Consider the following 110,698-nt stretch of genomic DNA (forward strand, 5'->3'; position numbering starts at 1 on the left):
CAGGTGGCTAATACTGGAGAGCAAGGCCGAAAGGAAAACAACGCGGATCCTCTGGTAACGGGGTCGGGTCGATCCGATCCCAAAGCAAACGACGTCGTTTGGGGCGTTATGGGAGGGGCCAAACCGGCGTCGTTTCACACGCCTTATATATCCAAAAATTTTCCATAAAATAATTTCATTTTTTCCCCCTCTTTATCAAAGCCCAAATATGTCGTTCTCTTTTCCTCCTCCTTATTCTTTTGCTGTGGCGCTCGCCCAAGGGTCCGGCCCTGAGATACCGTACCCTTACCGGCCGTCCTGGTCTGCCCGGGCGCCCTGGCGCCGCCGTGCTGGCTGGTGGGGAGACCAAAGTTTCTCCCTTTTCCGCCGAATCGCCTCTCTCGGTGAGTTTCCCTCTTTTTTATTATTTATTTATATGTATATAAATAGATGAAAAAAAAAAGAAAGTAAATAAAAATGGTAAATATGTAAAACGAAAAGGGTCGGAATCACCTTTGATTTCTTGTTCTTATTCTGTGAAAACGTTACAAAAAAATCTCTACAATGGTTTTTCAATCGGTTTTGTACCGAAAAATGAAAAATCCCCCTCTTCTGTTTGAATGGCTTTTAAATAGCCATTTTACAATTTTTCTATTGTCTCTACTACTGTTTTGTCCTTCTTTGCGTGATTTTCTTCTTTGCAGGCAAGTGGGTGATGGGACGGTGGCAGAAAGCAGGTGAACGGCGGAGTTGGTGGCGGTGGCAGAGGGTAGGTGATGGGGCATTGTAATTGGGTCTGCTGGTATGGGTTAGTGTTTAGGTGGGTTATTGGGTTTGTGGGTATTGGGTTCTTTTGTTAGTGGGCCGGGCAGAAATTGGGTTTGTACAGCTGCCCTCTTGCTCGTCGCGTCACGATAACAGAGCAAGACTAAGAAGACAATTTTGCCCAGTCTTTGCCGAGTATTGACTTCTTGACGCTTCTTTTCAAGTAACTTTATTCTAGTCCACTGTGTCTGTGCGTCGACCCACTCCACTGTAACTTCCAAAAGACAAAACTGTAGCTTCAATCCACTCTATTGTAGCTTCAGGGGGTAAGGTCCATCATTTTGACCCGCTCCACTGCAACTTCGGGGAGATCGGACTCATATCCTCAACTTGCCCACTACAACCTCAGGGGGATAAGATTCGTGACTTCAACCTGCTTTACTGCAACTTCAGAGAGACAAGGTTTGTGACTTCGCTTCCATCTATTCTACTACAACTTTAGGGGAATAAGATTAGACATGATAAGAATCACTATCTTCTGTCCGCTCCGCTACAACTTTAGGGAGACACGCCTTATTGTTTTCAGTCTGTTCCACTGCATCTTCAGGGAAATAAGACTTGATGCGATCTACTCTGCTGTAACCTCAGAGAGATAAGATCCTTTATTTAATCCGCTCCACTGTAACTTCAGGGAGATAGGATAGTGTCTTCGATCTGCTCCGCTGTAATCTCAGGGAGATAAGATCTCTGGCTTCAATCTGCTCCACTGTAACTCAGGGAGATAAGATCCGAAATTCTTTGGTCTATTCCACTTAATCTCAGGGAGATAAGACCTGATGTGATCTTTCTACTGTAACTTCAGAGAGATAAGATCCTTTAATCCGCTCCATTGTAATCTCAAGGAGATAGGATTACTATCTTTATCTGCTCCGCTGTAATCTCAGGGAGATAAGATCTGAAATTCTTTGGTCTGTTCCACTGTATTCTCAGGGAGATAAGACCTGTATAATAAACCTAATTATGCCTAATGATTAGGATGACATGATCAAAATGAAACAAATGCTCCTAACTAGACATATGTGAATAGTGTTTGCATGAATGCAGAATTTTATTTTTCCGAGAATGATCTCGCTTAGGTTATCACCACTCGAAGTTTATCAAGGTTTTGTGACTGATGTGCTACAACGCCTTCTCGCTTGACTGATTTTTCTGAAGAAACATTTAGCCAGACTGTCCCCATTGTAAACCTCAAAGTTATATCACTGGGACGCCAAAATTTGTACCATCATTCTCTCACAGTAATCTAAGGGTAGAAATATGTGGCTTTTCCTCTGTCCTCTTTATCACAATTCGGGATATAGGATCTGAACCGTTCTGGTTTCCTACACCATTCTCAAGGTGTCGTACCAAAGTCTTATGCGCAAGTGAAGGCTCTCTTCTCCGAGGTAACCTCTTCCTATTGCCTGATGATCATTGCTTGCTTGTTCATTTAAGCTTTGTAATTAACACGACAGCTTGTCATTTTGTTCAATCAATGCTTAGACAACGAAATCTGAAAGGATAGTCTTTAACTTAGACTCTTCTTTCCTAGCTATTTCACCCTTTAAACTTGGTATTTTCTAAACATAGTCATGTTTCAGGTCCCTATATTATTTAGAATTTTCAGAGTAATATGCAAAACTTCTTTCCTGAAAGTTTTATTAGTTCGTTAATCATTATTCCTATGCAACATGTTTGCAAAAAGACCATAACAATGGATAAGAATAAAGCTCGTTCTGATCATAACTCAAATAAAACATCGAAGATGGCGAAGAAAGGTAACAAAGAAGTGGATTGAGAATGTGCGTTTTCACAAAAGGAAAGGAAGAAAGAAAGAAATAAAAGAAATATATTTTCAAGAATACACATAAGAACTAGGTGCCCCAGTTATCGCCGCTTGAGTTTCTCTGTACAAACTTTCCGAAGACCCTTCTAAGTTTGACATGTGTTCAGGAGATCTGCAATACTCTGTCAATGTTCCAAGACGTTGCATATCCTTTCTTATTGGTTCAAGTAAAGGAAGATCATCATATCCCCCGATCAAAATTTGATCCGCTCAAGTCCTGATGTTCCAATCCTGCCCAATACTTGAGTCGCCCTTTTCGGGTTTTCGACTCAAGCCCTCTTTGGTCTCAAAGTGCCCTTTACGGGTTTTCACCTTAGCCTCTCCAAAGTCCTTTTTTTTTTAGGAAGCAAAGCGCCCTTACGGGTTTTCACTTTGGTTCCCCTTTCTTTCAAGTGAAGTATTTCTTGACGGAGTCTGCGTTTACAGGATTTGGTAAACTTTTGCCATCCATCTCGCATAGGATCAAAGCTCCACCGGAAAAGGCCTTCTTTACAACATAAGGGCCTTCCCAATTTGGCATCCATTTTCCTCTAAAATCTTTTTGCATAGGAAGATCTTTTTAGTACCAAGTCCCCTTCACGAAATTCTCGGGGCGAACCTTTTTATTATAGGCTCGCATCATTCGTTTCTGGTACATTTGCCCATGGTGAATAGCTCTTAGCCTCTTTTCTTCTATTAGGTTCAACTGATCGTACCGAGATTGGATCCAATCGGCTTCATCCAACTGTAGCTCAGATAACACCCGTAGAGAAGGGATTTCAACTTCAATGGGTAATACTGCCTCCATTCCATAAACCAGAGAAAAAGGCGTTGCCCCAGTAGAAGTTCTAACAGATGTTCGGTAGGCAAGGAGAGCAAATGATAATTTCTCATGCCAATCTTTGTAGGTTTCAGTCATTTTCCCCACAATCCTTTTAATGTTTTTATTGGCCGCCTCCACTGCACCATTCATTTTGGACGATACGGCGATGAGTTATGATGCTTAATTTTAAATTTGCTACAAACTTCAGCTATTGTGCTATTATTCAAGTTCATCGCATTGTCAGATATGATCCTCTCAGGCATTCCATATCGACAAATGATCTCCTTCTTCAAGAATTTGCTGACTACTGCTTTCGTGACATTTGCATATGAAGCAGCTTCCACCCACTTGGTAAAGTAATCAATGACTACGAAGATGAAGCGATGCCCATTAGAAGCCTTTGGTGATATTGGCCCAATAACATCCATACCCCACATGGAAAACGGCCAAGGAGAGGTCATGACGTGAAGAGGTGAAGGAGGCGCGTGTATTTGTCTCCGTAAATTTGGCATTTGTGGCACTTCCTGGCATGATCAATACAATCTCCTTCCATGGTGGGCCAATAGTACCCAAATCTCATGATCTGTCTGGCCATCGTGAAACCACTGGCGTGCGTCCCACAAATACCCTCATGGACTTCTTCCAAAATTTCTCGCTTCCACAGCATCCACACATCTTAACAGTACTTGATCCTTCCTTCTTTTATATAACACTTCTCCATCTAAGACATATTCAATGGCTATCTTTCTCAGAGTTCTTTTGTCATTCTCTGTCGCTTGATCAGGGTATTCCCGATTCTTCACATATTGTAAGATACTCTGATACCAAGGACAATCATCTTTTCCCTCCTCCTCAATATTGCAGCAATTAGCCGGGGTCTCAGAGATACTCATCTGAACAGGCCTCATTGCCTCAAGTCTATTCACCTGAATCATCGAACTAGAGTAGCTAATGCATCAGCCATTTGGTTTTCCTCCGTGGGAGGTAATAGAAGGTGATATCGTCAAACTCCTCAGCCAATTCAAGAACTAGTTTTCTATAACCGATTAGCTTAGGATCTCTAGTCTCCCACTCCCCTTTGAGTTGGTATATCACCAACGCTGAATCCCCGTATACTCTCAGTACTTTGATGTTCCGTTCAATGGCTGCACGAATGCCCATAATACATGCTTCATATTCTGCCATGTTATTTGTACAATCGAAGTCCAACTTGCTAGCAACAGGATAATGATCTCCACTTGGGGATACCAAGACTGCCCCAACTCCATTACCCGTAGCATTTGAAGCTCCATCAAAATTTAACTTCCATACGTGATCCATTTGAGGATTTTCTTCAGTATTCGCCACATACATCAAGTCCTCGTTTGGAAAATCGAAATTCAAAGATTCATAGTCCTCCAAGGCTCTACTAGCTAGGAAATCGGCTATTGCACTTCCCTTTATGGCCTTCTGACTGACATATACTATATCAAATTCTGAGAGCAAGATCTGCCATCTAGCCATTCTCCCGTTCAAAGCAGTCGATTCCATCATATATTTTAAAGGATCTAACTTTGAAATCAACCAAGTCGTGTGATACAACATATACTGCCTCAGTCTTCGGGTTGCCCAGATTAGAGCACAACACAACTTCTCAATTGATGAGTACCTCATTTCGCAATCGGTAAATTTCTTACTGAGATAGTATATTGCCCTTTCTTTCTTTCCCGTCTCATCATGTTGGCCCAATACGCATCCCATGGAATTCTCCAACACTGTTAGATACAATATCAATGGCCTATCTGGACTTGGAGGTGATAAGACTGGAGTATTAGCCAAGTACTGCTTTATCTTATCGAAAGCCCTCTGACACTCTTCATCCATTCGCCCGGTTATGTTTCTTTAAGAGCCGGAATACTGGATCACATTTCTCTGTCAGTTGTGAGATGAACCGAGCAATGTAATTCAGCCTCCCTAGGAAACCTCGAACCTCCTTCTGAGTGCGCGGGGGAGGTAAATCTCGTATTGCCTTTACTTTGTCTGGGTCAACCTCGATCCCCTTTTTGCTAACTATGAAGCCTAATAACTTCCCTGATCTGGCTCCAAACGTGCATTTGGCCGGGTTAAGCTTGAGCTGAAATTTCTTTAATCTCAAAAATAACCTTTTCAAGACCTGAACATGTTCTTCTTCCGTTCTAGACTTCGCGATCATATCGTCAACATAGACTTCGATCTCCTTGTGCATCATGTCGTGAAACAAAGTCACCATAGCTCTTTGATACGTTGCTCCCGCATTCTTCAATCCGAAGGGCATACCTTGTAACAGAATGTTCCCCATAAGGTAATGAATGTGGTTTTTCTCATGTCTCCAGGATGCATCTTTATTTGATTGTATCCAGAGAAACCGTCCATGAAAGAAAACAATGAATAGCCCGCCGTGTTATCTACCAAAGTATCAATGTGAGGCAGTGGAAAGTTGTCCTTTGGACTAGCCTTGTTTAAATCCCTATAATCCACACACATTCGTACCTTTCCATCTTTTTGAGAACAGGGACGATGTTGGCTACCCAATCCGAATACTTGACCTCTTGTAAGAAACCAGCGTCGAATTGTCCTTTGACTTCTTCTCTTATTTTCAACACAATGTCAGGTCTCATTCTCCTAAGCTTCTGTTGAACGGGTTTACAATCCTCTTTTATGGGCAGACGATGCACCACAATGTTAGTACTTAGCCCAGGCATATCTTGGTACGACCACGCGAAAACATCCTTGAACTCTCGGAGCAAATTAATGAGGTATTGCCTTGTCTTTGCGGTGATTTCAGTTCCAATTTTCACCTCCTTTCCATCCTCTAGGCTCACTATTTCTAACGATTCCCTATGAGGTAGGATATGCTTATCCTCTTGTTCCATCATTCTTAACAAGTCCGGAGATGCATCATAATCTTCGTCATTTTCAAAGTCGTGGGATCCCTCTGAACACACTTCTTGCTAAAAATAGGCTCCGTGTTTGAGGCAGCGTCACTCATGTCATTGATATCTGAAGACCTATGAGGGCGCATCAAAGAATATACCAAGAATATAAATTTATGAATATGTTTGTGTAAAAGAATTACAAATGAAAGAATTATTTGTAAGACAATCAACCAAATGAAAAATATGAAAGGAAAAAAAGTGACTGATCGAGATGAACGTAGACACGTATTTCATTAAAATAATGATATTTAGGCCCAATGCCTATTTCACAAAAGATTTATATCGTTTCTAGGCCAACAAACAACAGGAATGTTTTGAGCATTACTCTGAATAAGCCCTAAAGACTACAGGGATTTCTTCAGCAGTCCAATTGTTTAGCTCGCTTCCAGGCTCATAAGGGCAGATCTCTAACAAAGCCCTCCTTTCCGTTGCTTCTATGGCGTTGGTATAAACGTTTTCCAACATTTCTCCCATGCCGCTACCGGACACTCCACATTCAGAATGAATAAATCCTCCCGACACAAAAGATGTAGATATGTGGGGAAAGGTTAAAGGCTCACACTTAGCTTCATGTCCATTCAAACGCGCCATTCTTCTCTCTTGTCTCTTCTCTACTTCTTTCTTCTTCTGCTTCATGTCTGGCTTGTACCCTAAACCAAATCTATCAAACTTTTCCTTCGGCATTGGTGCCTCAATCCTTCCTTGAAGATATTTTCCCAATCCTTTCCCGGGTAAGGCTCCTCTTCCTACCATCAATCGCAATCCCATCTCAGTGGTCCTGGATATTTTGGTACTGGAATTCTATTTCCCTCCGCAATAAACATCGCGTTCACAAATTCTAACGACCGAAAAGAACATTCTAGTGCCTCATCGTTGATGTACACATAAGGTGCATCGCTAGTCATCATTGCGATAATATCCTCCTCTGCATCTATTGTTACCAACCGATCCTCCGATACCAACTTCACCTTCTGATGTAATGATGAAGGTACTGCCCCTGCTGAGTGTATCCACGGTCTCCCCAATAGACAGTTGTAGGAGGGTTTAATATCCATTACCAAGAAATCCACCTCATAAGTGACTGGGCCAATCCTTAATGGTACCTCAATTCTCCCCATAACCTCCTTTTTTGTTCCATCAAATGCCCTTACTATGTTCTGGCATGCTTTCATGTGCGAACTGTCTATTGGTAATCGACTAAGAGTGGACAAAGGCAATACATTTAGTGCAGATCCATTATCAACCAAGGCCCCCGGGAGTGTGTACCCTTTGCATCGGACAGTAACATGCAGGGCTTTAGTAGAACCTCTTCCTCCGGATGGTATTTCATCATCACTGAAGAAGATAAAATTGTCAGCACCAATATTGTTGATCAGCCGATCCAGCTTGTTTACCGAAATATCGTCAGCCACATATGTTTCGTTTAGCACCTTTAATAGTGCATTCCGATGTACTTCCGAGTTTAAGAGTAAAGCTAATACAGAAATGCGGGCTGGCTGTTTGTGTAGTTGCTCCACAACACTGTATTCACTGTGTTTCAAAACTTCAAAAACTCCTTTGCCTCCTCTTCTTTTATTAGTTCATTTACCAATGGTTCAACTTCTACTGCTTTCCCTTTCCTCTGTTCTTTCTTCCAATTCTCTTCCCTGGACGACTCTGCTTGAGCGTCATATCTTTTTCCATTGCGTGTGTAAGAACCTATTTCCTGATTTCTTTCTGCTTCTTTTCCCAAAATGGTCACATTACACCCGTAATTCCACGGCACCATTTTGTTATCCCTATAAGAGAAATTTGATGGTTTCTGGATTACAATTTTCGGTGTTACCTGAGCCCTAACCTCATTACCCTTAGGGCGTGAGATAATGACCACAGGATGATTTGGAGCCTTTGTTCCCAACTCTGTCGCGCATATGCTCCTCATTTCTTTCGCATCTTCGTAAAACCTCATCTCCTTGTTATCCATCATGCTTTGAACCAAAGCCTTAAATCCTTCACATTCTTGGATTTCGTGCCCTGTTTTATGGTGAAATTCACAATAATTTCCCATCTCATGCCCTTCCTCAGAATCTGAAATAACCAAACCTCTTTTCGCCATTTCTTTCCAGACCCGTTTCAATGGAGTTTTTACTTCAGCAATGTCAGTCTTAGCTTCTTCTCCTGTACCTTCGCTAACCATATTCACCCCTTTATCTGCATGATTAGGTAACGGATTCTTTGCGTTAGGTGAGTCGTCAAGTTTGACGACACCTAAATTGATAAGTCCTTCTACTACCTTCTTGAAGGCAGTACAATTTTCTATCGAGTGCCCAGAAATTCCCGCATGATAATCACATTGCGCGTTCATATCATACCATTTTGGATACGGGGGTTGTAGAGGACTCAAGTATCGAGGAGCAACAACATGTGCATCGAATAAAGTCTGATACAACTCCTTGTATGACATCGGAATTGGCGTGAATTGGGGCTTTTCAGTAGTTTGCCTAGCTCCCGACTCTTGTCTTGATGATCCCTGTTGATTAGCAACCACTTTCTTTGGTTGATTCACGGTAATTGATCTACCATAAGCATTCACATTATTCACTTCATTTTCTCTTTTCCTCAGGGGTGCCCTCCTATTATTTTCTCCTCCATCTATTTTTCCACTTTTAATGGCATACTCAATCATTTCACCATTCATGATTATATCCGAGAAATTTTTTGAAGCGCTTCCCAACATGTGAGTGATGAACGGGGCTTTCAAAGTATTAATAAAAAGCATCGTCATCTCTTTTTCCAAAAGCGGTGGTTGCACCTGAACTGCCACCTCTCGCCACCTCTGCGCATATTGTCTGAAGTGTTCGTTCGATTTCTTCTCTAAATTTTGCAGAGTTATCCTGTCAGGCATCATTTCTGAGACATGATTGTATTGTCTCAGGAAAGCCTGTGCTAAATCCCTCCAAGTAGCAATTTTAGCTCGGCTCAGCTGATTGTACCACTTTGACGCCGCTCCCGTAAGACTTTCCTGAAAGCAATGTATTAATAATTGATCATTATTAATATGCCCTGTCATTCTTCTACAAAACATAGTAATATGGGATCCTGGGCAACTAGTCCCGTTGTATTTCTCAAATTCCGGCATCTTAAATTTGTAAGGGAGCACCAAGTCCGGAACCAAGCTCAGATCCTTTGCATCTATTCCATAGTTTTCGATGCTTTCTATTGCCCTAAACTTCTCTTCTATCCATTTCCATTTCTCCTCAAATTGTTTTGGAAATTCCTCCTTCGCCTTGTCCTTTTCAACCATCTCGTCAAGATCTGGGACAGCTATATTATTCGGGCTATCACCGGGATTAAGGCCCGCTCCGGGTTGAAAATTCATTGGGATTGAAGCATCGCCTTGGAACTGCTGGGGCCTAACCGACACAGAGGGTCTCCGCGGATGCAACTCAGTCTGTACTTGCGCATGCGGAGGCGTGAAACCTGGAGGATAAAGTGGTTCACCATTGTTTTCTTCTTCACTAACAATCACAGGACCTTTACCCTTATCTACTCCCTTCAATAATTGCGTCATCTTAGCCACCAGATCATTTTGAGACTCCTCCATCTTTTGCACCATGTCACGCTGAATCTTTTCTATTTGCTCTTTCATTTGCGCCTGCAACTGGTCTTGCATTTCTCTTTGAAGTCGCTCTAGCTTCTCCAACCTTTGGTCCATAATTTTTGTCTTAGTTCGGGTGCCGTAACTTTGTTGGTTTTCCAGGTTAACTGAAATGATTTTATTCGATTAGGTTTTTAATGGTCATTAATGCATGTGATGTGATGCAATACATGAAAAGAATGCAAAGAAAAAGAGGCACTGATTCTAATTCAACTTCATTAGAAAACTTTACTAGATAAAGAGTTTCTTTACATAAAATAGACTACATGTATGACTTTGCCCTTACACTCAAAGCCTTAACCTTTCTAAGAAGCCAAGCTAACTCTCGGCCCCTGTCCGACTCTAACTCATACTTCAAACTTAATAGATCAGCCTGAACCGCTAGAGTTTGTAGATGATCAGCTACTTCGCGCACTTGAGTCACCGCCTCTCCCATAATATAATCTCTTTCTCTAATCTGCTCTTGAGACCGACGGAATTGTCTTTGCCACTGCTCATTATTTTCTTCCAGAAGCTCTATCCGGATTTCACTATTGTGCAATGCATTCACTAGCCTTCCTATTTTTCTTTTCAATTCTTCAATTTTGTTTAAGCTCGCCCTTAATTCAATCGTAGCATTACGATTACAGTACTGGTGAAGGGATCTTTCTAGTTCAGTTATCCGGACCTTCAACTCCGTCTTCTCGTCTTGGCAATCTAGTAGACTCTTTCCCAAGGCGACTTCTCGAGCCCGAGCATCCTGGAATTTCTTTTCCCATTGATTAGCTTTCGTCTTTTCCTCCTGAATTTCTTGTCGCCATTGTTCTGGTGTTTTACCCAAGCCAGCAGCTCTTACCGACCTACGCAACTTCTTGTAATCTGTCTTCAGGCTGTCCAAATCTTCTTCTGCTTTGTTCTTTCCTTTTTTCAATTTGTTGGCCTCTAATCTTTGAATGACCACATCCAGTCCTAACTGCATTTTTTCTTCCTCTAGTTGTTCTATCTTCTTCCCCAATTCTAAACTCATTTTTTCGAATTCTTGTTTGATGATTTCTATCTCAGAAGGCAAAACTTGTAAGTGTTCCTCTAAAGATCGAGCAGTTTCTGAATTTGACGCCGGGATGTTGTCGTTGATCCTTTAATCATGCCACTGACCATACTCGGGGGTAATTGTCGAACCCACGGCTAAGATCTTCATTCGACGAGTCTGGTTCCAGGCACTAGATATTTCTCGAACCTTCTTCTTGTAATTGTCCTCCCTATAGGAAAAATCACTATAAGCCAACCCCTGGGTTGCTGGTATGAATTGTCGTGATCTATACTGTCTTGATACAAGTAGAGGAGCATATCCGATAGCTCCCCATATCCCGAGCAGCGAAACCCAGTCAAAATCTCCACATCGGTACAATATCTCATCAGGAATTAACCAAGGAGCCCTCCATTCAATATCTTCATCTTGGAGATTCTGGAGTATCTCTATCCATTTTTCTTCTGAAATATCATCCCGTCTTGGCGTGGCCACCAATTCTCCTAGAGGGGAGTAGCTATCGGAGAATACCCGATAAGAGACCTTTTCGACTTTCCAGAAGTGGCTATGGAACCATGCCAATAAGAGCTGGCGCATCCAATAAACCTTCCCTCCCCTGCTTTTCGACACGCATTCAAGGATCTAAAAGTTTCAGCTAGTATTGCCGGAACCGGCGTAACCCCTTTACTAAGCCGATCAAACAAATCAGATACAGCCTCGTCTATGTGTCCTAAAGCTTTGGGGAAAACCACTAGTCCATAGATACCTAAAGCGAAGACATCGACCCTTTTCTTTAAGTCAGGATGTACAAGCACCAAATCTCGCAAACTTTTCCAAGGAACACATTTACTGTCGCCCTTCTGTTGGATCCGGGCAGCGACCCACTGCTCGCTCATCCCAGTGATGTTCATTAATTTCTTTAGCAACGGAGGGACACAAGCAGCTCTGGAATAAGCCTTGTCGACTTGAATCTTCGGGCACCGAAGCAAGGTCGTATACTCCTCCACAGTAGGCGTCAAATCTACCTTCCCAAAAGTGAAACAACTGTAGGCAGGATTCCAAAACTGAGCAAGGGCTCGGAATAAATACTTGTCCACTTTGACACTAAGCAGATAAGGTAGGTCACCGTAGTTACAATAGAACAGCTGCTTGGCCTCGACATCCCATTGATCCCAGACTTCTTTCATTTCTCGAAGGTCATTATAGATTACACTGATACGGGTAAAATCCCACAATTCTGACACGTACCCTTCGGTAAGACTATCGCCTTTCTCCCGTTGTGTCGTTTCAGCCCATATTCGCACAGCCGCATTATCCTCTACTTTATCAACAAACCCCTTTTCCATGATAAGCTTTCTACCAAGAAACTGAACGTAAATCGACACCTCTTTTAGAATGAAGATGCCATGCAATCACAAACAAAGTAAATTAGCATTAAACACAGAATAAGATTTAAAATAAGCGTCAAATAAATACAACATTCATTTAGGTAAGCACTAAAATTTGGAGTAGCTCTACCTAGGTCGGTTCCTATGGCTCATTACATGTGGTTGGTTCTAAAGTAGGGTACCTGAACCAGCAAATTCCTCGATCCTCACCCATTATAGGCTCATACAGACCGAGTTCGGTTCAGGGGAATACATTTCCCTATGGCCATGCGGAGATGAAAATCTCACGAAGACATAGGTACGGATGTATCCCGAAAGCGATTCACTATCCCATGCGGAGGTGAAAACCTCACGAAGGCGTAGTTTCTCACTCCCACTTAAAAGGGTGTGACCAACGGTCATGCAATGCAATGTGCAGAAAGATACAAAAACTTAAACTAACACAGCAATTATAAACCACAACGATGAAAATTGTAATAAAGAGCAATGAAATGCGATGAAAGGATCGTATATTTAAACCAAGTTTTTGATTTTCGACAAAAAGACAAAAAATAATCAACTCGTGGCTCGACTCACTTATACGTCCCCAGTGGAGTCGCCAAGCTGTTGACACCATTTTTTTGATGAAAACGGGGTCAACTTGGGTTTTGGAAAATGAAAACAAAAATGGGAGTCGCCACCAATCATTTTTTTATGAGGTGTGATTGGATTACCTCGAAAAATGGTTGTTTTTAATAAACGGTTTGATTTTATTAAAACAACGGTTTTGGTCCACGAAATTTAGAAAACGGGTTCGGGAGTCGGTTACGCACGATGAAGGATTAGCACCCTCGATACGTCCAAAATTGGTACCTAGTTGATTACTTAATGTCTTAATGTCGAAAATTGAGAATTTAAAAGAGTTTTAAAAATACGACCCTTGTATTAAAATGTTAAAAATTTTCAAGAAAAGGAGGATATTTCATGTTATTCGAGAAAAAGAATCATATTCAGTAAGTTAGAATACAATATATCAAATTCTCGATACGCGAATGAAAAAGTTTATTTAAGAAATTTTAGCCATCTCGAACTTAAAAATGAGATCATAACCAATAAGTTAGGATGCGACCTCCTTTTTTTAAAATTCGAGATCATTTAAAACTTGATTTTGAAAAGATTCGTGTATTTAGATTCATCGAGAAAATCGAAACCCAGTAAGTTAGGGCACGATTTTCTCGAATCCAAACACGAAATGCCATTTTAAAAATTGTTACATCAAGTAAGATAAAACACAAAATCATAGTGAAAGCAAATTACATTTTTATGCATGGTAAATAATAAAAAGTTAACAAAAATAAAAAATAAACAAACAAGAATAAAGACATTTAAGCAAATAATAACGAACATGTAGATAAATAAATAAATCAACATGAAATGATAATTATAATAATGAATAAAATGGTGATATATATATGTATGTATGTTAGAAACAAATTATACGGGGTAAAAACATAAAGTTAAATACAAAAAAGAAGTATATATATAATTATAGAATGCATGTATATACATAAATAAGGAGATAGAAATGCTCTTAAAATAAAAAATAAAAATATTCATATGCACGTGTATTATATTGTAGGTATAAATATTATATAGTATATAGATATAAATATATAGATATAAAATAAATAAAAAGCAAGATAGATATAAAAAATATTGAATATATAATATAATATTATTATTAGATATATATTAAAGTTTGTAAATATATAGATTCGTAATAATTTTAGACATATATATTATAGTATAAGCACATATATATAAATAATAATATAATAATAATAAATAAATAAATGAGCAAAAAGGAAAAAACATGCTTAAAAGGGACTTAAATCGAAATAAAACAAAGTTTCTGGGCCAATTTAAAAATAAAAAAGGCGGAGGGACCTAATTGCAAGCGCGCGTAAAAAGGAGAGACCGAAAGGGTAATTAAACCCTCAATGTCAAAACGACGCCGTTCCAGGGAGGAGGGCGCAGATGGTCGAAGGACCAAATCGAAAAACAAACTAAATTAATGGGCCAATTTGCAAAAATTAAAAAGGATTAAATTAAAAATAATTAAAACTGCGGAGGGGCTAAACGAGCAATTAGCCCCTTCGCAAAGAAAACACGCGGATCCTCCTGGTAACGGGTCGGGTCGATCCGATCCAAAGCAAAACGACGTCGTTTTGGGCGTTATGGAGCTGGGCCAAAACGGCGTCGTTTCACACGCCTATATATCCAAAAAATTTCCAAAAAATTTCATTTTTCTCCCCCTCTTTTCAAAAAAAGCCCAAAAATGCTCTCTCTTCCTCCCCTTTTCTTTCTGGGCGCCGGCCAAGGGTCCGGCCGAGAACCACCGTACCGGCCGCCGGTCGCCGGCGCCGGCGCCGCCGTGCACGGCGGTGGGGAGACCAAAAGTTTCCCCTTTTCGCCGAATCGCCTCTCCTCGGTGAGTTTCCCTCTCTTTTTATTATTATTTATATTATATGTATATAAATAGATGAACAAAAAAAGAAAAGTAAAATAAAAAATGGTAAATATGTAAAAACGAAAAGGGTCGGAAATCACCTTTGATTTTCTTGTTTCTTATTTCTGTGAAAAACGTTACAAAAAAAATCTCTACAATGGTTTTTCAATCGGTTTTGTACCGAAAAATGAAAAATCCCCCATTCTTCTGTTTGAATGGCTTTTAAATAGCCATTTTACAATTTTTCTATTGTCTCTACTACTGTTTTGTCCTTCTTTGCGTGATTTTCTTCTTTGCAGGCAAGTGGGGTGATGGGACGGTGGCAGAAAGCAGGTGAACGGCGGAGTTGGTGGCGGTGGCAGAGGGTAGGTGATGGGGGCATTGTAATTGGGTCTGCTGGTATGGGTTAGTGTTTAGGTGGGTTATTGGGTTTGTGGGTATTGGGTTCTTTTGTTAGTGGGCCGGGCAGAAATTGGGTTTGTACAATAATATTACAAAATGGTTACCAATTTATTTAAAAGTTTTCATTTAAGTCACTGGATTATTAAAATTACTATAGTGCGGCTTTTTTAGTTCACATCGTCCACACCAGTGGAAAGCTCTCATTTCCCTTACTTCCTACAGTTTAATTTTTTTTTCATGAAACAACTTTGAACGTCACAAATATACGAATTAAAATCCAAATAATATTATTCTCCAATCTCCGATAATAATTGAGAGATCAACTTAGATCTAAAATATGTTATTCCACTCATCAATGAGCATTGATCCACCATATGAATTGTCGCTTGGAGTTCGTTAGCTGAATTTAAAAAAAAAACTTAACAATTCAGTGGTTTAAATGAAAATTTTCGAATAGTTCAATGACTATTTATAATTTTTGCCGCTGAATTACTAAAATGTAAACTTATTAAAATTTTAATAGCATTTGACATAATTCACCCTAATATTTAATAAAAAACTGCTTTGAATCAAAATTTAAACACATAAAATTTCAAAATCCATTTTTTTTTAGATAAATCGCAATTGCATTTCTTAAAGAGTGTGAAATTGTTTTTACAATCAAAGTAATCACAAAGTAATGAAAGTAAGATGGACCGATAGTCCCAGTATATGCTGGTTGATGGGAACTACCACTTGAAATTTCTTAAACTAGTTTCCTAACAACCGTTCTTTCCGTTCTCATAACCGCTTGTGGAAATTCTAAAGCTGCAACTTGAACCTTTTGTCATGGCACCTAACATGTCGATGGTTTTTTATGCAGTTGTTTGCCTTCTCGAATTTCATTGAAATATTCGAAACCATCAAAGCTCGAAGATAGTAATTGCAAATATGGTATCACCATTAGCCACACACTTTTTGTCCACCTTGCTTTTATTTTATTGTCGTGCTAAAATCATTTGGACAAGTTCTTTCGATAATAGTTTCGAGCATATCTAGCTCTATTTGTACAGTTATAAGAAAACTAAATAAAAACTTACCACAATTAAAAAAAAAAAAGTCCAAATAAAAATCTATTATTTACTCTTTTGAAAACTCAAATCCAGGTAAATTTTGTAGGTGAATAATCATTGGCTACCAAATTATACACGAGAATTCTTCAAGCATTTATCTTAAAGAATGATAAGCAAGAATTTTGGTCACCGGCCCTTCAAAATATTTTTTTCCCCTTCAGTCCCAAAATTATAAATATCCCAAGGTTAACCCATGAAGAATTTGTATTTTCACTCTCCAAAACATTAAAAATTAAATTTAAGTTTAAAAAAATGAATATTTTAATTTCTCTGTAAAACTATAATTTTATCCTGAATACTAATATAAAATTTCTCACTCCATGTGGTTATCCATATCTTTCAGCCATAAAAATATTTCTTAATTGGGTAAACTAAATTAAAGTCATTAAATTATTAATAAATTTATAATTTTAGTTCGTTATCTTTTAATTTTTTTTAAAGTTATATTAAAGAACTTAAAGCGATGATTAGAAAACTTGTACAATAGATTAATACCTATTGACAAGTAGTAACGCATATATTAGATTTAAGTCGATCTGACGGTTAATGCGAGAGATCGAATAAGAAAATCATTTTATGAAAAAAATTGAACTATAAAAATCAAAAGTAATGAGAATTTTCGATTAGAGTAAGTGACATAAATGAAAACTTTTAAATAATTTAATAATTATTTTATAATTTTTTAAAATTAAATTATTAAAATAAAATTTATTAATAATTTAATAGTATCGAGTATAATTTACCTTTTTTAAATATGTCAATTCTTTTTTTTTTCATCAATTATGTCAATTCTAATAATAACTTTTTAAATTATATTTTCTATATATTAAAACAGAAAAAGCTTAATTCGAAATGAAAAAAAAAAGGTATTCTAGTCAGCAAACACCCAAAAAAAATTTTGAAAAAGTCGAAAAGAGAAAAGTAGGTGTAGTATAGTAATTTTAGACTGTCGTACAAGGATGTTTATGTAAATCTAGAACTTGGAAAAAAATATCTAAAGTAGTTATTGATAATCTCACCTGCCCTATCGTGAAACCCACGACACCAGAAATACCGGGCATGACGTGACTGACAAATTTTTATTTTCAATTTTTCTAACTGACGACAATGATAAAGACATCATCCGTAGCATGTGATCTGATCTGCTTTGCTCCTATTCCACGTGTCGAATTTTTAACGGACCTTGTAATTTCGTAGTACGACAAAACTCGTTGTTACCGGAAGAGCCTGTTCCCTGGAAACATGGGCGGTGTATTTACACGCAAGGAAACGGTCGGTAATTATCACGGTTTCGTGTGCGACTATTATTATGGTCGCAAAAACACGTGGCGCGGTGCACTAAACATGAGAGTCGGCGGTAAGTTTGGCTCGGCTTGAAAGTTTCGGCTCGGGAAAAGGTTCTGGAGCTAGGCACGCGGCCAGACAGATCGAGAGAGTACAAAATTTTGTTTTTGGTGAAGTTTTTTTATTGATAAATATTAAAATTTTCGATTTAATATAACTATACATATAAAATTTAAATTCTAATTTGTATGTTTACACATAACATTAATTTAAATTTAATTATACATATTTTAAAATATAGATATTTAATTTGTGTATGTAATGTATCAAATGTTAATTCAATAATAATATTAATAATTTGTAAAAATTAAATTAAATTAAAATTTTATGTATAAAATTACACAAAATTAAAATCATATATAACGCACATTGAATGAAAGTTCATATATCGCTTTGATATTTATTTATTTTTTTCAATTAAATATCCGTATCCTTGTAAGATAAGATCTTATTTGAGTAAAAACTCGTGAAATCTTTTTTAAATTAACAGCTTTGGTTAAAAGATAAAAGTAAAAAAAAAATTAGTCATTTGATTAAATCATATAAAAAACTCGAAATTTGTGTTGGTATCTTATAACTTATTAAATTAATTACTAAGTATGTGTTTTTTTCTAAAATTTAATTTCACTCATATTTTAATGTAGAAATTAGTTGAATTCATTAAAAGATTAACTCATATTTCTTAATACAAATTCTAGTGACATAATTGATTTTTGGTTTTCTTTCTTTCTATTTCAACTATCAATTTCTTCAGATAGATATTACCCTAAATATCTACAAAAATATCTTTTATATTTTTATTTACTTTTTGCACGTACTTTGATGCATATGAATCAAGTTCAGAAAATAAATAAAGAGAGAGATTTTCAATTGACGATTTAACATTAGATCTCGACTGTAATGAGTACTAAATTTTTGTTTTAATAATTATTTGATGCATAAATTGTGAAATATAAATAAAATTTAAAAAATTATATTTATATTTAAAAACATTTGAAAAAGAATTTTTTTATGGAGTTGAAATGATAGTCAATTTATTTAAAATTTAAATGCCTTATTTTCAACCTTTCCAGCTTTACTAAGGATTTTTAATGAAAACATGTTTTTTCTCTTGTTTTTAAGTTTTCACATATTTTCATTTTTATTTACAGAAAATCAGATTTAAAATTTTCAATTAAAGTTTTTTTTACCATTTTCAAAGAAAATAAAAATGAACTATTAAACTAAGCAGAGCCTAAATATTTTCATTTGGAGGAAGATTAGGCTTTAGTTTGATTTCTCAAAATATTTTATTTTCATTTTTCATTTTAATTTTTAGAATACATTTTCATATTTTATAAATTGAAAAATGTATTTGATAAATATAAATAAAAATTGGCCACATGAAAAATATGTTTCGTGACTATTTTTTTAATAAAAAACCAGGAATAAAAATAAAAAAATTATATTTATATTGAATTCTAATTAAGATACAATATTTAATATTTAAAATTTTGTTAAAAAAATCATATTTTTGTGTTTATATGAGTTTGAACCATGGATAATTCATTTAAAGTTAAAAATGTCTTATTTTAATCATTTTCACTTTTTACAAAGCATTTTTTTTGAATAATTTCATTATAAATTTTAATCATATCTGCTCATTTTGATAGAATGCGCTTCAATGCACTCGAACTCACATCCTTCTATATTGATAACAATATTAATGTCAATCGAGTTGAGTTTTTATTTTTTTTATTTCACATATTTTTATTTCTAATTTCCAAATATAATTTCTAAAAAACTTAATACAAAATTTGATACATAAGTTTGACATTTTTTTTCCAATGCAGCACCTGTGTGTATGTGTTTTTGTCTAATGTAGTATTTATATTTGATAAAGGTTATACATTTTGTTACTTGAAGGTAACATTGTTATTTTTTAGTGTTTAATTTGAATCTTAAAGTTAATTTGATGAAAATAATAACTAACTAATAATATCAGCAATTAAATTTCATTAAATTAACCTCAAAACTCGAATTAGATCACATCTATCAAGCTGTATTTGTCAAATTAAACAGATTCACAATTAATAGTAAATTTATTTTATTAAAAAATCATGAAAAATCCAAACCTAATAATATTGGCAATTAACTTTCATTAAATCAATTGGAGGTCAGCAAAACTCGATTTGACTAAAAAAATCGAAAAAAATTTCGAATTTCAATTTAAACAAATGAATTATTTGAGTGAACTCAAAATTTTTTTTTTGAATTACAAGTTCAAATAGAGTTTAATTTTCAATTTCAAATAAATGAAATACCAAACTATAATATTTTATATTTTTACCCAAAACAATTTTACTTTCCTTTCAATACTTTTACTCGCCTCTAATCCCACTCCCATCTACCTCAAACCCCCATTTACTTTACCTAAAATTTTACTCCCCAACCCTCAAAACTTTTTATTTTTCCCCTAATTTTTTACTTTTCACCATTTACCCCCAAATAAAAAATATCCAAAAAATCTTTAAGCCTAAATAGTAATAATTTTATTTATATCCACTATTTATATTATTAAATTAAATTTCACATTTTGTACTATTTATATTATTGAATTTTTTTAATCATATTAAATATTTATAAATATGTGTTAAAATTAAATTATTGATGATGCCATAAAATATTCATGTTAAAATTTTATGTTAGTATCAATTTCACATTTTATCTTTAAGATAACTTTTATTAAAAATAACATTTTTTATATTTAATATTTTTTTAATTTCAAAATATATAGTGACAAAAATCAGAAAACAATTGAAGCAACTAAGCAAGCGAATAAGTTAACCCGTATATAAAATATTAATAAATTATGAGGAGATAAAAGTTAATAACAAATTTGATTACGGTGCAAAAATTCGGTTATTGTGGGTGACAGTGGTTACAATAATCAAAATAGTTTTTTTAATTTATATTCGAGTTTATTCAAATTCTATCTCACTCAATTCGAGAAAATTTTAAATCGAGTTAGGATGATAAAATATGATTCGTCAACTCAATTAACTCGAATTTTTTTCATTTGATTCGATCAAATGCTCATCCCTAAAATCAACCCTAAATGCCCGAATTAAATACTAAAAAGTTAACATCAATACCTTTTGAGTACTAAAATATATAATTTTTGTGACAAAAAATAACAACACATGCACCGTATTAAGAAAAAATGTGTCAAACTCATATACCAAACAATATATAAAATGTTTTTAAAATTTTCTATCAAACTTCTTTTCCACAATATGTTTCATTTTATAAGAAATGAAAACAAAAATAACCTTTGATTCCTAAAATTTTCAGTAATTCACTTAAGATTTTAATCCTTAATTAAATTGCAACATTTATTTAACTAAATTTTAACAAATAAAAAACTAATTAAGTTTTTTTTCTTAAAAAAATTATTCATCCGTTTTAAATATTATTATTTTTAAAAAATAAATTTTATGTATGCAAAATATTTTTATTTATTTATTTATTTTAAATAGAGTAATAATAAAATCTACATAAAAACCCTAAAAAAATTTCTCTTTCCTTATCCAAGTCGTTTACCTATTTATTTATCCACAATATAGTAATGATAAAATCGCCCGCTTTTATCCTCTCCAATCAAACTATTTCTTTCTTTCTTCTTTTCATTTTCTACATATATATTCTCTCTTTTTAGTTTGCATATCTATTTTGTGAATATCTTTGTTGTTTTTACAAGTTGTTATGGATATATAATGATACCTGTAATTCGTTAAAACTTCACCGGCCACTAGTAGTTTTCTTTTTGAAAGTGGGTAGCTCTTCATCAGCTGCTTAATATGTTTCTATTTTGAGAGTTTTTTAGAATAATAAATGATTTTACATGTTGATTTGGACCTATGTTGTCTTAAGTTTTATATATATATATATTTGTTTTTTCATTGTTTAATTAATAAGTATTCAAATTTAAAACTTTTTATCTGTTATTGTAGCACGTTTTTTTAGTGTTGTTATGCATGTAATAGTAGTTTTACAATTGCTTTTATGGATGATTTTATTGTTGTCCTCTCTAGTTTGGTGAATGCTCGATTCTTTTGTCGATTTTTGCTCATCGCTTTAGACCATTCAAAGTTAATTTATTTATCGTATTAAGTGCTTGTAATCACTCTAGATATGTTGTGCTTGAGTTGTGACAAAACCAATTGTCAACGTGTCATAATATTCTATTGATGCTGAGGTTAAAACATTTATTGTGTTGATAGAGCTTGTCCTTCATCGTCTACGATGAATGTTTGGAATTTTTATCTCTAAATTGTATGGTTCCATTAATTGAATGAATTAATAAATTTATCTTTCAAATATATTTATTTATTTTTATTTGAAAATTTCTAATATTAATTAAAATATAAAAAATAATAAAAGTTAAATATAAGTTTTAGTAATAAAATAACATGCAAGTATTTAAGTATATTTAAGAAAAACTATCAAAACTTGCATTTAAAAAGATATACATTAATAATTAAAATATATCTGTAAAAAATATTGAAAAAGAAAAGAAATGTTCAAAGCAAAAAAGTAAAAAGTATAATTATAATTTTTTAAAAAATAATGGTATTGTTTATGGTTTGGAAACTTTAAGAATTTAAGTTTGAAGCTCACTATGTGTAAAACATGTGTGATACATTTCAGTCATGTATATATATATTTAATTTAAATTAAGATTAAATATTTCTTAATTAGAAATGTTCATGGGTTGAGTTGAGTCGAATTATGTTTTATAATTATTGAAATGAATTTTTTATATTTGTAATTATAACTGTAATTATAAAAAAACCACGCTTACATATATTAATTGAAAATTACATTATATTTGACATGTGGTTATATTAGAATTTAATGGTTAATTGATTGAATTCACGTGTTTAAATCAATGTGTAATATAATTTAGTTTAATAATTTTTCATCAAACTATAAAAATTGTTTAAAAAAACTAAATTTATTTAAAAAAATCTAACAAAGAAAAGTTAGTAACATATATTTTTAAATAATCTTACGTTTCCATCAATAAAATATCAAAATATTACATTCCAGTTACTATTTGCAGATGGGATCGGACCTCATTTAATTATTGATTTATATTTTCAAAAACTTAAATTATTATTTTATAAAATTTGAGAGAAATTTAACAATTATTGATTTATATTTAAACCGTCACTACGAAATATGAACTATTTAACATTTATTGTATAATAAATAGTTAGTTTTTATAAGAATAAACTTTTTTATGCAATTTGGTTACTCAAAATTTAATGAGAAATAATGTCAAAATAGTAATAAAATAAAATAGATTAGGTAATATATATATTTATAACAAAATGATATAAAAACAAATCTAGCATTAATTGAAACTGATGAATTTATAAAGATAATACAATATATAAATGTTGCATTACTTGAAATCATAAAGTAAAGACATTAAAAATCACGGTGTTTTAAATTCAAAAATATTTATGTGAGTATATTTTTCTACTTTCTTTATATAAAAGAAAAAAAAACTCTCAAAATTATATATATTTTACATTGTAAAGCAATTTATTTTACTCACTATCTGACTGAGTCGACGTTTAATTAACTTGTAACACAAAAATAAATAATGGCTTAACGTGTACAAAATTTATGACTATATAATGCTTTAATTGTAATGGGTATTTTTATTTATAAAATATTAAAAAAAACTCTTGTAATAGTATTAGTTATGAGAATGGATTGTATGAAACTGTGATTTCATGTAATCTTTATCCATTTGCAATAAGAGAATGACAAATCAGATTTTTCTTCCTGATTTTTAACTTTTTTACTCTTGAAAAAATTCAAATCCAATTAAAAATGCTAAAAACTAGGAGAAAAAATCTGATTAGTCATTTTCCTATTGAAAAGGAATAAGGATAACGTGAAATCACAACTTCATACAATCATTTTCCATTAGTTACATGGTAAAAATAATATTATTTTAATAATTGATGGATGATATTAATTTAATGGAGGGTTTTATTATAATAACGATTATAAAAAGTTGTCAACAATAAAAACAAACAGTGGTTAAAGCCCTTATTGATACTTGAATGATTAGGATTGGAACCCTACCGATGTAAACTTATTTTGTAAAAATAAAATAAAATTACAAAGAGTTTGAAAAATGAGAGTAATTTAAAAAATATTTCAAAAAATATATTTTTATACTAAATTTATTTTTATGCAATATTTGATTTTTATACAATAAAATATCAAAATATCACACACACCCATTTAAGCCACCTTATAGGCACAATTTGCAAATCGATTTATTTTTTGTGTACAGTATTAAAAGTTTTTGATACAATAGAAATTTCCTTTTTTCAGGGATGATACAATAGAATTTTAAACTTTCGTACACACCCATTTAAACTATCCCACGTGCATAACTTGTGGATCGATCCCACCACAACCTTAGAGATATGATGAACAACCTTGATCAATAAGCTAAATGTTAGGGTTCTATGCAATATTATATATTGTAACAACTTATTCAAAAATGAATATAGGTGAGTGGCAATAAACCTATATTTTAATACTATTGTACACTTTCAATTATTGGATTTTTAGTTATTTTATTTAAGGATGATATAAAATTATGTAACTACAAAAGTATCATAATAGTATTATTTATAATTTAAAAAAATATATATTTCTGTAATTCTATTATTGAATTAGTGACTTGATTAAAAATGATATCAATTTAGTAAAAGACTTATATTAAATTATACAATTATTTTTGAAAGTGTTGTATATTTATATAAATAATTTGTTTTATCGTATCTTAATTATATTTATATATATTAAAAAAATTTAAATGGATGACCTAGTAATATAAAATATCGGTAGATTAGTTGGAAACTGCGTGAGATATTATTAAAAAAAAAACCCGAACAAGAAAAAAAAAGAAAAGGGAAGAACATGTCAAAAATAAAAGCTTAAAAAAGGGCAAATTAATTATTATTTAAAAAAGAAAAGCAAATAGAAAAAAAGGCTGGACCTGCAAAAGAGCGCGATGTCCACGCCACCAGTGGATTCTCTCCCACCCTTGGAAACGGACTTCAAAGTTCTACATTTAAATTTAGTTAATTACTTAATTTGACAGAAAAAGCAGACAAATCCAGAAAAAGCCAAAAAAAAAAAAAGCAGTGAATGACTCATCAAATAGGCCTGCCTCCGCTCCGATCTACACGCGCCTGTCTTTGTCAAGAATTAATTATTTTTTATTTAATATTTTAAATTTGAATTTTCTTTTTATGAAATAAAAAATGGATAAATTCAAAAATTGCCTCATGTTTGCAACCACTATATATTCACATTCCTTATCTCTTTCCCACTCACCCAATACCCCGTATTTTCTCTCTCTACACTTTCACTTTCTCTCTCTAGAAACCCTCTCGTTAAACAGTTTATTATAAAATTTTCAAATCCTTAATAAAATCACCAGCAACTCTCTGATTTGAAAACTGAGGGTTTTCTTTTTTTCTGCAATTTTTTTGGAACTGAAGATTTACTAATGGTTATGGGGGATAACGAAGGAAATAAAAAGAGAGCCCGGGAAGAGACAGAGGCTAACTCGGTGCCCAATACAAAACTCGCTCGAGTTGACTTGGACGATAATAAGGGTCCCGACTCCGACTCTCCCGAGGCTACTCGTGTAGAACCTGATCCTGATGATGGAGAAGATAATTTGCCGGAAACAAGGCGTATACCGGAGGAATTGCTGAACATCCTCGACGATTCAGATCCGGTTAGTGGACCAGATCCGGCGATTCAGGGACTCGATTCGGTCATCAGGAGTTTCGAAGAAGAGATCTTATTTCCGGAACAGGTGGCTTTACCGGAAACGATATTGGATTCCGGAGAGTCGAGGCCGGAGTTAGGGTTTCTATTTGAAGCTTCGGATGATGAACTGGGTTTGCCACCGAGTTTACCGTCGGTTGAGGTGGAGCAGAGATTTGAGACCGCCTTTGATGTGGATGAAGGTGGAGGGTCAGGCGGCGTTGGATTTGGGGAAATGATGGGGAGTGAGTTCCCGATTCCGATCTACGAACCGTTTGAATTCGGAATCGGCGTTGACTCAGATACCAATAACAATATCCATAGTAATAATACCGGTGATTTTGTGGCGTTAGGAGGGTTGTTTGAACCGGCGGCTGATATTTCGGAGCTGACGTGGCGGCCTGAATCACTTTCCGCCTTGTAGTAAAAATTAAATAAATAAAAAACAACCGAAACGGTTCGTTTTGGCTCCGTATACATCACGTGGACATATTCGTTTTTTTTTTTGGGGGTAATTACATAAATATACATGTGGTCTAGATTTAGTTTTAAGCCTGAAATATAAGTTCTTAATGGTAATAATACGACATTTATTTAACCATCTTCCGTCTATTTGTAATTTAAACTTAACACTGTTGATTAAATTTAAATTTTAGTAATATTTTAGTTATCTCGCTTAAATAATGATTTTGAATTAAAATTGTAATAGGTGTGTTTTTCTAATTCAATAAAAATAAACCATCTTTTAAATGCAAATTAAAATTTTAAATCTAAAATAACATCTTGTTTTTTTAGATAATTTTTCAGTCATTTCGGTTTAAGAATGCTGTTTTTTTCTTTGAAGAGTTTGAAGTTCCTTTTGTTAATAGTTTGAAAATTTTCTGTTGCTGGTTTCAAGATTTTTCTATGTTGAAGATTTGTAATTTTGTTTTTAGTTCATTTCTTTATGTGATTTTCTTATGCTCTCCTGTATGTTAAATTTATATTTATATTTATAGTGTTTTTAAATTTTAAAATGTGTATTTAGAGTTTTTTTTTAATTTTAAAATTTCATATCAATAAATTTAATCTAAGTCGAAAACTTCAACTTAAAATTTGAAGGTTTAACCTTATTTTTTTTAATATAAAAAACATTTTTGGTTAGATTTTCTGGACAAGTATAGCCATGTTAAATAAAAAAAATAAATACAAATTATAAACAACAAGAATACAAAGTACAAATAATATACAAATTTAAAAACAAATTAATACACACATATAAGAAAAAAGAAAAAGACAAAACAGCCGACCGTCTAATAAAATAGTAAATATGACGGAGTTTACCTTTTTGATTTTGTAAGAAATTTTTAGAACGAGTTAAATTCATTATTTAGATTTAAATTTGATTACTTAAGATGTTAGAATATGAATATTGTGAATGCGCCTTTCCAATAAATTTTATATTTCTTAAAACTATTTGTAACATTTTAAATATTTAAAGTTGAAGATATGATGTATTTAAGTGTAATAAATCCCGCAGCATCCGAAATGTTGCATCAAAATAGTTTATGTCTAAGGGTCAGGTCATATGTCTAATCCGAGACACTTCTTCTCTCTTATTTTTTTCTAATGTTTTTTAGATAAGATGAATAATTAAACCGATTATTATTTAATTAAAAAATTATTAAAAATGTTAAAAACACTTGATTCAAACTGTTTGATCTAATCGGTTTAAAATTACTTTTAAACCGATTTCTCAACTGGTTTTTTATTCAATTGGTCCAATCGGCTGTTGGATCTGATTCAAATAATATTGGTTTTCTCTTATCTTTGTATCTCAAAACGTACCATTTTCTCAACATGGATCTCTGTAGGTATTATTAATGCCGACAGAATATATGCCGGAAAAGATACTTGAATGCAGCTCCAGGCTTGCATTTATCATTGTTGGTGGATCTGTTAAAATACATGAAGCAGGAACAAAAAATTTCAAGCTCAGCTATAATAAAACAACATATATGTCAGAAATATATTTTTCTCTCTTTTTCTGAGGCATTCAAACCATCTTGTTTATCTAGCCAAGAGCTTGCATTTGTCAGAAAATGGTGGGTTCTGAGGTACAGTGCAGGGAAGAGAAAAGAGAGGGAAAAAAATGTTAGGATAATTATAAAAAAATTCTTAAGCTTTAGTCAAGAGTAAAAAAAATCACATGTTGTCATTCAATTGGTGAATGTACCACCTCAGTAAATTGTTAGTAAATTAACAGATTAATTTTAAACAATTATTTTAATCAAAAGAGTAACCACGTTATTTTAAGATAACCTACTATATAATCATAAAAGCATCCTTACAATAAAGTAAAAAAAATTATTCCATAAAATAAAAATCTTAAAACTTTATTTTTTTCACAAAATTTTGAAGTTTATTTTAACATTTATATAAAAAAATACAATAAATTTAATGTTTATTCCAAACATCTCTATTCAGATCAATTTTCCGTCTCAACCCTAATTGGAGGTTGCTAAATATTGAACTCAACTTCTTATGTCATATAATATAATATTTTTATTAGTAGATTAGGAGGTAAAATATAACTTAATTACTTTTATATATGGTTGGTGTCTACACATTTCAAATTATAAGCATTTAGGTCGAGCTGTAAAAAATTCAAAATTAATCTAAATCTTCCGTAATAATATTCAACTTATTAAGTAGATATAGTAGAAACATAGGAAAAGGTGAAAAGAAAAGTTGTGGCGCCGAGTAATTTCCCACAAATTAAGTCTTCAAAAAAAAAAAACACTGAATTTAAAAAATCTACCACCTTTTACAGATCAAAACCCTCTTAATTTCTCCGCTTAAGGATCAGATCGGGTTTCGAACAGTTGCGCTCTTAACTCGAACCCTCGAAAGGTACTTTTTTTTCCTTGTTATTTTACGGTTAGAAAATTTTGTTCTCAGAATTATAGACCTTCTTCTTGTTTTTGTTGGTCGTTTTCAGCTTTAGCTGTTTTATATTTCAAAGATTTTTCAATTTTTTTGGAAATTTTTATAGATTGGGTCACTTTGTTTTAGCACTTATTAGGGTTTCGTCTTATCCAACTTTGTTGCAATTAGTGCGTGGTTAATATCACTCCTCTCGCTCTTTTAACACTCTGTTTAGTTGCTTAGGGCATGAAGGAAAAGGTGTAAGATTGACTTGGGTTACGTAGTTCTGGTTTTTTAACTGTTATTGATTATTTTGAGTTTATTTGTATATTTTAGGTGTAAAATCTTGTGAGTTAAGATGTCAATGATTGAAGAGCCTTTGTATCCCATTGCGGTGTTGATTGATGAGCTCAAGAATGAAGATATCCAGCTTCGTTTGAACTCGATTCGTAGACTTTCTACGATTGCACGTGCACTTGGGGAAGAAAGGACTCGGAAGGAATTGATTCCGTTTCTGAGTGAGAATAATGATGACGACGATGAAGTTCTACTTGCTATGGCAGAAGAATTGGGGGTTTTTATTCCTTATGTTGGAGGTGTGGAATATGCTAATGTATTGTTACCTCCATTGGAGACTCTTTGCACTGTTGAGGAAACTTGTGTGAGGGATAAGGCTGTGGAGTCATTGTGTAGAATTGGTGCGCAGATGAGGGAGCAGGACTTGGTTGAGTATTTTATTCCACTAGTGAAGGTTGGTGTTCTGATTTGTGTTTCCATTTTCCTTAAGCATAATGCATTTTGTATTCAATATTCTTTTTGTGTTCATTGAGATAGTAATTCGGAAGTTGAATCGTGAATGTGTTGAAATGCAGATGCATGATATAGTTTTTTCTATCTTCTTTTCTTTATCTTAGGGAAGATGAGGTAAAATACTGCAACAAGTGACTACATGAATTTGATGAAGTATTTGATTTTGCTTTAACGTTTGTGTGGTGAAAGATCTGGAAAAGAAACCTTATTTTGTGTTTCTAAATTAGGAATATCATGCTGGTCTGCTGTAAACTAATAACCAGGACATGTTATTCTTAATATATGCTCAAATCAGTTTTTAGATGTAATCCTAATTAAAACTTATTTAGAACTAAAAATAGAACTCATTGTTGTTCCTTTGAATGTGGTAATCGCATACTACCAGAGATTGGCTGCTGGTGAGTGGTTTACAGCTCGAGTTTCCTCATGTGGATTGTTTCATATTGCATACCCTAGTGCCCCGGAGGCACTAAAAACTGAATTAAGAGCGATATACAGTCAGCTTTGCCAAGATGACATGCCAATGGTTAGGAGATCTGCTGCGACCAATCTTGGAAAATTTGCTGCTACTGTAGAAGCACCTCATTTGAAGGTGGACATCATGTCTATGTTTGATGATTTGACACAGGATGGTATGTAGAATGCCTAATTTATCCATTTTATTCTAATTATGGTTACTTAGTTTTGCTGGTAAACCATTGTTGACTATATGCTTTAAAATAAATTATATGGATAAAAGTGCAGGATAAGTGGTTTGAGTTAAACAATACTAGTTTGAAATCTTGAAGGGAGAGTTTAGTGGCATTTATGATGTGTCTCATCCGTTTAGAAGGGATGGTTTTTGGTTTAAACTTGTAGGAAGGGAATTGGGAAAGGGGGTAGTTATCAGCTCCTTTAGTTCTAAGGAATGTTGCCCTTTTTTTATATTTAAAAAATAAAATAGACAGTTATTGACAGTCACCCAAAATATATCATAATATATTTGAGCAGTTTTACCAACTCCAGCATCTATAACCATTTTTTTCTCCTTCACCGAAACAAATTTATCATATTATTGATGAAATTTATTTATTTTGCATGCTTAAATAACGACCCTGTATCTCTATAAAATTTCACTGTTCTTTGCTGCTTATGCATTTTAGTTTGCAGATTTAGTTTTCCAGTATTGTTATCAAGTTCATACTTATCAGGCCTCTAAACTTATTTCCTATTTTTATACTGCAGATCAAGATTCTGTTCGCCTATTGGCTGTTGAGGGTTGTGCAGCACTTGGAAAGTTGTTGGAACCCCAAGATTGTGTAGCACATATTCTCCCTGTTATAGTTAATTTCTCACAGGTAGACCATGTTGTTTAAGTTCATTGCATCTCAAGAAAACTTCAGAAAAGCATTTTCCCTGCTCTAGCTGAATGTAGTCATTGCGGAGGTTGGGAACTTCTTTGACCCATTCCTCTAAGGTCAAGAATTAAACTTAGCCGCTGTTAATTAGAACATATGATGTTCCTGGATCCCAGCTGTTATAAAAAGCATTAGTGTCAGTGGTTATCTTGCTTCCATGGCCAGTTTTGCATCTGCAAAATGGTTCTGGATATATTTGAATAAAAATGGATTATCACCATCTATGATTCTACCACAAATAGCATTTTATCCGTTTTGTTGAAGGTCTTCATTCTGCGCTTTGCTGATCCAGTGGGATTTCTCATATCCTTTGTTTTAAGTTTTAACAAACTTCTTGAAACTATGATTTTTGATTCACCCTACTAGAAACTGATTAACCTCTAAGGTTATAAATTTTTTTATATGCTTCACAAGTTCTGTTTACTGTTCATTTGGTAGAATGCATCCTGTACTAATTTTAAGTCAATATATTTAGTTCATAATTCTCCCTTCTTGAAGTGAAAAAAAATGAAAAATTATTTTTCTCTAAATTTATATTTACCTTTCTCCTCTCTCTTTTACTGTTCTTCTCTTCGGTAATTTATATGAGCAATTTTTTGAATTGGCATTACTCGGGTTCTAGGATAAGTCTTGGCGTGTTCGTTACATGGTCGCAAATCAATTATACGAGCTGTGTGAAGCTGTCGGACCTGAGCCTACTAGGTAATCTCTGCAATTATGTGGCAATAGCCATTGTATTTTTTGAGTTCTATTGTTATCCCTGTTAGGGTTATCCAATTTCACCTTCTTCCTGTTCCCCCTGATCTCTACCGATGAATTTATTCATTTCCTCGCTATTTAATTGGAATTTGATGCTATTGTCTTAGGTTCTTTATCAATTATAATGCTCTGGTCATTCAGAAGTGATTTTTGTTAGCATTTGCTTTTCTATGAACCTTATCTTAGTGATGAGATTTTTAGTTATCATCAAATGATGTTGTAAGGTCTACATGTTTAGGTCGGAACTAGTACCTGCTTATGTTCGCCTACTTCGTGATAATGAAGCTGAAGTGCGGATAGCTGCTGCTGGAAAAGTAACTAAGTTTTGCCGAATTCTGAATCCAGAATTAGCTATTCAGCACATTCTTCCTTGTGTCAAGGTAAAAATACTCTTGGAAGACCTTGCCTACTTAATCCAAGGTTTTTCTTTATTTGTAGAATTAATCTAGTTCTTCTGCATCCTGGATATTCACTTTCTAAATTTTTTAATGCTGCCTATTGCAGGAACTATCAACAGATTCATCCCAGCATGTTCGATCTGCTTTGGCCTCAGTTATAATGGGAATGGCACCTGTTTTAGGGAAGGTAGTAATTCCGTATTGTTAGTCTTATGTGGATTCTACAAAAAAAATGTTTCTTATTTTTCTATTGCATCCATTCTATGCGTGTTGCCAACTTTCATTTGCTCTCCCCCCCCTCCCCCTCCCCCGCGAGTATAACACAATATCCTTTGATGGTTGTAGGATGCGACCATAGAGCAATTGCTTCCAATATTTCTTTCTCTTCTGAAAGATGAATTTCCAGATGTCCGACTGAACATCATTAGCAAGCTTGATCAAGTCAACCAGGTAGGTTATTCTTAAGATATAACTTATGATTATTCAAGAACAATATCAACGTTTTCTTTACTTATCTTCTATATACAGTTCCCCCCCCCCATCTTTTGGTGATACTGTTCAACAGTTTTTATCATATTATCTTCTTGGATGCATGTCAATCTGTCAGTCTCAAATGAGTGGTGGAAATTCCTCCATGCGTGGTCAATCCCTTAAATAAAGATGTTAAATTTCTGTTGATGTATTAAGGTCTTTCCCCCCAACATGATTCCCTGGGATTTGGATTCAATGATGTGTTGTAAATGAAATTTTTGGTTCAAACAAGGGCACTAATAATTTTTGGTTCAAGATTAGGTGACGTGTCATTTAATATTTGACTGCCAGTTATCATCCGTTGTTTGGTGCACCAGTTGGAAGAACTGCTTACTATGAGCATGTTAGTGAATATCTCTCTCTTATATTCATTTGCAGCTTAGTTAATATAGCTGTCATGGCAGGTGATTGGAATTGATCTGCTGTCCCAGTCCCTATTACCAGCAATTGTGGAGCTTGCAGAGGATAGACACTGGAGGGTTCGGCTTGCGATAATAGAATACATCCCTTTATTGGCAAGTCAGTTGGGTGTTGGCTTTTTCGATGACAAACTTGGTGCACTCTGCATGCAATGGTTGAAAGATAAGGTGCAAAGAACTTTGATATGGAGCAAAAATGGCGTTATGCATCTCTCTTTATGATCTCGTTCCAGTTTAATTGTCTCGTAATTAAGTTTATGTCAATGCCAATCTGTAATTGCTCCCTGCTTATTTGAGAATTTACAATTGGATGTTGTTCTTACTAATTTTATAATAAAATCAGTGGTTTCTGGTGGAATAGGAGAGAAAACTAATGTTTAAAACTATTTTGTCTGCTTGAGGGTCTACTTACATATTACCAGTCTACCTTTAAGAGGTGATACTAGGACATGATATGTGATATTTCAAAGTAAACTTCGCTAACTTCATTGGTTTTCGTTGTAGGTTTATTCCATTCGTGATGCTGCTGCTAATAACGTGAAGCGCCTGGCTGAAGAATTTGGACCAGATTGGGCAATGCAGCATATAGTTCCACAGGTTAGTCTGGTTGCCTTAACAATAACTTGTTTCCCTGTTTTTGTTATTCTAAACAAGTGAAGATAAAGTAGACATACTAAGATTTTGGTTCTGAATATGATGTCTCTTTTTGGTAAATCCATTTACAGGTTTTAGACATGATTAACAATCCTCATTATCTGTATCGGATGACCATTCTACATGCAATTTCTCTACTTGCCCCCGTTATGGGCTCAGATATTACTTGCTCAAAACTTCTCCCTGTGGTTATCAATGCTTCAAAAGATAGGTAATGCTGGTGCGTCCTGAAGTTTGATTTAAAAGCTTATTTGTTTGAATTGTTTGATCCGGCTTATGAAGCTAAAAATTGCACGACACAGGGTACCCAACATCAAGTTTAATGTGGCCAAGGTGCTGCAGTCACTTATTCCTATTGTTGATCAATCTGTGAGTAAATTTCTCTTACTTTAATAATTATCATGTGTTAATATTTTTATATTTGTTTTTTCCCTTTAAATACATTATACATTTGAGTGTGCTTAGTTTAATTTCTCCTGGTTCTGAAAATTGGTAAATGTTTCATTTACCTGAAAAAGTGAAAGAAATGTTATATGCGAATTAACAAGGGGTAGGGGTGTAATTGAGCCGGAGCTGAATCGAAATAGTGGCAAGCTCAAGCTAGACTTGAAATTTGAGGCTTGATACTTGGCTTCAGCTCAATCAGACATCAATTGCTATGCTTGAGCTTGGCTTGAGACTTAACCGAGCCACTTGTACTTAAGCTCTTTCTATGTAATGAGCGTAAAAATATAATTAATATAAAAATATATTAAAATGAAAAACTCTATTAAACTTGTGAGCCGTTTGAATTGAGTATTAATGTGCTTGAATTTGGCTCCATCAAAAGATTGAGCTGCTTGAGCTTTGCTTGATAATTATCGAACTGAATTTGAGTTCTTCTTGAATAGCTTGCGAGCACCAGTATCACACGCTAATAATGAGGGAAAGTAAAAAAGGAAAAAGAAAGCAAGCTTGTATTCCATGTTACTGAAAGTTTTGAGGGTTGTGCTTGTTATTTAGTAGTAGTATACATAGATTTGGAATTATTAGTGTTTAGTAAAATTGATGATGAATAATACAGGTGGTGGAGAAGACAATCCGTCCATGCTTAGTTGAATTGAGTGAGGATCCTGATGTGGATGTGAGGTTTTTCGCCACCCAAGCCCTAGAGTCATGCAATCAGGTCATGATGTCTTAGCTTTTTCTTACAAGATTCTCATTTAACTCTTTTTTTCTTTTCTTTTCTTGTTCCTTTCTCTGCTGCTAAGATCCTTTTCAGACTTGCTGCTCTTCATTGCTAAGAAAATTGTGTAGGCTTATATCTGGATTATCCCATCACATGGCTTTTACTTATACTGTTATTATTCTAATGATGGAAATTAAAGAAATTCTTGATGTGGTACTGGTATTATTACACATACAAGATTAGAAAAAAAGGGCAACAAATAATTAAACTTAGCCGCCATACCTGATTGGGGATGATGCACATCAGCAATGCATGAACTTGGGGTATTTCACATTGGATTTTTGAAAGTAACTTAACCATCGGAAATCGTAATGGCGCTGAGGATATTATTCAGACCAGACGTTAGTATAGTTGATTTACATAGTTACTTTTATGGGATGGTACAATTTTGAAGCTATAATTTCAGTATTTGTGTAATTCATTAACTATTATGACTTTTAATTGTCAAAATGAAGTTATTGTTCCCCTTGGGTGCATCAAAAGATCGTAATCTGCTGGTAGACTCGTCTTACAAGATGCTCGATCGACTTGTTGGAGAATTCGATAGTTTTAAGACTTATATAGAAAATTAATTGAATAAGCAATTTATTCAAGCACGTAATAGCCCAAGTGGTACCATATATACTTATATGTTATAGGTTACCCCACAAGTCTTGATGGGCGGCTGTACGCTCACATTTTGATTATGCTATTTCAACTGAGAATGTCAATTATGCGTATTTTTTTATTATTTTTATATCAAATAAATTTTTGTAAACTTATTCAACATAATCAGTACAGCATGAGAAGCATTGAACTGAACGCGCATTTTTACATTACAGATAGCGACCGAGTCTATATAGTATTATGTGGGATAAATTTACAAATGGCTGGCTGGTTGATGTCTAAAGTATAATAAGCTCATATGAATATACACACATATTTTTCATCTACTTCAGGTTGTAATTGTGTCATAACAATAATAGTAATGATAGCTGACAATCACTAGCTATCCTTCAAAGAAGGGAAGGCTCTTGAATCTACTAGGCTTCCCACAACCTGATGGACCCCAGCCTATCTTCTGCTTCTCATTATCATAGACCACCAATTGCCCCCTCAGTGATATATCTGCAAATACATACAGAGAAGAGTTCTGAATAAACCAAAAATGGAAAAAAATATAAAGCTTTACATTGGATTTACAAAGAATACGACAAAATGTAGGTCTGACAGTTTATTTTCTCGAACGAAACATGCATATTTTCCGGACTATATTAAAAGCCAATTAAAGATTATGAACTATGTTAAAACTTTTCTAGAGCAATAAATAAGCTGAATAAAAGGTTTTGGTCATACATACATGCAAGTACTAGTGAAAACTATTCTAACCTCCAAGTATCAATGTGGATCCATCATGTACATTGCTTCCATCCAGGATGCCCAAGCATACATTACCCTTCTTCTGCATTACAGGAAACTGCATCATAAAGGGCTACCATGGAACCATCTTTTGTGAAAACAAACTTTTGTTATTCAGACTCGAGTATGAGTCTTGAATATGGGTAAATGTCCCAAACGGACATGTTTAAAATTTTCTTCAATATGGGTATATGCCCTTGTATACCGATAACCAAGTTCAAATGTGCATCAAGCGCATGAACTTCAAGAAAAATGAAAAGTTGGGAGAGACAGAGAAAAGAAACTAGTCCTTAATAGTTGGGAAATCCTTACACTAACGATCAAGTACCCTTCTGGAGGAATATGAAACTTCTTGGATATAATCCACCATTTGCTCCCAAACTGAAGGGTTAAAGTCTTGAAGTACTTTTTAACATCCATAATAGTTCTGCATCCAGAAATATAAGAATAAAAAGTTCAAGCAACCGAGAAACAATTCTTTGCTTCTTATCCCTTACAAAAGGCATTAGAACAGGTTACCTGCAAAATTTCTCCTCAGCTGAAAACAATATGAAAAGAAAATTGGTAAATCTACTTGAGAGTTCCCTCTATTGTGGGTACCTGGATCAATTTAGTCCCTGTACTATTAAAAAGAATCAAATAAGGCCAAATTGGTATAGAGTTAACACTTATTGTTTAAAAAAATATCATTTTTGAAGTTTTTATGGTTTTGTAAATAAAATCTTCTGTAACTGGAAAAAGATAATTTTCAAGACATGTTTTATATAGTAAATGTTAACTTCGTTCCAAACTGGACTTATTTGATTCTTTTAAATATCATATGGACTAAATTGATTCATTTAATAGTAGAGGGACTAATTTGATTCAGTCCCTATAATACAAGGAACTCCCAGGTACTTCAACCAAGGAAAAATCTACCTAATTGAAACAACAGATAGGCTACCTGATAGGAAATGGAGCCCGCCAACAGATTGGAAGTGTTGGATCTGATGCATCTTGGATAAATCCTAGCTCGGAAACCTCACTAAGCTGCATCAAGCAACAGGTAGTCAATACAGTTAGATGGAAAGACTTTCTAAAAAGGTGATTTTGTCTTTCAATCAAGCTGAAGATGGAAATGCTTACAGAAGAGACCAATTCGGCATATGCTTGTTTTGTGAAGTACGTATAAGAACTGCCACTGTCGAACACAACTCCTGCCTTGTCACTGTCTTTTGCACCTAAACTGAGGGAGCTACTTCCGTAATTGATTTTCACAAGTTGTGTGTGGTAAAATTCTCTGAAGATATATAATCAAATTCAAAATAGAAGTAAGAACTCAAAGCTGAAGAGGAACCGAACAGCAGATGAGAAACTGTAGAAGTTAAATGACAAAATAGTTAAGTGATTATGATAATGAAAAGCTAAAGAAGGGAAGGGCAATGCATAAAATACATGATGCAGCAACTGTTAAATCAAGTGACAGCGCAAAGCTTCCCAACTGAACAATAACTAGTGTAGATGCTGATTGCGACATTTACAATAAATAGCCTCATATTTGCAAGGATATATGTCCAAAAACTAACCTTTGTTACAGCATAGTGAAGATGGAAAAATTAGGATATATAGGCTTTTCTAGGCTAGGCTACTTAGTAGTTATTTAGATCCAAAACCCATTTTATGTAAAAAAACAAGAAAATTTCTCAAGGAAGCATAAACAAGATGCAAAGTTTCAGAGATTCATGCTCACATTGAAGGGCTTCCAAGCATAGGAACCCATGACATGCCCCGGTTTGGTACAAAATCATCACCTAAGAACATATATCCGCCGGAAGCGACATCTGTTGCAAGGCAATGACCAACCACATTGTTAATAATCCCTTTGCTTGCCAATTGAGAAGGCAAGCTAACTTTAGCCTTGCTTAGTCCAAGAATTCCATCTGTCTTTGATAGTGTGTTCAAAAGTATGCCTTGTTGATCATATGCGCACCTTATAACAGATAAATTAAAAAGTTATTCACACATTTTGGGAGGAAGATTAGATGGATGAATACCCAATAGTCAAGTATGTTGAGAAAAGATACCCGAAAACAACATCTAAGTTGGTAATTGATCCATTTGCAGTCACCAAGTGAAGCTTATCTTTTGCAAGAACCCCCAGGGAGGAGCTACGATCAGCATATTCAATCTCGTAGTCACACTGTTCGCAGGTTTCACAAATTTGAGGCTTCTGATTCTTTTGTACCTCCATACACATTGAGTCCCCTGATGGTACGATATTGACTTTTGTGGGTTTGTATAGAGGATTTGCTCCCTACATCAACCGTATCCATTAAAGTATGCATGATCCCTATTTCAAACATGACGAATGTTTGGGTTTTATTTCTTATTTGATGGCCTTATCTTGATAATTGCTCGTTTTCCCTCCATCTAGGCTCTGTTTTTAAGTGTTTTCATTGTTCAAATAGCAACTAGGAATTCATTACATCAGCTACCAGTAGACAGTGAGAAATGCGTTACCTTGGCACAACTGCTGCAAGGAGCATCGCATTGTATCCATGTTAAGTCACTCCCAGTATCAATGTCAAGAAAATAAGGTCTTTGAGGATTCCCAAGAAGCATGCATGTGAAGTACAATCTGAAAAATTATAAAGAAAAATCGCACATTAAGCAAACAATAAAAGTTATAGCTAATACCGAGTAGTAAACAAATTACAAGAACCACAATCAACTTCATCTTGTATCTCCTGCAGTCAATCTCTAAAGGAAATACACAAGAACTATCGCCACAGCAACATCTTTTTTAACCTTTGGGTCAATGATAACTTTTACAAGATTGACATTTTCAAAGAGCAGCTGCAGCATGATCTATAACTAGCGCTTCTGTTGATATATCTTCGTAAGACAAATTCCCAAACATACTCTGCCAATTGGTTTGATCATTCATATAAACACCCTTCCTACTTGTAGTTGCATAAAACAAAGGGTAAAGCTTTTATATAGGAAACTTTAATGCTCCGTTTGGAAACTTGAATTTGAAAATTTGAATTTGGATTTCAATTATTATGTAAATAGTAAGAATGAAATGCATATATTATAGTCAAATTAGTTTAGATTCAGTCTAATATATATTAGAAAAGTATAAACACAAGGATATGTCAAATCCAAATATATTTTACGGATTTCAAATTCATTACTAAATAGGCTTCTAGCAAATCCATGGATTTAAGAAATGATCATAAAGGTTACATTTCTAAATAATTTACTACTCAATTTACACTATTTTTTGAAATCCAAATCCAAATTCTGAAATCCTAGTTCCCAAACGCTACCTAAAGAAAAGGAGTATTGCAGCAATGCTTTTATTTCGTGTCGACAATGGCCCAAAAAAACAGTGACTAATAATTATAATTATGAAAAGAAGAAGCATTCTTAATGAACGAATCCGACATAGGTAATTTAAAGATATGAAACGAGACAATCACATTGGTTTTCATAGCTCTCAAATGTACAACAAAGAACAGTATAAAGCTGGCTGCTTGTAATCCAACACAAAGTTCCCTTTTTCTTTTTTCTTTTTTTGGCACCTTAGCATCACAAGCAAAAACTTGAATTACCATAAAATCAACATCTATTTCTCTAATCCATGATGCTAAAGAAAAAGAAACAAGATTTAAACATACCCATCCGGATAAACATTCCCCCTAACAGGCAAAATAGTAGCAGATGAATCCATCACAACAGAATTAGCAGCCACCAATTTGTTAACCATCTTAGTCTCCATTGGACCCCCATTAATTGAAACCACCAAATTCTCCATATCAACAACATCCACAAACCTCCCCAACTTGAGCTCCAAATCAGCAGCCCCCAGTTTATGATACAAAGGAAAGATAAAAGACTCTGGCTTATTATCATCATCATTATCGTTGGAATTCCTCAGCTCTACAAAAGTACTAGAAAAACACGAACTATAAAGAAGAAGAGCAAAAAGAGAGACACCCAGAAATCCTAACAGCTTTCTGGGGTTTTCAGAAAAGAACCCAGAGAATGAGAATCCAAGTTGAGGACTTTGGGATGAAGGTGGAGGTGATGATACAACACGGGTTGTTGGCAAAACCTGGTCTGGCTCTTGGGTTGTGAGGGATTGAGGTAAAACATCATTAGTAAGTGTAAAAGCTGTGATGGTTTTGCCAAAAGAAGGGTTGTCAGATGGTGGAAGAGTGATTATCACAACACCTGTTACTTGTTGTTGAGGCCTTTCATCATCAAAATCCATCTTTCTCAGTGTTTTTCTATTTGATGATCAGATTAAGAGGAGAAGTTGGGGAGTTTTGGGGAACAATTTGTGATTGTATTGTGTTATGGAAGATGAATGTTGTCCATTGGATGAGAAATGGGGAGGTTTTGATCCTTGGGAGAGATGCAATGTAAATGGAGGCTTTGAACTGGAATTAGAATAGTTAAAAAGTCGATTCGTTTCCAAACTACAAGTCAATGTGAAGTTTTATGTAAAGACGACGCATTGAATAGAAAATAAAATATCATTTCTACTTTAATACAAATGAAAGATCCTGGAAAGGATCATTTCAGCTCTGACTTGTCCTCTTTCTTTAATGAATATGAATATAATTATATTTTACTTTTTTACTTAAAAAATAAATAAACAAATTTTCATATATTAGATAAAAAAAATTTACTGTTAAAAATATATAAAAATAATAATTTGACTTTAAATATACCATCACCGTACTTTTACTGTTTTCTATTTTTAATAATAAAATTAAATTCATTCAACATAAATAATAATAATTCTCGATATCTGTGGGAGAATAAAGTCTCGCTTGATTTTTGAGGTTTTTCTCATTTAAAAAAAAATATATATATTTTTTGCATTTATGCATTTCAACTATTTTTAATGAAAATAATAAGAACATTTCTTTTTATTGTTTTTTAAATCTTTACATTTTTTATTTTTATTGTCGGTTTTTACAAATTGTTTTAAAAATTCAGTCAATACATTTTGCTTTTAGTTTTTAGTGTTTTTCATTTTATTAAAGAAAATGATCTCCATATTAATTTTTATCCAATTATTATTTATGATTATGAAAATACGCCTTGGATATTGATGTATTGTGATATCAGTAGCATGCACATAAAGCACGTTTAGTAAACACCATTCAAAAGTATAAAACATCGTAAAGCAAGTTTTGCAAAAAAACAAATACATTCCATCCAACCATAAAACTAGTTTAGCAAAAAATTAAAGTTCCATTCTGTGATGCCAACTTAAGGGAAAGAACATAATATCAGCAATTAACAAGAAATTTAAAAAATAGGATAAAAATATCATAGAAGCTCCTCTACTAACAGTTAGATTGTATTTTACTCTTTTACTAAATAAATAAATAAATTAATCTTTGTATGTTAAATCAAAAAGTAAATTGATACTTTCTACTAAAAATTTCATCAATTTGAATGGTTAAAATGGATAAAACTGGTATGACTGACGAAATAACCAAACAATGATACTTGACTTGTCATACGTACCTCGTGTTGATGTACATAGACAAATTTTCAACAGTAGAAATGAATTAAGTTTTTAATAAAAAGAGGAGATTACTCTTTGATCTATAGTATGGGGACTAATTTGTCCTTTTATTGAGTAAAGAGAGTAAAGGGGCAAAATGCAATCCAACTCCTAGTACAAAGACCTCTATGCTATTTTTACCAAAGAAATGAGACCAACTTGCATTATACAGCTCAAGCAGTCACATTCATGTTAATAGTGTAATTTCACAGATTACCATGCTCAACTCTACATTAACTTGTCTTGAAAGAAAAAGAGGAAATATATGCTAGTTCAAATGATCAATAATCAAAGTCTAAAGCATATGTTCTTTAAGGATTTTAGTATATAAGGATTCCCAACTAGGACCAACAAAGACTGTAAACCTAGTCAGTGGAAGTTTATTACAAGCTGTGATCGAAAGGCTTTCTCATAAATAACCATACAAAAGCCTTGTGATAAATGTATAACTATTGTCAACTCCTAGTTTCTATAAAAAAAATTTTGATTTATAACTTATGGCTAAACCAGTAGCAACAAAATATGAAGTAATAGCTCACCTTGAATGAGAGCCGACAAAGGTAACACCCTTTCCAAATCGGCCATCTGCCTCCATGGGATCTTTCACTTAAGTTTTGGCCTCTAAAGGGGTATTACCTTCTATCCCATTAAAAAAACAAGGGTTCTAAACGTCGGCATGTCATAGGTTCAATAAAATTCCATAGAAAGACTGAACTCCGAGATTGTGGTGCCTCAGGACTGTTGTCTTTCTGCTTCACTGCTAAGTGATAACGATGACACATTATCCACCTAAATATCTAGACTTAACTCCACTTAGTACTCCACTTAGCATCACTGACTGAAGTTTTCCTCCGGCTTTTGCTCTTTTTAAGAAGCAATGAGGCATGGTCAATATCTCGGGAAGTTGAATGGTCTTCACCCCTCAACCACAGCAAAGCCTGAGCAGCTGCATCCTTCTCTGCAAGTTTCTTGCTGCTACAAGACTGCCCAACAAAATCCAGCCCATTAAAGATGACTGTAGATCGGAACTGGTTGTTCTTTAGTTGCTTTGTCTTGTAAGTGGGTGGTCCATGTCCAGCCCTGGCAAGGACTGTTTGCAGATGATTCTTCGAATTATCAGCCTCGCTTTTACCTGGTGTTTTAATAGTAGCTGTTTTCTTTGAAGACAACGTCACCTGACGGCCAAAGACAAATCTACCTTCACATCGATCTTCTGAGACCAGCAATCTTACTGCCGAGAGGAGCTCATTGCTAGAATGCATGTCTAATGTAGGATCCAAAAGCTGCCAACAAACCATCCGCATAAATTAAATGTTCGAGATGTTAGCTTTTGGCAGTGAATTGAAAGAGAATGGCATAAACAAAGATAAGAAACTAGGATTTGTAAAGTAGGAAATCCAAATTCAGGAGAAAATGAAACCAAAAAACAAACTAGCTCTCTAGATTTCATCAAAATATTGGACCTATAAGGCAAAGATAATACTTACTTTCCTCTGAACTAGTTCTTCTAGCTCTCTTTTCACGCTTAAATACATAACAGCTAAAGCAGGTTTCATGAAGAACTCCAAATATCCTCCCAACATCTTCAGATGTCCATCCTATCAACACCCAAGAAAAGGTTCAACATAAATTCTATGCCAAGTAAGACTGAATTGAGGCAAATAATCTTCACTCCAAGAAGAAATGGAGCACGCAAATATAACAATTCAATTGAGTAACTTACTAGTCCACCTCTAGAGATGTTCCCTCCAAATAACAGCAGTATGGAATCAGAAACACCAGTTGAATCGCGGAGGAATACTGCATTCACTTTTACCTTTTCATTGAAAACCAGCCAAGGGTATGGAACTTTGGGAACTTCAGCATTCACCGAATTCTAATTTATGTCAAACAAACAAGTTGAAAATCAATTAATAAATAAGTAATAAATTTGAACCTTAGCATTCCGATGAACTAGTTCTTTACCATTCAAGCAGGTTACTTGAAACAATGAATTATGAAAGGAAAAAGAAGACCAATGAAGTAGAATGCAAATTACCGAGTGTAAAAGAACTTGACCATCCTCCATTGTTTTCAGTGCAATTGACTTCTCTTTGTTCTGTAAAATGAAATTGCATAAGTGCATATTTCATTAAATATATTTAAAAAAAAAAGCCTAATAATCCTAAATGATGGATAAAATGTAAGGCATTGACCAGACAATTCTTTTTGATAAATAAAAATACTCTTTTATCATCCTTCCCCATCAGAACATCAACATAGATGAGAAATATATGTTAACAAAGAAGCGTAAACAAAACAGAATAACAACAGCAGCAGCAGCAACAACAATAACAACAGAACAATATTTGAGTGAAATGCTGCAAAACTCACCACAACAGAGCATATCCCTGGAAACAAGCCAGCACAAATAACTGCCCTGACAAGATGTTCATCGTGGCTCCACTTATTGCAGTTTTCTACATTTTGATCAACTAGACCAGCATCCTTGAGCAAATAGAAGAACTGCTTTCGTAGAGAGTGAATAGCCTTGAGAGTTTGTGCAGAAAGAAAATTCTTCCAACAATACTCATAACCAGACTGCTCCCTTTCAGCTTCTTTCCAACCCTCATAGGCTCGGATAACTGCAATATGATCACTGTATTCCTGGCCAGCGAATTGGGCTTTTGCCGTTTCAGCAAGCTGCCACAATGAGAAAGAAAGATTAAAAGGGCTCCCAATAAACACCACAAGCATAATTTTCCCAAGTTCTAAAGTAATAAACTCTGTTTATGCATCATCAAACCAAAAGAATAAAAGAGTACAGAGCTTCACACTTATCTAGATATTGGGAAATAGGGAGATTCAAACCCTTAACCTTATTCAATATTTAAGGTTAATACCAATTGCAAGTCAAAGCAGGAGAAACTACAACCCAGAGTCTTCGATTTTTACAATAACTAAAGATGACAATAATATAGAAGAATGAAACAAAGAGGAAAAGAACAAATGAACACATCTTTAAGGAACATAGAAAATGCATAGCATTAAGATGTCAAAAGGACAATGCTGGAAGAAAGACCGATTCTAAAATTTACACCTAGAAACAAGACAAAGAACTTGAATAAAGATGCTGGAAAAAGATTCATATTAAAATTCACATTTACAAAAGATTAAGCTAGAATAAGACAACAAACTTACATCCTTCTTATCAAATGGCATCAGGAATGGATCACGGACACTGAGCCCAGCAACAACAGTCATTATTGGATCCAAACAGTTCAAAATAGCTCCCAGTATCAGCATTTTTCCGAGTTTAGGCTCAACAGGAAGCATTGACAAGTTGCGTCCTGCAAGGTCACTTTCTTCATTAAAAAAAAAATATATATCCATATTTGAAAACCTATGGTCCTTTACAATAACTAATTGCCATACCTAGCACTGTCAAATTCTCGTTTTCATCTAAAGCTCCAATAATCTTCAGATATTCAACAGCATTTTGTACCTGTAAAGAAACAAAATGCATGAACCAATATGTACAATATCATATGGGGAATGCCAACAGTTAGAAGTAATTGCAAATTACCGACAGAAGTTCTGGAGGCTGCAATGCCCTAGAAAGGAACTCGGTGATACCTCCAAGCTCTAGACTTTTGATTTGCAAACATAAAGACTGCAATGGTGTCCTTAAAAGCTCTGGAAGTTGATAATCAGCAAAAGTATCGTAAACACATTTGGGATAAAGATGGTAACACTCGCCAGGTTGAACACGACCAGCTCTTCCCCTTCTCTAAAGAACAAAAACAGAAAGTAGCATGTCAGTCTAGATAATGAAGTCAAATAGAACAATAAAATTAATCAACTAAAGGAAACTAATCACTATAAATAAGCTCCACTAAGTAGCAGCAAACATTCTTTTGACAAAACATTGTTAATGGCCTACATCAGGTTGTAAGTTAGTTGGACACACAAATTGAATACTGATGCTATGGAAGGTTAAATTCCCCGAATACGTGCAAGTCGATAAAAACAGTTCCTAAGCAAAATTACCATAAAGTTCATAACCATAGCATATCTGGGCCTATATCACCTAAATCAGCAAAAAGGCCATTTACTTCCATGTTCTGTACCATGATTTTCACTGGTATTGAAAACATTGGACCACTAAAAATAACATTGAATGAGGTGTTTTCGCCAAGCACATGGAGATTGTCATTTGAGAAAACATATATTTTTTTATATTTAGGTTTTCTAACAAGTAACAGTTAGAAAATTGGCAACTATAAGAAGTACATCCAATATAGCGGATGCATATAGAAACTCAACTTCATATGTAAATCCCTAACTGCAGATATAGTAATTAGATAACTATCAGAAGTCTTACTTGCCGGGCAGCAGCCTTTGATATCCAAGATGGAAGCAAACAAGGAGTATTATTTAATGCATCATAGGATGTTTCTTTTGCCTTTCCACAATCAACCACAAAAACCACATCATTGATGGTGATGCTAGTCTCAGCCATATTAGTAGCTAGAACTATTTTCCTCACTCCATCTTCTGGCTTTTCAAATATTAACCTCTGCATGCCAAGAAACATGAAAGAAAAAATTGTAAAAGAGGAAGTGAAGGAAGGGAAACAAACCAAAGAGCAGTTACTGAAAATCATCATTCTTTCAAAAGCAAGAAAAAATATTTTGACCAGTTAAACCGTCCATAGCTACTAACAATATGCGCAGGATATGGAAAGTAAAAACTGTATTCACCTGCTCAGAGCTAGGCATGGAACCATGGCATGCAAGCAACAACACCTTGCTAGGGTCACCTAGGAAAGGATGAGCCTGGAGCTTATCTTTTAGAGAATTTATGTCATCCCAACCAGTCATGAAAACCAAAACAGCACCAGGCCTCTCTTTCCTCACTATGTGGCAAAGAACATGCTCAATGAGATTGAAGCCAACTGAATCAGGATTCCAACAGGACAAAGATTCTCGTGTGCGTAAACTATATCCCCTGAAATCAGCATCTTCAAGTACATCCTGTCCACAAGTTCAAGGGCAGAGATGAAAATTTCAAAAACAGGCAGCCTATAGTTGACAAAGAATTGCAGTTTTCACAACCAAAATCATGCAACAAAAGATTAGATGACCTTGCAAAAATTTCAATACCTCAACAGCAGAAGTTAGCTGACTCTTCCTCTTTTTAAAAGATTGGGCCTGCTTCTGCATTTTCCACATCTTTTCTTGACCATAATCATCAATTTGATTATATGGAGTTAACCTGTATCCAGTCATCTCTAGAATATTCTCCAGAAAATGTGCTCGTACAGGATATGTAAAACCCTGAAAACAAAATAAACCACAATACAGATAACAACAGAAAATTGTTTTTTTTAAAGGAAAGAAAGTTGGGGGTGTTCTCCTTGTAGCCTTCTTTAAGTGTACATACGATATGTATCAATTCCACCATCAAACATTCAACTTTTCACTCCCCACTTATGAGTTCAGGCACTCTTCAAACAAGCATAACTGTACAACAGCTAAATGCTTCAGCTCGTAGGTTTTAGCAACTGAGTTATAGCTCTTAAAATTACATACCTAGACTTCAATTCTGTTCCTTAATTACAATATCTGTCAACAAAAACCTTATTTTTCAAGCAAATCAATAATGACAATATTTACATTCAAAATTCATTTAGATTCATCAAAGGGAACCCAAGCATAATTTTTAAAATTCATTTAGATTCGTAAGTAATTATACTTGCATGACTACAAACACAAATGCAAATGACAAATCAGTTGCTAATTGATAGATACCTCTTCTTTACACAAAAAGAAACATAAATTTGTTATAACACCAAGTAGCTTATGCTACTAGGAACACTGTGGATGGAGAGCTGGAGAAGGAATCCACCATGTCAATAACAAACATACAATCAATCACTCGGTGGAATTATGGAATTGCATTGTAATACTACCGGTCCAATATTCAAATTATCATAGCAGAACTTACAGGGATATGGATTGTTGGGGCACCACCATAGTAAGAAGAAAAGAGTTCGGCATTTAAGGTTGCACTCATCAAAATCAACCTCAACTCTGGCCGACGTGGAAGGAGATCTTTCAACACAATAAGAAGAAAATCTGAAAGATATGCAACCGATGGTTAATGTCACAGAAAATATCACTATAACAGTATAACATTCAACAAGATCCCAAACTCACCTTCATTCATTCCTCGTTCATGAATCTCATCAACAATAACATGACTTACACCTCTCAAATCTCTGTCAACAAGTAGTCGCCTAAGTAAAATGCCAGTTGTACAAAAAAGGAGGCGAGTGTCTCTCCCTTTCATTCCCTCAAGGCGTACTTTATAGCCGACCTTTCAAGAATAACATACCATATAATTAATCACCAAGAAACACAAATAAATTCACATTTCACAAGCATGAATTATTAAAATAAGATGAATGGCATAATTGCAGAAACTAACAGATTCTCCCAATTTCTCCCCTCTTTCAGCAGCAACTCTTTCAGAAACAGCCATAGCAGATATTCTTCTAGGCTGAGTACATATAATACTACAGGAAGCTCCACGAGCAGCTTCAATCTCAGACTCTAATATGTACTGAGGAAGTTGTGTGGTTTTACCACAACCAGTTTCGCCAGAGACAACAACCACCTGCAAGATCAAAACACATAGCAACATTTCAAATAACAAAAGAATCCACAAGTAACAACGGAATACAGAGCACTACAAATTTTCTTAAACAATATGGACAATGATGATAGCATGAATGCAATAAAAATAAAAACGATTTGTCTACTTCACTTTTAATCTTATTCCTGAATCCTAAGGTACATCACACTAATTTTTTACATCAATATTTTGGTAGTAATGATTAAGCAAAATAATGATACAAATAAAAGAAGGGAGTTGATCAATTCTCTTATTGCAATCAATCCTATAAATATTTTATATTTCAATATTAGTTCATTTTGTTGAAAGAATAGATGCAGCTAGGGGATGCCAATTTGGAACTTTATATAATTTTGTATTTTCATTGGATATCAAGGTTTGTAGGTTACAGCATGCATCAATTATAATTTTGATGATTCTATACCAGAATAGACCTATAAATATGATATAAAAACTGCAACAGTAGGAAACTGAAATGAATTGCAGTGACATCAATTTCACCTGATTCTGTGAGATAGCATTTAGCAATGCATCTCTCTCTTTATATGCAGGCAAGCTTCTACGAAATTCAAGCATCTTTTGGCCTTCAGGAGACTCCTATAGAAGATAGATATTAGCAACATTTAAATTACTGAAAGAAAGGGGCAAGCATGCATATAAAATACATAAAAGAGAAATACAGGATGTACATATATTCTCTCAATTACTAATTTAAATATACACTGAGCACATACTATCTATTTTCTTCTAGGACCTAAATATTTCAAAACCATAAAAAGCCAAAAACACAAAGGGGGCAAAGGAAGAATAAAAAAGATCACAGACAACACAATTAGGCATGAACGCCCCAAACAGAAGGAGAGATGCCACACATATGCATGAACTAATTCGTATATATCATAAACATAAAAAACGAACTATTGTAAGGTGAACCTAGGATGACTGAGCATAATTAAAGAAATCGAAAAATGAAACCTGCCATTCTTGTTGCTTATCACGTATTTGCAAACTTCTCCGTCGAAGAATTCTCTCCAAGGCAACACTATTCTGTGCAAAGGGCTCTGGATTAACAGGTACTTCATCTGCAGCAGGTATTCCACCACTACTTGATCTAATCAAGGGCTTATCCAAAAAGCTACCACTGCTCATAGCCTTATGAGAAAGGTAAGCTTTGAGGTGAAGGTCTACATCTCTTTGCAAGCCAAAAGGTAAGACCACCTGATAGTAGGATAAGAATTTTTTTAGGAAGAGCAAGATAGGCAAAAAGATACAACATATAAGAGCATTAAGAACTACTCAGAGACTTCAGTTAATATTCTACAAAAATTGCCTACTTTATGCAAAGACTGCATGAATATTGTGCAAGTCTTTAAAGAGCTCTAGAAGCATATCCCTTATCTGTTCGCATACACACTCAAGTGAAAAAGAAAGAAAATGGGTAAGTACTGGATGGATGTACCTCTCTTTGTGGACGCTTATCATCAAGATCAGATCTATAATTTGGCAATGGAAGTTTACTAAAAACAACCACCTTTGCATATTGACGACTGCCAAGACAGATTATATTTCAGAACTCAGTCACAATAGCAAAAAATGGGGAAAGATGGATAAAAGATACAACATGCATGCAATGATAGAACTTAAACCACCTATTTAAACCCATTCTCGTTGCCAGAGCTGAAAGTTGCTCAAAGTCACGCCTATCCTTCCTCTCCCTAGATACTACCTCTTGCTCATCTTTGTTGCGAAGAAGCATAGTCAATTTCCATCTCCATTCATCAATATTATCAAGAGTTGAAGCACCCTAACCGACATGAACAAACAAAAACCAAGCAACCGTCCATCAATAGATATAAGAACAAAACTACGAGAACATGTTTCTTTTCAAAACAAACTCAACATTTAATTTGAGTAGCAATGAAAACAGTCCCAAGTCAGCTAACCAACTATTCATAAAACTGATAATTGACTCAATAGTGATTGGAAAATCATTATTTTTCCATTGCAAAGGCCAACACCTCGCAATATGATTAAAAGGTACAACAAACTCCTCTCCACCCTCTTAACTTAACGGCAGCAAACAAAAAACAAAAACAAAAAGTGTATCTAAAAAATCTTTAAAAAAAGGGTATCTAAAAACCCAACCATTTGACTCTGAGACTGTGGAGACCCAAATTCATGGTCCGAATCATCGCCGGAAACATCCTGGTAAGCATAACGGCCATAACTAGAGCTTTGCAGCTCCGAATAAGGCAAGGCAACGTTCCTCCAATCCAAGGCAATAGTCCTGGAAGAAGAAGCAGCAGTCCCAGACTTTGAGCACCTAACGAGGCCATTCCTCAAATGCAAACGCCGGAAAGAACCAGGGGATTGGGTCCTGGGGACAAAGGAAAATGAACAAGGTTTTAAAAGGATTTTAGGGGAGTTGTTAAGTTGGAGGGAAGCAGGTCGCAGAGACATGGCGGTTGTCCTGAGATAACCCTGAAATATAGCCGAGTAACATGACATTTTTGGGGGGATTGTTCTGGTATTTAATCCTTTTTCAGTGGGGTTTTGATTACATTTGAAGATGCTCGTTAGGGTTTTTGTGAAGAGGGGGTTTTGGGTTTGCTTTGAAGAGATGAGCCTATGAAATTGTTTATGTGGCCATGTAAAGGAACTGTATTCTGCGGCTGCTGCTGTTCCCATGTGTCTATTTGGGGCATAAATTACCCTCTAATTTTTAAAAAAAAAATTCCAGTCCTCTTGTCTTATTAATATTGCCTTCTGAAATTTTCGTAGGGGTAAACTACGCTACTAATCACCTAACTATTTATAAATATTTTTTTTAGCCACTCAACTATAAAAAGTTATAAAATTATCACTCAATTATTGGTTTTTTTTGTAACTCAACTATGAAAAGTTACAATTTGACCACCTAACTATTCAATTTTTTTTGTTCAGCACTTGTCTAACTATGGCAACTTTTAAAACTATCATAATAGCAACTTTAACTCTCAATATTTACATATTGTGTAATTTAATTTTTCTTTTACAATTTTACTTTTATTTGTGACATTAAGGATTAATTCTTAAAGAATGAGAAAAAAGATGAAAGTTACATTATCTTGGATTTTTAGTTGTTTTGTTTTTTTTTGTATATTTTCAATCAAATTTAATTAGTAATTTTTTTTATTCTTTTTAGGTGAAATGGTTATAAAGAAAAGCAAAATAGCAAAAAAGACTAGATACATAATGTGTAAATGTTGAAGGTTAAACTTTTTAGAATAAAGACTAAATTGACACAATATATAAATGTCGAGAGCTAAAATTGTTATTATACCAATTTTAAAAGCTGTCCATCTATTAACAAAAAAAGATAAGATTAAATAATTGAATTATCCTTTTATAATTTTTCATAATTGAGTGACAAAATAATTTAGTAATATTTAATTGACTAATAATGTAATTTACCCAATTTATTACCATTATCCCACAAAAGTTGGAGATAGTGCTTTTCAGCTTGCATGAGTTTACTTGCATAATAAATCTGGTTCTTAAACTTTATTAGTTTTATATTAGTTTAAGAAATTAGTAGTTTTTCAATTTTTTATCTCTAAATCTAAACTTGGATTTCATTAGAATATAATGTGTAAATTTTTTAAAATGTTATAATCGAAATAATAGAGTTAAAATTTAAACTATGCGTCTATCAATTTGAGAAAATAAAATATGTAAATTATAATAATTAAATATTTTAAAAATAATAAAATAGCAAAATAGAAAATTTACAATAAATAGAAATTGAAAATGAACAAAAATACAATGAAAAATGTTAATTTATTTTTGAAAAAAAATGTTAATCCATGTTGAGTGTAATGACAACACATATTATATTTTCAAAAAAATATGTAAGTTTAAACGTTGGAGATAACATTATTAGATGTGACATTCACTTTGAAATGGATCTTAAAACGGATGAAAAAAAAATAAATAATTCAAAAAATTTCATTTAAATTGTTGTTGTATGACATTATCCATTTGCATAGTCTACATGAATTGAAAGTTATATTTTTTATTTTTATTTATCTATTATTCAAATTTTTTTTCATGAATTTATTAACCAAAATTCAAATAACTTTCTTCTATAATTTTTGTCACTAACCATTAGATTAATTTAGATTTAAAAAATATTTTTCTGCTCATCAATTGTTATTAATCCATCGTACTGGTTGTCAAATCGTCACTAGTAGCTCATTAGTTGAACTTGAGAAAAAAATTATAATCCAATGATTTAAATAAAATGTTTTGAATTGTTCAATTACTAAATTTAAATAAAAACTTTCTAATAATTTAACAATTATTTTATAACTTTTGGAAGTTAAGTAACTAAAATATAAATTTATTAATAAGTGACATCGGATGAAATTCACCCAAACTAAAAAGCTCAGGCAAACTTCCCTCTAAACCCTAAGCTAAGGCTTCATTTGGGTTACCTTATAGAAACACTTGTGAAGCAACCTCAATTCCAAATAATTTTGGCAACTTCCAAACAACCCTCTAAACCCCAAAAAATCAAATACGAGAAGCGTTGCTACTTTTGTCTCCCCCTCTCTAATATCGGAACTCGACTCTCTCGATCCCACTCTTCTAGAACTCTCTTGATTCCAGTGTTTTTCCCTGCACTTCCGATCCACTGAATCAATTTCCATACTCACCGGAAATGGCAGCCGTTACAGCAGCTCAGCCGCGCTCTTCCAAGACAGAGTCGTACGTTGACAACAAGCGCAAAGAAGACATCCGCCAAGCCAACATCAAAGCAGCTCGAGCCGTTGCCGACGCCGTTCGAACTAGCTTAGGTCCTAAAGGTATGGACAAAATGATCTCGACCGCCAACGGCGAAGTCATCATAACCAACGACGGCGCCACTATCTTGAACAAGATGGAAGTCCTCCAGCCCGCCGCTAAAATGCTCGTAGACTTATCTAAATCGCAAGATTCTGCTGCCGGTGACGGTACCACTACCGTTGTCGTCATCGCCGGCGCCCTTCTTAAACAGTGCTTATTGCTTCTTACCAATGGTATCCATCCTACTGTTATCTCTGATTCTCTCCACAAGGCTTCGACTAAAGCCGTCGATGTACTCACCGCCATGGCCGTCCCTCTCGAGATCTCTGACCGTGAATCTTTAATCAAATCCGCCAGCACTTCGTTGAACAGCAAGGTTGTTAGCCAATATTCGACTCTACTGGCACCGTTGGCCGTTGATTCAGTTCTCTCGGTCGTGGATCCAGCAAAACCGGATATGGTTGATTTACGAGACATCAAGATTGTGAAAAAGCTGGGCGGAACCGTGGACGATACTGAGTTAGTTAAAGGGCTGGTTTTTGATAAGAAAGCGAGTCATGCAGCTGGAGGACCAACCAGAATGGAGAACGCAAAAATTGCGGTAATTCAATTTCAAATTTCCCCTCCTAAAACTGATATTGAACAGAGTATTGTAGTTTCAGATTATACTCAAATGGATAGGATATTGAAAGAGGAAAGGAATTACATTTTGGGTATGATTAAGAAGATCAAGGCAACGGGTTGTAATGTTTTGTTGATTCAAAAGAGTATTTTGAGGGATGCTGTTACTGATTTGTCATTGCATTATCTGGCCAAAGCTAAGATTATGGTTATTAAGGACGTTGAGAGGGAGGACATTGAGTTTATCACCAAGACCTTGAATTGTTTGCCTATTGCTAATATTGAGCATTTTCGAGCTGAGAAGTTGGGGCATGCTGATCTTGTCGAGGAGGTTTCACTTGGTGATGGGAAAATTGTTGAAGTTACTGGGATTAAGGATATGGGAAGGACTACTACTGTTTTGATTCGTGGTTCAAATCAGTTAGTTATCGATGAAGCCGAGAGGAGTTTACATGATGCTTTGTGTGTGGTTAGGTGTTTGGTTAGCAAGAGGTTTTTGATTGCCGGTGGCGGTGCTCCGGAGATTGAGTTGTCCAGGCAGCTTGGTGCTTGGTCTAAGGTGTTGCATGGTATGGAGGGCTATTGTGTGAGGTCATTTGCTGAAGCACTTGAAGTTATTCCTTACACGTTGGCCGAAAATGCTGGGTTGAACCGTATTGCTATTGTGACTGAGCTGAGGAATCGACATGCTCAAGGAGAGATCAATGCTGGGATCAATGTGAGGAAAGGACAGATTACTAATATCTTGGAGGAGAATGTAGTGCAGCCTTTGCTTGTAAGCACAAGTGCAATTACACTGGCTACAGAGTGTGTGAGAATGATTTTGAAGATTGATGATATCGTTAATGTTAGGTAATTTCATGCTCTGGAGATGATATGTGTTTCTCTAGTTATCTTTTGCATCTTTTGGCTATTTGAATTAGTGGTTTTGTTTCTTTCTAGACTCGACTATGGTATCTACTGCCAAATATTTGCTTTCATCGAGGATATTATATGGTGGCTTTTTCTTGAATTTTCTTTTTTGTTTGTTTGTTTTCTTTTCAAAGCTGTGTTTTTTGGTGAACAATGAAACGATACACATGCAGCATGCACATCTTGCCATTCAAGCACTTCTCTAGAATGAGAATTAATGTTTTGCAGATTTGACTTCAATACAACATGTTTTGATTGGAATACTAGATGTGATTGTTTAATAAGTTTTAAGTGTAATAGTTATAATAAAGTAGTGATATGATTGTTACTATAAGTTGAAGCCTTTGTTACTTGCCCCGAATGTCAGTTTTGGATATGGTTCCGTGTCTTTCACAGGAATGTTTAATTTTTAAAATTTTTTCATGCATCTGGAGGGTCCTTGGAGTGTTATACCCCAATATTTATATCCGAATGTTGGACACGGGTACTCCAATAATAATGAATAGTTGGAGCATATGTTGAAGCTACAGACATTTAATTTCTCTATCATCACGTGCTGTATGGTTAGATTTTTGTAAACCTTTCAATGTATTTGGAGGATATTTGAAGGTCATATCCCCGTATTCATATGTTGGAAATAAGTGTTAGATATAATATTTACTTCAAGAAGAAATCAAGAGTCCGAACAATATAGTTGGCATCCTATCGTATATTTGGAGGGTCGTATCTCCATACTTGAGTCTGAAAATGCGTTCAATATAAGTCCCTTAACATTGGTAAGGAATGAAAAATCAAGAGTCCGAGCAACGTAGTTGGCATCTTATCATGTTTTTGGAGGGTTCAAATCATCATTGTACAATATATATATATACTTAAGAGAAAAAATTAAAAATATACATTTGATTCGACATTGAGTCCGGTAGGTTTAGATGGGTACTCTCGCATTATTGTTTATTATACATACTTTTCCATTAAAATTGTAGGCATGTGAAGATTTCAGCAGCAGTGCTTTTGTAGCTTTTAGTACGGATGATGTTTGGACATGACACGACAAACACAATACTAAAATGTGTCAAAAATTAATAGAAATTAAATTGTCAATGGAAAAAAATATAATATAAATATGCAAAATTCTAAACCTCTAGTTCCAAAATGGTCTAAGGAAACAATGCGTTTGGCGTGAAAAATGATTGGAGCACACACGCAATGAACTTTGATTTCGAAGGAGCAAGATGAGGGCTGATAATCCATTTAAACCACATTGCAGCACTTAATTTCAACTAGAAAAACTTCATTTAACCAATTCTAGCACATACACTGCTAAACATTGAAAACAAAAAGATACAAGCTCCACAATATTCCTTCGGATTGAACCCACAAAATATACCCAAAAAGAAAACCTTCACAAAATCTCCTTTACCGGCTGAATCAACAATATGACATTAAGAAACTTTTAACTCCAATCAACTTTTTTCAGGGTCTCAATCACTGGTTCAAAATCGCTACTCATTGGAACGATGTTTGTCATACGAAGATGTTCTGCTTTGCCCCTTTTTGGTGTGTTCAATGTCACTTTCAACAATTCTCCCACCAATACTTTACTAGCTATTTTAACTGTATTATGAACCAAAAGACAAACTCCATGATTGCTCAAAACACCCAAAGCTTCCAAACAACAATATATTAGTAATTATCAATCTAAAAAAGGAAATAATTCTAAACTTATCTGCTCATTTACCCAATATTTTAAAAAGTTGATAAAACATCACAATTGTTGTTGAAAAAGCTAGAAAAAAAATTATTACCAGCACAAGGGTGTAGAATTGAAAAATCGAAGAATTCCTGAGCTGAACAACCAAAGATCACTTGTGCAGCCCTATCAAAAGCTACAACATTTATAACCCTTGTCTCTGTTCCAATTGAAAACTGCCCTAAGCCAGAAAAAAAAAACACAAATGATTGCCTTTCAATGAAACCCAGAAACACATGGTTTACGAAAAGCAAAGTTAATGCAAAGAGAAAGACATGGACATACGAGTAAGCGGAAGAGTCGCTTAGAACTGCGCCGGCGACCGGCGCATTTGCGATTCTTGCAGATAAACTCGGCCGGCGTGTCATCAGGGACAGGCGTTTCGCAAAAACGACAAACTTTGTAAGAGAAACAAGACTGATCCATTGTTAAAATTGAACATACTAACCTTGTTGATTCATTGCCTTGCATCCTTTAAAGCTTGTCTTTTCGTTCTTCTCCTTTTCAGTTTTTACTCACAGTGTTTTGCCCTTCCCTCTTTCCCGTCATTTAAAGTTTCAGCTTAATGCCCGCTTTGGCCCTAATTTATATTTTTTTTTCTCACTTTAATTATTTTTTTAAAATTCATTTTAATACTTAAATTATTATTTGTTACATGATTTAACTCACCGTTTTAAAAAATAAAATAAAATGAACTCAAATTATTATTTTTTAAAATAAATATTTAATCAATAAATTAAAATTGAATAATATGAGTGCTATTAAAACACATCACATCCGTCATTTTAAAAAAATTTATATTATATATTATTTTAATTAAAAATATATTATATAACATATAAATATTTCAAAAAAATGTAAAAATAAAATTTTAAAATGTGAAAATAATATGTATATTTTAAAAAACACGTGAGACATGATGGTACATGAACAAGGAGTAATGGCTACTGTAAATGTTGAATGTCAAATTTTGTTTTCCAGAATTTTGACAAAGAAGATAAAAAGAAAAGGGAGAAGAAAATTAAATAAATTTAAAAAAATTAAAATTCTAAGTGTTGAAATTCTTAGAATTAAATTTATTTTTTAAAAAATTTAAAATTAAATCAAGTTACATCATTTATAAGCATTTAAAATTATTATTTTTTAGAATAAAAGATCAAATTGACTCAAATTTGTAAAACCTTAAAAACTAAATTTGTCATAGAAAAGAACACAAGTTTGACCTATTCTTCTCCTCTGTATAGCAATGACATTTAAAATTTTTATAATTTATAAATTTTTAAATTAGTAATAATAAAATTACACTTTTAATTTTAAAAATTATAAAAATTATAAAAATATTTAATAATGAAATTATACTTTTATTATTATAAAAATATATATTTAATTTCGACATGATATAAGTATATATCTAACACGGTTTGTTCAAGTTTTTCAAGAAAATAAGAGTTTCATACATTTGAAGGTCATATCTGTATAACCATGTCTAGATGTGTTCGAATCTTAGACATAAGTACTAATAATAATAGTCAAAGCAACATATTTGATACAAGTCGAATAGAGAAAAAGTCTATTTCAACTAACATGAAAAAGCAAAACTGAGTGGATTTGGCATAGTATCTGCTAATGAACACTCTTTGCAGTTTGTGCAATCAAAAAAGAAATAACAAAGCATGCTTGAAACTACAATTGTTGAAATGCCAGAATTACTTGCGCCTAAAGACAATAACAATCGCGGTGCAGTTATCTTTACACCGCCTCTCACGAACAGCTTCCCTTACGAGACGGCGACTGACGGCTGTAACAGGTAAGCCCTCCTGCATAACATGTTTCAGAAAGCATTAGATATAAACAACCAGACATCATAATGAGGCACTTCACATAACCATTAATAGAGAATAGCTAACTCAATCAAGTTCCTCATGACAATCCCATTTCATCTGAAGCCGACAGACCCCTTAATGGGTCAGTATTGTGGTTGAGCCAGGGTCCATCCATACACATGCCAAGGCCCAAGGCTAGGAGACGATCACCCTCACCTATAAAATCTTGCCCTTAGCCTTGGGAAGACTTTATGTTCCTATTGGACCCCTTTTACACTATAAGAACAGAGCTCCTCCACCTATGGCTCTCCGCACGTCTTCCATTGTGTGAACCATCTCTTATTTGTCATCAACACCTAGTTATAGAGGAAAGAAGATAAACCATTCCTTACCTTCAGTAACTTGTGAACAAATTCAACAGCATCACTTGGTCCGAATACCTAGAACATTTTTATTGAAAAACAACATTAAAACATTGTTTTAAGACTTAAAACATAAATGACCATGATATTATATGATTTGGGATGTTGAAACTAAAAGAAGACATACCCCCCAGAGGCCATCACAACCAAGAATAATGAAGTGTTCTCTATATGTGAGGTCAAAAGAATGAATATCTGGAGTAGCAACAACACCAACCTGCAATTTGCTTACTTCTTTAAGATACCAAGTTTTCAAATATTTAAAGGAAATAAAAACGATCAAAATAAGGTAAAAGTATCATGGAGGCCCTTGTACTAGGAGTCGGATTGCATTTTATCCCCTCCACTTAAAAAATAGGCAAATTAGTCCCTATACATTGGATCAAAGAGCAAATTGATCCTTCTGTTAAAAATTCCATCTATTTCTACTGTTAAAAATTGATCCTTGTATGTCAAAATGAGGTACACATGGCATGCCACATGTAATTATCTGGTTATTTTGGCAGCAACGTCAGTTTTTTAACAGTAGAAATTGATGAAGTTTTTACTAGAAATGACCAATTTGCTCTTTAATCTAACATACAGAGACTAAATTGCCCTTTTTTTTAGCAAAAAGGGGCAAAATACAATCCGACTCTTAGTAAGGGGCCTCCATAGTACTTTTACCTCAAAATAAAGCTATGTGAATCATGGTGTAAACTATCGCTAAATCAGAATGGACCTTTTTGAATTGGCGATCTCCAAATGCCCTAGACACTTCAAGACGCCCCTGTAATCGTCCATTTGAACCCACAGTACCACCAGCCTGGAAAACAATACAGAACGCTTGTAAGGTGTAAAGAATACATAGATCGAAACAATACTACCCAGCGTTCGACATTATGTTGTAATTTCATGCAGTTCAAAAGATGACATTCCAAGACTTCATAAAAGATCAACATCTGTACTTAATGCAAGGGAAAAGAAAGAATCACTCCTAGAACCGATATCAAATTATGATTCAGCCCATAAAACCAGTCAACTTACTGACTTGGCTGTTCCACTTTTGCATCCATTTTCATGCAAGAGTACCTTTCATTGTTTAACACTAGTCCATTCAATAATTAAAGGTCAAAATTTAAGCTCATTTCTAGATCATGACTACAATTATTCTACTATTGTTTGTCCACCAAGTAATCATTTAACGATCAAGATAGTGTACCATGCTCTGTCCCTCCATGTAATCTTTACCTTCTGAATGCGAGCACGTTCTTGCGGATATATGGCTTTATGCTCCCTGGTCAAAACAATGGCCTTCAATGCACTTCCTTTATCTGACCCGTCAATGGATCTTGCTACTACTGCTTTTGCATCCCCAATATTTGCAATGAAAACCTTTGAATTACATGCAAAGGAAAATTAATCAAAAGCACATCTCAAAGGAAAAAATATTTGACAGAATATAATTGTTTGAGAGCATAAGGAAAAGTAATAAAGTAAAATTTCCTTCCCAAGGTTAATTAAAACTTTTCAATAAAGTGATGAAAAGCATGCATCTCAGAAGGTAAAAGTACCATTGAGCTCCTGTGCTAGGAGTTTGGTTGCATTTTGCTCTCTTTACTCAAAAAATGGACAAATTAGTCTATGTATGTTAGATTAAAGAGCAAACTGGTACTTTTGCCAAAAATTTCATCCATTTTTACTGTGGAAAACTAGAGTGGCTGATGGAATAACCAGAGAGTTACACATATGTGTACCTCATTTTGACATACACTTGCCAATTTTTAATAGAAGAAATTGATAAAATTTTTAACAGAAATATCAGTTTACTCTTTGATCTACATGTCGAGATTAATTTGCCCATTTTTTGAGTAAAGGAGGCAAAATGCAATCCGACTCCTAATACAAGAGACTCTGTGATACTTTCACCCATCTCCCAATTGTATTCTAACCAAATTACTCCAGTTAAATAATAGAATTATTGAAATAATTGTAGTCACAATTGACAACTATTACCCTTTTTTCAATCACCCACACACAAACAGCTGTAGCACCATCTTGCCATCCCCCTGATAAGATTGAAAGAAACTTTCAGGTAAATATAAATTCTGTAACAAAGTAGATCAAGTTGTTGCCTCTTCAGTTTTCACCTGCTTACAAGAATTAGAACGGCTAATTTATAAAGACGAAACAACAAAATAAATCAGAAATTTTCCTGGCAGTATATAGGGTCATTAGTTTTTAAACTATAATATATATTATTTTCCCCCTCACAATTGGGAGTAATACAACCACAGATCATCTTGCTCAATTAACAATGCAATCTTGAAGGAAAAACTTAGGAGTTTTTCATATGCTTTTTTGACCGTTTTAAAGGATGAAAACCAAAAGAAATTCCACATGAAGAACAATACCATAGGTGGTTCTGAAGTTCATTTACCCCACCACAATAAACAGGAGATTCCACATTCGTGCTATGGAGATTTATTTTAGGACAGTCACACAAATGATTTTTGTAAAACAAGAAAATGAGAAAGGGGAGGGGTTTGAAGTGTTTTGCACTTCATAACTGTAAGCATTTTTTGTCTTTTTGCTCCACCTTTCCTTTTTTTTAACCTTGATGCAACGTGAAACACACAAAACGAAACAAAATGGTATTCTATGATTCATCTCTGCTCCCCCACCCTCAAAGCAAGTTTTTCCGGCTTTGCCCCTGGAAACCATAAAGATAGCAAATACTGCACAAATAGCTAACGTAGGTACCTGAAGAACTTTCTTTAAGTAGATCCTCATCAGTTTTCCGGAAACCTAGATTAGCAAAGAGAAAACAAATAAAAATCTTAAATGAAGAACAAGAAGGAAAAAGCTGGGAAAGAAAAAAAGAAGCAAAAATTAAATACTATAAATGATACATGTAAAATGTAACATACCATCAAGAATAGCTCTTTTGGCAGCCTTCACGTCTAACTGTAATATCATTGAGCACAATGAGATGTAAATTATTTACAACACAATACAAACAATTCAAACATAAAAAATAAACAGTTGGCTGCAAGTAGTATCAAGCTGTAAACCTGATGGAATTTATAAGGAATCACATAATAAAATATCAGAATAAAATGGTAAGGTAGCCATAAGATTTAACAAGTCATCAAAAATAATTGTCAAAAGTGTTGTGATTTGCTTTACAATGGCAGATAACAGCCTTCATTTTGAGAAAAGATAAATAGTAAGCGAGAGAACTAAAGGCAAATTCATTCTTTCATCTATCCATGAAGAAAATAAATGGTAACTTAGTAGCTACAAGATTTCTAATATATCAAAGTGGTTAGAACTAGAGATTCCAACTAGGAGGTCTCAACTCTCAAGTTAAAATATGAGGATGCCAGAGGCTGTGCCTCCCTTTGTGTAGCCTAAGACACACACGCACATTCTTACACACATACATACATACATACTTGTACACATTCTTACCTATCATGCAGAGATATATGTATGTACGTAGGTAGGTATATATGTCTATCATCTCTTAATCCAAATTTAAACAAATGCATCAGAAAATCAAACATGTTTAAAATTAGACCACACACAGACACACATTCTTACACACATATATGCTTATACAGATTCTTACCTACATACAAACATATATGTATATGTTTATATCATCTATTAATCCGAATTCAAACAAACGCATCAAAAAATCAAACATGTTTAAAATTAGACCAAGCAAAACACACCAACTCACGTGGTAAGCCAGCAGAAACAACATTAGCGTTCAAATGCCTCTGAGCATACTCCGCCGCCAACCGCCCTCCATGCCCATCGTATATTGCAAAGTGCCCACATCTAGGAATCCGCCAAAATAATTTTTTTTTTCTTTAGACAAAAGCATAAAAGACTATTGCTCTTTCACAATATCCGCCACCGATTATAGCTTCAAAAAACAGCTAAAAAATTTAAATTTGAGACTCAATGGGATAAAATTTAAAAACCTTAATTTTCCAGGCGAATCTAGGGTAGCATCGAGCATGATAACCCAAGCATCTTCCATGGTGTGCCTCGACCCTTTATCCTCTGCCACGTCAGCTTCTATCTCCAAAGACTTTTCTTCCTTTTCTGATTCTTCTTGAACTGGAGTTTGGGCTTTGGGTCTCTTTGCCGCCGAATCGGAGCTGTCATCGTCAACTTCAGGTTGGCGCTTGAGATTGGATTCCGAATTTGAGCCCTCCGCTTGGGTATTTGAGCTAGTGGTTCTCATTGTGGCTTAGATAAGGCCAAATATGGCTTTTTTTGGGTGGAACTGCAACTCCTTTTGCTAGACGTCGAATGAAGAGTGAGAGGAGCCTAGTATTTGTTGGTACAGCTTTGCTGAAGGGGTTAATATACTATGCGGTACCTGAGTTTGATTTTAATATTCAATTTGGTACTTTAGTTAACCACACCCAAGGTCACTAAACTATTATTATATTTACATTTTGATTACTCAACTTTAAAAAAGTTACAAAATAGTCATAAAACTATTTGAAAGTTTTCATTTAAAACATTGGATTGTTAAATGCTTGTTGTATGGCCTTTTATATTCACATTATCTGCACCAATGAAAAACTCTATTTGTCTTTCTCTTCTACAATTCTATTTTTTTTTATGAAATAACTTTCAATGTCACGAATTTGCGAGTTAAAATCCAAATAACATTCTTCTCCAATCTTTGACACTGATTGTTAATTAAACTTAGGTCTAAGATATGTTCTTCTATTTATTAATGGTTATTGATCCAACGTATCTATCGTTGAATCGTCTCTTGAAGTTCATTGGCTAGACTTTAAAAGAAAATTAATAATCCGGTGACTTAAATAAATTTTTTTAATAGTTCAATGATCATTTTGTAACTTTTTTAAGTTGAGTGACCAAATCTTAAACTTACCAATAGCTTAGTGACCTTAGTTGTAGTTTACCCTTTATTTTAATTTGGTACTTGTGTTTTGTTTTAATATTCAATTTGGTACATGAGTTTTTTTTTCTTTTTCAATTAAGTGTTTCAACCAGAGCATAGTATCAAATATTTATTAGTTCACGTGATAATGTTTGTTCTAAGGATCAAATTTGAACATTGAAGATATATCTAGGTGTCAAATTGAGATAAAATTTTAAGTACTAAATTGAATATTGAAATCAAACTCAAGTACTAAATGATATATTGATCCTTTTTAATAAAAATACCCGAGGAAAATAGAGTTTTTGCCATTTGAGGATGATATTTTCTTAATAATATAATTTTATTATTTTCAATTTTATTTTTCTAAACAACAATTAACAAACATTTAAGTTTGTTACATTTTTTACCCATTTTTTCAATCACAAAAACTAGCAATCAAAATTATTTTATTTGAAAGATTATTATTTTCTGTATGGGCACTTTTTTAATTTTTTAAAAATTAATTTTTATCTTTGTGCTACCTAAAACATTACTTTTCTTGTGTATACCTCTTTGCTTTGGCAAATAGGATTCTAGAAAGTTGATTAATTACGTGTGTCTAAGGGTGAATTCCATCCAATAATACTAATAAATTATTAGTAAATTTATATTTTAATTTTTAAAAAATTAATTTCATTAAATTATTTTATTTTTGAAAAGATGAAATTTATCATTGATTAAAAATGATGATAAAACAAGTATAAAAAAATATTCAAATTGAAGTGAAACAACTCAAGAAACTTACTGTGGGTAAAAATCATAAAAGTATTTAGCAAGCTCTCTATTATACAATAGGATTGAATTAGCTTTTTTATTGATTAATAAATTAATTTAATCAATATATTATTAAAAATAATTAAGTAAGACTAAAATATTTATTATTAAAAGATAATTTTCTTTAAATTACCGGCTGAAAAATAAGAAGAAAAGATACTACTAAATGATTAACAAAGAATGTTAATCAACATTACATGGATTCGAATTAACTGTTGAATATAAGTGAAATATAGAAAGAAAAAACCCCTAAAACCCCACTCTCCCTTATAAGTTGACCTTACTAATTATCAACTAAACATTGGGACTTAGGCTTTGGAAATCTCTTAAACAAATAAACATTACCATTATAATTAAGCTGCTTAACATGTGCAGCAAAACATAGCATCATTTCCACATAAGCATCTCTCCATTTCCTCAATGATTCAATAGGCAAACTCGGAACCTTCCGAACCATCGCTTCGCCGGTCCCCCGCCGACACGACTTTTCCAACATCGACACCTTTTCGTTGTCTTCATCTTCGTGCTTGAGTACAGTATGTTTCAGCCTTTGGTATTTTTTCCTCCTCTTGTACCTCTTCATCATGTTCAGACACATTGGGACTTTGCTAGTTTCCTTGTTTTGTAATAGAGAGATTAAGGTGGACAATGGCATTCTGAGCTAAAAAAAAGTATAAGCAAAATATAAACTATTTTTTGTGAACAAAAAGAAAATGGGTATCAAGATCAGTGATTTAATTGAATGATAAAAAAAAAATTATAGGTGTAAAGGTGAAGTTAAAAAGGTGAAGTTAAAAAGGGGAAATTGGGTGATGGAGAAATTAATGTGGCCAACTGTTTATATAAATGAAGTTGATTGTTTTAGGTTGTGAATGGCATAATTGAGTAGAGCTGCCTATGCCTTTAGATAGGCAGATCTTTCAAGCGATCTTCTTTGAAGGTTAAAATTTTTAAGTATAATTTTTAATGCAATTATTTATGAAATATAACATTTTGTGGTCTCAATTTATTATAAAAATGTACTATTTATAAAAAATAGGGTGCTTTATTTAGAAAAATATGATAGGTTTTCTCTTTAAATAGTGATCATGTTATGTCAAATGACGAGTTTATTATGTATTTGACACATGCTATTCTTTATAATTTAAAAAAATAGATTAAATTATCAGGTGTCATCTTTTTTTAAAATCACCAAATTAAGTGGTAGTTTCATGGGGATTTGACACATGGCAATTTGATCTAATATAATTATTTTTTAAACTTAATGTGTGACACATGTCATATGCAAAATGAAATCATTATTTGACGTGGTGGGATCACTTTTTAAAGAGAAAATTTACCATTTTTAAAAAAATAATTTTAAAAAATACAGTACTTTTATAAAGTACTCATGGACTTAAGAATGGTAAAGCTCAAATTGTTCTATGATTTTGAATCGATCCACTTTGAATGGAACGAATTCTTTTTTAAAAATCGATTTAGAGTGGGATAAGATGAGGTGAATTGTTATTTTCTTTTACTGTGGGTATGATGTGATTATAAAAATTGCTTTCCCACCATGCGTCGCTTCCCTATATAAAATTATTATTTTATCATTGTATATGTAACTATTAGAAAGGTAAAAAATGTGTAATAAAAAAAAGCTAATATAGTTTATTTTTAAATATTTTTATTTGAAGAATTTTGTTTAAATGTTTACTTGTCTTTTGAAAAGGTTACACATTTATAAAGATGTTGGAGTGGGTGGTAGAGCAAAATGTGTCAACTCTAGAGTGACAATAAATTTGGCAACATTCGTCCCAATTATATTTTAGATCTAAAAATTAATAATTTAATCTAAAATATTCTAAAATAAAAATTTTAATTAAACCTATTCAAAAATTTATAATTTTATTATTATTATTGAAAATTAATTTTTTAAGTGATTATGATTATCTCTTCAAACACTATCATATCTTAACATCGTCATGCTTAATCATAGAAAGAAAGGTACAAAAAGCTAGATGAAGGAGGCATTAGCTATAAAGCAAACTAAGAACATAGATTGCTTTTAGCAGGACTTCAGCCCAACAGTTCGACTCTTTGCATCCCTACAATCTTAACAAAACGCTAATATAACGATGAATAGATCTCAAAACTTTTGAATATTCCCATTGTCAATAGTAACATACAGAGGAAGCACTACGAGATAGCCGCCATCTCATCTACCCATACATCGATGAAATTGGAGTCAAACATTCCCCAAGGTTCGGGGAATAAAAAAGTAACTTACATTCCTCATCTATAAAAATCACCACCGCACGTCCCAAATTTCCTCGTCTACATTAAATTCAAGACAACCCGCAACAGGCGGAAACCGTCTCCTTTGTTTCGAGACATGACGAATAATATAGGGCATAGGAGATGAGACATACACAGATATTATTAGTACAATTGTTTGCATTTATTTGGTGAACTCTATATGTTACGTGGACATTCACGTATACATACATTCACTTAACAATATGTTAATATGGTTTTGGACTTTGATTCTACTCATCACATAGGTTGTGTTTCAATATCGTTAGATTCATTTTTGTTTGGAAATCTGATTGTGCTTTCTGAACTTTCACCACTTTGTCTTTCCGCAATTATCTTAAAATATGCATGAGGTGCCCAACCTAATTGTTTAGACAATTAATAAATATGATACCAAAAAAAAGAACTAAAACGAGATATTATACAATGAGATGTGAAAATAACATGCAACATATGAATAAATCATGTGATCATAGTATCTATAAACTTCAAAGTAGAAAACCTTATGAAAATAAAGGGTCAATTTTTGCTAGTATTTGTACCATAAATAAGTTGTAAATTTAGTCTCAATGCTCTAATTTGTTCAATTTTAATCTTTGTACATTTCGAACTTGGGAATTCCAATCCAGAACCAAATGGTAGCACTTAAACATGTTTAGGTCAAATTTTGCTATTGGTCCTGTAAGTTTAGATTTAGTCATTGTTCTATAATTTGATTATTTTTAGTTCCAATACTCATCAAATTTTAAAAATTTAATCTTAACTCAAATAATAGCTGTTAAATCCATTAGCTAAAATAACGCTGAAAATAACAATTACATAACAAATTGATATGTTATTACACATGTGATAATATGCTTACTGTATAAGATTTTTAAAATGATAAAATTTAACTACCACCATTTGATCAAATTAAAATTTGAAAACTACATAAACTGAAAATATCAAATTATAAAGGTTAAATATGCAAATTATGCATATCAAAATAGAGTGATCGAAGTTTGTAAGCGGAAACAAAATACTTGAACCCAACTTCATTTATAAAACTTGTCCTTCCAATATGCATGTTCAACTCCATCTTAAAATGCTACTATTTCACGGTTAATCTATTTTACTCAATCTTAGAGTAGTGTTGAGGATTTCTATTTCTTTTAGACGAAGTTATTGAAGTGTCGTTTGTTTAAAGTCAATGAATACTTCAATACATTTGGTATTATCTCCAATTAGGGTCTTATCTTTTAATTTTGACAAGAGCTCCAATGTTAAATGTTAACTAAAAAGGTAGCTGATTCAATAGGGTGGGAATGCCTTGTCAGGTTAGACCATGCATAGTGCATGGTCAGCTAACAAGAAAATGCAAGCATTTGTGCTTGATAAAGTTTGGATTCGTACCTAACAACATATAACACATTGGTGGGCAAGATCATGTGTGACGCACGACTACCTACTAAGAAAATGTGATCATTTGCACTTGATAGTATTTAAGCCTGTGCCATACAACACATAGAACGCTAGAGTGCTTAGTGGTGTAGTTGTCAACAAGTTCCCTATATGTTGTAAGCCACGAGCTCAAACCCAACCAAGCACAAATATTCACATTTCCTTAGTAGGTTATTGTCCGCCATGCACAGTCTAGCCCAATAAAGCACTCCCACTATGATAAATCCATAATTCTTTTAGGTAGCTTCAATCATTTGGCTCTCATTAGAGTCAAAAGTTAAAACCTAGCTCGACTACATATAATATTAGACATGTTGAAGGGTTCGTTAGCTCCGAACAGAAAAATATTTTAAAGACTTCTCTCAAATAAGTTAAAGATCTCTCAATAAGTGGGCATCAAATATAGGTATGCATTCAACACAAATATACTTATTTTAAAGTTATGTATGTGAAGGATCATAATTTCATATCCGTATCTGTATGTATCAAGTACAAATCCGGGTAAGATAAATGTTTATATATCGCAGTGCTGCAAATACCTTGAATGCGAGATACACATTCCTAATTTGCATATAATATTTATAGCAACATCTCTAGGATAAAATTTATGTGTAGAGACATACCATCTTCATAATGAGGACAGGGAAAGAACTGCAGGTAACAAAATGCTGCCATGGACGTTCCTGCATCAATCAAAAAAAAAAAAAAAGGAACATTTTTTTCATTATTTCAATGCTAATTAGCGTCAATTAATCAATGGGAAATCATTTAAGTCCAAGTTTACTGTAAAATGGGAGAGAGAGAAAGAGGGAGACACCTATAAGAGCTCCGGCAAAAACATCCGTCCAATGATGCCAGTAATCGTCCACTCGAGAAATACCCACGAGAACAGCGGCAAGTACCGGGAAAATCACGATACAAAGTTTTGAGACATTGCCTCTGCGATTGAATGCTCTTAGCTTTCCCGACAAGTACAACGAAAGGAAACAAAGACCTGCAAAGGACCCTGCATATGATCGGTAAACCAAAACTGTTATATGTTTCCTCGAAGCATGATCGAAACTCAGCCGGAAATCTACAAATGCACGCAGATCGTTACATGAAGTATGACCACTAGGGAAACTTTTGTATCCTTCCTTGACAATCTTTGCATCCCCATGGCAGACAACATCCCCTGAAACTTGGTCAAACACAGCCTTCCCATCGGGGAAACATCGAAAAAAGAAATTCGGTCTCGGCCTACCGACGGCATCTTTGATCGAGTCCGTAATAACTCCGGACAAAAGAATGGAATACAGAATGCCTAAGTTGCATGTTTAAAAGCATTTCAATGAGTAAAAACAATGACCATATTGTGTTAACACAACTTAAATTGAAACAAAAGTATACCTAGTATAGCATGGTGAAAATCATAAATGTCCTTTCTCAAATAGTAGTATACACCAAAAATAATGAAAGGCACCAATACTGCAATAACCTGTAAAAATGTGTTACTATTTTTTTTGGCATAATGTAAATTTAGTCTTTAATTTTTATATCTTTTAACAATTTAACCCTTATTTATTTTAGTTAAATTTAACCTACAACTTTTTAAAAATATCGAATTTGACGATCAACCTTTAAATAGAGTTGACTTACTTTTTTTTAATGAAAATGCTTACTTAAACGTTAGATTTTTAAATATGAAAACTCGTATGACAATTAACGTGTACTTCATGCAATTTTTTTTGAATTTTTATGAACTATATATATACATGTTTTGAATTTTTTATAATTTTATAAATTTTGAATTATTTATTGACTTGACATATAAAACAATAATGCCATGACATATTTTTAGAAAAAATATTTTAATTAACATTTCTTTTAAACAAACTCTTTTTAAAAGATTAATAGTGAAATTTAATTTATAAAAAAACAGTAAAATCATTACCTAAATTTATTATATGTCTATTTTTTACTAATGATTTTAGGAAAATCTTGAAGTTGCAATACACATGCATACCGGTACGACCAACACCGGAACGGTATTTTCATGGAAAGGGAATTTTAAATCCGTCATCATTTCTTGTCCGACGAAGCGGTGAAAGGGCTCGACGTAATTCAACAAACCGTCGATGACGACAAGAATTACGAGGATTAGCCAGTTATGTATATGTGCTTTGACCACCTTGACTCCATGGGATTTTATCGTATGAGTTCCCAACAATATCTCTGTCATCTTTCCAACTGGAAACAATGATCAAAATCATATTATTCGAAATATTTAGAATTCAAATCTTAGTATCTTCGATACACCCTATATTGATGATTAAAACACATAAAAATAAAATACCTTAAGAGGATGATAACTGTGGAATATTGAAAATGGAGTCAAAGGGCAAAGAGAGGAAGAAAGGTTTTTTTTTTTCCTTCCTTTTTCCTGTTTGATCTTTTGCTCCAGGGAAGAATTTAATTTATTTTTCAACTCCATAAACAAAAAATAGTAATAAATTTTGGGTTGGAGATGAAAGGAAATAACCCAGATTCTTGGTATGATTAGCATTTAGCACCATTCATTATTTTTCATTGAAGAAAATAAATTTATTAATTTTCTCTTCCTTTTTAAAAAATATTTAACCGTAAGGATATGACATTTCGGACACTTAAGTAACTAATATTAAAATTTGCTAATTATATCATCGATTAATATGTTGCTATTATTAGCTTTGTTCCAATGTTTTTACATCAAGTTTTAATGATGCTCGATTTTATATTTTCTAAGTGTTACAATTAAAGTATAAATATAGATACATGTTTGAGTAATTACAAGTATTAAATTATTATTAAAGTGGTTATAGAAGAATTCGTGAGATATTTAAGTAAAAATTGGTTGATGGGTTTTGATATGGTAACAGAGGTGTATGATGTCTTCCAAGTTGAGGCACAAATGGTTGTTGAAGGCTTGAAGTTGGTTTGGCCAAAGAGCTTTACTCAAGTAGAGGTTGATTGTGATAATGTAATGTTAATTGATACTATTCGAAATGGATTCACACCAATTAGTTAAATTACTGAAGTCCAATTAATATATGAATGGTACACTAATGATTAGAAAGTGAAATTTAGGCATGAATTGAGAGACAGTAACAAGGTGGCTAATTGTTTGGCCAAAACAATAATAAGGAAACTATATCAATTAGTTATTCTCATAGATGCACCACAATATATTAAAAGATTATTAGAGGAAGATGTTCATAGCTAGCTGCATGAGCAGGCCTTTATCCTTGTAGATTCCTAATTTTTAGGCATATATTTTTATTTTCTAATTAGAATATATATATTACAAACAAATTGTTCAATAAATCATAATATAAAATTAAATCATTACAATACAAATAAATTAAGAATTACAATTCAAACTAAAGTTACTAAACTAGATTAAAACTCACACATAGAATTATGGGATTTAAAGATTTACATATATATTTATACATGATAAAACTCAAACTTGAATACTTAAAATTCAATACCTCGATTTTTACCAATTAAGTTAAAATTTTATTAATCATATTTTATCATGTTAAAACCGAAATTTACCCATTATTGAGGCCAAAAAAGGCATTTAATTATGTTTTACAACCAAAACATGCTTTTGTTGAGATAATTTATTTTATCGACGGAAATTAAATTGAAAGAGCATTTGACATATAATTAAACCAATCCAAACATAAAATAATTAAAAAAGAAAACATTCGTAAAATGGCAGTTTCCTCATCATCGTCAAGCCATCATTCTTTGGTTCATCGGTGCCATCATCACCGGCTGTTGCACCTGCATCTTCGCCAAGTTTCCTTGCCACCCTAAAATTTATATAATTTAAATTACGGATATAATAAATATTGTTATAATTAATTATAATAATTAGAAAAAAAAGAAGAAGAAGAAGACATGATGCAATTATTAATTATTACCAATAGAAGGATCCCAGCCCCTAAGTTGAAGCTCCCTGTATTCTTGACAAAGAGCACACCATTCGCAAAGGAAGTGAGTGACCCAATCGGGTGCCGGAGCTTCCGGTAACCCGAATTTGTTTCTTAGTTTGGTTCTGTAAGTACACGACATTAGGCACGGCAATCCAATTAAGAACGCGATTGCACCGTAAAGCAGTCCACTGGCTCCACAAGCTGTTGAGTCCATTAATATAGACATGATCAAAAAGCATGTTTTTTTTTATAAAAAATCTTTCCAAACACCTCTCGATATTAAGTAAGTTGGTTTATCTAAAAAAAATCGAAGTAATTCAGTATCTGTCAATTTCTAAGTGAGCAATTAAAGACAATTGATTACGATATTAATATTTTCTATCAATTTTATAAATTTTTAATTGGTATAATGATAAATTTATCTCTCAAAGTTTATACATCCTTTTAATTTAATTTTGATTTAACAAATTTAACCCGTAATATTTATGTACATGCCAAGGCTAAATTTGTTGAATTTTTAGAATCAAAATAAATTTGTTATTATACTAGTCAAAATTAAGTACAATTGATGAAAAATATTAACATTGTGGTTAATTGTGTTTAATTGCTCACTTTTAAAATTAACATATATTAAATTACTCTATTTTTTTCTAGAAGAATCAATTGAGGTAGTTTTATCTTTTTTTAAATCATATCAAATTTTTCATTAATATATATGAAAACCATTGAATAATGATGTTAAATATACGATTTTTTTTCCAAAATCCTTTATAAAATTTATTTAAAAAATGAGAATCTTTTCAAATGTCTCTATATGCTTACTTGTGTGGCCATCATCCACGATTTCGGCGATCTGGCCGAATGTCAAACATGGGAAGAAGGCTGTCACTAGAGCTGAAATTTAAAAATAAAATCGAAATTAATTATTATAAATTATGTGATGATAAATGAATAAAAAATATTAACTCATGATAATAACAAAAATTGCATGGAAAATGAAGCGAGAACGTGTGTGCATGAACCCGCAGTGATATTTAAAACTTTAAAGAAGATTTACCGTTCATTGGATCATCCATGAAATCAAAAAGGCCAGTCCGCCAACCGTCAACACCAACATTCCCCACCGGGATCCCTGCCACATGTTTATGCGGTGAAACAGGCGGCATGCCCTGTCCTTGATCAGGAGGCAAGAATGCCGGTTGAGGAAACACTTGTGGCGCTACGTTAGGGGCGTAGACGGTCTGAGGCTGCGTCGCTTGTGGTCCTACATTTGCGTACATCTGATTCGCCGCTGGACTTTTAGGCGGGTACTGTACTGGCTGTGGCGGATACGCCGCCGCCGCTGGCTGCTGGTTCGTCCCGCTGGGGTACGCTGGACTGTATTGCATGTTTTGTTGCGGTGGGTATGGCGCGGGCCGCTGCGGTGGAGGATAGGCTTGGTTAGGTTGTTGTGATGGTGGTGGGTACTGCGGAGGCTGCTGTAGAGCAGGTAGTGGGTACTGCGGAGGCTGTTGTTGAGCAGGTGGTGGGTATTGCCGTGGCTGTTGCTGAGCAGGTGGTGGTCGTGGCTGTTGCTGAGCAGGTGGTGGGTATTGCGGTGGTTGTTGTGGCGGGAATTGAGGTTGTTGTTGGCCTTGTTGATTGCTGTTTTCATAAGGTGGTGGTGGTGGATATTCATCGGCCACATTCGGAGTTGGTTCATGGGTCGGGTCGTATTCTTGAGGATGAAGCTCGTATTCGGCTTGTATTTGTTCAGGGTCTGTATCAGGGCGTCCCATTGTCTTCTTCTTCTCTCACTATTCTTTTTGTGCTCTCTTGTGAGATAGAAGATGATAGCTAAAACAAGGTTCTATGGTTACTTATAATTAGTCTAAGATTCTGAAAGGCGGAAAAAAGATGAGTGAGGAAGCAGCAAAATTTGAACATAAAATATGAACGAAGTTGCCTACGAAAATGATGGGAATTATTGGCTTAGAACATTTTTAAATGAATTTACTCTTTAGTACTGTGCATTTATTTTTTTTTATTTTATCTTACAATATTATTACAATACACACTATCATTCAAGGAAGTTTTAATCTGCAAGGTTTAGACATAAATGTAAACTAAGAAAAGATTAAAACAACCATATTTATCAAAATACGGGTAAAAAAAAGTCAAAAGGTTAATATATAATAAATTTTAAACTCGATTTAGAATAAAGATTAAATTGTCATAGTTTAATAAATAATTTTAAAAATTATATTTAAAATCAATATCAAATTTAATTTTAGAACAAATCCTATCTCGACACTCTTATTAAAAAAAAAGTTATAGGCTAATTGGGAAGTTGCATGTAGACAGTGGATGGTAAACAAATAGAATTGACCTGAGAGAGAGTTGACTTTTGTGATTATAAAACATTAAGTCTACGGCGACGTGACAGTGACACATGGGTTAAAATGATTGGCGGGGTTTACTTTGACTGTAGTTGTGTGTCCAAAGGCGTAGACTTTCAACCTCCTCTGATTCTCGGCAAAAACGCTGGCAAGGAAACCCCACTGGGAAACCATGTGCCACTGTCGACATTAACGCGTAAACTCCATTGTCTGAACGTTTTTAGTCTCGTCTCCACCCTCATTGCACTCCATCACCCTAGAAAAATAAAATCAAATGTAAAATGTAAAATTAAATCTCCAAGTTTATTTTGTTCATTTGCTAAACTTGAAGTTCATCATCTATTTTGTTTATACACAATATTTAAATCGAGATATTGTTTAAGGGAAATTGAATTAATAGAAAAAATTATATTGATAATTATTTTACATACAATAATATTTTTACAAATAGAGTTGAAAAAATTAATTTAAATCCCAAAATAAACATATATCATAGAAAGATTTAAATGTAAAAATAAAAAAATAAATTCACAACTATAATTTAAAATCAAATCAATATAAAAATATAATGGATGAAAAATTTGAAAGGATGAAAACGAAAGAAATTCAAATTCTAATAATATAAAGAATTGGTTGAATATGATTGGAAGTTAATATTAAAAAAAAAAAGACAAAGTTTAACTTAAATTTATTTAACATAAAATTGAATAATTTAAATATAAAATAATTCAATTAGGTACAAATATTATTTGATTGGTCAAATCCCGATTTATTTTCTCATTAATTTGAAATGATGTTATAAGAAATAATCAAACGGAACTCTTTCTAATAGTTTTCAATTTTCATTTAAAAATATTTTAAGAAAACGAAAAAGAGGACTAAATTGTTATTTTTTTAAAAAGAAAATAAAGTCATTATAGCTGATATCATTGATAAATATGTTCTCTCACTTTAGCTATGCAATTGTGATTGTTACATTTATCTCCTTGATTATGTTGCAAATTTAAGTCTTTTGTCATTTGATCATGATTTTCATAAATAATAATTTTGTTTCATATGTAATTATACATTTTTCTACTGAAACTTGTAATTGTTTGTTCTGATGTCAATGGTTGATATAATTGTAAATTATAATTTTAAAAAAATTGGTATAATAAAAAGTTTAACCTTTATTGTTCACGTCTTTTTGTTAATTTGGTCTAATTTTTTTAAAAACAGTTGAATTGTTTTTTTTAACTAAAATACTAATTAAAATGTTAAATTTTTAAACATGACAAATCACATAGGATTGGGAGTCTATGCATACTTTATACTTTTTTTTATTTCTTTAATACCCTTATAATTTTTAAAATTATTTGTTGATGTTGCATAGTATATTATTAGTATGAAATACATATAGACTGCTATACAATTTTTTATGTCAATATTTTTAAAAAATAAGTTAATATTTTTTATTTATATATTAATTATTTAATCTTATCTCTCATTTATATTCAAATAACACTGTCTATAAATATTTAACTTAGTCCGCGAGAGTTTTGATTTAATGTGATGTTGGGTTGATAAATAATTAAAAAAAATAAAGACAATTATTAAGTCAGCATGACGTAACAACACAAAAAAGTTTCAGTCATCAATAGATGTAGTTGTCATGAAACAAATGCGCTCACAATATGCGCCTAGCTAAATTCTTCTTCATAATCGTTTTTCTTTTTTTCTTACAAGGCAAGTCATACATTCATCTATAGATAAATAGAAATGAGAAATCGATAAATAAAATAAAGTACGGTACTAGTCCAAAATCAAAAGTCAAGGATCTTTATCATGGCCGACGGTATGGTAATGCCGTCAAAAAACTAATAAATTTATTGAAGCAAAGAACGTACGGCTTCAGAGGTGGAGGCTGCGGCTGCGCCACCCGTAAAGGTTTAAGGAAGGGGAGTTCAATTGGCTAGAAAAAACAAAAATCGCCGTCGCCGGGGATCGAACCCGGGTCACCTGCGTGACAGGCGGGAATACTTACCACTATACTACAACTACCTGATGGAGGAGGGTGTCAAATATGCCACTCAAGTAAAGATAATTACTATAATTCAAGTCCTATCTTATATAATATATAGGTAAAATATTTATGGGTAAATTACACCAGGGTCAATAAATTATTACTAAATTTATGCTTTGGTCAATAAACTTTAAAATGTTATAAAATGATCACTAAACTATTCAAAGGGTTAGTTTTTATTTAAGTTACTGATCTATTCCAAAGTTTTTATTTAAGTCAATAGGTTGTTAGATTTTTTTTAAAGTTTAGCTAACAAGCTCTAAGCGATGATTGGATAACCGATACGATGGATAAGTACCTATTCACGAGTAAAAAAACATACATTAAATCCAAGTTGAATGGATGGTCAGTGTTTGAGATTGGAGAAGAAAGCTATTTAGATTTTGGTTCGCAGATTTATGATGTTCAAAATTGTTTCATAAAAAAAATTAACTATAAAAAAAGAGAATGAGAACTTTTGATTGGTGCAAGTAGTGTAAATAAATAATGCCATACAACAATAACTTTAATAGTCAAGTGCCTTAAATAAAAATTTTTAAATAGTTTAATGCCTATTTTGTAATTTTTTAAAATTTAGTGATCAAAACATAAATTTATTGATAGTTTAATGATATTTGATGTATTTTACGCATTTTAATCAGAAAACTTGATGATAATTTTCCTAAATTTTTTCAAATTATAATAAAACAAAAACAACAATTACAATAACAGGATAAAGTAAGCTCCATAAAGAGTGGCGCCAAAAGACTAAAATGAAGGACACTTGGCAGTTGACAGTTAACAGTTGAGCCATTTATCCCTTTTCTTCTTCTTCAATGGGGTTCGTCTGTGGTTCTTTGCTCCACCCTTTTATCTCCATAACAATGGCTTCCCCAACTCCAAGCCAATCATTGCCTAAACCCTTTTCCTTCAAGCCCACCATTGCCATTTCTTCTTCCATGGTTAGCCCAACAAGTTCTTCTTCGTCCTCTTCCACTGGTTCCTACAGTCCCCGCTGGGACAACTCCATTCTTCGACAACCGACCACACCGTACGATTCTCCTCCTGAGATACTCCGCCATTGGATCGAACTCCAACAACCTCTAGCTTCTCACGGTAAACGATTCAGTCAGTACTTTTTTCAAACAGATTGTGGGTATGTAATTAATTTTATTGATTAATTTTTGTTCCAGATAGATTTACTGTGGCATCATATAACATATTGGGAGATAGAAATGTTTCAAAACATAAAGATTTGTACCTAAATGTTCCTTCAAATTACATAAGATGGGGTTACCGGAAAAGGGTTTTATGTGAAGAAATAATGAGATGGAACCCAGATATACTCTGTATGCAGGTAAGCATTTTCTTGTGTATTTATTTAAATTTCTTCATACTTTTCAATTAAAGGGTACTGTGGTTTTATTGCCCTAGGAGGTGGATAAGTACTTCGATCTAAGGAACACCATGGAGAAGGCAGGATATGTTGGGTCTTATAAGGTTAAAATTTGCTGTTGGTGGTTTGTTTTTGTTTATGCATTTTAGGAAAAAAAAGTTATTATCAGGAAAAACTATGAGATTTGACATGAAATTCATTGGCAGCGACGCACCGGAGATAATGTTGATGGGTGTGCTACATTTTGGAAACCTGACAAGTGAGGAAGTTGTAGCAACTTTGATGAATGTTTCTGAAAAGTTGACTTGTGTGATTATATATTGTTTTCTTCCTTTCTATGGTTAGGTTCCGATTGTTGGAGACGGAAAGCATCGAATTTAAGGGATTCGGTCTTCGTGATAATGTTGCTCAGCTTTCTGTTTTTGAGGTAGGCATGAATTAACACTGGTGTGTCTTTATGGTTCAAATTTATATATTTATATAAATATAAATATATTGGTGTTTGTAAAATGTTGAATTAATTCCTTACTGCAATTTTGCTCAGGATGTTTGATTTCAAGCCTTCTTTTCAATACTTACAATCTTATAGACATTTCAAACTAATCTTGATTCTTCTTTCTCAGTTAGAATTTCTTAATATGATATAATAATATCATATGATAAGCATATCACACTATGAAAGATTAGTATTAGTATTGTCATCCTCATATGTGTATCACACCATGAAAGATTATTGAAGATTAAGCCTTCACATAGATTCTGTTTCAACTTGATAATCATGTTTCTACAAAGAATTTGCATCATACTTAAAATAAATGCCATTGTCTTTTTTAACATGTTCATATTGCCTTATGCTGTTCATAGAAGAGTTGTTTTCCTTTCTATATTTGACTCCATTACATACAGACAGATGTGCAGAGTTGAATCTAGAAGACTAGTTGTTGGTAACATTCATGTGCTTTATAACCCAAGCCGGGGAGAAGTAAAGTTAGGCCAAGTAAGTCTCTTTATGTTATTTATATAAAAAGTCATTGTTCTATAACCATGTTTTTGAACCAGCATGAAATATACTTACTTAAATTTGGTTCTTGGAGTTTATTTGTATGCCTTTGCAAGAAGCATGTCTTGTTCAAATGGCACACAAAAGATAATGAAGCTACTCATTTAGATGCTAGCATCATTTCCTTGATACATAGTTCATTCTTTGATTTATGTCCCTTCCTTTATTGATGTTCCTCTTTGTAATATAGTGTATTAGATATTTGCAGGTGTTAACGGTTTGTCATTGATATTTTACTCATCTAGATTCGTTTTCTCTCTTCGAGGGCACAATTACTCTCCAACAGATGGGGGAATGCCCCAGTTGTACTTGGGGGTGATTTTAATAGCACTCCTCAGGTGTGCATATAAACTTCATTCTGTTTAAATATCATACTTTTAGCACCTGCAATTATTCTTCTTGATAAATACTGATCATTTCAATGTTTATGACAGAGTGCAATATACAAGTTCTTGTCAACATCAGAGGTAAGATTCTGTAGCATTTTTATCTATGAACATTGTTCTGTCACAAGGTTCCTTTCTCCATAGTATGCCAGTGATGGTTGATAAATCTAATCATATATAAACATATTGCATGTTCTTTCTTTTGCAGCTTAACGTCAGGTTGTGTAACAGAAGAGAATTGTCGGGTCAGAGAAGTTGCCATCCCTCTGAAGTTTTGGGTGGTAACGGAGAATCAAGAAGTTCAATTTCTGTTATGGACAGGTAATTTTTTCCCTTTCAACACCCTATCCTTTTTATCTTTGGTTAAACAGCCTATCTTTGGTTCCATCTTGTGTATGTTTGTGCATCTATACATATATGCGATAGAAATGTTGCATATGTAAAATTTTAATACGAATTAAAGTTTCAATACTAAAAAAACCTATAGTCCAACTACAGTAATTAAAGTAAGTATATAATTACTTCATATTGCAAAAGGAAAACATAAGATTAAATACAATTTATAGTGTACAATGTAATGGTTTAACATTTTCTTCTTTCTTATAAACATATAATAAAAAGATATTAACACAATAATCAATGGAATATATGCCTTTAATTCATTGAAAAGGTAATAGAGAGAGTTAAGCTAATAAAATGAATGAAGTTTAGAGTAAAAGTTCTATTGAATTTATCATATCAATTTATAAATTCTACAAAAGGGGAAGTCAAATTAAAAATTCTTGGAGGGAGGGGGCGGGGGAAATATAAATTTATCATATTTTGGGTAATAATATAATACCTCGAAAGGTTCCTAAAGTAACTACAAAGAATTTTGGAGGCCAAGGCCCCTACTTAACCCTTCTAAAATTGTCTCTAAATGCATCTCTTTAGAAAAATTGGACGAAACCCAATCGTTCTTATGGTTGGTAGGGGTGAGCGTTTGATCAAATCGAGTAAAAAAATTTCAAGTTAATCAAGTTGATATTCATATTTTATCATCCTAACTAGATTTGAAATTTCCTCAAATCAAGTCAAGTAAAATGAAATTTAAGTCGAATCAAATAAAGTAAAATTGTTCAAGTTAAATTAAAAAAATTAAACATGTCAAGCTAAAATATTGTTACAGTATAATTAATTTCATGTTAGAGTAGATAAATTTGAAACCATTTCAAAGCAAAAGAAAAAAAAAGATAGTTTAGTATTGTAAACTTGAATCATTAATTAACCTATTTAGAACACAAAATATTATTTTATAATTTTTTTAAAAATTTTTAACTTTATATATTCTTTAAAGTTTTTTTTTAAATTTTCATACTTTTTTTAAAATATAAATTTTGGTATTTTTATAAATATTTTGAATTTTTTTTTGTATTTTTTGTTCTGAGAGTGACCAATTCGCTCATTTTCAAAATTTATAGGGATCAAAGGGGTATTTACACCAATCTATTATTAGAATTATTCAAGTTACTGAAATTGTAAAATTCAATTGACTCAAACTCAAAACTTGAATTATTTTTTCGAGTTGACTTGAAAAAATCGAATAAGTTGATTCAATCAACTCAAAATTCGAATTTTTATTTTTATTTTTTCGAATCAAATTAAGTTTTGCTTAGGATGGAGTGTCGTTGCTTAGAGGAAGTAGTGGCCATCTATTTGAGCATTTAGTAAAATTTCAGTATAATTCACACAGACACAAAAAAACTATGTTTAGTTGTTTTTCTTGGAGTCTGTCGTGTTAAACTTATACTTCTTCTTCTAATTGTAATTTTCAATTAATAGAATTCGATACTTTCTCATTTCAGAGTTTTGAATGATTGTTGGACTGTTGAGGAGGTTAAAGCTGCAACTGGAACTGCTAATAGCCATTTAGTTATGCATCCATTGCAGCTTAATAGCTCCTACGCCACAGTGAAGGTATAGACGGACGCATTTATATATATATAGACATGCACAAAGAATTAAACAGTTCTGTATCATTATCTTTCAGCTCCTATTTGCGAAATTTGTAACAGTTAATATTATCATTTTCTCAGGGTTCTACAAATACAAGGGACTCCAACGGTGAACCTTTAGCCACTTCCTACCACTCTAAGTTTCTTGGAACTGTTGACTATTTATGGTACAAGGCTTTCTGGAATTTTGTACTTGCAATTTTAATGACATCGTATCAAAGCTTAAGGTTGCTTGACTTGGTACAGGTACTCGGAAGGCGTTCTACCTATTAGAGTTCTGGATACTCTTCCAATTGATATTCTCACGAGGACTGGTGGCCTTCCATGCAAGGTAAGACCAATATATAACTAACTAAACTGCCATGTTCTTTATGAGTCGTAGCTAATCGACAATTTATTATTACATATTTATCTGTAGCATCGTTTTTGTCTTCGGAGGGAGACAGTTGGAATAGAACAGTATGATGGAGCATTATGTTGCTTCAACTCTTCATTTCTCTTAATGCATCCCACATTGGGTTAAATCACTATTTGGGGTCTGAACTTGGTAACTATTTTCACTTTGAGGCCTGAACTTTTTTTGTCTAAGTTAGTCCCTAAACTTGGTTATTATTTTCATATTGGAACTTGAACTTGGCAAGCGTTCTTACATTGGGGCCTGAACTTTAGGGTTTCCAATGAAATTTCATGGATTAACTTAGACAAAAAAAAAAAAAGTTCAGGTCTCGGTGTGAGAATAATTACCTAGTTCAGGGCCTAACTTGGACAAAAAATGTTCAGGCCCTAATATGGGAACGATTGTCAAATTTAGGGCATAATTTGGACCAAAATAAGTTTAGGCCTCAATATAAGAATAGTTGTCAAGTTCAGGCCCCAAATAGTTATTTAACTCTCCCACATTTTCAGCATGGGGCGTGGGAATATGACCCTCTACGGACCCTCGTAAATATGAAAAAACTTTCGAAAAAAGTTGGACATATCTGTTTCAGACTCACACTTTTGAAAACATAGTTGTTAAGCTTTTAATGTTGCCGTTGAATGCCCTTCCGGTTATGTAAGGGACTCATTAGGATGAATTGATGAATGCATTTTGTTTTCATTTTCAGCCATCAAATGATAAATGCCTATGCATATGATTTGAAGTTCGAAGCTTCAGATGGTATTGCATATGTTTTGGTGCCTTCAAATAGTTTCCTTTTCATCTGTTGAAGTGTGATGATTTGAGCATATTAATCTCATATTCATTTCCTATCTGACCCTTGTTCTGTTATCATACAGAAAATCGGAAGCGATCATTTGGCCTTGGTTTCTGAATTTGCCTTCTCTAAAAGTACCATAGAAGATGATAACCTGACTACACCAGCAGTCCTTTGTTTGGATTAAATCCCCTAATCCGACTCCAAACACAAAAACATACCGGAGTTATAAACACTGGCGTATTTAGTCTTGGTTGGGACGATCAACGTCAGATGTGGGTGATAACTGATAACTATGCTCTGACACATATTAAAGGTTGCATGAGCTTTATTAGCAGTCAATATATCGACATGAGATATATATACGTGATCTGCAGGTACGATTGCTTTTGTTGCTTTCACGGAAAATGTGTTGTGTAAATAAAGCTTCCTTTGCTTCAGAAAAGTAATTACAAAATAAGGCTTCCTTTTTCAGCATATGCAGATTTTGTTTTTCTATTTATTGTCTGAAACAAGTCGAGGGAGAGAGTGGGTGACATTAAATATTGGACCATCCATGTGCACGTCATCCTCATATGTTACAATATATATTTTTTATGATATGGATTTATATTTGGTTAGTGAATTAAATAATGTCATCACATCATCTGATTCAATAATCACTTAGTTTCCTATGTTAACAGTGGATCAAATTTGACAAATTTAGGGGTTAATATGTATATTAAGCCGAAATTAAAATAAGGTATTTATAGGTAAATATACTGTACAATTTATTATTTCTAGTGGGGTAATGTTTTAGACAAACTTAATTGTTTTTCTAAAAGATTGAAAGCAATGTTTACCTACTCATTTTAAAAACAATCACAGTCATGCTTATTTTATTTTTTTAATTTATTTTCTAAATTAAGGTTATAATGTTTGATATATATATATGAAAAAAGTGCTAATAAAAATTTCCATAAACGGTTTGCTTCCCTAGTCACTTTATTAAACATCTCGTGAACTGTAAGTTATTAGTTTTCAAAAATATTTTTTGAAAACAATATTTATTTACTTATTTTAAACAATAATAAAATAATACATCTACATTCAAAGGAAAAGTAATTCCTAGTCTTTTTTATTTTTTTGATAAAAGATTCCAAAGTCAATTATTATTTTTGGTCAATATGATGATAAAAACTTGCATTAATTAAAGTTTCTAGTTGAGTTTGAATAAACCATTCTCCCGTTAGAAAATAAATTTTAGTAAACTTTAATTTCCAGTCAAATTAATCATGACAAAGGCATATGTTTACCCATTCAAATAAATACTTTTACATTTATATTATATTTAGAGTTAAATCAAATCATATTTATAAATTAAGGTAAAGTTCTTTTCTGGTTTTTAATTTATTAAATTTTAAATTCAAAATTTTTTATTGTATCAGCATTTAAATAAATATTAGATTATAATACACATAAAAATAATTATGCAATAAATATATATTTTTTAAAATTGTTGAAATAATAAAATTAATTATTTATTTATATTTCTCTAGATTTTATATAGAATTATAAAAGATAAAAAATCATCATAATAATACTTGTTATTTTGTAAACAAAGAAAGATTTTTAAAAATAATTTTCGAGTTGAAATCTAATTAATAGGTGATATCAATTTAGTTAAATTTTTAAATAATAATTTAGATATAAATATTTATAAATTGATAAGGGTAAACTACACATAAACTATTAGTAAGTTTGTGTTTTTGTCACTTAACTACAAAAAGTAACAAAATAGTTATTGAACTATTTTAAAGTTTTAATTTAAGTTGTTGGGATGTTAAGTTTTTTTTAAAGTTAGACTAATGAGCTCTAAGTCACGATTTGACAATTGATACGATGGATCAGTAGCCAACAATAAGTAGAAGAATATACTTTTAGTCCAAGTTGATCTAACTGCCAATATCGAAGATTGAATTAAAAAGTTATTTGAATTTTAATTTATAAATTCGTGATATTCAAAATTATTTTGTAAAAAATAATTAAACTATAAAAAAAAGAATGGGAACTTTTAATTAATATAAACAAAGCAAATAAAAAAAATCATACATCAATAATTTTAATAATTTAATGACTAAAATATAAAATTATTAATAGTTTAGTCATAGAGGTTGTAGTTTACCCAATTAACAAATAAATAATAATAAATGGAGTGATTTAGACTGTGTCAGGAAAGGTGCTCTGAACTTCCACGTCAAAAATAGACCCGCATTTTTCGTTTGGCGCTGCAACGAAGTCATCCTGTGGGACCGACACAATTATCTAATAAAAAATCCGTACCCTATCTGAGTCGTCCATTCTGACCAAAAAGTTCTGAGCCGTCTATTTCAATCTGGTAACGCTCCTGACTCATTTCCCCTCACTATTGCAGTCCACCGACGTTACCACTCTCATTTAAAAACTGGAGGATCTACCATGATACCCAATCATAATCCTCCACGTGGCTCCTCAGGGAAATATAATGGCGCGATGATTTGGAAAATGATATATAAACTTGATTACTTCGTACGGCAAGAATCGCCGGGTTGCCAAAAAGCAATCCCTCTTTATCAGCAGATTTCATTTCAATGATTTTCTAAACTTCCCCACACACTTTTCTCTTTTGTTTTCGTCTCCGTTTCGCCGATTCAAAATTCTTCCGATGGGATTTTGATTTTTTATTTTCTTTTTGGTATTTGCTGGAATCGAGAGATCGAAAATCGAAAAAAGGAAGAGCAAAAAGGAAGAGTAGAATTATGCGGCGTCTCGTTGACAGCGCCCTCGCTATTACAAAAGAGTGAGTTATCTTCTTTTTTTTTTATCGCTCTCCGTATATTTATACGTGTATTCGTATGCGCTGGTGTCGGATTTTTTTATTTTTTATTTTTGGGATATTATTTGATTGATTTCGGAATTTTTTTTAGGGATTAAGCTTAAGATTTTATCGGCATTATTTTCGGGAGAAGTAATTGGGAGCTTTTATTAGCTGAATCCAGTTCATTGAAACGGAAAAAAAGAGTAAATTTAGGGTTTGCTGAGTGTTGTTTTTATGAGAGTTTTATTAAATGATGATTTTGTTTTTGGAGTGTGGATCTTAATGGCGAAAGAAATTAAATAATTAGTTAATTACTTCTCTTGTTAGTTTGACGACTATGTTGATATTTGTTAATTTGTTTTAGAAAACCAAGAAAAAAGAACCTATGTAGTTCCCAAGTCTATGGCAATATTACCAGTATTAAATACTTATGGAGGAATTACGATGGGAAACTAATTTGGCTTTTTTTTTTTAATTATGTTAATGAATTAGTGATGGATAGATAATCGTGGAACTGGTTGAATTATAAATATTGAGAAAAAATGAAAATATTTAGTTCGATATTTGATGAACTATTCATGACCGGATTCACCAAAATCAATACTTGCAACATGTAATGTGATTAAGCATACACGTGATCAAAGAACATACATGAGTTATATTGTGTTCTCAAGTGAATTCCACAAGTTTGCGCGAAAGCTTGATCAACCCAAGGGCCATTTTAAGGTAGAGAGACCCTTGTGCTAGCAAGAGTAAGATGATGACCAAAATAAAACTCCCATTTGGACGAGTACTTCTTCGAGAGCTTTTATCATTTATTGGGTGTAATAATATGTTGGTAGGGATGATTGAAAAATAGGGGTGGAGTGTTGTCTCCTGTAAGTTAATTCTTTATAGAACAATTCTCCTCTTAGTGGCTAGGATAGAGAGAAAGCAAGATAGTTTGGCTAGTAAAAAGGTTAAGGCCAAACGCACTAAAGGCAGTGCGGCATAGCATGGGTATAAATACTCCTGCCCTTCTGCACTTTTAAGTCTTTCGATACTCTCAAGCCCTGTATTAACAATGTAATGACTAGGAATAACTTTTATGACTTTGATCCATAAAGATCTAATAGTTATAATTTTTTTATAATTCTTATGCAATTCCTTTATACACAATGGATTTAACCCAATTAGTACTTAGTAACTCTTACTTTTGTTTATTATGGATCACTGATTAATATGCATTATTGGTAGTATAGCTTTGATCAATTCCTGCCGAAGGAATATTGTTATTATGGGCAACCGACTTGTTTTTATTTCTAATGCAGATTGCTGAAGACTTTTATGTACGAGTCTTTGAACAATACTGCACGGTTGATAAATGGAGTATCAGCACTTTTATTGTCCGTTCTTCTTGGAAAGGCAAATATTCTCGAAGGTGTTCAAGGATGGGAGCTTAGGCCAACTTTTCATGGACCTCGGTTTCCACGCTGGATGGAAAAGTATGTTTTTTTTTCCCGAAGTGTTATGAGAAAAGAAATATGTCTTAAGTATCAAGGACTATGTTTTTCTTTTGTTTTAGCTATTTATGTGCTTAAGTAGACCCTTTTACCAAAGTGATTATCATTTAAGTTCATAGTTTTCTTGTTTTTTTTGGCCTTGTCTTTTCTTCACTATATTAATTATGGGAAGCACTAAAATATTAAATGGGAGAGCTAAAACAGAGTTCTGCTGACTTTTCTTGTTGGAGAAGTTTAGCGATGGTTGCTGGCACTAGTGTCTTTTTTCATCATTGGTTCAATGTACTTTTGTAGAGCCTATCCTAATTGGCTTCTTAAATGCTAAATATGTTTTTTTTTTTAAATTTCATTCTTTTAAGAATAATATTAAATGCTATTGCTTATGAAAATTGCCTACAAACACCTTTGATTTGGCTGGTCATGAAGACCCTTTTTTTTGGCATAACTGCAGAATCACAATGGTTTAAACATGAATGGATGTCATCAGAAATTTCTTAAATTCGTTGGTACTCTCTTTCTTAAATGGTCTAAAATCTGGAAGTTGCTCCTTTACTTTTCCCAGTCCTGTGTAAAAAAATTCGGGCATTGAATTGTTGAATTTATGATAAGCAATTATCTCCCTATAACAGCTTCTTTTCCATATTAAGTAATTCTAGTACCAATTAGTAGTTGACATTTTGACTTTTCTTGTTGACCGCAGTGGTGTTTCCTCATTCAACCAGTTCATTCATGAACTTTCTCTGGAGTCTGATACTTCAAGTATAGACTACTCTTCCGATGACAACAGTCTTGATGAGACATACCCTGCGTCACCATCATCTCATGGGTCAAGAAGCTCCAGGACAAACTTTTCTATCAATAATGCTTGGCATTGGACAGACTTGATGGCATGCATATTGTCATTGATTTTGTTACCTGCTAGGCTTCTGCTGTGGATGCCATTTCTTGTTTTCCGTTTGTTAAATATTTGGGGATCAAAGACTTCTTCAGATCCAGGAAGCCCCCATCTTAAGAATTTTCACTCCTTTAGGAACATGCACATCACCAAGGACCATGTTGTCAACCGCAGCATTGACAGGAGGCGTGGAGTCGTTGAGGTTTCTACAAGAACTTGCATCTTACTGCCTCTAGAAGTTTTCTGTTTTCATTGCCTCAGTCTATTTCCCTTATATCATTATTTTCTGCTTTGCATTGCCTCATTTTTGCCATTATTTTTTCATAGCTTTTACTTACTTTTTGTGATGCGATGACAATCAGGATCTTCATCTAGCAATTGAGATTTTCATTGAAGCTATATTTGATTTGCTTCACAAGACTGTGCATTGTGTGGTCTCCCCATCTTCAGCTTTTAGAATCTTCGGAAAATTGTTATCATCTGCAAGTGCTGGTGTTAAGGATGTTGACAATGATGTCTTGAATGCTTCAATTCCCCCAGTGACTCTTGAAGATAAAGATCCAGCTCCTACAGAAAGGAATCCTACTCTTCACCATGCTCTTAACACTGATGCTAGAACTTGTAAGGATATCATAACAGAGCTTGGGTAAGTGCAGTCTTATTTTTTATCTTTTTCTTTCCCTTTTTCCCTTCTATTACCTTGAAATTCTGCATATCTTTTGTTAGTTGCGTACTCATCTTCCTGTTTTAGGTACCCATACGAAGCCATTCATGTTACCACTGCCGATGGATATATCCTTCTTTTAGAAAGAATACCAAGGTATAATTGTTTGTTTTTCAGTTTCAGTTTTTCACTTTCTCTTGAATGCTATGATTCTTGATGCCTCTAATCTGATATTGCAGACGTGATGCACGGAAGGCTGTCTATCTACAGCATGGTATCTTTGATTCATCCGTGGGGTAAGTAACAATCTGCAGTCTTCCTGCCACTCTGCTGTGATTTCTTTGCTGGTGGTTCACTTTGTGGTTATGTATTATGCTGGTTTACAGGAATTATGACTTTTGCCCAATGCAAACTAGTGTTTTCTTAGGGATTATTTTAAGTGCTATTAATGATTTCATTTTAAAAAAGATGTCCATATTTAATAGTTCTACCATTTTACGCATTGAATGAATATTTTTTGTACTGTGGATACACTTTGATAAATAATATTACTTATATGTACCTGTCTTTTATATTACCTGAAGTCATCATTTTCTCTGAAGTACTCATGTCCAACAATATGGATGGACAATATGGATATAGGGTATGATCCGCCAAATATATGAAAAAAATGTAAACCTGTGTTGGACACGTGCCTATAATTGACACCTTCTCCCGTGTCTGGTTAACGTAGCCTTTCTCAATTATTCTTAAAGTAAAATAGAATTGGTTTGGGGCAGCACTTGCTTAGAAATCTATCTTATCTATTGAAAAACACTAATATATGCAAGTGATGCCTATGAATTTAGATCCCTCTCCTTATGGTATTGTGGTAAGCATTCTATATTGTCGGAGCCATATTAATTATTATCCTGATTACTTGTAATTTATTCCTTTCCCCCTTCTACTAAAATAGTTGCAATGTATTGGTTTTATGAGTTGATTTCTTTTTTGCAGTTGGGTTTCTAATGGTGTTGTTGGTTCTTCAGCTTTCGCAGCATATGATCAAGGTTTTTAATTATACTTGAGAGTATTTACATCATTCATAGAATACTAGAATAGCATAAAATTTCAGTGTAATGATGTTATTGCTGTAATTACAGGCTACGACGTCTTCCTTGGGAATTTGCGTGGTCTAGTCTCTAGGGGGCATGTGGATAAAAATATCTCCTCACGGAAGTAAGTAAATATATGATTTCACTATCAATATGTTTGATTTATTGTTTCTCAGACATTAAGTAAATATATGATTTCACTATCAATATGTTTGATTTATTGTTTCTCAGACATTAAAACCGGAAATTAAAACACACTATTTTGACTCAGATATTGGTGGTTCACAGTAAATGAGCTTGGGACAAAAGATATTCCGGCCATGGTAGAGAAGATTCATGAAATTAAAACTGACGAATTAAAAATGATTCAACCTGATGAAGAAACAAACGATGAGCAGCCATACAAACTCGGTGCAATCGCTCATAGTCTGGGTGGAGCTGTTATGCTGATGTATACTGTGACACGCTTGATTGAACAAAAGCCTCACAGGCTCTCAAGATTGACATTACTTTCGCCTGCGGGCTTCCATGATGAAACTATTTTTATTCTTACAGTGGCGCATTATTTTGTTGTTCCTTTGGGTCCGATTCTGGCGTTTTTCGTGCCTGCCTTGTATATACCGACCCGATTCTTCCGTATGCTGTTCAACAAGTTAGCTAGGGACTTCCATAACTACCCTGCTCTTGGTGGACTAATACAAACCGTACTGAGTTATACCTTTGGGGGAGATAGCTCGAACTGGGTTGGGGTGATGGGATTACCTCATTATAATATGGATGACATGCCAGGGCTCTCACTAGGTGTGATTCACCACCTTGCACAAGTAAAATGGAAGGGAAAATTTGTAATGTATGACCATGGGAATGCATCAGCCAATATGAAGGCTTATGGATCTCCGGTGCCAATAGACTTGGGTGAATATTATTCGCTTATCGATATCCCAATTGATTTGATCGCTGGGCGGAAGGACAAGATAATTAGTGCAGCAATGGTTACAAGGCACTACAAGTTAATGAAGAATGCAAGTGTAGATGTATCATACAAGGAATTTGAGTATGGACACTTAGACTTTACGAAATCGAACCAGGAAGACATCTTAGCTTACGTAATGTCTCGCCTACTGCTCGTGGAGCCTGCTCTAAAGCACCAGTCTAGCCAAAAGAAGACTCTGAAATTGAAGAAGAAAGGACAGGCTAGCTCTTAAAACTCCAATTTACTACTAAAACCATGCGTTTCCACGTGTCTTGTTGTAATTGAATATTGATGATAGTTCATAGATGCATGTTACTGTATGTTAGTTACTAGATTTATATGTCCTTAAACCCCCCCCCCAAAAAAATATATTTATATCATATATAGAGATATATTCTGACCGGGGAAGTCAATTGTTTAATTCAGTGAAAGTGGTGGTTACTGCTTGTTATCTATTTCTTTTCTTTGTGGGGCTTCAAAAACTAATTTGTAGGCTTTGCCTTTGGAAGAGGACGTTTTCTACTTGTATGGTTGTGCAGGTGGTCTTTGTTTTGGTGGAAGAGTGAATATTGGACTCCACATTATCTTACCACTTGGTGGAGCCATCTCAGCCTACCAGCAATGGTATATATCTGAAACCAGGTGTGAATGAAGGCTTTAAACACGTCTTTATCTTTTTGAAGAATTAAATATTGGGGTTAAATTCTATGCAAGTTGTGAATTTAGTGGTAAAAAATCTATGGGAGACATTTTACTAAGAGTTCGATCATACTTTGTCATATTTCCTTAAAAAATGAGTTAAATAGTTTTTGTACGATAAATAAGAGTAAATTAGTGTTTTTTTAATTTAAATTTCATCTATTTCTACTATTAAAACTTAGTTCTTGTACATCAACGTGTACCGGTACACGTGGCACTGTCATGTGTAATTGTTTAGTTATTTTGATCAGTCACGACAGTTTTTATGTAAAAATGGATGAAACTTTTAACAGAAAAAATTAGTTTGCTTTTTGATTTATTGTACAGCGATTAATTTCTCCATTTCTAAATAAATGAGACAAAATATACTCTAATTTTTAATATGATCTATACAATTTAATTTGATTTTTTTATTAGTATTAATATATTAAAAAGGTGATTCTTTGAATCGGTTTAAGCAAGGAAATCAGAAAATATAATTAAAAAGTAACTGGTTCATTTTATTTTTGTTAAAAAATATATTTAATCATATTTCAACTAATTTATTGTATCAGAAACTTTATTATAGTATATATGGGGTTATTTGGCAAACTATTAGAGCATCTGATAATAATCTTATAGTAATATATTAAGAGATATATCATTAAATCCAAATAAATAAATTGCACCAAAATCATGAAATGAAATGAAATGAAAATAATGTAATTAATTTAAAATTTAATGAAAATAATGTAAGAAGAAAATTGTGAATAACATCTCATAAAACATTTTACTAGCAAAGCCTTCTACTCCAAGATTGTGTTACTTAGGTTGCTTCCACTCCACGTCCAAAGGATATGGCAAATTCCAATATTCCAATCTTATCAAACCTTATCTTCTATATCCCATCAATTATTACTTATTTCATATATTTGTTTCAATCATGTCATCATATCCTCATATTTTAACACTCATTATTAACTCATTTTTTTTAATTTTAATTAGAATTATGAAAAACTAAAATTGAATTGTTATCCGAATAATCTGAAAGTTTGATAATTTCTTATTTTAATTAGTATTAAAAAAATAATTTCAATTTTAAGCTCAAAAATATATTTTTTTAGTTTTACCAATTTATTAGTTTCTATATCTTCGATTCTCATTATCTGTGTCGGTTTTAGTTCATTGAATCCAATTTTTTATTTTAGTCTACATTGTACTTATTCTTAATGTATTTGTATTGTAATAATTTAATTTTATTTGGTGGTTACTCAGACAATTCGTATGTAATAGTTTAGTCAACTTGATATAATGGGATTATGAATTTTCACTTGTTTATTTTATTAAGGGTAAATGATAAATTTAATATCTAACATCTATCTATTTGTCATTTTGACCCTAATATTTTTAAGTCACTTTGGATTTCAACTTTCAAAATTTTGTTAATTTTTTTCAAAAAACTTGACTAAATTACTTATTTTTTATAGTATTGATATGACATTTTACGTAACAATATATATGTAATTTATTGCAGATGTAAACATATTCTTGAGAAGAAATTTTAAATTTTTATGAAGTTTATATTAATTATTACATAAGTTAACACACTAGAGTGAAGTTCTTAAAGATTTAATTAATTTTTTATTTAAAAAATAATTTAATTTAATTAAATCTTAAAGATTGAAAATTAAAATAATTAAAAATTAGAATCAAAATTTTAAAAATAGAAGTTAAACTTAATACACATTTTCATACTAATACATTCTCTATTAAATAAATGCCTCCCAAAACTCACGTACTTGAGAACATTGACATCTATTTCACTTGCCTAATGAAAAACCAAAATAACCCTCAAACCGAATCATGAGGCACAAACAAAATTGAAATCAAGATTTTTTAGAAAAAAGGTAAAATTAAACAGAGTCCTAAACAATTTAAACTGAGTTTTAAAAAGGTTCTGTCGAAATCCAACCACGTTTAAAACCCCCGCATTTATGATCTGCAGTGCCGACCAAACATTATCCATATGAATGAGGATCTGACTCGACTTACCCCACGATTCCAGACTCAATTTAGCATCAACTAACATATTTTAATTTTAAAATTTACAAATAATAGTAAATATGTTAAAAATAATTAAATATATTTTAAGATAATAAAAACATACTAACGTGTTAAAAAAGTAATCAATAATACTCGTTTACGTGGGATCTCCCCCGTCCACTCCAAAACTCAAAATAACAGCCCCCTGCTCCGATATTAATTAACCGACTTATTTTCTTTTGACGCCAAATAATCGCCGTTGTAAAAACAATCCCTTATTTATCAATTTCATTCCTTCTCTTTACATTTTTTCTTTTCTAATTTTTTTTCCACCCAATACTCTATTCTTTTCTCTGTCTACGTCTCAGAATTCTACGCGTCCGATTTCGATTTTCTTTTTTAATTGTTCCTAGTTCTGGAAATCGACAGATCGAAATTGTTGTATGTCGGTGGCATTATGCGGCGATTCGTTGACAACGCCCTCGCTGTTACCAAAGAGTGAGCCCTTCTCTTTTTACCTGTCCTTGTATATATACGTGTATGCGTGCGTGTATTTTGGTACATGCATGTGATGAATCGGTTTTCTGTATTTATTTCGTTGTGCGATCATTTTGCTTGCCTATAGAATTTTTTTTTTGGAGATTATTTGATTGATTTGGGGTTTTAGAGGGACCGTTTTTAGGATTTTTATTGGCATTTTTTTTTGGGAGAAGTAGTTGGGAGCTTTTATTAGCTGAATCAAGTTCAAGGAAAAAAAGGGGGAGGGGGAGATCATTTATGGAATCTCCCGTGTTTTCTTTTTTACATATCGGAGTTCTTTTTAATTGAAGCATTCTGAATTGTTATTGTTGCCAAAAGAAGCAAAATAATTACTTTATAATCAAATTGACCCTAATTACCTAATTGTGGAAACCATTTTTCTGAAATAAATAATCAGATGAATTTACTGAAAATATTTAATTTCTTAATTTTTAGAATACGAAGAAAAAGAACCTAGTTTGTAAGCTTAAATAATTTACAATGTTAAATATATATTACTATCCAGAATTAGTTATGGGTAGATGATATTGGGGCTGGTTGAATTTAAAAAAAAAATTGTTGAAAAGCATCTCTTTGGCTGGTTATTGATGACATTAGTAGTTTTTGTTCCTTTTTGTTCTGTTTTGAAGCTTTCTTGAGGCTCCTCCCTTTGAAGCTTGGTGCCATTCAACCTTTTGAACTGCATTTGAGGCTTCTCCTTAACCTTTTTTTTTATACGTAGTATGATGATGATCTCCTTGTGATTGTTGTGGTAATTTATTTGCTTTGCTTGTTCTAAACATCATTCAATTATAATGTATATTTGTTTCCACCCCTTTAGTAAGAGCTAGTTACTGTAATTCATTTCCTAAAGCTTTGGTTATTGGCTCCTTTACTATTTGTTCTTTGATTTGGTTTTATTTTTTTTACTTGCATTGAAAAAAGAGAAGCAAAAATGCCCCCCAAATGTTTCGCTAGTTTTTTTTTCATCATGTTAGAAGATGAGTAACTGATTTGTTTTAATTTTTATGCAGGTCAGTGAAGACTTTTACATATGAGTCTTTGAACAATATTGCAAGGTTGATAAATGGAGTGTCTGCACTTCTATTGGCCATTCTTCTTGGAAAGTCGAATATTCTTGAAGGTGCTCAAGGATGGGAGCTTAGGCCAACTTTTCATGGACCTCGGTTTCCACGCTGGATGGAAAAGTATGTTTTTTTAGTTTTGATGTGAGAAAACATTGCTGAAGTATCATACTTGCCACTTGTAAGCTTAAGTAAAACCTTTTGCTAGCGTGGTTTAATTCATTGACATCATCATTTAAGTTCATAGTTTGCTTCTTAGTTTTGGCTTTTTCTTTGCTTTCTATCAATTATTTATTGGAGAACTAAAAGATTAAATGGGAGAGACTAAACAGGTTCTGATGATTTTCTTGTCAAGATGTTCTGCTGGAGAAGTTTATTTTTTGCTTGCTGACACTAGTGTGTTCTTACATCATAGGTCCAATGTACTCCTATAGAGCCTCTGCTAGTTGGATATAAATATATAATTATCCTGTTAATGATATGACTATATTGAATGTTATCGCATATAAAATTTGCCTATGGCAGCTTTTATTTGGCTGGTCATGGTATGTTGCATGACTGCAGAAGCACAATAGTTTAAATAGAAAGTGGTGTAATCAGAAAATTCTCAGGTTTCCTTCTCTTTTATTTGAAATTGTCATATGAAAAAAAGGGGGGGGGGGAAGAAAAAGAAAAGGAACTACAGATAGGAGTGGGACCCCCGCCCCCTCTCTTTCTCTTTGAGAAACTTAGATTCCTTGATACTACTATCTGCAAAAAGAAACCAAAGTAATAGGATCCATGATGCTACTGCATGCATAAAGAAGCAATGGTAATTTTGTTGCTGCTTGACAATATGTGTTCATGGGCTAAAATCTGAAAATGCTCCTCTTTCTCAATCCTAGTGGTGGAAAAAAGAAAGAAAAGAAAAAAAGACGCACTGATGCACACACACAGAAGAAGATAAATTGTTGAATCTGTGATAAGCAAGTGTCACTCTATACAGCTTCTTTACCATATTAGCTGATTGTAATACCAATTAGTCGTTGACATTTTGACTTTTCTTATTTGTCATAGTGGTGTTTCCTCATTCAACCAGTTCATCCATGAGCTTTCTGTGGATTCTGATTCTTCAAGTGTAGACTATGCTTCTGCAGAAGATGAACCTGATGAAATATACCGTTCAACACCTTCATCACCTTTATCTGATGGATCAGGAACCTGCAGGACAAGCACTCACATCAATCATGATCCACACTGGACAAACTGGGTGGCGTACATATTTTCTTGGATTTTGTTACCTGCTAGGTTTTTGCTGAGGATACCATTTCTTCTTTTCCGTTTGTTAAGTAGTCGGGAATCGAAGGCTTCTTTGGATACAGGAAGTCCCCATCCTAGGACTTTCCATCCCTTTAGGAAAGTACACAGCTCGAAGGACCATGTTGTCCAGCGCACCATTGACAGGAGACGTGGAGTCATTGAGGTTTATACGAGGACTTACATCTTACTGTCTCTTGAATTTTTCTGTTTCCATCACCTTTATTATGATTTTTCCTTAGCTTTTTACTTAACTCACTGCTATGCTATGCCAATCAGGACCTTCATCTAGCAATTGAGATTTTCATAGAAGCCATATTTGATATGTTCCACAAGGCTGCATATTTTGTGTTCTCCCCGTTCGCAGCCTTCAGAATCTTTGGAAAATGGTTCTCATCTCCTAGTGCTGGTGATAAGGATATTGATGATAATGTCTCAAATGCTTCAGTTCCCACTGCTACTCTTGGAGCTAATGATCCATCTCCTAGAGAAAGGAATCTTACACTTCACCATACTCTTAATACTGATGCGCGGACTTGTCGAGATGTCATAACAGAGCTTGGGTAAGTGCAAGGTTATTTTCAAAATTTTCTTTCCTTTCTTCCCCTTTTTTGCCACAGTAATTCTGCTTATGTCTGTTTCTTACCCAATGTTCCTGTTTTAGGTATCCATATGAAGCTATTCATGTCATCACTTCTGATGGATATGTTATCCTTTTAGAAAGATTACCAAGGTATAAGTGTTTATTTTCTTTTAAGATTTTCTCTCCTGTTTGAATGCTATGGTTGTTGATGCCTCTGGTCAAATATTGCAGGCGTGATGCACGGAAGGCTGTCTTTTTACAGCATGGTATTTTGGATTCGTCTATGGGGTAAGTAACAACCTGCAGTCTGCCTACCCTCCTCTCTGATTCCTTTGTTGGTTGCTTGCTATGCACTAGATTAAGCTACATGCTTGACCCATTTGTGAGGGCAGTTCTTTGTGGGTTTTTCTGATATCATTTGTCTGTAACTGGTATTATATTGGTCATTTTTCCAATGGTTTTCTGGGAATAGTTAATTGACAGCCCTGAACCATTATATTGGTCACTAGTATTTTGGATGATAACATTTATCTGTATTTGAAAATTGGGTTCTCAAATATTATTGCATTGGTAATCGAGTAAACTTATTTGTTCTGGTAGTCTAATTGATGGCTGACTCTTTGTTTAACAGTTTCAGGCATTAGCCCCGGTAAATACAATAATATTATTCATTAAGCAAGGGTTTTGGTCTAATGTTTTTTTTTTTGGAGGAAAAGAGTATCAGGAAAGAAATCTGTTTCTGACATTTGCTTTTTAGTGTAATGGTTTTTTTCAGAGGAAACGAAAAAGATTTCTTTCTTGATAGTTCCACTATTTTATGCATTGAAGGAATCATTTCAGTCATTATTCTTTGAATACTACTTAATAAATAGTATTACTGAGTTCTTGTGTGTCTGATTTTGCCACATTAGACTGGAATAAGTTGAGGAAGAGGATCCGTGTACCTATCTCAGCTATTTTTAAATTAATATCGAATCATTTTCGGTCAGCATCTATATGTGAATATCACATCTATTGAAGACTTGAATGCATGCATGTAACATCAATGAACATAATCCCTTTTATTATTATCCTTGTTGAAACCTTAATATTTATTATCCCAACTAATTATAACTTTTTCCTTTTCCCTTTTTACTAAAGTATTTCATTTGGGTAAGTTCTTATGTATTGATCCATGTGAGCAGTTGGGTTTCCAATGGCGTTGTTGGTTCTCCAGCTTTCGCAGCATTTGATCAAGGTTTATTTCAGACTTGAAACTATTTTTGTCATTTATGGTATAAAATTGCAGTGAATGATGTTATTGCTTGAATTACAGGCTATGATGTCTTCCTTGGGAATTTTCGTGGTTTAGTCTCTAGAGAGCATATGGATAAAAATATCTCCTTAAGGCAGTAAGTGACTATGATTTCTCTGTCGATATCTTTCATTTATTGTTTATCAGACATTGAAACTGGAAATTGAAGAATGAAATATTTCAACATGATTTCTCCTGTTAAATGTGATCACTAGGTGGGAGCGATTTATCCTTCCGAAAACTGTTTATCCTCCTTTTAGTTGTCACTAAAACACACTATTTTGACTCAGATATTGGCGATTCTCCATAAATGAACACGGGACAGAGGATATTCCAGCTATGATAGAGAAGATTCACGAAGTTAAAACTGCTGAATTGAAACTTAGCCATCCCAATGAAGAAACAAATGATGAGCAGCCATACAAACTTTGTGCAATCTCTCACAGCATGGGTGGAGCTGCTATGCTGATGTATGTTATAATACGCCGGATTGAAGAGAAACCTCACAGGCTCTCAAGATTAGTTTTGCTTTCGCCTGCAGGCTTCCATGATGAGACCAGTTTTTTATTCACAGTGGCGCACTATATATGTCTTCTTTTGGCTCCTATCCTTGCACTTTTTGTGCCTGCCTTATATATACCCACCAGGTTCTTTCGGATGCTGTTCAACAAGTTGGTCAGGGACTTCCATAACTACCCTGCCGTTGGGGGACTGGTTCAAACTATATTGAGTTACGGCTTCGGTGGAGATAGCTCAAATTGGGTTGGGGTGCTGGGATTACCTCATTATAACATGAATGACATGCCAGGCCTGTCATTTCGTGTGATTCACCACCTTGCACAAATAAAGAGAACGAAGAAATTTAGAATGTATGATTTCGGGAGTAAAGCAGTCAATATGGAGGTGTATGGATCACCAGAACCAATAGACTTGGGGGAATATTATTCACTTATCGATATTCCGGTCGATTTAGTGGCTGGGAAGAAGGACCAGATAATCACTTCATCAATGGTTAAGAAGCACTATAGATTGATGAAGAATTCAGGTGTAGATGTATCATACAATGAATTTGAGTATGGACACTTAGACTTCACATTTGCCCACCACGAAGAACTCTTAGCATTCATGATGTCGCGGCTGCTGCTCGTGGAGCCTGATCTGAAGCGTCAGTCTAGTCCGAAAAAGGCTCTAAAGTTGAAAAAAACAGGGCAAGCTAGGTCTGGAGTCTCCTCCGATTGATCCATCATCGATCAAGTACGTAAATAACCATGCATTTCCATGTGTTTTAGCTTTTGTATTTGGCATGCATTTCCATGTGTTTTAGCTTTTGGATTTGGCATGTATCTTGTTGTATTGAATGTTTTGGATGCTTGGTAGATGCCTTTTTGTTGTACGTGAGTGAATAGTTGGATCATCAAATACATCTTTTACATCGTTGTAATTAGTGAAAGAGCCATTGCATTATATACATACATACATACATATGAAGCGCATCACACATTTTATATGCTTGAATATAAACCAAAAGAAATATATAGAAGATTCACTGATTGGTATATATATAAAAGGTTCTCTATACAATAGTTGTGATGTGATCTCATTGGATGCTTAGTTTTTTGAAGTTAAGCTTATCCTGCCGACATGTGATTTCCTGTACCTACGTGTACTGAATGTTTTGACTCGTTTCCTGAGAATAATCTGTATTTTGAACAGCAACATGTCACATAACTTGAGGCTTCATTTAAAGCTAGTAGATGTTCGGACCCATTTTTGGATTTTGCACTGAACCCTCTTACTCCAATACTTGCTCAAAAGAAACTCGGTTTTGGGGGGTTTTGTACTAAAAGTCAGATTAAATTTTGTTCCTTTTGCTCAAAAAATAGATAAATTAGTTTTTTTTCTTTAAATTAAAGAGTAAATTAGTTTTTTTTTTTAATTTTAACTATTTTACTGTTAAAAACTAACATGATTGACAAGAAAATTAGATAGTTACATGGGTTATGTATATTTCAAATAGAATTTTTAACTAATCTGAGGATTATTTTACCTATTTTTAATAAAAAAATAAAACAGAATACACTATAAGCAAATGGCCATTATACTTAGACTTGCCGTTTTTAAACAAAAAGTTAAATGAGTACATAAATGTATTATTATTTTTTTGTGGAGAATATGAGTGCATAAATGTTTTAATCATGAGTATGGTGGTAAATTTATAAACTTAAATGGTTAGATGGCTTCTCTGAATGGGTGGGACATGGAGAAAATCAATATGTTAACTTCTGTTTAAACTTAGATGGCTTGTGCTTTGAGCACGCTTGTGATAAAGTATTAAAGTGGAAAGTTTTTTTTTTTCTTTTATCATCATCACGACTTTATTTACCAATAATTATTTGAACGTCCCCACTTCCTTTTTGACTGAATATTTTAATGAATTTCGAAATCTTAAGTCGGGTATGTGATATTTTTATCATAATTTTTCACAATATTCGAATTCAAATTTTTATTTATTTCCCGTTAATGCTTAGTAAAATGATATCATAAAATTTGGTATTTAATTTTGGTTGTGAAAGTGGGATAATTTAATGGTCATTTCATTGCAAAGAAAAGGCAAGTGCCATAATAACTGAAAATGATTGATCTTTTTAGTTATGAAGGACTAAAACTGGAACTGTAACTTAAACTATCAGTACTTTATATTCTAAGAAAACTATGCCCATTTTAAAGTGAAATTAGAGACAGGACAAATACAGTCAACGACAACAAAACAAGACAAAAACAATAAGATTTATGTTAGTAATTATTGTAGTCAAATACAAGCAATCATCTATAATGGCAAATCTACAGTAAGGAACAAAATTTGGGAAGTGAAAATGAAGATTGATTCTTTAATCACCATTAAGTTAATTGCCTAAAGCAATACCATATTCTACTATTAATGACCTATATGATAAGGTTACGGGTTCTGCCTTTATCATGTACAAGTTTTTCAATTTGTAGTGCTTTTCTTTTCCAGACATTAATACACGTTTTCATAGTGAAATAGCTATCTTCACATTATGAATTTGTTGTCTAATACTTTAATCTTCAATAATGATTCGAACTCTTGATAAAATTAGAGAAAAAAAAAAGGCTAAAATAAAACATCAGTACATTGAGAACACAATAATTAACATGTCGGTGTACTCTTAATTTATGAACCCTTTTCTTATTCAAGTATCTAATCTCTTCATCATGAACAAAAACTTATACCACTGTACTTTTTATTTTTATTTTATTCGTAATAAATGAAATGTGAATCTTCAATCATTTCTATAGTAAAACCTATATCACCCAGTATGAATCTCTGCTGTGCCAGCTGTCAAATCTTTATTATTATTATTATTTTATTTGGTTACTCTTCCCCGCCTTGAAAATATAAATTTTCACCACAGCCTCTTTTCCAAGTTGACTGGAAAAGAACATATGCGTGTGTGGATAAGAAATTGGACCAACAGAAAATGGGCTTAGGCATGCTTTTACACAGCTCATCGGCATTCGGCATGCCTTTGCCTGTTAGCTGGGATCCATACTGCACTCCCTGTGAAAAAAGTGATTTAAACCATCCCTCTTTTAACCCTATTTGATTATGGTTTATATTTTAGATTATAAACTTCAAGATGTTTTAGTTATATCTTTAAAAGTATGGGATCATATGAATTATAATTTTTGAATAATTTAAATATTAAATGTTACTCCGGATTTAACGTGGAACATATTTAAAATATCGAGTGAAATTTTGAATACATATATATTTATTGTAAAATTAATTTAGATTTAATTTATTAAAAAAAAGATGATGATAATAATATTATTAAAATTTAAAAAGATTATTTTATTTAACATGTTAAATATGATGGGTACAAATGAATTTAATTTTGATCTATATATTTTGAATATGTTCAATATCAAAATCTAAACATTAATTAGTAGATAAGTAAGCAATAGGTTGATAAGATATTATGTATGTAAAATCGATACTCAACGACTCAATTTTACCGAATGAATCTTATAGACTAATTTAAAATCTAGATCTTAATTTAACAATATATATTTGAATTAACCCTAATTTAAATCTTGGAAACCCCCGGGCCAAACCATTGGCTTTCATCCCCTATAAGAACACACCCATCCCTTTGCTACCCTTTCCATGCAAATCCCAAAAAAAGAGCTAAAACCATTTCTCATTTGATCCGTTAGAGGCAACCACGGAGAGCAAAGAGGATAAATAAGATAGTGAAAAAGAAAAATAAATATCCCATATGTTATATATATAAGAAGAGGCAGCAGATATTGAAGATGAAAAATGGTGCAATGAGAGGGTCAAAGAGAAGGTATGAGCAGAAGGGCAATGGAGGGTTTTTAAAGGAAAAACGAGGTAGGTTTTACATTATACGAAGATGTATTGCCATGCTTCTATGCTGGCGTGACTGAAACTATACATATATACATATATGTATGTATGTATCTATGCATGTATATATATAGGTATGCATGTATGTATGTATATGTGCTGATAGGGAGTTAGCTACTAGTTTAATTTATATTTTCGTTTATATTGTATGTACTATATCATCAAATGTTTATATAAGGATCATCTTTTTTCTTGGCCTTCATTATGCTCTTTTGTGCTTGGTATAGCAGCTTTTCTCTTTTAAATTTTATTTATGCTTTTAAAACTTTGATTCATCAGAACAATCTAGGTTAAATTCTGTTATTACTCAGCAATTTGCGAAAGTTGTAGATTTAGTGAAGGGCGAAACCAAGATTCTTTTAATGGAGCTAAAATTGAATTATAAAAGTTTGAGATGGTTTTTCATGTATTAATTTATGTTTTCATTATTTTTGAAGGGACTAAATAGATTTTCTTTTATTTTTTAGAGGGGTCGAAGAATTGTTTTACTCTATATTAATTTACAATTTGACCATTTATAAGGGATTAGAATTGTAATTTTCATTGGAGGCTTGTATTCACCCTTGGATTTAATCTTTTTAATTTAGTTTAATGAATTTTAGTCATAACCCAAACATTTGCAATTAATTTTGGTTGGTTAAACTCAATTACTAGCTCTATACTATGTGGACAATCAATCCATATTATCTAATTGGATCGCTCTAAGTCTATGTTTTTCGAATTTTGAAATTGCAGTCTTGACGCAAATGACCGTCATTAATTCATTAACTAGATTTTCGATTACTATTATGTGGAAATAATAAGCTTGCATGATATAACATATATGATAATATGTTTGACGCATCATATTTAGAAAATAGTATAACTTAACTTAAAGAATTAACAATAATCATTTGGTGATGATTAAAATTTTAAAATTAAAATTGATCAAATTAAAGCACAGAGATTAAATCTACAACTTTCATAAAGTACAGGGACTAATAACAAAATTTAACCAACAATTAAATAATTAATATTGCAACAATTTGAAAGACATGATTTAAGCGTCTAAGGATTATAATGATCTAACTTAAAATTAATAAAAAGGCTTGATTTCTCTAATTCTTCATCTCAAATAAATTGCTCTTTTTTTTTAAATTTAGATTTGGATCAAATCGAATCTAATTGCCTCGATAATTTCGACTTTAAAAAGTTTGAACATACTCATATTAAATGTATACAAGGCAAAGTTGCAAAATCAAAATACAATTTTCTCTTTATTGGTAACTGAGGATTAACAGAAACCCAGAAATAATTATAAATTTAATCATAAGAGTTTACTTATGTAGTATTAAAAAATTTGCATTTACTGTGTTGTTTCCATTAAATTAAATTATTAAATGATTATGTTTTCTTTTTCTTGAAAATGAGCAATATACCAATAGAGGAAAGTGAGATTATTATATAATCAAAAGTGTAATCTTTAATAGATCGATTACATAATCTTAATAAAGTAGATTTTGTTGACTACAAATCCATGCATGTGATGTGAGAGAATATTAATTAAAGAGAAATGGTACGAAAAATATTCAAATTTATTTTATAGTAAATATAATTCGATTTCAATGAATTATAAAATTTTAATTTAAAAAATAGAGATCAAAGCGATAATTTAATCGTTGAAAATATGTACAAATTTCAATGAATGAAGTCGTAATAAAAGTAATTATTTTTAATTAAAATGAGAATCACTATCAAAGCTGAAAAGAAGAGAAAATTCCTTTAATTTACGCCCAACAATGTTGAATTTTCTTTTGTACTTAAACTTGAAGATGATTTTGAAGATAAGGATGAGTGTAACTCTTTGAAATTAATAATGAAGAGAAGGACTTAGTTTGTTGATGGATTCTTAAAAGTATAGTTAGTTGGATTGTACCTAAATTAATTTCAAATTAAATATTTAAGTTTAAATTTAATGTTCAATTTAATACTTAAGTTTTTTTTATTAATTAAGTGGATATTTAAATTCTTTCTGTTTCAATCAAGTACCTATATATATATATATAGACCACACCGTCTTAAAAATTTATGACCTCCACATGATATCGTTTGGTCTAGATACTAAAACTAAACTCAGATATCAAATAATATATTAATCTTATTATTTAGTCTAATCATTCAGCATGAAAGATAAGCTTAAGACACTCATCATTGTCAAGATTAATTGCAAGAAAGCAACCTTCTCATCATAGTGAATAAAGGTTATCTTCTTTACAAAAATGGAAAATAATAATTAATAATGATGGAAACTCAATTTCTTTTGTGAACTTAGTGACCTGAAAACAAGAAAAATAGCAATACCAATGAACTTTTTTCAGATTCTTTTGTAAGTTTAGCAAATAAATCAATCTCAAATATGTTTCAAGGCAAGGTTGATTCAAAGACAAGGCAAAAGTCAAAATAAAATATAAAAATTCTAAGAAATTGCATGACACATGATTGTACAGAAAAAAACTGAGTTGCAGAGTGTATTTTTAGTCTCACCTATATGAACAAATTACGCCAAAAGTCGGGGGGGATTCTCCGTTCCGAAAAAAAAAACAATCACAGATCGCCGTTTTCAATATGAAGACAACCCTCAGATATACCAAAGCCGACCTGATTCCTAGAGATACCTTTTCTTTTCCCTTTTTGGTTATCTTGGTGAATTGGAGGATACAATCCCGACTTGAATCGAAGGACGGCCAGGAAGTTTTGTTAGTTCTGAATTTGAACTTCCCTGTAAAAGAGCTGCTCTTTGGGGGTTTAAAAGCAAAAGCTGCTGCATGTCGTTTGGAAGTACGTTGAACACTGCCTGTAGATCACCCTTCAATTTCTGACACATTGCTGCAGAGTCCGATATTGCCCTTCCAGATTGCTGCAGCTGAAGATTACATTTAGCGGATCATTACACTGAGTTTGTATGAATTTAACCATCAAAGCATGAAATTTTGTAATGTAAGCAAGTCATACAGAACATACTAAAAGAGAAAAGTACACTCTGATTTTCTCACAAGTTTGTTCCATAACCAGTAGTGATCAAACAAAATTATTATGCTGACTGCAGAGAAACAAGACACGCAATTATAGCAACGATCCATTTTCTCTGTTACCACTTTCACTAGAAATCTCGGTTTTCTGCAGTTATTCTTAACACGTACTTATAAAACATTAGGAAAAAAAGAACGGGAAAAAAAGAATACTCGTACAAGACAGAATCAAAGAAATTTAGTGCTTTCACAAAGGCAAATCATCTCTCTCACGCAGGCAGTTATTTTCAGCTTCTGCATGTGACATGCATGCGTGCTAGATGCACATTAACTGAGATGGAAGACATGAAGATAACTAGAATGTGTCCAGCGTTACAAGATAGATGACACAACATATAAATGGTTGACAATATCTAGGCAAATCATAACTTCCCCCAAATACATGATAAATCATTAAAACGGTTTTCTTAATACAAGAACGGGTGCTCGAAAGAAATTCATTTGCAGACATTGGAATGAAGCAAGACGGGTATTAAGCATATTAAAATATAGTAAGTAGTCAAAAGGACAAATGATGCCATTTTAGAGCTGGATAGGAAGAAAACGAGGGATTCAAAGGCATGTTTATCTAAATGATTTATTATAAGAATAATATCGCCGGTAAGTGGCACATCGACATATTTAAGACAAGAGAAAGGGAGAAATGAATCATTCAAGACCCAGGAAGTGCTACATTATAGCTGATCAGTGAGGAACAAATGACAGCAGACACAGTTATGAAGAGATAAAAGTGTGAAATGAATCATTCAGAAATCAAAACCCAAGGAGTACAGGAAAAAATCATCAAAAAGTTGAGCATAGGCTTCTTCAACCATAACATCAAGTCTAGCACCAAACTAAACCTAATTTATTTTAATCGTCTCAAACGAAAAATGTGAAACGCCAGCGAAATTAGACTGCTCTAGTAAAAACATAGGTAAAAGTACCATGGAGGCCCCTATACTAGGAGTCAGATTGCATTTTGCCCTCTTAACTTAAAAAATGGGTAAATTAGTCCCTGCACTTTTAGATTAAAGTGCAAATTGATAATTTCTGTTAAAAATTCATCCATTCTACTGTTAAAAACTGATGTAGCTGACAGAATAACTAGACAATTACATGTTTCGTGTCACGTGTATCTCATGTTGTCATACAATGACCAGTTTTTAACAGTAAAAACAAATGTAATTTTTAATAGAAAAACCAGTTTGCTCTTTGATCTAACGTACAAAGGCTAATTTGCCCATTTTTTAGTAGAGAGAGCAAAATGTAATTTGACTACTAGTATAAGGTCTCTATGGTGCTTTTACCTAAAAACATCTAAAAATATGTCATTCACATTTGTCTTGTCAGGCCTGGTTAGGCTAAACCAATACGTGCATGAACAATTTCGAGCCTAGTTTACATGGGACAGCTATCTGTACTCCACCTTTCATAAATTATGTAGTAGAATGCCATCTAATAACTCGCTCCAATTTCTGCATCAAGGCATTGACATGTTCTCCACTTTCTTTCTTTTCTGTTATTTTTATCTCTCGTCTGTTTAATTATTTCTAGTATTGGATCTAGAATATCTCTTTCAGTGTTCTTAATTTACATATATCCATAATATTTCACTCTTTTTAATTGTAACCCCCACCCCCCCGAGCTGTGCAGGGGGCAAATATGTTCAAAGTAAAACGCAGCAAAGATTAAGGAAAGAAACAAGTGAAAAGGGGAACGAGGTCCACATGTCAAAATGTATATCATTCAGAAACACCTATATCATCCTAAAAAAGGCAAAATTACCTGCATTTCCCCGAGAAGATGCCTCTCGATAGCATTAAAGCAGTCAACAGTTTCCAATTCGAGCATTTTAGTTATAAGGAGATGTATATCAGTCTTCATTCTTGCCTGCCTCCACAATCTATGTTGTTCATTTTCCGCAATAGAAAGCCGTCTTTGAAACCATGGCAAAAAGTTGGGTCCTTTAAGAAAACGCCTGAATGCAAAGACAAATGTGTTCTAGCTCAAATGAACAATTAATAGACTGCAATAGCCAAAGATTGCATGCACAAGCAATACAAATACAAAAGAAACCAACTAATAAAGCTGAGAAATCGAAGAAAACATTCACATTACCTATACAGGTCCAGCCAGTTAGATCTCATTCGCTTCGAGAGAAACTTTCCCACCCCTCTTGCTGATAAGCTCATAAGAAAATCATCAGCATTAAATGGAGGTAATGGAGGGGGGTCAGCGTATGGTGACGAACCTTCAGAAGGAGTAGTAGCCCTAAAATATGGTCCAAAAGGTGCCAAAAAGTTGGTCGTGAGCTCCAAGAAGTGTCGCCGTAATATCTCATTATTAACAACAGACATAGATTCCTCGACCCTTGGTGACATTCCAGCATCAATAAGCCTATTCAAGATAGAAGTGTCGGGCTTTGTAGTTGCAACATAAGTGCTCCAAATTGCCTCCTTATGCTCTGTCATGAGACAGAGAGGGCCATCTCTCCTCAGCTTCACGGCATTAAACAAACTTGAAGGCGAAAACTTCTTTAAGGAAAGCTGTTGAAGACCAAATCCTTCCTGTTTAGCAGGAATTCTTCCAGTGGACCTACTTGCAATGGTAACCCTACTTGAACTCGGTGCAGGGCTTCCAACCGACACAATGTGTGGGATATAACGAAGAGCTTTAAGGAAAAAGAGATTTGTGACACCCAAAACCATAGGTGGATATTTGTCCCCTTCTTGAAGTGCATTCAATTGAGCAAAGTCAGGATCATGGATGGTAAAATATGGTCTAAAGTCAACACTACAAAGTAAAGGTGCAACTAAGCTGACGAGACTTGCTACAGCCTCGCAGCATTGTGGAGGAGTTGGTGCTATGATAAGAATTGGCTCGCCGATAAGTAACAACTCCCACAATAACCAAAGTTGCAGTAAAAGTCCTCTGAATGTTCCGAAAATATCTGAATCGTGAAATAGACCTTGTGGCACCGATGGATTACTGGGAAGAAAAGGAGCCATAGAAGAAGCAGATTCTTCATAAGATATTCCACTTTCCAAAGGCAAGCTGTGAGCCGGTGGCAAGTTGACTTTGAGCATTGCATTCCCAATCGGAAGCTCCATTAATTTACCAGGTACTGGACTAGGCCACAACGAAACATAACCAGCAATATGTTCAATAGCTTTTCTTCCTATATCAAAGTACAGAGGACCCATGATTTGTAACAAAGGTCTAAACACGCTAGAGTAAGGTCCATGAGACAAAATTACTACAGATTTTTGTTCCCCACCTCGTTTTAGCCTCTCGTCGTGCCTTTGCCTATTGAATACATAACCATACAAGTATTTCGAACTTTTACTAATATCTGTACTTCTTGATCTCCGAATTGATTTCACCTCTTCCGGTGTTGAACTTGTTTCTTTATCAACGATTTCACTTATTTCAGATGAAGTCCCATTACCCTGTTTGGAATGTTTATGCCTTTGGAATCGGAAAAAGAAGATGCAATCGTGGATGCTGGAACGGTTCTGGTGCTGCGAAACCGAATCCGGGAATGAACTAAAAGCGACCTCAAGTTCCTCTTCTTGAGAAAGACAACCAGGTGGATAACACTCTTCTATGAGCTGACCTTGTTCAAGATCAAATCTAATGATACAAAAGGCAAGAACCCATCGTTGCATAGCATCTGGGTCGGCTTTTACACTAAGCTCCGACTTCACAGAAAAAGAAGGGGATCGACTCATTTCCTAGTGCTTTTTTCAATAGTAATCAAAAAGGCTAAATCTTATTCATTTTCAGCTACAATTCCATTACGATTTCCATGAAATTCAACTCATTAAACGCAGAATTACTCAATTAACAAAAAAAAACAGCTCTCTTCTTCAAAACTCCTGTAAGAAAAAAAAAACACAAGAACTACAGTAATTGTTTATCTCATCACTAAACAAAAATGGCGAAGAAACAAACCATCTAAATTAAAATAAAATTGGGTTAGTTTCAATGTTCACCAATTTCATCCAAAACAAATAATTGAACAAAAAAAAAAGTAAGAATGGACTCAACAAGCAAAAATTAAAAAAAGATCTAAAAATCGGTAAACGAAACATACCAAAATAGAAGAACCCAGAAACAGTTGTGGAAGAAACAATCTGGATCGGAGGAGAAACGAGTTCCCAATGGGCCAAAATACAAATGGGTAGTCGTTAATTTTTTGAAAATTCGAAGAAAATATACGAGCTTTTTATTTTATATTTTGTTTTTGCTTCGTAAATCGCACCAAAAATTCCCAATTTGGGAAAAATTGTATAATTACATTAACCTAACTTTAGTAACATACTGATACATTGCAATGGCGGTTTCAAAGAGGCAATCCAATTCCGGTAATAAATTAGAGCGAAATTTAATGTCTCTTTCTTCAATATCGAATTTCTGCTCTTTTCCCACACTGGGAATCGAGAAAAATTTTGAGATTTTCTTTAAGTTCAAGCTCTGATCTTTGGAAAACATATAAAATTCTGTTTTTTTTTTCAGTAAATTTATTTATTTATTTATTATAGTAAAAAGATAAATTAAAATATCAAAAAGCATTATACTCTTTATCTCTAATCTATAATTAACAAATCCGAACATAAACTCTAAAAAAATATGAAAATAAAAAATAAATAAAAGTGTCTCATTAAATTTATTTTTAAATTAAAAAAGTTAAATTGTAGATTAATTATTTTTATTTTCAGAGTTTTAGAATTATTGAAATAGAATTGCTTAGTTCAATAAAAATTAGCATTTCTTAAATGTTTTTATCTGCTATTTAATGAGTGATAATTATAAGAGAAATTTTATAATGATAACTAAAACAATTTCAGCACTTAGATTAAAGTAAATCTTTTTAAATTATAGATTTTATCAATAAAAAATCAACAATAATATTTTTATTTTTTTTTCATTAGGAGAGGAAAGTTAAAGATTTATAGATTTCATTAATAAAAAATTAATAAAAAATTTCTGCACTTAAATGTCTTTATTCTATGAAAGTATGTATGTATGTATGTATGTATGCGTGAGTGCATGTGTGGGTGTGAGTGTGTATACTTACGCTTTTCACTTAAGCTATTGACAAAAACTTGCAAAAAGAAAATAAAAAAATT

General features: G+C 33.2%; 14 protein-coding genes across 22 annotated transcripts; 7 read left to right on the forward strand and 7 right to left on the reverse strand.

Annotated features, from left to right (window-relative positions):
* Nucleotides 1–25,350: 25,350 nt before the first annotated feature.
* LOC107924368 (uncharacterized) lies at nucleotides 25,351–26,040 on the forward strand. The gene has a single exon (XM_016854775.2). It carries the CDS (start codon nucleotides 25,351–25,353, stop codon nucleotides 26,038–26,040), a length of 690 nt encoding a protein of 229 aa, XP_016710264.1.
* Nucleotides 26,041–27,207: 1,167 nt separating this feature from the next.
* Nucleotides 27,208–34,868, forward strand: LOC107923904 (serine/threonine-protein phosphatase 2A 65 kDa regulatory subunit A beta isoform). The gene is made up of 13 exons (XM_016854089.2): nucleotides 27,208–28,508; nucleotides 28,860–29,274; nucleotides 29,719–29,965; nucleotides 30,558–30,670; nucleotides 31,353–31,432; nucleotides 31,728–31,869; nucleotides 31,994–32,074; nucleotides 32,233–32,337; nucleotides 32,823–33,005; nucleotides 33,342–33,434; nucleotides 33,563–33,702; nucleotides 33,794–33,860; nucleotides 34,555–34,868. Exons 2-13 carry the CDS (start codon nucleotides 28,882–28,884, stop codon nucleotides 34,669–34,671), a joined length of 1,761 nt encoding a protein of 586 aa, XP_016709578.1. The 5' UTR covers nucleotides 27,208–28,508; nucleotides 28,860–28,881; the 3' UTR covers nucleotides 34,672–34,868.
* Nucleotides 34,869–35,510: 642 nt separating this feature from the next.
* LOC107923905 (aspartyl protease APCB1) lies at nucleotides 35,511–40,693 on the reverse strand. Of its 4 annotated transcripts, XM_016854090.2 has the most exons (9): nucleotides 39,780–40,693; nucleotides 38,617–38,734; nucleotides 38,181–38,410; nucleotides 37,847–38,086; nucleotides 37,243–37,396; nucleotides 37,061–37,146; nucleotides 36,430–36,544; nucleotides 36,088–36,160; nucleotides 35,511–35,826 (listed from the first exon to the last, which is right to left on the reverse strand). In XM_016854090.2, exons 1-9 carry the CDS (start codon nucleotides 40,373–40,375, stop codon nucleotides 35,708–35,710), a joined length of 1,731 nt encoding a protein of 576 aa, XP_016709579.1. In that variant the 5' UTR covers nucleotides 40,376–40,693; the 3' UTR covers nucleotides 35,511–35,707. The 4 variants fall into 4 exon arrangements, 2 of the variants coding, with proteins under 2 accessions (XP_016709579.1, XP_040936367.1); XR_005904696.1 differs by lacking the exons at nucleotides 35,511–35,826; nucleotides 36,088–36,160 and adding an exon at nucleotides 36,637–36,734 and having other exon boundaries at nucleotides 39,780–40,683; XR_001691680.2 differs by lacking the exons at nucleotides 35,511–35,826; nucleotides 36,088–36,160 and adding an exon at nucleotides 36,637–36,739 and having other exon boundaries at nucleotides 39,780–40,683.
* A 1,298-nt stretch (nucleotides 40,694–41,991) lies between these two features.
* On the reverse strand, nucleotides 41,992–51,089 carry LOC107923888 (DExH-box ATP-dependent RNA helicase DExH3). 2 transcript variants are annotated; one of them, XM_016854061.2, is made up of 19 exons: nucleotides 50,510–51,089; nucleotides 50,014–50,168; nucleotides 49,824–49,911; nucleotides 49,340–49,582; nucleotides 48,866–48,961; nucleotides 48,158–48,346; nucleotides 47,887–48,046; nucleotides 47,675–47,805; nucleotides 46,831–47,004; nucleotides 46,429–46,701; nucleotides 46,050–46,244; nucleotides 45,252–45,455; nucleotides 45,101–45,170; nucleotides 44,867–45,015; nucleotides 44,060–44,368; nucleotides 43,725–43,784; nucleotides 43,410–43,562; nucleotides 43,174–43,284; nucleotides 41,992–42,969 (listed from the first exon to the last, which is right to left on the reverse strand). In XM_016854061.2, exons 1-19 carry the CDS (start codon nucleotides 51,050–51,052, stop codon nucleotides 42,490–42,492), a joined length of 3,783 nt encoding a protein of 1,260 aa, XP_016709550.2. In that variant the 5' UTR covers nucleotides 51,053–51,089; the 3' UTR covers nucleotides 41,992–42,489. The 2 variants fall into 2 exon arrangements, with proteins under 2 accessions (XP_016709550.2, XP_040936368.1); XM_041080434.1 differs by lacking the exons at nucleotides 41,992–42,969; nucleotides 43,174–43,284 and having other exon boundaries at nucleotides 43,652–43,784; nucleotides 50,510–51,074.
* Nucleotides 51,090–52,783: 1,694 nt separating this feature from the next.
* LOC107923517 (T-complex protein 1 subunit delta) lies at nucleotides 52,784–54,824 on the forward strand. The gene has a single exon (XM_016853713.2). The coding sequence runs from the start codon at nucleotides 53,067–53,069 to the stop codon at nucleotides 54,666–54,668; it is 1,602 nt and encodes a 533-aa protein (XP_016709202.2). The 5' UTR covers nucleotides 52,784–53,066; the 3' UTR covers nucleotides 54,669–54,824.
* Nucleotides 54,825–55,994: 1,170 nt separating this feature from the next.
* LOC107923133 (uncharacterized) lies at nucleotides 55,995–57,037 on the reverse strand. Of its 2 annotated transcripts, none has more exons than XM_016853345.2 (3): nucleotides 56,760–57,037; nucleotides 56,530–56,650; nucleotides 55,995–56,389 (listed from the first exon to the last, which is right to left on the reverse strand). In XM_016853345.2, the coding sequence occupies exons 1-3, from the start codon at nucleotides 56,943–56,945 to the stop codon at nucleotides 56,178–56,180; spliced, it is 519 nt and encodes a 172-aa protein (XP_016708834.1). In that variant the 5' UTR covers nucleotides 56,946–57,037; the 3' UTR covers nucleotides 55,995–56,177. The 2 variants fall into 2 exon arrangements, with proteins under 2 accessions (XP_016708834.1, XP_016708835.1); XM_016853346.2 differs by having other exon boundaries at nucleotides 55,995–56,338; nucleotides 56,760–57,035.
* Nucleotides 57,038–57,898: 861 nt separating this feature from the next.
* On the reverse strand, nucleotides 57,899–63,035 carry LOC107922880 (probable protein phosphatase 2C 8). 2 transcript variants are annotated; one of them, XM_016853086.2, is made up of 10 exons: nucleotides 62,694–63,035; nucleotides 62,439–62,547; nucleotides 61,629–61,665; nucleotides 61,462–61,506; nucleotides 60,715–60,767; nucleotides 59,950–60,093; nucleotides 59,441–59,524; nucleotides 58,847–58,936; nucleotides 58,690–58,737; nucleotides 57,899–58,291 (listed from the first exon to the last, which is right to left on the reverse strand). In XM_016853086.2, the coding sequence occupies exons 1-10, from the start codon at nucleotides 62,957–62,959 to the stop codon at nucleotides 58,181–58,183; spliced, it is 987 nt and encodes a 328-aa protein (XP_016708575.2). In that variant the 5' UTR covers nucleotides 62,960–63,035; the 3' UTR covers nucleotides 57,899–58,180. The 2 variants fall into 2 exon arrangements, with proteins under 2 accessions (XP_016708575.2, XP_016708576.2); XM_016853087.2 differs by having other exon boundaries at nucleotides 62,447–62,547; nucleotides 62,694–62,787.
* Nucleotides 63,036–66,402: 3,367 nt separating this feature from the next.
* Nucleotides 66,403–70,723, reverse strand: LOC107923738 (probable lipid phosphate phosphatase 4). Its single transcript, XM_016853905.2, has 7 exons — nucleotides 70,524–70,723; nucleotides 70,194–70,417; nucleotides 69,578–69,665; nucleotides 69,288–69,491; nucleotides 69,006–69,194; nucleotides 68,812–68,871; nucleotides 66,403–67,110 (listed from the first exon to the last, which is right to left on the reverse strand). The coding sequence occupies exons 2-7, from the start codon at nucleotides 70,407–70,409 to the stop codon at nucleotides 66,989–66,991; spliced, it is 879 nt and encodes a 292-aa protein (XP_016709394.2). The 5' UTR covers nucleotides 70,410–70,417; nucleotides 70,524–70,723; the 3' UTR covers nucleotides 66,403–66,988.
* Nucleotides 70,724–71,702: 979 nt separating this feature from the next.
* Nucleotides 71,703–74,050, reverse strand: LOC107923265 (protein PLANT CADMIUM RESISTANCE 6). The gene is made up of 4 exons (XM_016853478.2): nucleotides 73,208–74,050; nucleotides 72,973–73,044; nucleotides 72,139–72,351; nucleotides 71,703–72,027 (listed from the first exon to the last, which is right to left on the reverse strand). Exons 1-4 carry the CDS (start codon nucleotides 73,926–73,928, stop codon nucleotides 71,948–71,950), a joined length of 1,086 nt encoding a protein of 361 aa, XP_016708967.2. The 5' UTR covers nucleotides 73,929–74,050; the 3' UTR covers nucleotides 71,703–71,947.
* Nucleotides 74,051–77,331: 3,281 nt separating this feature from the next.
* On the forward strand, nucleotides 77,332–83,203 carry LOC107923110 (carbon catabolite repressor protein 4 homolog 3). Its single transcript, XM_016853321.2, has 13 exons — nucleotides 77,332–77,685; nucleotides 77,763–77,926; nucleotides 78,004–78,069; nucleotides 78,172–78,224; nucleotides 78,311–78,392; nucleotides 78,876–78,962; nucleotides 79,271–79,363; nucleotides 79,460–79,492; nucleotides 79,620–79,732; nucleotides 81,256–81,367; nucleotides 81,487–81,572; nucleotides 81,652–81,736; nucleotides 82,684–83,203. Exons 1-13 carry the CDS (start codon nucleotides 77,406–77,408, stop codon nucleotides 82,786–82,788), a joined length of 1,359 nt encoding a protein of 452 aa, XP_016708810.1. The 5' UTR covers nucleotides 77,332–77,405; the 3' UTR covers nucleotides 82,789–83,203.
* A 1,714-nt stretch (nucleotides 83,204–84,917) lies between these two features.
* LOC107924245 (lipase 1) lies at nucleotides 84,918–91,020 on the forward strand. The gene is made up of 9 exons (XM_016854597.2): nucleotides 84,918–85,419; nucleotides 86,748–86,921; nucleotides 87,640–88,036; nucleotides 88,197–88,480; nucleotides 88,586–88,654; nucleotides 88,738–88,794; nucleotides 89,495–89,547; nucleotides 89,641–89,716; nucleotides 89,864–91,020. The coding sequence occupies exons 1-9, from the start codon at nucleotides 85,379–85,381 to the stop codon at nucleotides 90,795–90,797; spliced, it is 2,085 nt and encodes a 694-aa protein (XP_016710086.2). The 5' UTR covers nucleotides 84,918–85,378; the 3' UTR covers nucleotides 90,798–91,020.
* A 2,432-nt stretch (nucleotides 91,021–93,452) lies between these two features.
* On the forward strand, nucleotides 93,453–99,507 carry LOC107924352 (lipase member N). 2 transcript variants are annotated; one of them, XM_016854752.2, is made up of 9 exons: nucleotides 93,453–93,784; nucleotides 94,840–95,013; nucleotides 95,947–96,352; nucleotides 96,466–96,749; nucleotides 96,851–96,919; nucleotides 97,001–97,057; nucleotides 97,954–98,006; nucleotides 98,085–98,160; nucleotides 98,354–99,507. In XM_016854752.2, exons 1-9 carry the CDS (start codon nucleotides 93,744–93,746, stop codon nucleotides 99,300–99,302), a joined length of 2,109 nt encoding a protein of 702 aa, XP_016710241.1. In that variant the 5' UTR covers nucleotides 93,453–93,743; the 3' UTR covers nucleotides 99,303–99,507. The 2 variants fall into 2 exon arrangements, with proteins under 2 accessions (XP_016710241.1, XP_016710242.1); XM_016854753.2 differs by lacking the exon at nucleotides 93,453–93,784 and adding an exon at nucleotides 93,907–94,577.
* Nucleotides 99,508–102,132: 2,625 nt separating this feature from the next.
* On the forward strand, nucleotides 102,133–102,721 carry LOC107923770 (uncharacterized). The gene has a single exon (XM_016853930.2). The coding sequence runs from the start codon at nucleotides 102,402–102,404 to the stop codon at nucleotides 102,534–102,536; it is 135 nt and encodes a 44-aa protein (XP_016709419.1). The 5' UTR covers nucleotides 102,133–102,401; the 3' UTR covers nucleotides 102,537–102,721.
* Nucleotides 102,722–104,912: 2,191 nt separating this feature from the next.
* On the reverse strand, nucleotides 104,913–110,187 carry LOC107924277 (protein DENND6A). Of its 2 annotated transcripts, none has more exons than XM_016854638.2 (4): nucleotides 109,663–110,187; nucleotides 107,685–109,444; nucleotides 107,352–107,544; nucleotides 104,913–105,418 (listed from the first exon to the last, which is right to left on the reverse strand). In XM_016854638.2, the coding sequence occupies exons 2-4, from the start codon at nucleotides 109,295–109,297 to the stop codon at nucleotides 105,191–105,193; spliced, it is 2,034 nt and encodes a 677-aa protein (XP_016710127.2). In that variant the 5' UTR covers nucleotides 109,298–109,444; nucleotides 109,663–110,187; the 3' UTR covers nucleotides 104,913–105,190. The 2 variants fall into 2 exon arrangements, with proteins under 2 accessions (XP_016710127.2, XP_040936369.1); XM_041080435.1 differs by having other exon boundaries at nucleotides 107,685–109,469; nucleotides 109,663–110,063.
* Nucleotides 110,188–110,698: the final 511 nt, after the last annotated feature.

This window comes from Gossypium hirsutum, chromosome A11 (assembly GCF_007990345.1).
Source record: "Gossypium hirsutum isolate 1008001.06 chromosome A11, Gossypium_hirsutum_v2.1, whole genome shotgun sequence".
NCBI classification, from domain to species: Eukaryota; Viridiplantae; Streptophyta; class Magnoliopsida; order Malvales; family Malvaceae; genus Gossypium; species Gossypium hirsutum.

What these genes read in the sequence shown, in the direction of transcription:
- LOC107924368 (XM_016854775.2), top strand. Translation starts at nt 25,351, where the DNA reads ATGGTTATGGGGGATAACGAAGGAAATAAAAAGAGAGCCCGGGAAGAG.
- LOC107923904 (XM_016854089.2), top strand. Translation starts at nt 28,882, where the DNA reads ATGTCAATGATTGAAGAGCCTTTGTATCCCATTGCGGTGTTGATTGAT. An exon ending in ATTTTATTCCACTAGTGAAG is followed by an intron (nt 29,275 to 29,718) that starts GTTGGTGTTCTG and finishes GCATACTACCAG; the next exon opens with AGATTGGCTGCTGGTGAGTG. An exon ending in AGCTTGATCAAGTCAACCAG is followed by an intron (nt 32,338 to 32,822) that starts GTAGGTTATTCT and finishes CTGTCATGGCAG; the next exon opens with GTGATTGGAATTGATCTGCT.
- LOC107923905 (XM_016854090.2), bottom strand. Translation starts at nt 40,375, where the DNA reads ATGGATTTTGATGATGAAAGGCCTCAACAACAAGTAACAGGTGTTGTG. An exon ending in GGGAATGTTTATCCGGATGG is followed by an intron (nt 38,735 to 39,779) that starts GTATGTTTAAAT and finishes ATAATTTTTCAG; the next exon opens with ATTGTACTTCACATGCATGC. An exon ending in AACTTAGATGTTGTTTTCGG is followed by an intron (nt 38,087 to 38,180) that starts GTATCTTTTCTC and finishes ATCTGTTATAAG; the next exon opens with GTGCGCATATGATCAACAAG.
- LOC107923888 (XM_016854061.2), bottom strand. Translation starts at nt 51,052, where the DNA reads ATGGGAACAGCAGCAGCCGCAGAATACAGTTCCTTTACATGGCCACAT. An exon ending in CCCCAACAATCCATATCCCT is followed by an intron (nt 47,005 to 47,674) that starts GTAAGTTCTGCT and finishes TTTTGTTTTCAG; the next exon opens with GGTTTTACATATCCTGTACG. An exon ending in AGCCTCCAGAACTTCTGTCG is followed by an intron (nt 45,171 to 45,251) that starts GTAATTTGCAAT and finishes GTTTCTTTACAG; the next exon opens with GTACAAAATGCTGTTGAATA.
- LOC107923517 (XM_016853713.2), top strand. Translation starts at nt 53,067, where the DNA reads ATGGCAGCCGTTACAGCAGCTCAGCCGCGCTCTTCCAAGACAGAGTCG.
- LOC107923133 (XM_016853345.2), bottom strand. Translation starts at nt 56,945, where the DNA reads ATGCAAGGCAATGAATCAACAAGGTTAGTATGTTCAATTTTAACAATG. An exon ending in AGCGACTCTTCCGCTTACTC is followed by an intron (nt 56,651 to 56,759) that starts GTATGTCCATGT and finishes GGCTTAGGGCAG; the next exon opens with TTTTCAATTGGAACAGAGAC. An exon ending in AATTCTACACCCTTGTGCTG is followed by an intron (nt 56,390 to 56,529) that starts GTAATAATTTTT and finishes GTTGTTTGGAAG; the next exon opens with CTTTGGGTGTTTTGAGCAAT.
- LOC107922880 (XM_016853086.2), bottom strand. Translation starts at nt 62,959, where the DNA reads ATGAGAACCACTAGCTCAAATACCCAAGCGGAGGGCTCAAATTCGGAA. An exon ending in GATTCGCCTGGAAAATTAAG is followed by an intron (nt 62,548 to 62,693) that starts GTTTTTAAATTT and finishes GCGGATTCCTAG; the next exon opens with ATGTGGGCACTTTGCAATAT. An exon ending in CAAAAGAGCTATTCTTGATG is followed by an intron (nt 61,507 to 61,628) that starts GTATGTTACATT and finishes TTGCTAATCTAG; the next exon opens with GTTTCCGGAAAACTGATGAG.
- LOC107923738 (XM_016853905.2), bottom strand. Translation starts at nt 70,409, where the DNA reads ATGACAGAGATATTGTTGGGAACTCATACGATAAAATCCCATGGAGTC. An exon ending in TTCCGGTGTTGGTCGTACCG is followed by an intron (nt 69,666 to 70,193) that starts GTATGCATGTGT and finishes ACATTTTTACAG; the next exon opens with GTTATTGCAGTATTGGTGCC. An exon ending in TTTTCACCATGCTATACTAG is followed by an intron (nt 69,492 to 69,577) that starts GTATACTTTTGT and finishes CATGCAACTTAG; the next exon opens with GCATTCTGTATTCCATTCTT.
- LOC107923265 (XM_016853478.2), bottom strand. Translation starts at nt 73,928, where the DNA reads ATGGGACGCCCTGATACAGACCCTGAACAAATACAAGCCGAATACGAG. An exon ending in CATGGATGATCCAATGAACG is followed by an intron (nt 73,045 to 73,207) that starts GTAAATCTTCTT and finishes TTTAAATTTCAG; the next exon opens with CTCTAGTGACAGCCTTCTTC. An exon ending in CGTGGATGATGGCCACACAA is followed by an intron (nt 72,352 to 72,972) that starts GTAAGCATATAG and finishes TGGACTCAACAG; the next exon opens with CTTGTGGAGCCAGTGGACTG.
- LOC107923110 (XM_016853321.2), top strand. Translation starts at nt 77,406, where the DNA reads ATGGGGTTCGTCTGTGGTTCTTTGCTCCACCCTTTTATCTCCATAACA. An exon ending in ACAACCTCTAGCTTCTCACG is followed by an intron (nt 77,686 to 77,762) that starts GTAAACGATTCA and finishes TTTTTGTTCCAG; the next exon opens with ATAGATTTACTGTGGCATCA. An exon ending in GATATGTTGGGTCTTATAAG is followed by an intron (nt 78,070 to 78,171) that starts GTTAAAATTTGC and finishes ATTCATTGGCAG; the next exon opens with CGACGCACCGGAGATAATGT.
- LOC107924245 (XM_016854597.2), top strand. Translation starts at nt 85,379, where the DNA reads ATGCGGCGTCTCGTTGACAGCGCCCTCGCTATTACAAAAGA. An exon ending in GGAGGCGTGGAGTCGTTGAG is followed by an intron (nt 88,037 to 88,196) that starts GTTTCTACAAGA and finishes GATGACAATCAG; the next exon opens with GATCTTCATCTAGCAATTGA. An exon ending in TTTCGCAGCATATGATCAAG is followed by an intron (nt 89,548 to 89,640) that starts GTTTTTAATTAT and finishes CTGTAATTACAG; the next exon opens with GCTACGACGTCTTCCTTGGG.
- LOC107924352 (XM_016854752.2), top strand. Translation starts at nt 93,744, where the DNA reads ATGCGGCGATTCGTTGACAACGCCCTCGCTGTTACCAAAGA. An exon ending in GATGTCATAACAGAGCTTGG is followed by an intron (nt 96,750 to 96,850) that starts GTAAGTGCAAGG and finishes TTCCTGTTTTAG; the next exon opens with GTATCCATATGAAGCTATTC. An exon ending in ATTTTGGATTCGTCTATGGG is followed by an intron (nt 97,058 to 97,953) that starts GTAAGTAACAAC and finishes CCATGTGAGCAG; the next exon opens with TTGGGTTTCCAATGGCGTTG.
- LOC107923770 (XM_016853930.2), top strand. Translation starts at nt 102,402, where the DNA reads ATGAAAAATGGTGCAATGAGAGGGTCAAAGAGAAGGTATGAGCAGAAG.
- LOC107924277 (XM_016854638.2), bottom strand. Translation starts at nt 109,297, where the DNA reads ATGAGTCGATCCCCTTCTTTTTCTGTGAAGTCGGAGCTTAGTGTAAAA. An exon ending in AACTGGCTGGACCTGTATAG is followed by an intron (nt 107,545 to 107,684) that starts GTAATGTGAATG and finishes CTTTGCATTCAG; the next exon opens with GCGTTTTCTTAAAGGACCCA. An exon ending in ATCTTCTCGGGGAAATGCAG is followed by an intron (nt 105,419 to 107,351) that starts GTAATTTTGCCT and finishes TGTAATCTTCAG; the next exon opens with CTGCAGCAATCTGGAAGGGC.